The 117,120-nt window shown below is 40.1% G+C and overlaps 9 protein-coding genes across 10 annotated transcripts; 2 read left to right on the forward strand and 7 right to left on the reverse strand.

Moving 5' to 3' along the window:
* Positions 1-876: 876 nt before the first annotated feature.
* Positions 877-6,258, reverse strand: LOC104423807 (eugenol synthase 1-like). Its single transcript, XM_039302920.1, has 4 exons — positions 6,152-6,258; positions 3,420-3,646; positions 1,529-1,732; positions 877-1,278 (listed from the first exon to the last, which is right to left on the reverse strand). Exons 1-4 carry the CDS (start codon positions 6,256-6,258, stop codon positions 1,079-1,081), a joined length of 738 nt encoding a protein of 245 aa, XP_039158854.1. The 3' UTR covers positions 877-1,078.
* A 3,275-nt stretch (positions 6,259-9,533) lies between these two features.
* On the forward strand, positions 9,534-13,885 carry LOC104422319 (protochlorophyllide-dependent translocon component 52, chloroplastic). Its single transcript, XM_018863978.2, has 7 exons — positions 9,534-10,197; positions 11,437-11,624; positions 11,857-11,946; positions 12,033-12,219; positions 12,301-12,504; positions 12,986-13,173; positions 13,419-13,885. The coding sequence occupies exons 1-7, from the start codon at positions 9,691-9,693 to the stop codon at positions 13,672-13,674; spliced, it is 1,620 nt and encodes a 539-aa protein (XP_018719523.2). The 5' UTR covers positions 9,534-9,690; the 3' UTR covers positions 13,675-13,885.
* Positions 13,886-18,196: 4,311 nt separating this feature from the next.
* LOC104422320 (eugenol synthase 1) lies at positions 18,197-33,436 on the reverse strand. The gene is made up of 5 exons (XM_039303968.1): positions 33,080-33,436; positions 32,700-32,834; positions 19,981-20,209; positions 18,800-19,003; positions 18,197-18,585 (listed from the first exon to the last, which is right to left on the reverse strand). Exons 1-5 carry the CDS (start codon positions 33,272-33,274, stop codon positions 18,386-18,388), a joined length of 963 nt encoding a protein of 320 aa, XP_039159902.1. The 5' UTR covers positions 33,275-33,436; the 3' UTR covers positions 18,197-18,385.
* A 16,973-nt stretch (positions 33,437-50,409) lies between these two features.
* Positions 50,410-56,697, reverse strand: LOC104430471 (eugenol synthase 1). Of its 2 annotated transcripts, XM_010043216.3 has the most exons (5): positions 56,426-56,697; positions 55,347-55,481; positions 51,729-51,957; positions 50,952-51,155; positions 50,410-50,737 (listed from the first exon to the last, which is right to left on the reverse strand). In XM_010043216.3, the coding sequence occupies exons 1-5, from the start codon at positions 56,618-56,620 to the stop codon at positions 50,538-50,540; spliced, it is 963 nt and encodes a 320-aa protein (XP_010041518.2). In that variant the 5' UTR covers positions 56,621-56,697; the 3' UTR covers positions 50,410-50,537. The 2 variants fall into 2 exon arrangements, with proteins under 2 accessions (XP_010041518.2, XP_018722671.2); XM_018867126.2 differs by lacking the exon at positions 55,347-55,481.
* A 2,642-nt stretch (positions 56,698-59,339) lies between these two features.
* On the reverse strand, positions 59,340-64,617 carry LOC104422321 (eugenol synthase 1). The gene is made up of 5 exons (XM_010034613.3): positions 64,330-64,617; positions 63,969-64,103; positions 60,629-60,857; positions 59,914-60,117; positions 59,340-59,671 (listed from the first exon to the last, which is right to left on the reverse strand). Exons 1-5 carry the CDS (start codon positions 64,522-64,524, stop codon positions 59,472-59,474), a joined length of 963 nt encoding a protein of 320 aa, XP_010032915.2. The 5' UTR covers positions 64,525-64,617; the 3' UTR covers positions 59,340-59,471.
* Positions 64,618-68,928: 4,311 nt separating this feature from the next.
* LOC104423808 (eugenol synthase 1) lies at positions 68,929-75,317 on the reverse strand. Its single transcript, XM_010036253.3, has 5 exons — positions 75,051-75,317; positions 73,960-74,094; positions 70,259-70,487; positions 69,475-69,678; positions 68,929-69,260 (listed from the first exon to the last, which is right to left on the reverse strand). Exons 1-5 carry the CDS (start codon positions 75,243-75,245, stop codon positions 69,061-69,063), a joined length of 963 nt encoding a protein of 320 aa, XP_010034555.2. The 5' UTR covers positions 75,246-75,317; the 3' UTR covers positions 68,929-69,060.
* A 3,407-nt stretch (positions 75,318-78,724) lies between these two features.
* Positions 78,725-82,715, forward strand: LOC104422325. Its single transcript, XM_039302921.1, has 7 exons — positions 78,725-78,830; positions 78,989-79,436; positions 79,566-79,613; positions 79,672-79,732; positions 80,439-80,728; positions 81,247-81,871; positions 81,994-82,715. Exons 1-5 carry the CDS (start codon positions 78,725-78,727, stop codon positions 80,526-80,528), a joined length of 753 nt encoding a protein of 250 aa, XP_039158855.1. The 3' UTR covers positions 80,529-80,728; positions 81,247-81,871; positions 81,994-82,715.
* A 325-nt stretch (positions 82,716-83,040) lies between these two features.
* On the reverse strand, positions 83,041-86,170 carry LOC104422322 (ribulose-1,5 bisphosphate carboxylase/oxygenase large subunit N-methyltransferase, chloroplastic). Its single transcript, XM_010034614.3, is given in 6 exon segments — positions 83,041-83,449; positions 83,451-83,579; positions 84,093-84,497; positions 84,786-84,911; positions 85,026-85,234; positions 85,466-86,170. Coding segments are annotated over 5 exon segments (957 nt in total). The 5' UTR covers positions 85,218-85,234; positions 85,466-86,170; the 3' UTR covers positions 83,041-83,344.
* A 24,417-nt stretch (positions 86,171-110,587) lies between these two features.
* Positions 110,588-116,816, reverse strand: LOC104422326 (eugenol synthase 1). The gene is made up of 5 exons (XM_010034617.3): positions 116,601-116,816; positions 116,149-116,283; positions 112,041-112,269; positions 111,270-111,473; positions 110,588-111,055 (listed from the first exon to the last, which is right to left on the reverse strand). The coding sequence occupies exons 1-5, from the start codon at positions 116,793-116,795 to the stop codon at positions 110,856-110,858; spliced, it is 963 nt and encodes a 320-aa protein (XP_010032919.2). The 5' UTR covers positions 116,796-116,816; the 3' UTR covers positions 110,588-110,855.
* Positions 116,817-117,120: the final 304 nt, after the last annotated feature.

Below are 117,120 nucleotides of genomic sequence, written 5' to 3' on the forward strand. Positions count from 1 at the left end.
GGGGAGTTGTGTTGCTCCAAGGTTCTTCTTTCAACTACAATTACTAGTAAATCTATACATCTTCGTCCTTCTCCTCAAGTTCCAATCCGTCTTGCTTATTTGCTCATGTCTATCCTCAGAGGCTCTATTTGCAAATGGCCTTGAAGATTTTTCCCTAATCACTTTCCAGTAATCACTTCTGAATCAATCTCAACCGTAAGTTACTTTGCTACTTAGCTTGCTGGGCACTTTCTCCAGTGAGTTTTTGCTGGTGCTTCCACAACTTCAGAATTATCATATTTCACACATCCTATGTTAGCTTTGCGCCCATCCTTCCTCTACTAAACAAGACATTGGGATAGGATACTTCATTCCTAATTGCCATTCCATTTGCGGCTTCTAACAGATCAATGCCGACTAGCAGTTTCGCCATTAATCTTCCCGCTGTCCTTCATTTAGTTACTCTCGGTTTTTCATCTATCTTTCTTCCTGTCAGATGCTTCACTTCAGTTCAACTACAGCGCATTCTTCACTCCAATATTTAGAGCATAACGAGACATGGCTTTGGATAAGTTACAACTTTGTAGGAGATTAAATGGCTTAAGATCTGCTCTCTTTTTTTAGCGAATGTATCGACCTGACGCCTCTTTTCTCTTTCCTTCCTGTTTTTCAATGCGTCTTCACAAGTTGAACGACTAACACACTTCTTGAACTTTCATCAACAGGGAAAGCTCTTACTTCTTACATCCTGAAAATTGCTTGGGTATCTGTACTCTTACCATAAAAGTGAGCGAGTCTTTTAGATTGTTTTAGTGGCTTGTTACAAACTCACAACGTCCAATCTGCATCGATATCCTTGTGCTGCACGCGAAAACTGTTGTTTCTACAGACGCTGGATGGAAATAGCAGGGCTTGGAAATGATGGGAACCGAGTCTCAATTGAAAATAAAGAAAAGAAAAATTTAAATGAATAGAAACAGTACATAGGATTTCAAGTTTGAACGTTCGAACCCACCAAAGCCAAGCAATGCTTCGGTCGTAATTCAGCACAACGCGGCTGCTACCGCTCACTGCTAGAGTTCAACTTTACGGATTCACCTCATCCGAAAGCAGCCCTAGCTGGCACTGGCGGATCTGTGAGGAAGATGTCGAGGTGCTGATCGACGGTGGTGAGCTGCATTTCTGGGTACATTCTGGAAACCTCGAGGTCATCTACATCTATCTCGTAGCTCATCAGATCTTCCTTGACGAAAATGGAGTGAAGTATGGAGACAAGTATGTTTTCTGGAGGTGGCAGCGCTTAACAAAGGACATAAAAACCATGAAGCGTCAGCAAACCCTTATTGAATCGATTCACGATGAGGCACAAGCACAGAAAATCATGTCTGGACCAATGTTGGGGGTTGCAATGAATGTTTTAAAGAAAATTTCGGGGTGCTATCGCGATTAATTTAAAAAAAATAAAATTGCGAGGACCTTATCATAATTGATGCAAAATAGAGGGGGCTTGGAGAGAATACAGTAGTGGCATTGGCGATTTGAAGCTTACTTTGAGAGAGCTTGACCAGATCTTCCTCGGGCACGTGGACTCTCTTGAAGCTCCGACCCGTTTTCTCCTCCCACAGCGATATCAATTGGTGCTGAGAGATTATGTTCGGTACCGGGCGATAAGTGACGACCCGGTTGCGCGCCCTCGGATCATTCGCCACCTTGATCGTGTACTTCCCTACGTCTTCCTTGTAATTCAGCACGGCTAGCACGAAAAAATGAGAAAAATACTAAAAAAGTCATAAACTTATTACATTGTTACTAATTCAGTCTTAAACTTTTCAATTAGACCAATTCAGTCTTAAATCTTTTAATATTTGTACCAATTCAGTCTATCCGGCCAATTTTGGCCAGTCGGCGCTGACGTGGACGTCATTCGGTGGCCGGCCGCTGACATAGCAATTTTTATGATTTTTTCGAATTTTTTATTAATTTTTTTCTTTGTTCTTTTTTTTTTTTTCTCCCTTCTTCCTCCTTAGATTGTTCTGGTGAGGGCCATCCTTAGACTGTTCCGGCGAGGGCCATGAAGCCCTTGCCCCACCTCTCCCAAGGTCACCGACAAGGCGGCTTCGCCAAGATCTGGGCGAGGCTAGCCTTCCCCTGGCCCTGCTACGAACAAAGGTAGCCTCGCTCGCGGCTCATGAGGTCGTGGTGGCCATCGCCAGGGCAGAGGCGAGGGCCACGAAGCCCTCGCTTGGCCTCGCCCAGGGTCGTGTTGGCCTCGTTGGCTGCGGGTGAGGTTGGCATAGCCCATATCTGGGCTAAGCCGCCTCACTCGCGGCCCTAGGTGAGGCCAAGTGTAGACCGTGATCCTTGCTGACGGCTGGCGAGGGCTTTGCAGCCCTTGTCTCTGTCCTGGCGATGGACGCCATGGCCTTGCTAGCCACGGGCGAGGCCACTTTCGCCCACGGCAAGGCTAAGGTGAGGCTAGCTTCGCCTAAATCTGGGCGAAGTCGCCTCGTCGGCAGCCCTAGGAGAGGCCGGGCAAGGGCTGTGACCCTCGTCGGTGGCAGCCGAGGGCTTCGCAGCCCTCGCCTAGTGGCTGGAATAGTCTAAGGAGGAAGAAGGGAGAAAAGAAAAGGAAAAAGAAAAAAATTAATTAAAAATTTGAAAAATAATAATAATAAAATCATAATTGCCACGTCAGCGTCTGGCCACCTACTGACGTCCACGTCAATGCCAGCCGGCCAAAATTGGCCGGAAAACTAATATTAAAAGGTTTATGACTAAATTGATCCAATTGAAAAATTTAGGACTAAATTGATACCAATGTAATAGGTTTAACACTTTTTTGGTACTTTTCCCCACAAAAATTGAATCTTCAATCATATTCAAAGATGGAAAATACATAGGATAATGGTAAGGTTAAGTCCCCAAACTTTTTTTCATCAGATTTTTAAACGGTAAAACAAACATGAATAGATAAATTTATGGTTCACAGATCCAATTGCATGATAATTATGTTCAGGGATGGCATTACCGATGCAAAAAAGTTTAGGGACCGCCCTTACCATTCGAAATAAATTTAGTGGTTGCTTTTCCTGAGAAATTTAGAGTAAAGCCCTTCATTTAAAATAAGATTGGCCCGAGTTTAACCATCTATCATCCAACTTTTTTGAATGGAGAGTCTTTCATAACTGAATGACCTTTGAAATTCTTTAGAGGATGCTGCAATTTTTTCATATGGTAGATTGACTCCATCTATTGTGTCCATGTCCCACAAAGAATAGGGTCATGTTGACAAATTGGAATGGTTTGCTTGCACCAAAATTCATGGATTGGGATCCACATGATTGATTATTTCGATAGAGACAGGTCACATGGATCCAAATCTGGGCAAGGCAAGCGGAGGAGGAGAGAGAGAGAGAGAGAGAGAGAGAGAGAGAGAGTACCGTCGGCTTCACCGTCGCCGTAGACAACAATTTCATCATTGAGGTCGTGGGGATGAAGGAGGACACTGACGAAGTATGCAGCGAAGCAATTTGCAGCGACAAAGATGAAGGGAATGCTTGCAGCTTTGGTGGCCCTCTTGATCTTCCTCCTCTTCTTCAAGAACTCTTCAAATGGAGGGAGTGGCGTTATTTTATCTTCCTCACACCCAAAATTAGATGGCACAAACCTCAAGTGAAACAATAATAATAGTAGTAATTAGAAGGGAAAATTGTTAATAATAATAATTCAGTTTGAGAACAAGAGTGAAATATTTATAATTCATGTTATTAGGTCATCATAATCAATAACCCAACGAGGAATGTTATGCAATTAGCCCTATAATATCATCAGTACCATTCGATTGATTCCAACGTATGACGGTTCACATGCAATATCCATGAGAACAAATTGAATCGAAAGATTCGGCACAAAGTAAAAGTTGATTCCTATAGACTTTTGGATGACGTTGATTTCTAAATTTCAAAGGTTTGATCAAGTTATTGTTTTTCCTTAATTTTAACCTAACCTACTGCCAATATTCGGATGCTCATTTTAAAAAAAGTTCTATACTTTTTCGATTAAGTCTATTTGAATAGTAAAAAGGCTACGTTGCTTCTTGGAGGATTTCCTGAAGTTTTGATTCTAAACTGAAATTTCTGACGTACTACAACAAAAGAAAAAGCACATACCTACCAAAACAAAAAAAAAAAAAAAAAAAAAAAAGAGTACATATCAAGATGAGATGGAAAGTATGATATGCTTTTGGTTGAGGGGGGTTTTCAAGATAATGAGTTATCTCCTTTTTGTCTTTTGAATTTGAGGTCAAAAAGTATAATATCATTCTTTTTCTTTGGTGTCCGTGGCATAGCTTCTTGTAACAGGTTAATTATTATTTTTTCTTTTTTTTTGTAAATATAGATATATTAGTTCATAGCCAAAGAAACAATTTCTTAGACCAAACTCAAAAATAATATAATGAAGGCTCAACCAATTAGCAAGGGGAAAAATGATTAAGGTAAGAGCGAATCGAAGTTCATTCATTATTTTGCTATTTTTCCTCTTCGTCTTCTAGCACCAACCATAACTTCATTGGTCTCTATTTAATTGTGCATATCATGCTTTTCACTTTTTCTCAATTTTAAGTTAATTTCATATCTCACCTTATTTGAAATTTCCTTATTATATTCGTCAAATTTTAACAATCTACATATTTAAATATCGTAATTTAAGTATTCTTATGATTTCAATATTTTATCTTTCTTTTTTCTTTAGTTTTTTTAATTTTTATATTTTAGAAATCAAGGTTAAAAAAATTATTCAAAAAAATGTAATGAAATACACTTTTACCCTTAAAGGTCATATGCATTTCATATGATGATGGAAAATATAAAACGATTGTAACAAAATAAAATTTCAAGGGAATAATGTGTAACGGTTGAAAGTTTAAGGTTAATTGTCTAGTACTTTTAAATTTACAAGATTTTCATGTAATTTTTTTCTTATTTTTTATTTGCCATTTCAAGTTACTATAATTCCAGTCCCACCACTTTGAATTTCCTTCCATTATGATTGGAAGTTTAGATATACGGTGCATTTGTTTGTTTGTATCACTTAAAATAATTAATTATTGAAAAATATTCTCATTATTGATAATAATTCATGTCTAAACATTTTCATGGACAATAATTTTTTTTTTCATTCGTTCATTTCTATGAAGGATACAAGTAGTTATTTTTTAAAAATATTTTTAAATAATTTAAATTTTCACTAAACAAACGCATCTTTGTAAATCAATATAATTATAACTAAGGGTGATCAGTTTCCAATTCGATTTAATTCTCGGGTGGTCCAATGAAAGTGGTGGAATGGCAGTTCATTGGGATTGCAATATCACCTTTGATTGCCTCGATTCAGTCCCTTCGACTTGCATGCCGATTTCAAGAAGAAAAATGTCCCCAAATCGACAAGCTCTCTACAATTCATGTATTGTAAACTTGACTATTGTTGACACCTAATTTTTTTGCCTAAATTAATTAATTTAAAGTAGCATTAAATGTTAGGAATTAGTCACAAAAGAATTTTTTTTAAAATTATTATTTAAATAAATTATTATTTAAAAAAACGAAAAGCGACGAAATCGGTCGGGTCGGGCCGAATCTAGCCTTGGCCCAACCCGCCCCTTTCCTTTTTTTTTCCATGCGCTTGGCCCAGCCCAGCCCGCGAGCGAGTTGGTCATCTCCCCAACCGGTCTTCGCTGCAAGACCTGCAAAAGGAAAAAACAGAAACAGAGCAGCGACAGAGGCAGCAAGGGGATCGGTGGCAGGTGAGTGGCGTGATCTGCGGGTCGGGGGGCAGTCCGGCTGGCAAGCTGGCAGCTGCAGAGGCCATGCGCGCTTGCTGGCCGAGCATAAAAACCGGAGGAGAGAACGAGCGCGAGGGGAATCGAAGCTAAAAAAAAAACACCAAGCCGAGAGCGAGCGAGAGAGAAATACCGAGGGGTGAAGAGGCCGAACCAGAGGCAGGAAGCTCGAGGGAGTAGCTCGTCGTCTCCAAAGGTCTGTTCGCCCGCCGTTGTTCGCCGTAGCCCATCACCGGACGAGGTAGGTCCCTTGAACCCTGTGGTTTCGTTTCTGGAAAACGCTGGGCCGGAGCTCACGGCCGACCGGTTCGCGTGAGCTCCGGTCCACGTTGCCTTTGCGCTTTACTCCCGTTTCCTCTTACATTATGTTCCAAGACCCTTGAAGCGTGTTCAGTGCTCAACTTGAGCCGGAATCCTTCGAGTTCTGTAGTGCAGACCATGTGTTCGACAAAATTCCTCAAAGAAAACCGAAGAGCGGCTTGCTTTTTAACGCCGGTCCCACTCATTTTTGCCCCCGTGCTTGCTGAATCCTTGCTGTTTTGCCTGATTCGTTGTGTTTTCGAACGGTTTGCGCGAGATATTGGCATGTATTTGAATCGACAACTTGTTAGTGGTCGCCGGAATAGGTAGCCGACGGGGGCCGGCGCCGGTCGAGAGGGATGACTGGTGGGTGGCAGTGGTCCGGCGAATTTCCTTGGGGCGGTCGATACTTGTGGAGTAATCAGCATCGGTCCGGCGAGGGAGCGGCAAGAGCCTCGGTGTGTCGCGGCTGCCGGGGGAAGAGGGATCGAAGAAGACGATCTGAAAAGGGGCAGAAAAAAAATAAAAAAGGAAACAAGAAAAGAAAGCACAATAAGATTAAGAAAATAGGAAAAGAGAAATGGGCTTCGTTTTGGGCTGTTTTAGTACATTGGGCTTGTGGGCTTCGTTTTAAAAAGAAAAAAAAACTTAGACCAGATCGGGCCTACTGGTTAGGCCCAATCTGAATTTAATTGAAGGCCCGATTGGGCCTTGCTCTTTTCCGAGCGGGCCAATCAGCCCGTCTCCCTAGCCAGACCCGACTCTGCTGACCGGGCCGAACTGGGTCGGGTCTACCGGATCCGACTCGATTCGGCCCCAAAATTATTATTATTTTCTAGAAAACAACAATTTCGAAAATCCAAAAAAAGTTTAAAATGTTAAAAATTAAAAAATTAAAAGATTTTTAATTTTTTTTTTAAATTTCAAAAATTAAAAAATGTAAGATTTGGTTAGGAATTGCTATGTATTGTTTTCTTAGTGTAATTAGGCATTTATTTGCTCGTATGTTAATTATATAACGTTTACATATTTAATTATGTTTGTGGATGTTCAATTGCACGTGTTCAATTTTATTGCAATTAAGATCTTTGTAGCTATGACTGTTACTTTAATGATTGCACACCGCATGATCACCTCGCATGTTAGTGGATAGGTATGAAATTAATCCAAACCGCCTGACAAAAAAATTTTACTTTTAAAATGAATAAGATTAGGTATCGAAATGGCACTAATTGGTTAATTAGTGTAATTAAGTCTCCAACCCTAGATTCTCTGATTGCGTAGGAAGTGAAGTACACTCTCATGCCTCACTTGATTTCTAGCCGACCCTAATAGGCTAGTGTCAACTCCTTTTGTGCAAAATTTCTAAAATATATTCCAACGTCATGTGGGTTATGAGCTTGGGAGAGCCTGTGCCTAATTATGGGCCTTAGGTCTGTCTTTTAGGAAATATCCCTAAACCTATTCCCTCCCCCCGAGGGGTAGGTCGCGACAACTACGAAGCAAAATTTAAAGGATAACTAGACAATTTGCAAAGAATGAGCCGGAGGAGGAGACTTGCCTCCTAGTACGAGAGGGTTTCGGATGCGCTCAAAAGTCGTCTTCTAATAAATAAATAAAGTGCGTGAGAAATAGAATAGAGAATGCAAATAGAGTGCGTGAGAAATAAAAATAAATAAATAAATAATGATTGGATAATTTTGTTCACCTTAGAATCAGACTGAAAAACACTAGTTCAAGTTTATGGAATCAGGACTAGACTGATACTTTCGGGAACCTTCCAAAATCAGCTGGTGTGGTCGTTCCGTGTTGCCTCCTTTCTCTAATTATAACTATGGATCTTGTGGACCTCATCTTAATGTCAACATAATTAGGGCGCGCATGACAAAATTTCTATTTCTCGATTTCTTCGTTTCTCTGTTCCCCGGGAACAGGTTTGGAATAAAACGTTTGGTAACGCAATTTGATTTCTCAATTTCTAAAACAGATTTTTATTACAGAAATAGAGAAATTGAAGAAATTAGAAGCTGAAATTTTGAACTTCTCAGTTTCTGAAATAGAAATCAAAAATTAAAATCAAGCCATATAAAAGAACCTTACGCTTTCTTGCTAACTTAATTCACTCGTAACCACAATTTCACAAATTATTGATAATTTTCTTTTTCTTATTTTGCTCGTGTTATTTTTCGCATTTTTTTTTTTTTTTTTTTGATAACTTCCTCTTTAGGATAAAAAGCGATTGAATGGGGGTCAATTTTCAAAAACGACCAAAGTTCTTAAATGCTTACTTAAAAACAGTTGGGCTCTTTCCTCCTAGAAAAGGCACGCGTGGCCAGTTGAAGAAAAAGTTTTTTATTTTTGGTAAGAACCAGTTGAAGAAAAAGTTCTTACGTAATAGATGAATAAAAAACGTGCCTAGAAATTTAATCTTATATTTCTACGGATTCAAAATTCTTGCAAAATCAAAATAATTAAATTGTTACAGAATCTTGAATTTTAATTCGAAGGCAAGAGATTCAAGAGAATCTCTCTCTTTGCTATGCAATGGCCATTAAAGGTTCATTGAATAACAATAAAGAAATTAGGGATGAGCAACTCTACTGATTCAATTCGAGAATCAAAATAAACCGACCTTCCCCCGATTGGTTCCTAACCATAAACGTTACTTTAAGGTAGAATTCTTATATATTCCTTTACACCATTAATTTTATTTTGTTGATAATCTTATATAATACTAGTTTTTGATAAAATAACAAGGTTGTATAGGCGCCATTGATGGCATCCATATTCATACTTCTGCAGTACTTGTCTGAACCTACGTATGATGAGCTTGCAAATGATACATTGACCGAGGAGGGAAACCAAATAAATACGCTTAGGAAAACAATTGCTAATAAAATGGCAATGGATAATAATATGCCGAAAATTCCATGAAATTGTATTTTCAACTTTTGTAATGTATTAGTATTATTTCAACTATTATTTTGTATTTGAGGATTTTTATGTTGTTATCAATTTTAATCAATAGAAATTTTTTATGTTTCAAACGTTTTAGAAATAGAAATTTTGTTATGTTATCAAACGGGTTTTTTTCTTCGTAAAACTTTGTCAGGAATAAAAATTAAGAAATTGATTTCGGCCGAAATCAATTTTATTTTCAGAAAATTTTGTCATGCGTAGTCTTAGTCCTATTGGGGTTGTTTCGTCGCGCCTAGCGAGTGACGTGGCGGGTTCTCAACGTCATTAACGACTTCATCGTTCGTTTTAATTTTTGACACATTTCAGGTGACGTCGATGAGATGACGAGGACAGAGCGTGCGTCCACGGCCTCTACTCCGGGCTTCCGCCATCCACAAATCCATCCTTCGAGTACTTGCACCAGCTCTACAAGTACAAATTGCGGGAAAGAAATTTATGGCCTCAAGTTTCGCTTATCGCCGCTGCCTCGTGAGTCTTAAGTTTAACCCTCTTCCTTTCACTCGCCAGATCGACCATCGTCGCACCCCGTCGTCTCCTCCTCCTCTAGCCTCCTCTGGTCGGAGCTCTGCCAGGACCCCGGAGGGAGAGCCGCCATGGAAGCTCTCGTGGCTTCTTCCCTGCCCTCCGTCCGCATCCGGGAACCGCATCCCGGGAGCCTTTTCTTCCGACCCAGATCAGTGAACCTTCTTCCCCCGCTGAGGCGGACCGCGGGCTCCAAGCTCCGCGCGGCGGTTTCGTCGCCGGCGTCGTCCGGCGTCTCGGCGGAGCCCGCGGCCCCGGTCGAGACCGATGCCCCAGGCGACGCCGCGGGGGAGAAGTTTGACTGGTACTCGCAGTGGTACCCGGTGATGCCGGTCTGCGACCTGGACAAGAGGAGGCCGCACGCGAAGAAGGTGATGGGCCTCGACGTGGTGGTGTGGTGGGACAGGAACGAGGAGGCCTGGAAGGTGTTCGATGACACTTGTCCTCATCGCCTGGCGCCGCTGTCCGAGGGGAGGATCGATCAGTGGGGGAGGTTGCAGTGCGTGTACCACGGGTGGTGCTTCGGTGGATCCGGGGACTGCAAGTTCATCCCCCAAGCGCCTCCTGATGGTCCTCCGGTAACTTTCGTTCGTTTCTTGTTTTCGCACTTCGAGAATTCGTGTGTCGTCTCGAAGCTTTTCTTCGTGCTCGACGAGTTTTCATAGCATTTTTGTAGGAAACTCGTTCAATAGATAGTCTTTGATTATCCATGAGGACATGATTATTTTTGTCTATTGCTTGCGGACCCGGTGAGTAGCAGTGCTGATTTCGCTTTTTATTTATTCTGTTGTTCTTTTTAAAGTGTTTTTCGGGTGGTAAAGTCCACTACGCCAGGAAGTTGTGAACTTCCATTGGATTTACACAGGGATGTCCATATCAGTAGCTTCCAGTTCCGTTGACTTTCACTCATAGGAGTGCTGTTACTGGCATGCTGATGTCCACCACTCTGGCTGCTGATTGTGCCAGTCCGAACCGTACAGCAAATGGTTTATCATTCAATAGATGTTTAAGATTACTTGGCTTATTAGAATCTTGCGTTGAATGTCCAATGGAATATTACATTGGCTTCCTTTAATTGAAACTCCCATCCTTTTCTGATGATGAAGTATTCCTTGTCTGAGTCGTGTGCTTTTTGAATTACATAATTCAGAATGGTGCAACCTACTCTCACGAGCAAGTAGAAAAGAAAATGGAACACTCTTGCATTTGCTTGTGGAACAGGACAGCAAATGAATAATGTGGTCCTGGAGGCATTGGCATGTTGGTCTGTGTTATAGATATAACTGTGGCTCTTTTTAAATGTAAAAGGCATTGAAGTTTAGGTGGAGGAAGTACAATGTTTCATGAAGCATGTTTAAATCACGTCAATGAGCAACATCACCGAATATTTCTGATGCCAATTGTAAGTTACATCACTGAGACTATATTATACGTCAAAATATCTCTTCTTCAGTGAGCTGATAGTTTCTTTGCTTGGTATATTTTAGAGAACATCTGTTACAAATTTCTTCATCTTTCCTCTGGAAGAGGAGACTGGCCTATTCTGTGCTTCTTCAAGCATTTTCTATCCAATAAAGGATTTAATCATGTAATGAGAGTAGCAGTGCAGTTTTGAATGGCATACCTGTTGCTTGTAATTAAGTTAAAAATGGTATAATACAATATGGAACTGAAGGTTAGTATGGCTTTCTCCTTTGAAGTGCTTGGTGGTGATCAGTTAAGACATGATGTTCTCCCTCTTATATTTCTTGTAACATAAGTATTGGAACTTTTATGTTTTGGAGCATAACTAGTTGTCAATTTCATGTTATTCGCAGGTTCACACATTTAAGAAAGCATGTGTGGCCGCTTATCCAAGTACTGTGCAGCACGATATTGTGTGGTTTTGGCCAAATAGTGATCCTCAGTACAAAGACATTATAATGAAGAAGAAACCCCCGTACATTCCAGAATTAGATGACCCATCTTATTCAAAGCTTATGGGAAACAGAGAAATTGCCTATGGGTATGAAGGCATCTTCTGCGATTTCTGACTTTTAAGAATGCCACAACTCTTTGTTTTCTATGTAGACTGTTGTGTTTTGCATAGCTACAGTAGCTTCATTCTTAGGCATATCATGTGCTTAAAGAACGCGTTACGTTTCCTCTGGCAATCACCATAAAAGCTATATTAGTAGGTCTGCCCTATCACCAGCTTGCACTTGACTGCTTTAAAACACATGAATCTGCATTTTCAGTTACGAGGTGTTGATTGAAAATCTTATGGATCCTGCTCACGTCCCATATGCCCACTATGGTATAATGCGAACTCAACAGCCGAAAAACAGATAAGAACTTTCTCTCCATGATATTTCCACTAATTACATTTTGACTTCCTTTGAGAAGCTACCAACATTTAGTATGTTCTCTACACAGTGAAAGCTGATAGAGAAGGGGGAAGACCAGTTGAAATGAGTATAAAGAAATTCGATATTGATGGTTTCTTAGCAAAGCAGGAGTGGGGAAGTAGCAAATTCATGCCACCATGCATATTTTATGCTTATTCTGAACGTCCATCGGATCCAGGAAATGGGACTGCTATGTCAGATGGAAGCAAAATGGTATTGAATGATACATTAATTTGGTGAATTTATTAGCAAATGATCTCCTTTTGTTTGTTCTGAGTAGTAGTATATCATCAGACACAGGAGTCTTCAGCACCTGCAGCAACACGGAGAATGGCTTTGATTTTCATTTGCATTCCAGTGAGTCCTGGTAACAGTAGATTGATATGGACCTTCCCGAGAAACTTTGGAGTATGGATTGACCAAGTGGTTCCACGATGGATATTTCATGTGGGACAGAACCTGATTCTGGATTCAGATTTATATCTTCTTCATGTTGAGGTAGTCTTTTTGTTGAGACCTTCATCCCTCAGTTATTCTTGTTAGTTGCTGATCATGCACAGGATGTTCAAATGCTAGCATGGAACACTAACTGCAGATAGTGGTCTCTAGGGACAAAAAATCTCTGCGGAAAAAGAGTTGTAAAATGGTGACTAGTGGTTGGCTGTAGAAAGGGCACAAAAACATTCAATGGATTACTATGAGTCCTAGTTGTCATTTCAAGTCTAGCATAGAGTGATGTAACTGTCATTAGGTTGTCTCAGTTTTTTGTTGAAGGTTTTCCCACCTTCTCCTATGTTGCTTATTCTTTTGTGTCTCTTCTAATCGAGGATCTGAGTGAGTAGCATCTTCCTGATTGAAACATAAGAATACTGCTGTAGAAGATGCCTGGCTTTCAATTAATCCCTAATGCATGCCAAGCCCCAGGATTTGCTTAGACTCGCCTGACTATCATGGTTCTTAACTTCCTTATGCCTCTCAGGAGCGAAAGATAATGGAGGTGGGCATTTCCAATTGGCAAAAGGCCTGTTTCGTGCCAACAAAGTCGGATGCTCTTGTTGTCGGTTTCAGGAAGTGGTTGAATAAGTATGCTGGCGGTCAAGTTGATTGGAGGGGCAAGTTCAGTGGTGCTCTCCCCGCTACTCCTCCAAGAGAACAGCTGATGGACAGGTGATCCATTTCAGATTTAATTAGTTGTCTCGAGCTTTTGAAATCTTGGGCACTGATAACAAAACAAAACGACATTTGAAGCCATCACAAGAAAAATTACCATTACCTCAACGGGAAAGGAAAGTCAATCTTTAGGATTCTTATATGGGGTGGTAGAGAAAATTATCAAGTTCGCAGTGACTTCCAATGCAATCTTTAATGCCAATGAGCAGTTTGATGGAGAAAGTTGGTTGCAATTTTCGCAGGTACTGGTCTCACGTGGTGAACTGCCACAGCTGCAACGTTGCATACAAAGGTCTCAATGCACTCGAGGTCGCCTTGCAGGTGTTGTCTGTAGCTTCTCTGGGAGTTGTTGCCGTGGCAAAACAAAATGTGTTGTCGGCCATAGCAAGAACTACACTTGTGGTGATGGCCGTAGCGTTCTTCGGGGCATCCAAATGGTTGGCTCATTTCATATACAAGAACTTCCGGTACCATGACTATGACCATGCCTTCCGCTGAGATCCGAGTTTCATTATCTCTACTTTTTCTCTCCCTGATCTCTGTGGAGATCCTTTTTGTACATAACTCAACACATCCTCCTATGTTTAAAGAATAAAGACCCAAAGAGATGGACTTCAGATACCATATTTGCGAAGAAAGTGATTACGAAACTTGTGGGCAGTCAGTGTTCTTATGGCACGACCTGCGGTGATTATGATGAGATTTTTTTTACTTTACAGTCCTTGTTTCAGTAAAAAATCTGCAGCCATGTGGTCACTAGATGCTAGACAGAACACTTCGCAGCTAAGTGCTGTGAAAATTCGACTAGAACTGCTTTGTACAGCCGACCTGTGACACTGAGTAAGACCACGATACATCTAAGAACTTGGATCGTCCTGCGCATGTTTAGTATGACAGAGTCGGATCGTTTGCTTCTTATATAGATATTGCTACCAATTGCTCGTCGACTTACGAATGTTTTCGAGTCATCTGCAGGATCTGTTTTAGAGACAAGCGAGCAGAGCCATAGATGCAAGGAACATGTGTTAAGTTGAGCTGGTGCTTCTTATCGGTGCTGTGCTCACATCAAAGTGGAAAAGAAATGATTTATCGTTGGATATCTAGTCATTGTCATCCCAACCATCTCCACAACCACAAGCTGATATGGGCTTTTTATATGAAACTCCAAAGCCGAACGCCAGCGCCACGCGATGATTTGAGTTGGAGGGTCACGTTAGCTAAATTTGTCAGATTTAATTTGGGAAAATTGCGTAACTAGTCCTGAAAGTGTCCACTTCATTTCTAAAACTTTCAATTCGTGTATTTAATCTCAGACCTCGTTAACCTTCGCCAGCTTTCTGCTTTTCGGTCAAATTGGTTAATTTCAAATGGACGGAAATGCACGCATGACTTTTTGATAATTTTTTTTCTAATGCTGCGTGGTTTTTAAACATTTTTTCAATAGGTGAATATGAGGGGGAGTAGTCTTGTGATGCTACGTCAGAAAATTAAAAGAAAAATTTGAAAATAAACATGAAATATGAAAAATTGGAAGAAAAAGAATTAAAAGAGAAGGAAAAGTGACAAAAGAGTAGGGGTGTGCAACGGGAACCGCCCGAACCGGGAACCGGCTGGACCGGACCGGACCGGTCGGTTTTGGGCGGTTCCCACGGTCGGCGGTCCGGTCCCCGGTTCCTAATCTTGGAACCGGTGGCCGTCGGTCCAGTTCCGGTTTCAAGGTGGGAACAGCCGAACCGGGACCGACTGGATCGAATCAAATTTTTATATATAATTTATATACATAGAATTAATAAAACATATAAACATGATAACTTATTGCAACCAAAATTGCAATTTGAGGTAGCAACCTCTTATGTGGCCAAGAGACCATTAAAATCCTTTTTGTTACTCTTTTATTTATAGAAAAATCTCCTTGATAGTTTCGACGTGGGACTAAGACTTCAAGAGATCCCGTGAATCACACAAGTGAAGTTTGAATATTTTGCATGTGGAGCACGTGTGATTAGTTTTGTTGAATTGCCCGAGAATCGGGTGAATTGATCGGTCAAGAGCGCGGTCACTCTTTAGTTCTTTAGTGCAAAAAAGTAGAGTTGATTTTTTTGGACCGGACCGGACCAGACCGGAACCGATGGTCCGGTCCGGTTCCCAGTCCTAGGACCAAACGGTCCGGTCCACGGTTCGCAATTTTGGGAACCGGACCGAACCGGGAACCGATCACCCCTACAAAAGAGTGAAATGCAAAGAATTTCGAGTCAAAGATGAAATGCAAATAGTTTTCGTAAACACTTTTCGCCTCTAGATTAAAGGGTTTTTACAAAATGTTAGTAAACACTATTTGCTTAAACGATTTTGGTTTTAAAAAAATAAAGAAAGAAAAGGAAGATTACAACACTAACCAAACTCAGGCAAAGGTGGAAGCTTTGGTCATAGTTGTTAGGTCGCGTAACCCTAAAGTAGGCATAGCTAGAGTGGCACAACCCAAGCAACCGGCTATCGCCTAGGTGAGGCGACACTAAAATTGAATGACCTCAACAAGTCATTTAAGAGAGTAGTAGCTAGGCAAATTCAAATAGAGGCAAACTCAAATGATAGATCATTGAGACCAAATAAATCTTAGAGATAAATGCAACTAAAATTTGTCATGAAAATGCAATTGAGTCTTAAAACTTGAAAAAAATGCAATCAAGTTTTAAAACTTATCAAATTATTTCAATCGAGTCATAAAGTTAACACCGTCAACTTTTTTAACGGAAAATGCTGACGTGGCACGGACGTGGCATTTTAAATAATTTTTCATTTTCCATATGGCTTTTTTAAATGATTTTTATTCAATTTTTTAAAATTATATTTAAAAACTAAAAAGAAAAGCTAAATTTTATTTTTAAAAATTGTAAAAAGAAGGCAGCTCCTCCCTCGCCGGTCCCTTCGGTGATGGGGGCGGCGAAGGAAGTGCCGGCCTTTTTTTTTTTTTTTTTTGAACTGTTTTGTTTTTAAAATAAAATTTAACTTTTCTTTTCTAATTTTTAAATTTAATTTAAATTAAAAAATTAAAAAATCCTCAAGGAAAATAAAAATTAATTTTAAATGCTACGTCAGTATTTTCCGTTAAAAAGTTAATAGTGTTAACTTTAGGGTTCAATTGAAACAATTTAACAAGTTTTAGGATTTAATTGCATTTTTTGCAAGTTTTAGGTTTCAATTGCATTTTCGTGATAAGTTTTAAGATTTATATTACATTTATCCCTAAATCTTATAAAGATCCGCGACCCTTATTGAAACCAATGTGGCCTCACAACCTTGAGAGGCGAGCCTTGACCTCTATGACCCTCGCATAACCTTGGAAAGTCATTGGTGATCCTCATGCGTTGATGAACATCAATGACCCTTAGTCTTGCAAAGACAATGAACAGTGATTTCGTTCAAGGGCACAAAAGGAACATGAAACCATTATAATGAGGGAAAAATTCGAATAAAAAGATCCACTAAGTTTCAGCATTCCGAAAATGTTAGAAATCCGAAACTACTTCATCTTATATTACCTTACCTTTAGAAAAAAGCTTTTGAAGATGCATTGCATTGGCCAAATGAGCTTTCATTTTGGCTTATAGGACACCCTATTCTTTCCCTCCATTCCTGGATAGAGAGAGTTTTTCCTTTTTGGGGATCGATAAGTATACAAACATCAATCATGCCAGTACACAATACCATACTATGATGATTCATCATTATTTCAAAAATAAAATAAAATAAAATTCGCCCATTTGAGCGAATACGACTGTAGCAAGCAAGCGCAACGTCAAGCGAGCGAGAGACAGAGACCAGAAAAACAATCCCCACGATATAAGAAAATCTCGGAAAACCCAAAAAAAAGCCCTTCGACACCCCAACGCCCATCACGACACCAAGGTAAGCCCAAGCTCACCGCGACCCTGCAAGCCCAAGATTTGCAGAAACTCCTCCTCCATCTCCATCTCCATCTCTATTTCTGCAACTCGAGCTCGACTGTAAGTGGAAAACCCATCTCCAAGCTCTTATCTTTTCGCTCCCATTTCGTCTCTTTCGCTCTCTGCGCTTCTGGGCCTCGGCCGCCCGCCCCAAAAAGGGCAAGAAACAGAGACGCGCCCCTAGAGGTAGGTCGACTTCTGTTCAGGGCACACCAGAGGGAAAAACCTCGTTATTCTTAACCGTACCTGCCTGCGGAGGTAAACCTTGTCTTTGGCCTGAAAAGAGACTTTTGTCGCTGTTGCTCGGATACGCAAATGACTAGCGTGTGCAGAATTGCCCTGTACATTGTGCAAAGTGAAGTGGTTTTTGGTAATGACCGAGGAGGTTTTGCAGAACTCACAATAACACAGTGATCTAGCAAAGAAAGTGCGGGGTCGTCGTGTTACTAAACATGCTGCGGACTCTCTCTCTCGTGGGTTTTTGCCGAGGCCTCCGCAACTTAAAAACTATCATATTTCACACATCCTACTTTAGCTTGGTGCCCGTCCTTCGTTTAAGCAAGACATTGGGATAGCATACTTCATTCCTAGTTGCCATCCCCATTTTCAGCTTCTAGCAGATCAATGCCCACTGGCAGTTTCACCATTAATCTTTCCCATGTCCTTCGTTTAGTTACTCTCGGTTTTTCATTTATCTTCCTTCTTGTCAGATGCTTCACTTGAGTTCAACTACAACGCATTTTTCACTACAATATCTAGAGCGTAACGAGATATGGCCTTTGATAAGTTGCAGCTTTTTAGGAGATTAAATGGCCCCAGATCTGCCCTTTTTTTTTTTTTTGGGCAAAAGCATCGAACTGTGAACGCCTTTGCGAATGCCTTCTTTCTCATATCTTCCTGTTTTTGAAATGCCTTAGGATGTTCCGCAAATGGCTTAGGAGGTCTCACAGGAGATGTTCCGCAAAAGTGAGCGAGTCTCTTAGGTTGTTTAGGTGGCTTGGTACGAACTCACAACCTCTAATTTGCTGTATTGATATCCTCGCGCTACACGTGGAAACTGTTGTTTCTACAGACAATGGACGGAAATAGCAGGGCTTAGAACGACGGGAACCGAGTCTCGATAAAAAAAAAAGGAAATGAAAAGAAACAGTTCATAGGATTTCAAATTCGAACATTCGAACCCACCAAAGCGAAGCAATGCTTCGGTCGTAATTCAGCACACTGCGCTCCTGCTGACTACTAGAATTCAACCTTACGGAATCATCTCATCCGAAAGCAGCCCTAGCTGGCTCTGGAGGATCTGTGAGGAAGATGTTGAGGAGCTGATCAATGGTGGTGAGCTGCATTTCTGGGTACATTCTCGAAACCTCGAGATCATCATCATCTATCTCGTAGCTCATCAGATCTCCCTTGACGAATATGGAGTGAAGTATGGAGACGGGTATGTTTTCCGGAGGTGGCAGAGCTTAACAAAGGACATGGAAAACATGAAGCGTCGTCAGCAAACCTTTCTTGAATCGATTCAAGATGAGGCACAAGCACACAAATCTGACCAATGTCGTTTAAAGAAAATTTCGGGGTGGGCGTTGCGAATAATTTCGATAAATGCAAGGACCTTATCATAATTGAAGAAAAATAGAGGGGGCTTGGAAAGAATACAACAGTGATTTGAAGCTTACTTTGAGAGAGCTTGACCAGATCTTCCTCGGGCACATAGACTCTCTTGAAGCTCCGACCCGTTTTCTCCTCCCACAGCGAAATCAGTTGGTGCTGAGAGATTATGTTCGATTTCGGGCGATAAGTGACGACCCGATTGCACGCCCTCGGATCACTCGCCCCCTTGATCGTGTACTTCCCTATGTCTTCCTCGTAATTTAGCACGGCTAGCACAAAAAATAGAATCTTCAATCATATTAAAAGATGGCAAATACATACGACAATGGCAAGGTTAAGTCTCTAAATTTTTTAAACGAACATGAATAGATAAACAAAATAATGTTTTAGGGGCGACATTGCTGACGTGAAAAAGTTTAAGGACCTCCCTTACCACTCGACATAAATTTAGTGGTTTCGGCCTTTTTCTGGAAAATTCAAAGTAAAGCCCTTTCATTCGAAAATTGGATCAACTTGAGGTTTACATCTATCTATCACCCAACATTTTGAATGGAGAGTTTTTCATAACCGAATGACCTCGAAAATTCTTCAAAAGACTTCGTGATTTTCTTGTACAACCTTCATCTATCACGTCAACATCCCACAAAGGATAAGGGCTAGGCAACAAATTGGAACCCAAATTAAATCATAGATGTCGATCATGTGGGATGCAAAGGCGAGATCCACATGATCAATTATTTTGATAGAAACGGATTGCGTGAATCAAGATCCAGACAACAAGGTCAAGGATGTGTGTGGGCTCACGGTCCCACAAAGGAACAAATTGGAACCCAAATTAAATCATAGACATTGATCATGTGGGATGCAAAGGTGGGATCCACATGATCAATTATTTCGATAGAAACGGATCGCATGAATCCAGATCCAGACAAGGCCAAGGCCACTCTGAGAGAGAGAGAGAGAGAGAGAGTGGGATCCACATGATCAATTATTTCGATCAGAAATGGATCATGATCATGAATCGTGTGAAGATCCAAACAAGGCCAAGGTCAACAAGAGATTCACATTATCCGATAGAAAATCGTGTGGCCAAAAGGTCAATCCGAGAGAGAGAGAGAGAGAGAGAGAGAGAGAGAGAGGTGGGATGCAAAGGTGGGATCCACATGATCAATTATTTCATAAAAATAGATCGCATGAATCTAGATCCACTCAAGGCCAAGGCCAATCAGAGAGAGAGAGAGAGTACCGTTGGCTTTGCCGTGGCCGTAGGCAACAATTTCATCATGGGGGTTGTGGGGATGGAGGAGGAGATTGACGAAGTATGCAGCGAAGCAGTTTGCAGTGATGAAGGTGAAAGGAATGCTTGCAGCTTCGATGGCCCTCCTAATCTTCCTCTTCTTCTCCAAGAACTCTTCGAATGGAGGGAGTGGCGTTATTTTATCCTCCTCACTCCCGAAATCAGACGGCACAAACCTCTGATTAAAAAAAAAAAGGATTAGAAGGGAAATTTGTTAATAAAGATGATAAATAATAATAATAATAATCCAGTTTGAGAACGAGAGTAAAATATTAATAATTCTATTGTCGGGATGTGATAATTAGCAACCAAACGAGTAAAGTTATGCAATTAGACCTAGGATTTCATTGATACCATTTGACTGATTCCAACATATGATGGTTCACATGTAATATTCATGAGAATCAATAGAATTGAAAGGTTCGGTGCACAGTAAAAGTCGACTCCTATATACATCTAAATGATGTTGATTTATAAACTTCAAGGGTTTGATTCGATTATTTTTTCCCTTAATTTTTACCTAACCTATTGCCAATATTTGGATGCTCAATTTAACAAAATTCTATACTTCTTAGATCAAGGACACTTGAACAGTAAAAAAAGGTTATGTTGCTTCTTTGAGGATTTTCTAGGATTTTGATTCTAAACTGAAATTTCTGACATATTTCAACAAAGGAAAAAGTACATATCAAGATGAGAGGAAAAGTATGATATGCTTTTGATTGACGTGGTTTTTTAAGATAATGAAATATTTCTTCTTTTTTTCTTTCAATTTAAGATCAAAAGAGTATAATATCATTCTTTTTCATGGCGATTTTGAATAGTGTCCAGTGGTATAACTTCTTGTAACAGGGGATATTACTTTATATATATTAGTTCATAGCCAAAGAAACAATTTCTCAGACCTAACTCAAAAATAATATAATGAAGGCTTTGTTGGAGAAATCTTCTTGAAGTGTTTTGAAGTTGACAAATCGCTTCTATCGTCTAGTCCGAAGGCTTGAGACTCGCTATTTAAAGTCCGAAGACCTTGGGACAGCTTGATTCAAGACTCAAAGTCTATCATCATTGACAGTCTCTAATCCGTTGAAGAAAGGTTATCTAGAATCGTATGTTTCGTTGAGGATTTAACCTTATCAACCTGGAGAAGATCTCATGGCTGGAGAAGACATAAACGGAGTCCTTTGATTGATCGAAGATTGATTCGATAATTGAAGATCCAGTGATTGCCTAAATATTATTGGAAGGTTCTCGCTTATGGAAACCGAGATCCCGATTGTATGGGCGAACAGATTGATGGGCTATCAACACGTTCCTTTAATAGCTTGAACAATCTTCCTAATTGATTCCGTCCAACGGGTAGATTGGAGGAATTCCTTTGGTAAGTGCCAACGGGTATGATGGCATAAAGGAGTATATAAGGAAGACTGTCTTAGTTGTTCAAGGGGTGTGCGATAGAAGAATTCCAAAGTCCGAAGCTCCTTTTGTTTAGACAAATCCTTTGAGCGAATACTTGTATACGAAAGAGAGAGTATATATTTGTGAGAAATCTTGAAGAGGTGAGGTAGAACATCTACACTTTGTGGAATCAAGGCAAAGCCGTGCTGTAACCTCTTTCTTGTTCATAGTGGAATCCAGCCAATAGGCTGTCATGAAGAAGAGTGGACGTAGGCTTGATATAAGCGAACCACTATAAACCGCGTGTTAAATTTTCTCTTCTCTCGGTCTTACTTTGATTATCGTTTCCTCCAACTGTCTAGTATTGTGCAATTGCTTGAGAAAAATTCTTTATATACCTATTCACCCCCCTCTAGGTACTCATACTAGCAATATCAATTGGTATCAAAGTCCGTGTGTTTACTTTATTTGAAGTGTTTTACTTCGTAGTAAAAGATCCATGGCTAGTATGCTAGCACCTGGGGCTGATGGAAGGGCAAAGCAATACTGCACCACCCTACTTTGATGGAAAGGATTACAACATCCGGAAGAACAAGATGAAAGCTTTCCTTCGATCAAAGGATCCTCCGGAATGAGACGTTGTAGAAAAAGGAATTACTCCTACCACTGCATCAGTCTCTGAAAGAGGAAAAGAAACTGATGAAATTAGCGGAATGTCTCAGGAAGAAATAATCAAGAGACAAGCACTCGATGCAAAAGCAATTTATTCCTTATATTGTGCTTTATCACCAACCGAATATAATAGAATATCTTCTTGTGGTACATCAAAAGAAGTTTGGGACAGATTGCATATCACCTATGAAGGAACAAGGTCGAGTGAAGGAAACAAGAATCAACATTCTTCTCGGTCAATACAAAGCCTTCGTAATGAAACCGGGAGAATCTATATCTCGACATGTTTAGTCGTTTTACGATATTATGAATGGTCTTGAAAATCAAGGTCAACCAACTTCCGATCCCATGAAGGTAAACAAGCTACTGCGTGGACTCTCCAAAGGATTGGAATCACATAAAGACTTCGATAAGAGAGACGCAAAGAATTATGCCACTATCTCGTCGACGAGCTAATTGGAACTCTTCAGTCTTATGAAGTGGAACGGATCAATGAAGATGAAGATCCAAAAGGTAAGAAATCCATTACATTAAAATCAAATGATGATTATGATGATACAGATTCTGAAGAAGATATGGACGATGAGGAGCTTGCTCTCATGATAAGAAGATTCGTAAAATCGAATAGAAAAGGAAGAAGGTTCAACTCACGAAACAAAGCTTTCAAAGACAGCAGACCAAGTCGTTGATGATGAGGAACCAAACAAAGACATAGTCCGCTTTGAATGTAAGAAAAGGGACACATCAGACCCAACTGTCCTCTTCGAAGAAGAAGAAAGGAAAAGCTGAAAGATTTCAAAAGCTCTCAAAGCCGAAAACTGGAGTGACACGAGTGTGAAGAAAGTGATAATGAATATGCCAATCTATGTCTGATGGCACAATCAGACTCAGACTCTGGATTAGACTCAAACAGTGAATTTGAGGCAAGTGATATTAAAATTCCTGTCAAAGTTTCTAAATATATTGATGAATTATGTTTTAATCTTAAGACTTCTCTCAAAAGAATTTCCGAACTGAAAAAGGAAAACTCAGCTCTAAAACAAAAGGAAAATGTTTTAGTAGAAAGAGTTAAAAGTCTAGACTTGATTTGTTTCCACTCTTAAAGAAAATGAAGATGATCTTTTAAAAGAAAATGTTTTTTAAAAACAGACTTATCAAATATCTCAAAGAAATTTTCAATAGGGTCCGAAAAACTTGAGAAAATTCTTTCAGCTCAAAGACCTTACTTCAATAAGTCCGGTCTAGGTATGACGTGGAAGAAATAATTCCCCGATTGATTTTCCTAAAGTAAAAGAAAGAATTAAGAAAAGACTCTCGAGAGAGGTTTACAAAAATCACTTCAAGAAAGTTTTTGTAAAATCAGTAGGTAGAAATGCTCTAAAATGTTCAAATGCAACAGTCCGGATCACTTTGAAAAAGAGTGTCCTATGGTTTGGAAACCCGTTAAGAGAATATGGGCTAATATCGCTTATGTTACTAACACAAAAGGACCCAAGAAAGTTTGGGTACCAAAGAAAGCTTGAGACTCTTTTTTAAATGCAGGTCACTTTGTCAAGAAAAAGGTAAAGTGGTATCTTGACGGTGGATGCTCAAGACACATGACAAGAGACTCAAATTGTTTTATAAAGATTGCTCAAGTAAATGGTGGAAAAGTTTCATTTGGAGGAAAAACAAGAAAGGAGTATTGTGGGATTTGGAACCGTGAAAATTGGAAATCTCACAATAAGTAATGTTTCCTTAGTGGAAGGACTCAATTACAATCTTCTCAAAGCATTAGTCAATTGTGTGATACTGGTTTCAAGATCTTTTTCAAGAAGGAATATGTTCGGAATCGCAAAGACTCTACTCGCCTTTCATGGGTCGTAGACATGGAAACATTTATCTTCTAGATGTAAAACCAAATGAATCGCAATGTTTTATCTCAATTCAAGACGAAGCAAGCTTATGGCACGTAAAAGCTTGGTCATGTCAACATGAAGCAATTAGCCAAAATCTCATCAAAGCAGCTTGTTCGAGGACTACCCAAATTACCTTATCAAAAGACTGATCCATGCACTCCATGTATTATGGGAAAGCAGGTAAGAAATTCATTCAAGCCAATAAATCATGTCTCTACTAATCATGTACTACAGTTGCTGCATATGGATCTCTTCGGACCAACCAGAACACGTAGTATTGGAGGTAAGAAATATTGCCTAGTAATTGTGGACGATTACTCCCGTTTTACTTGGGTATATTTCCTTGCAAGTAAGTCCGAAACCTTCGTATTTTGAAAAGTTTGCTAAAAAGGTTCAAAATGAAAAAGGATGTGTTATCTCAAGTATAAGAACAGATCATGGAGGTGAATTTGAAAATCAAGATTTTACAAAATTTTGTGATGAATCGCTTTAATCATGTGTTCTCCTCTCCATATACTCCTCGGCAAAGAAATGGAGTTGTGGAAAGAAAGAACAGATCTCTTCAGAAATGGCTAGAACTCTTTTAATTGAAAGCAAGATTTCTTCACGATTTTGGGCTGAAGTCGTTTCAACAACATGTTATATCATCAATAGAGTCTTCTTAAGACCTATTCTAGAGAAAACCCCTTACGAATTGTTCAAAGATAAGAAGCCTATTGTTTCATACTTTCATGTATTCGGTTGCAAATGTTTTATATTGAAAATGCAAAAGATCGAGTTGGTAAGTTTGAAGAAAGATCGATGAAGGTATCTTCCTTGGATATTCTACATCAAGCAAAGCCTTCGAGTCTATAACAAGAAGAAACCGTGGAGGAGTCAATGAATGTCAAATTTCAAGACTCAACGCAAGATGAATCAAGTCGACTCATCAAGAAGAGTCCAACTCCGCTCCGCATCTTCCAAAGCTTACAACTCAAGAAGCATCTCGACACTGAAAACCAGCTTCAAGATGTTCGTGAAGATCCAAACAAAGAAAGAGATCATCAACCGGACATGATCAACGAGTAACTGGAAGCATAAGTCCAGCCATCCCAAAGATCTTATAATCGGCGAAATGAATGAAGGAATTCGCACTGCATCCAAAAGGCGAGAAGAGTCTAGTCTTTGTGGCTCTCGTTTCTGAAATTGAACTAAAAAGCATAGAAGAAGCTTTATCTCGATGAAAGCCGGATTGAAGCTATGCAAGAAGAGCTTAGACAGCTTTAGCATTAATGATGTCTGGAAATTGACATCCAAACCAAAAGGTAAAACTGTTATTGAGCTAAATGGGTGTTCGTAAACAAGATGAATGAGAAAGGAAAAGTCATACGAAACAAAGCAAGACTCGTGGCCAAGGGATATACGCAAGAAGAAGGAATAGACTATGATGAGACTTACGCTCCAAAGAGCAAGGTTAGAAGCTATTCGACTATTACTTGCGTTTGCTTGTTATAAGAATTTCAGGTTATTCCAAATGGACGTCAAAAGCGCCTTCCTAAATGGAGTCATCCAAGAGGAAGTTTATGTGGAACAACCACCAGTGGTTTGAAGACCCAAAGAAGCCGACTCCGCCTTCGGGGATCAAGAAGGCTTTGTATGGTTTAAAGCAAGCATCTCGAGCTTGGTACGACAGATTAAGTAAGTTTTTAATACAAAATGGTTTTGTCAAAGGTCAAGTGGATACTACTTTATTTATCAAAAAGGAGAACAAAAGTTTCTTACTTGTTCAAATATATGTGGACGACATTATTTTCGGATCTTCTAATGAAAATATGTGCAAGAAATTTTCTAAGTCTATGGTGATGAATTTGAAATGAGTATGATGGGAGAGTTAACATTCTTTCTTGGTCTTCAAGTAAAACAATTGAAGGAATGAACTTTTATTTATCAAGAAAATATGTTAATGATCTTGTCAAAAGATTTGACTGAAAAGTGCAAAAAGACCGACATACCGATGTCAAGTTCTTTGAAGATAGACAAAGATGAAGAAGGGAAGAAAGTTGATCAAAAGCTGTACATGAGCATCATTGGTTCACCTTTATCTTACCGTTTCTAGACTCCGACATCTTGTTGAGTGTTTGCATCTCGTGCTAGGTTTCAATCAAATCCTAGAGAATCCCATCTCAAAGTGTTGCGAAACGCATCATTAAATACGTTGCTTCATCATCAAGCATCGGTCTTTGGTATCCTAAGAAGGAGACTTTAATCTTCTGGGATATTCGACGCAGATCCGGCCGGTTGCGAGTTGATAGAAAGAGCACGGGGAACTTGCCGCTTGCTTGAAGCAGGATGTGTCTTGGTTTTCAAGGAAACAAAGCACCGTGTCTCTTTCAACAAATGTGCGCAGTATGTAGCCCTCGGGGTAAGCTGCTGTTCGCAAATTCTATGGATAAAACAACAGCTAAGAGACTTTGAAATTGAAGACTCATGCACGGAGATTAATTGCGACAACACCAGCGCTATCAACCTCACCAAAAATCCAATTCTCCACTCAAGAGCAAAGCATATAGAGATTCAACATCACTTTATAAGAGACCATGTTCAAAATGGAGATGTTTCAATTCAATTTGTTGACTCAAAGAATCAACCGGCGGATATATTCACAATGCCTTTGGAGAAAAATCAATTTGAGTCTATACGCTCCAAACTCAACATTTTGAGGTATGAGGATATCAAAGTCTAAAGACTTTCGACTCAGACTTACAAGACTTTATTGAAAGACAGATCTTGGTACGTCCGTCGACCGTAAGTCTTTTCTCTTGAATCTCATCTTGAAAAGGTACGATTGTCGACCGTGTTTAAATTGTTGCTATATTTAATTGACGTTGCTATATTTAATTGACGTAAATATTGCATCGTTTCATTTTCAAAAGGGAAGTTATCTTTGAAATGGCTATTTTGCGGAAAAAAGACAGCTTATTTTGAAAAGGCATATTTTTATTTCCTTTATGACGGTTCGTTTATCCCTTTTTAACCGATCGTGAACTATCGATTCCTCTTCACTTTTCTCTCAAAAACCCTAGAAAGTATCGATCCTCCATTCCCGTTTGTCTTCTTCGTTTAATCCTCAAAAAGTTGTCATCTTTCCTGGGAAAGTCAAGCAAGGAATCTTCCAAAAACTGAGAAAGATGTCATCTTCAAGAAAGTCTTCGAGAATTGCAAGCAGGGGACCACGGCGGATGAGTGAGGGGCCTACGCACTTCGATCTTATCAAGATGAAGTGACCGTAACAGCAAGCGAGCCCACAACATTCTCAACAGCGTCATTCTCCTCCATCTAGTCCTCAAGGCGTTGATCATCAACAACAGGAAGAAATCATCGAGGATGCACTCGTAAGAGTTCAAAAGCCCGCTTATATTTACCAGCTTATATCGTGCCCTAAAAGGAATTCGTACTCCTTTGAACTACATTGATGATTTTCTTAAAGACAAAGGACATGGGAACGAATATATCTTTCGAAAAAAAATGGAAAGTTTGGGAATTGCTCGAAAAATGGGTGGCCGAGGAAACCCTTGCAAATATCCCAAGTGATCATCGTGATCGGAGGCCGAATCTGTAGATGGGAATGATGATGATAAATTATATCAATTCCAACCGAAAATGGGTGTTGCGGTTGATAATCAAGGAAAATGAGAGATTTGTTCGGATCAAAGGAGCAAAAGGACTGTACTCGAAATTGCTGAAGCGTGGGGTAATAAACCCTAGGAGTATAGATTTTGATTTTCTGGATGCTGTGAATATGAACTTGAGGGAAAATTTCAGTTATCTTCAACTTGAAAAGTTCTGCTCTAACTCTACAAAGGCCTATGCTGAATTAACTGCATATTTCTATTCAAATCTAAGCTTTTTGGATGCGAATAGATTCTCGTTCAGCGTTAAAGACCAAGATTATGTTGTGGATATGAATATGCCTGGAGATGTGTTAGAAGTCGAAAGAGGAAGATATCACCAATCAAAGTTTCCATTGCTCGGGCCACTCTTGAACCGGGTGAAGGACAGGAGAACATATGAAAAGATCACCTACTTAAGGATGGGTGCATTCAACATCTTGCTTCACAAGATTGTGATTAATTGCCTCCGACCGAAATCAACTTCCAAGACTGATGTTTCAAGTTCAGAGGCCAAGTTGATGTATGCCATTCTCTTTGGAAAAAGGTTTTCTCTCCCTCACACTGTGATGTTTCACATGTATAGAGCAATGATGAAGGACAGAGGTCAACTCCCTTACCCAAGCCTTGTTACAAAGTTATTCGACATCTCGAATATTCAGCCTCCACAAATCTTTTGTGTTCGACCATGCGATCATATGGTGGTAGGTCTGAAAATGGTGACCAAAATGCGTCCAAGGAACCGAGCAAGGAGTTGGAGAAATTCAAGGAGAAGACTCCGCAAAATCTCATCAAATATCTTCGGCTAAAAGAAAAGGGAAGGAGCCCATGGTTGCTCCATCCAAGAGAAGAAGAGCTCTCTTTGTTGAGGATGAAGATGATGAGGAAGACATCACCATCTCTCGCATTGGCTTTGAAGAATTTAAGTCGTCCCTGTTCCATAGAAAGAATCGAGCAAATGACGAAAGAAAGAGGAAAAGGAAGAAGAAGAAATAGAAGCTGAAAAAGAAACAGAGGAGGAAAGACTCGAAGAAGAAATAAGAGAAGAGAAGAACCCGAAGAACACTCTTCTCCACCGTAGGCATGGAAACAGGGGGAGATCGGGAGAAAGGAGTGAAGTCTTCATGTCCCGATGCAAGTGAAGGAGTCGATCGCTCACCAAAGAAACCCGGAGGATGTTTATGCATCTCAATTTCCAGAAGAAGGTCATGAAGTTTCATCGCCAAACCTGCAAGATTATGCTGATCTACCATCATCCGCATTTACTCCATCGATCGAGCCGAAGCAAGTACTCAAACCGATAATGGAGCAGATTTTCGCAGAATCATGGATATTCTTTGGAGATGCGAGGTCGATTTATGCCTTGGGATGCGAAGTTCAAAGCTTGAAGAATGAAGGTCAAGCTTCTTCCTGTTCATTGAATGATAAAATGCAAGCCCTCTGTTCGAATCAGGCCAATGCCAAGAGTGAGGAGATTGCACAGCTAAAGGAAGACTTTAAAAAGGCCGGAAGGCATCGTTCGATCTATGGAAGATTTCCAGCTTGTCCGCGTTCCCAAGCAATCTTAACTTCATCTCATCCTTTTTAATGATGACAAAAAGGGGGAGAGATGCAAGATTTGATCAAAAACCTTTCATTCAACTTTTAATTGTTTTTGTTGGATTGTTTTGTGGTTTGAATCTATTTGACTTTGGTTTGTGTCTGGATGAGAACTAAACTAGACTTGGACTTGACTGCTTCTATTAACTAATATTGATATCTTATGGATGGCTTCATCATATACTCGGACTAACCTATTTCTGTGGTTGCAAAGATTCTAGTGTTATTCTGTTAAGCCATTTACCTCTATAAGATATGCATATGTGTTTGAGAAATGTTTTGCAGTGTCAAAGATATCCAAATCTGCAGAAAGTTTTGTCACCATCAAAAATGGGGAGATTGTTGGAGAAATCTTCTTGAAGTGTTTTGAAGTTGACAAATCGTTTCTATCGAGTCTAGTCCGAAGGCTTGCGCACTCGCTATTTAAAGTCTCAAGACCTTGGGACAGCCGACTCAAGACTCAAAGTCTATCCTCATTGATCTTCTAATCCGTTGAAGAAAGGTTATCCAGAATCGTATGTTTCGTTGAGGATTTAACCTTATCAACTGAAGAAGATCTCATGGATGGAGAAGACATAAACGGAGTCCTTTGATTGATCAAGATTGATTCGATAATTGAAGATCCGGTGATTGCCTAAATATTATTGGAAGGTTCTCGCTTATGGAAACCGAGATCCTGATTGTATGGGCGAACAGGATTGATGGGCTATCAACACGTTCCTTTAATAGCTTGAACAATCTTCCTAATTGATTCCGTCCAACGGGTAGATTGGAGGAATTCCTTTGGTAAGTGCCAACGGGTATGATGGCATAAAGGAGTATATAAGGAAGACTGTCTTAGTTGTTCAAGGGGTGCGCGATAGAAGAATTCCAAAGTCTGAAGCTCCTTTTGTTTAGACAAATCCTTTGAGCGAATACTTGTATACGAAAGAGAGAGTATATATTTGTGAGAAATCTTGAGGAGGTGAGGTAGAACATCTACACTGTGGAATCAAGGCAAAGCCGTGCTGTAACCTCTTTCTTGTTCATAGTGGAATCCAGCCAATAGGTTGTCGGTGAAGAAGAGTGGACGTAGGCTTGATATGCCGAACCACTATAAACCGCGTGTTAAATTTTCTCTTCTCTCAGTCTTATTTTGATTATCGTTTCCTCCAACTGTCTAGTATTGTGCAATTGCTTGAGAAAAATTCTTTATATACCTATTCACCCCCCCTCTAGGTACTCATACTAGCAATATCAGGCTTGACCAATTAGCAAGGGCAAAAATGATTAAGGTAATAAGCAAATCAAATTCTTTAATCGTTTTGCTATTTTTCCTCTTTATCTTATAGCTTCAACTATAACTTCATTGATCTCAATTTAATTGTGTATATCATGCTTTTCGCTTTTTTCTCAATTTTAAGTTAATTTTATATCTCGCCTTATCTAAGTTCAACCAATTATTTCAGGAAGTAACAATAATATTATCTAAAAAACATTAAACAGATTTCTTACTCCTTGGATAATTAATTTGATTTTTCATACAATAATAATTGCAACTTCCCTTATATGCCTGATTAGACCGTGCATTCCACGGATGATATTCTAGTTTTTTTTTTTTTTTTAAAGTACCAGCTCTTTTGATATATAGTTTATTTATTATGGTACGAATGACTAATATTTATCTATTATATGTCATCAAGATCAGACTATAAACAGCTGACAAAAATTAACTATGGCACTAAAAGGCAGCAAACCCAATGCTGACACGTTGTCGTTCTGTGCCCTCGTTACTTTCACAACTAATTTTGGACCGTGGTTTTGAACCCAAGAAAAATAACCTATTGGATCAATCCAATATAGTAATAATAAATCTAAGCATGTCTTTAAAAAGCTTCATTCTAATTTAATTTGAATCTTGAGATTTTTAGGATGTAAAACACTTAGAGAGTATTCTCATATCTTAAAAAAGATAGATATACAGAGGAGAGCTTGAGGATATTAGGCATGCGAATATCGGCATATTAAAATAAGAAACGTAGTCTTATCACTCACCTAAATTATCATGCAAGCAGGGTGGCCCTAACACGGAAGTGAAAACTCCTTGCTACTTGGTGAGGTTACATAGGGTTACAATGTAGTGATAACGTAAGTAATGTAGAGTTTCTAATATAATTATTTCCACTTTAATTTTGAGACTCTAATGAGCTAGTATAAGGATCTGAACTGGGATCACCTGACGAGGGTGATAATTGGATTGCTAGGGATGTCTCACGTGTGACACTAAGGGAGCAATTCTCAATGCACGGAATCTGCTCGTTAATTCTGGGTAATTAAAGCCTCTACTAGCTTTGTCCCGACCATTTAGTTTGATAGGCCTACTTTTACGCGTCACTGGAGAAGCGATTTTTGTTACATCGAATTTTTTCGTTAATTCCATAAATTTAAGTCTCTGCTAGCTTTGCTTCGACCATTCAATCTAATATATCTACTCTTTTGTTTTTAATAAGAATAAGAATAGTAAAAAGTATGATATTTTTTCTACATCTGCTCGGAGTAAGAGAGGGTGGCTCGAATAGCTTAGATTAAGACTTTTAGAGTTAAGAAGTGAGAATTGAAGAGAGTGTTTTTTTATTTATTTTTATTCCTATACTTTTAGTACTAAACTCCTTCAGAGGATTGATTATTATACACTTGAACTAGGTGGATCCGACTTTCAAAAGAAGAGAGAAAGAACCTCTTAGTGAAAAAAGAAAAAGAGATTGAATGGCCAATTTCCTAGCCTAGGGAGGATTACCAAAAAAAGTTCTAAACATATTATAATTGTGTCAATTCAATCTTTTAGCTCCTTTTTTTTTTTTTTTTAACTAATCGAGTCATAAACCCTTTGCATTTGAGCCAGTTGAGTGATATAGCAAAATCTAAGCAATCGGTGCTAACATGGACACCGCCTACTATTAATATGGATAATTTTTAATAATATTTTTAATTTTTAATTTTTATTTCTTTTACTTTTTCTCTTTTGTTTTTTTCTTCTATTTATCTTCTTCCTCTAGCCAATTGCCAAAACTTAGCGACCGACCAGGCGAGGTTGACCTCATCAAGAGCAAGCGAGGTTTGCCCTCACATCAGTCGGTAGGGCTGACCTCACAAGCCCTCACCTCTGGCTAGTCATCAAGTTTCGGCGACTAGCTAGAGGAAGAAGATGAAGGGAAGGAAAAAAAAAAAACAAAGAAAGGGAAAGGGAAAATAAATAAGTAAATATTATTAAAATGTTATTAAAAATAGTGTTGGTCACATCAGATAGTATAGCGAATGTCCATGTTAGCACCATCGGCCAACATTTGTCGGATGGTCTGAATTGGCACAAATACAAAAAGTTTATGAACTTAGTTGGCACTAAACTAACACAATTGTAATAGGTTTAAGACTATTTTCATAATTTTTTCTCCTAGACTGGCTAGAGATAACTTACCTTGATGTTGCCGGTGGCGATGATGGCATCGATGATCTTGAGTTGGTCGAGTACTTGAGGGTATGCAAGAGCGGAGATAACTATGTCCACCTTCTTTAGTGCTGCCACAATCTTCTCGTGCTCCTCTAGCTCTCCCTATTTCATTGCCACAACAACGTCAATGGTCAGTTTTGCTTTATCCTTGTTCCTCCAACTAGTCTTTTGATTGATGGATTGTAAATATATCGTAGGTGATGATATCCACAACATATAGCACAACAGTTGGAAATATAATTAAAGGAAAACATAGCCTTTGTCAACATTCGGGTGTGCATCCGAATGAGCTCCCATCACGAGAGAGAGAGAGAGAGAGAGAGAGAGAGAGAGAGAGGCACGCATACTTTGATAATGTGGATGCCAATGGAGCGGAACTCGCGCCGGAGGTTAAGGTTCGAAGGTAGGGTCACGGGGCCAATGGGCCGAGTGTAAATGCAAGTCGGGTGACCCAAAGAGACGCTCACCCTCACCATGTGCTTGCCAATGTATCCGGTGCCACCGAAGATGAGAATCATGCTCGCTTCCGCCTCCCTCGCCATTCGCCCTTATTATGTCTTCTCCTCCCTTTCTTTTTGGCTCTCGCCCATTCGAGTGTGCCTTGGCTACACTCCTATTTGTACTAGCGGTGAGCGCGGTTCCCGAGTAGAACTGGGAACCGAAGAACCCTGGTTCATTCCCGATTCTAAAGAAATCAGTTCCGATTCCCGGTTCCAATTCCAAAAAAAACCTAAATCAACGGTCTCCTCTCTTCCCCCCACATGATTCCCCACCACCCACCCACCAACCTTTCTTTTTCTCTCTCTTTCTTTTCTCCCCTTTTGCTTCCTCACGTCACTTCATGCCCCCCCTTTCTTTTCTCCCTTTTGCCTCCTCACATCACTTCATGCCCCCCTTTCTTTTCTCTCTCTTTCTGTTCTCTTTCCCCCTCTCTCAGCCGAAACCCCCATCTTCTTCTCTTCTTCTTCCTTCCTCTTACTGGCTGTTGCTTCACCCACCACCACACCGTCGCCCCACACCTTACTCACCACCACCTCTTGGCCACCGAACTGTTACGAAATCGCACGTCGATTCCAGAAAAATAATGCTCGCAAACAATTCACCAGACAAAATATAGTAATAAAAGAGCAGAATCAGATGAACACGCCAGAAAATTTGTTATCGAAGTTCACCCAAACTTGGGCTACGTCTCCGCGCAGAGGCACTCTGCGAATCCACTAGACTTCGGAAAAGTTAGAATACAACGACGATCTTCTCTCAAGATCGGGGCACAAAGAGATTGAGAACTCTCATCAAGAAAAACTCACTTTTTCTTCTCTCTTTTTCTTGCCTCTCTATTTCCTTTTTCAGCGTCTTGACGGCTAGGTTTTGCCATCACTAATATATAGGTACCACTTTTAACCTAAAAGGAAATCTAATAGAAAAGACAAAAAAAGCCCCTAAAAACAAATATTTGGTTTTATCTATAACAATCTCCCACTTGAAGACAAATATACCCAAGCACCAAGCAACTTTGCATCCATCTTCTTCAAAAATAGTAGTTGAAAAACTTGTGCCTCTGCGATACTCCTCATCAATCAACATGGAGTAATACCAATGGTAGTACAGAAAATATGCTTCTCTCTATCTACTACCTTGGTCATCATGTCACTGGATTCTTCGAGCCATCAATCTTTTGTAGCTTTAATTCATTATCTTTCAATGCTGACCCGATAAAGTGATAATGCTTCTTGATATGTCTAGTTCTTGAGTGATAAGCTGCATTCTTTGCTAAGTGCACTGCACTTTGACTATCACTCCACGGTATGTCTTGGGCTGTTTTTGATGTAACTCCTCCATATAATCTTGTAACCACATGATTTCTTTGGAGGCTTCTGTAATTGTTACATATTCTGCCTCTGTCGTCGATAAAGCCACTATCTTTTGTAGTTGAGATACCCAACTCACTCGCTGTACCTCCGCAACCGTAAAGACATATCCAGTGGTACTCTTACCACTATCTCGATCACCCGAATGATCCGCATCTACATAACCCGCAACTCTAGAGATGTACCACCATAACAAAGTGAGTAATTTGAAGTACCTGCTAGATATCTCAATATCCATTTAACCGCATTCCAATGCTCTCTACCCGGGTTCTCGCATATATCGGCTCACAACTCCCTTTGCTTGTGCAATGTCCGGTCTCGTGCTCACCATGGCATACATCAAACTCCCCACTGCTGATGCATATGGAACTACCGCCATCTCATCTTTCAAAGCTTGAGTGCTTGGACACATATCCTTGGAAAGTTTGAAGTGACTCGCTAGAGAATTTGTAACCGGTTTTGCCTTGTCCATGTTAAATCTCTTTAACACCTTGTTCACATAGTCTTCCTACGACAACCATAATTTCTTATTTTCCCTGTCTTTGATGATTTTCATGCCTAAAATATTCTTGGCCTCTCCCAAGTCTTTCATAGCAAACTGTGATGATAACATCTTTTTCACTTCTACGATTCTCTTCATATTGGAACTAGCCACAAGCATGTCATCCACATATAAAGATAGATACACAATGTCACCATCATCATATTTGCGAAAATAAACACAAAGTGATCGAGACTCAGTGTGCAAATCCTTTTCTTGCATGAAACCATCAAATTTTAGGTACCATTGCCTCGGAGCTTGTTTCAAGCCATACAAGCTTTTCTTCAAGCGACATACCATGTGCTCCTTACCTTTGACTTCAAAACCTTTAGGTTGTGTCATGTATAATTCTTCATCTAAGTCACCATGTAAAAACGTTGTTTTTACGTCTAACTGCTCAAGATGAAGATCCTCCACTGCAACTATACTTAGCAGAACTCTAATTGATGTCATTTTCACTACAGGTGAAGATATCTCGGAGTAGTCGATCCTTTCTTTTTGAGAAAAGCCCTTGACTACAAGTCTCGCCTTGTATCTAATACTACCATCTGCTTCATTCTTAACCCTGTACACCCATTTGTTTAATAAAGCTTTTTTACCTGTGGGCAACTTGGTCAACTCCTAAGTTTTGTTATGAAGTAACGAGCTCATCTCGTCTTTCATAGCACACTCCCACTGCAAGTGAGACGTGTCTGCCTTTGCCTCATCGTAAGTCTCCGGTTCCCCCGAATCTGTATATAAGACATGGCTCAGAACAATATTAGCTGATGGATCAAAAATTACCTTTGGCTTTCTCACACGTGTAGACCTTCTTAAGACAGTACTTCGGGGTCATTCGTTTGCTCCGAATCACTGCGTTCTTCTTGAACTACCTCTTCACTGATAATAGGCTCATCTTGAACCTCTCTTTCAAGTGAACTTTGATCTACTAGAAACATCTTCACGGGCATTATGTCTAATTCAACATACTTTGGTTGTACTACATTCTCATGCTCTGTCTTTGTCTGACGATTCTTGTACATCTTTTCTTCATGGAATACCACATTGCGACTGCGGATGGCTTTGTTATTCTCATAATCCCAAAGTCTATAGCCATACTCGTCGCCACCGTATCTGATAAAGACGCACTTCTGGGACTTAGCGTCAAGTTTTTTTCTATCCTCACTATCAATCAAAGCATATGCAATACAACCAAACACCTTTAGATGTGAATAATTAATCTTTTTACCTGACCACAGCTCTTGTGGTATTTCTCCATCCAACGCACTAGATGAACTTCTGTTGATAAGATAAATAGCTGCATCAACTGTAGCGGCCCATAAGTGTAGCGGGAGACCCGCGTATAGTCTCATGCATCTCGCACGTTCTAGAATAGTCATGTTCATTCTTTCAGCTACACCGTTCTCTTGAGGAGTTCTAGGAACAGTCTTTAGGCCGTGTATGCCTTCTCGGCTCAGATAATTTGCAAATTCTTTACTTGTGTATTCACCACCATTATCAGATTTCAAAGCTTTAATCCGATAACCTCGTTTCTTTTTCTACCATGGTCTTCCACATTCGAACATCCCGAATACTTCTGATTTTTCTTTAAGAGCATAGACCCAAGTCTTTCTTGTTGCATCATCAATGAATATGACAAAATATCTCTTACCACCATAAGAGAGTTCTTGAGCAGGTCCCCATACATCGGTATGAACCAACTCTAGCTTCGGCCTTTATTTTGTCGCCCATTCAATTGAAAACTAACATCCTTCTGTTTTCCATAAATGCAACTCTCACAAAAATCTAACTCAACTTTTTGTAAACCCGGAAGTAATTTTCTCGAGTGTAACTGCGTTTACACCTTTTTCACCAAGATGTCCTAAACGATAATGCCAAAGAGTAGATAAATTACTCGTAGCCATTGTAGTTGCAACCATATCACTGATATTGTCTCCTTGGAGAAGGTAAAGTGTACCCGTACGCTTTCCCTTTGCTACTACTCTTACCCCTGAGGTTATCTTCCACTCTTCGCAGCCAAAGGTTATTACCAAACCTTCTTGGTCAAGTTTACTGGTTGAAATCAGATTTTTCTTTAATTCCGGAATATGCCTAGTTTCACGCAAAAATAGACGTCCTCCACCTGAGATGTTCACAGTCATGGTTCCTTTCCCAACAATTGGACACATGTGGCCGTTTCCCACAACCACTTGTCCAAAATCTCCACGGCATAATCATCAAATATGTCTCTTTGTGAGGTGCAATGAAAAGAAGCGCCAGAATCAATAAACCATTTATCTCGTTGTCAAGTCAAACCCCAGACAAACACAAGTTATCTAGCAAAGATTTATCGCTAACTACATTAGCACCTTGATTCTCATCTTGCTGCTTCTTTTTGTAGGCTTCACTGAAACCTCCGTGTCCGATTTTGTGACAAAACCAACACTCATCTTTTGCAACCTATCTCTTACCCCTTGATTGTGATCTCGCCACGACCGCTGAAATTTCCTCTACTTTTACTTCTTCCACGGTTCTCCACCGCAAGTGCCGTTGAAGATGTAGATGCAGAAAAATTATCTCCACCTGAGACTTCCCTTCGCATCTCTTCATCCATGATACTACTCACAGCATCATTTAGAGTTAAATCATCCTTCATGGTGCTCGAAATTCCCTGCACTGCGGTATTGTAGCTTTTCGGAAGAGAACATAAAAATAATAAAGCTTGAAGCTTCATATCTAAATTTATGTCTCATGGATTCCAATTGACCCGTGACTGGGCGCGTGAAACTATTAATATGCTTTGCCACGTAACCTCTATCGATAACTTCATATTAACTAGTTTCTTCAGCAAAAATACCGATTTGATGTGGATGGCTTCTCAAAATATTCGTTAGAATATCCATGGCTTCTTTTGCAGTTTTTGCTTTCGCGATGTGATACCCTGTCTTTTCGTCAACCCTAAACGAATTGCACCTAACGCTTTCGATCAAGAATTTTCCATCCGGCTTTCTTTGTCGGATCCACTTCCGCCATCTCGGGTTTCCAACCCTCAAGTGGTGCATAGAGATCTTTTTGATAAAGATAATCCTCTATTTGTAGTTTCCACCATCCGAAATCCTCTCATTGAACTTATCGATTCTGATTTTATCTTCGCCATCATGTTTGCTTTCAATCAAACGTCACCGAAAAACCCTCGATGTTCTCGATTAGCCAACCTAGGCTCGATACTCGGTTGTTACGAAATTGCATGTCGATTCCAGAAAATAATGCTCGCAAACAATTCACCGACAAAATATAGTAATAAAAGAGCAGAATCAGATGAACACGCCAGAAAATTTGTTATCGAAGTTCACCCAAACTTGGGCTACGTCTCCGCGCAGAGGCACTCTGCGAATCCACTAGACTTCGGAAAAAGTTGGAATACAATGACGATCTTCTCTCAAGATCAGGGCACGAAGAGATTGAGAACTCTCATCAAGAAAAACTCACTTTTTTTCTTCTCTCTTTTCTTGTCTCTCTATTTCCTTTTTCAGCGTCTTGACGGCTAGGGTTTTGCCATCGCTAATATATAGGTACCACTTTTAACCTAAAAGGAAATCTAATAGAAAAGACAAAAAAGCCCCTAAAAACAAATATTTGGCTTTATCTATAACACGAACCACCACCACCCACCGCTTGTTCGACGAGCCATCTCGCCGTTGAGCCCGATGAGCCGTCGCTCGCCGCTGTGAGCCACCACCATCATCCCTAAGCCATCGTAACCACCTCTTGCCGCCACTCGCTCGGCCGTTCAGGCCATCGTTGCTTCGAACCGCCACTACCTCCGCCCGAACTGAGCTCTTCCCCCCTTGGCCGTGGGTTGAGCCGTGACCACCGCCGTCTTCATCGCGCCGTTGGTGCCACTGTTGGTGCTGTGAGACTCATGTCTTCGTCACCATCACTGCGTGCTCGCTGTCGCCGGACCTCCCTCGACCCCGCCACTAGACGCTGTCACCCCTTGCTCGCCTCGCCGCTTAGCTGCTTGCCATCGATGCCGCCATTGGAAGCCACTTGTCCCCTTGGTGGAGGCTGCTTGCTTGCTTAGCCGCCCCGACGTTGCTCGCCTCTCGCCCAGTCGCCCAATTAGCCTTAACTCCACACCCCTTCGCCTCCACCTCCACCTCCACCTCCAGCTTAGTCGCACCCCCACTCTCTCTCTCCTTCCACCTATCTGGTTGGGGGGCGACGCGGGACGCCCTTGGAGACTCCGGCGGTGGCCTACCGGCTGATTGATGACGAGACAGTAGAGTTGGATTTATCTCAGTAATCGAGCTGTTAGCTTGTGTGTAGTTTGCATTCGACTATAGATGTGTTTGATGTGAATGTGCAAGTCGAAATGACTGATGCGGTTCGTTCTGATGATGAATTTCCCTTTTTATTTGTCGGGGGTTTCTTTTTCAATGCTTGCATTGTTGACATTTGGTATCCAAGCTCTTAAAATAACTCAAGCGATTGTTGTATTTATTGTGTTCAGATGGAGGATAACAAATCCAACACTAGATCTTCTTTTGGAGATTGTCTGAATCATACAATCTTGGACAAATGATTTTGGTTTTCTTAGTCTAGCTTGAAAACGGATGTATGCAAACAGAGTTAGAAATTTCTCTTCCATTTCAATCTATGCTAAGACTTTCTTGTAGCGTATTGAATCCCTCTGTGCAATGTGTAAAGTCAAAGCTAGGAGATGAATTTGGTTTTTCTAGCAATAAAATGTAGTCTGACAGTCATTTCTTTTTTTTCTTTTTTTATACAGTCTCAATGGTTATGTTCATGGTAATGACAAGTGGACCATATTGCTGGTTGGTTTTCTTCAAAATGCTGGAGCTAGGTTCCTCACTTAGTATTGTTGAAGAGTTCATTACTTCGACTTAACAAAACTCACTAGATTGGGTTGATGCTAAATTCTTGTGATTGTTCAGAAATTGGACTAAAAATGACGAAAATAAGATCTATATGTCTCTAATATGTGGAAGAACTCATTTTCTATGCAAGGACATGAAGCCCTTTTAGGAATCTATTGAAAAAACAATTATTGTTCTCCATTCTTCTTCTGTTAGATTTTGTTCCCGTAATTTAAGAATTCACCAATCCAACATACTTAGGATCCATATGATGTTCTAGTCAAGCAACTTGATAGCAGTCATTTCCTATTCTTCATTACTTTTGCGTACAGATGCTAATCTTCGTGGTCATTGTTTGATGTACTAAAAAGTTGCATCGTTTGTCACTGAGCTGAGGTTTGAAGCTTCAGGGTATTGTCAAGAATCTTGTATCCTCCATTCTAATCCATTTGCTTTTGTTTTGGCCGTGTAGGTGATACACAGAGACTTTAAGTCATCTGTTGGGAATAACAGATCTCCGAAAACCGGATTCAACACTAAATTGAACCCCTAAATCAATGCGGAAGACGAAGCCCGGGAAAACACGTATCACCGATTGTAAAGCACACCACGGAGTCGAGCGTACCTTGTTAGCCATAGATTAGACACCAATGCTGAAGATCGAGGAAGAAATTCTGATCCGATGATGTCAATTCGCCTTGAAAAGGGAAACCGGCGTCGCCTTAAGCGTACTGTTCTTGTTGGAGGGAGAGAGGGAGAGGAACGTACGTTCATTGTTCCAACGGGTGTCATCTCTCTCTCTCTCCTCCTTTTTATACCTTCCCCCATCCACGGGCCCTATTCTCGTGGGCCGGGCCTTTTGGGCCCAGCATGGGCAGACGGGCCTTAAGCCCATCACCAATTAAAACCATCATCTCCCACTCGCACATGATGGGCCGAACAAGATTCTCTTTACCTCTCTTCAACATTCATACCGGTGAATAATCCGTGCGACCAGCATACTTTGAGAGCTCGTTGCCATACATCTGTTAGGAATATATAGCAGCTCATAATAGGCATCACACTCCGAGTAGATTTAGTATGCAGTACCCTAGATCGATTGATCACATTTATATCTCTCTTGATCTCTTTCAAACAATGATATATTGTATTCACAATTATGATTATCACAAAGATAGTCATAATTGGTTAATCGGTGAATACAAAAACTACAATGTGATTCTCCAAATTCGATCTTCCTCTTCCCTTCAAACTCTCAATTTCAGTTCAGCTTGCTTTTCTAGAAATGCCCCATTAGATTGAATCAAACTCATAACCATTGGGAACATCCTAAGATAGCAAACACTAAATAGAAATTTTGAGAATAAGTAAGAGTCATGAGGGGACTAAAAAATTAAGGAACTCTTTTCCTCAAGAGTCTCACACGACATAAAAATTGAGATCAAACTTTTTACCACTATTATTGGTCGTCTCATGCATACGTAGTATGAAATACGTATTACGGTATTAACTCCTTTCCCATGGAGTGTATGTCTACACCTTTCAATACCGTACATATGATAGTTCAGACATACCCAATGTCTAACTTGAGTTCACGTATCTACTCATTTACAAAATTCATCAGAACTCACATCTGGCATCTTAGACAGATAAAGTAAAATATGTGGGGTATTTTACTTTTGGACATAGTAAGTATTATGTCCTCATCTTAACACCTAGTTAAGGCGACATACGTATTTTAAGCTTAAGCTCTCGATTATCACCTAGATAATAAGCTTAAAAACAGTCTCATCTCTATTTATCACACAGTAAATAGAGGCGATTACCCGTGTGAATGGGCTAATCTTATATCTGTCCGACATACTTTCTCAACTTAAAATAATACACTAAGTATTAAGATGCATAAAGATCAAACAAAGATTCATAGGCATTAATGATGAAAAACACAAATTCATCAAATGTGAACGCTTCAGGGAAAATTACAATCCAGTACATCAGACTCTGCGCAATCCTAGAGATTTCATATGGCCACAAAAACACATCTCTAGGTATTGGCTTTGTCATAGGATCTGCTACCATTCTATGCGTAGTATGTACTCTTAGTTCACATCTTTTCGTGCAATCATATCCTTGACAAAATTATACTTGGTATCTATATGTTTGGTCTTGCCATGATATTTTGGATATTTGATGTACACTTTTGCTGCTTGGCTATCACAGTTAACCAACAATGAATCTACAGCACTTCTAATAACACCTAAATGATCCAATAATCTCTTAAGCCAAACATCTTCTTATATTGCTGTTAATAATGCCACGAACTCAGTTTCCATCGTGGACAAGGCTATACACTTTTGTTTCTTACTGCTCCAACATATGGTGCCATTATTCGGTAAGAAAAAAATCCAGAGGTAGATTTTCTTTCATTTAAATCTCCTCTCCAATCAGCATCGAATAGCCTTTGAGTTGAGATCATTTCCATAATAACTCAACGTATAATCAACAGTCCCATTTAAATACCTTAGTATTCATTTAACGGATTTCCAATGTGCTTGACCTGGATTGGATTGGTATCTACTCACCATTCCAACTGCATAACATGTGTCAGGTCTTGTACACATCATAGCGTACATCAAGCTCTCAACAACACTAGCATAAGGAACGTATTTCGTTTGTTCCTTCTCTTGTGGAGTCCTTGGACACGATCTATGGCTCAATCCTTCACCTTTTGCAATAGGAGTGTCAATGGGTTTACAATCCCATATCCTTCAATTCAAAATTGGAAGACAACCAACTTTTGACAAAAGTATTGACAAACTCCATATTACTTCCGGCAATTAGTATATCATCAACATATAATGATATGATCATAAATTGATCATTGGATCTTTTGATATATACACAATGATCCTCATCTATCATTGTAAAGTCATATGCCATTATGGCATTATGAAATCGTATATACCATTGTCTTGACGACTGCTTAAGGCCATATATCGACCCCCAAAGTCGACATATATTTTCTTCTTGGCCTTTCACTATGAAACAAGTAGGTTGTTCCATATATGTTCCTTCCTCTAATTCTCCATTGAGAAAATCAGTCTTTACATCCATCTGATGTAACTCAAGATCCATACTAGCCACTATTGCCAGAATAATGCGAATCGAGGTAAATCTCACTACAGGGAGAAAACGTATCTTCATAATCAATTCCTTCCTGTTGATTATACCCCTTCGCCACAAGGCGAGCCTTATGCCTTTCAATCGAGCCATCAGCCTTTCGCTTTATTTTGAGAACCCACTTGTTCCCAATAGCTCTGCGTCCTTTTGGAAGATCAACCAGTTCCTAGACTTGGTTTGATTTCATTGACTCCATTTCCTCTTCCATCGCATTAATCCATTTTTCCTTACTAGGGCAATTCAGAGCCTCATTAATATTTCTTGGCTCATCCTCATCTTGTGGAGCAACCATAAAAGTTTCCCTTCAATGTCAAAACGTCGACGGGGAATACTTTGGCGACTTGTTCGCCGTATGGGAGATTGTACACTTTGCACATCATTCCCCATCATGCTCCCACTTGGATTAGGTAATGATGATGTCGTCTCATCATGCGGTTGCAATTGAGAATGAGTTGAATTCAATTCATCACTTCTCATATTACTCCCACTTGGACGAACTTCACTAACATCATTATCCTGATCCAAGGTCTCAAATAGGAAGTAATCTTCTCCTATTTCGCCCTTATTAGGAAATTCATCCACTAAGGATGTGACATCCCGTGATTCAAATTTAGTCATACTCCCACTTTCCTGCTCACCCATGAACACATACCATTTCGAGTGTTCAGAGTATCTCATTAAAACTCTACTTTCCTTCGGGACCCAATTTCCCAAACTTGTGAGAGGACATATGAGTATAGGCAGCATAACCCCATGGCTTAAGTAAACTTAAGTCCAGTTTTCTACCTGTCCATAACTCATATGGAGTGGAACTAACTGATTTGGAAGGCATCCGGTTAAGTATATAGGTAGCAGTTAACAACGCATCACTCCAAAAAGTGATATGTAAGTTAGCATGCGCCATCATGGACCTAACCATTTCCAGTAGGGTTCTGTTTCTTCTCTCTGCAACACCATTTTGTTGAGGAGTATATGGAATAGACAACTGTATTTCTATTCCTTTCCATCACATTATTTTCTAAACTCATTAGATAAATATTTTCGACCTCGATCGGATCTCAATGCTTTTATTTTATTGTCTAATTGATTTTCTACTAGGTTCATAAACCTTTTGAAACAACTTATTGCTTCAGATTTATGAGAAATCAAATAGACATATCCGAATCGAGTATAATCATCTATAAAAGTGATGAAGTAAACAGCCCCATGCCTTCCTCTCACATTCATTTAACCACAGACGTCAGAATGGATTAAATGCAAAGGAAATTCAGCTCTTTTACTTTTTCCAAATGGTTTCCTTGTCATTTTCCCTACTAGGCAATGCTCACATATGGGCAAATAGACTTTTTCAATGTTGCCCAACAAGCCCTCTTTGGCTAGTCTATTCATACATTATTGGCCAATATGACCAAGTCTAGCATGCCACACATTCACATCATTATCATATGAAGTAGAAGACGTGAAACAAGGGAATAACATATATTGACATCACCACAGTCAACATTTAGTACAATAAAACCATCTAAAAAGTGACTACAATCATAGTAGTTTGTATCCAAATACAAATCTACACCGTTATTACGGAAGTTCACACTAAAACCAAGCTTAACCAACATCAAAACAGACACTTAAATTTCGACGAATCTCCAGAGCATTTAGAACATCATGTAGGAACAAGGTGCGCCCACCACACATGTTCAGTTGGCAGGTGCCAATCCCTTTAACTTCAACTCTAGAGTTGTTTCCCACATAGATCCACTTAGTTCCAGTTGGTATCGTCGGAATTCCATGAAGGATCCTCTATCCTTCGCTACATCGTCTGTTGCTCCTGAATCTACAGTCCACAAAGGATTGGATTCAGCCAATAATTCAGAACTTGACACATAATCAAAGTTCTTAAATGTACAAGAGGTGTTTACCTTTTTCGGCTCACAACAGTTGCGAGCATAGTGACCTTTTCTTGTCACAATTGTAACACCTCACACTTGACTTTTTCTTCACTTGAAGACATTTTCCTCTTTGGTGTTGGTTAACTCTTGATTTCTTACAACAATGACTTGATCCTTTGCATTCCCACATATTGAACGAATCAATACGCTTGCGCTTAGAGCTCAAAGCCCTTTCTGAGCTAGGACCAGCATAGCCAATGTCTATTTTCGGCTCAAATGCCGATAGAGACCCTCTACTAGCTCAAGGTGGCGCACAACATCCTCTAGATCTTCCATAATATGGTCAAGAGCTTCTAGTGCTTCTAGCTTTTCCAGCACATATTGAATCTCCATATTCAATATTCCACAATTGTTGCCGTTCATATAAGCAATTACGTTCTTAGTTGCTGAAACCATCGATTTGAACACATCAGACTTATATGCACGAATAATTAATGCCTATCATTTATGCATCCCTTTTGCACAGACCCATCATATTAATGAACAATTTCAAGTAAGGTTTTAGAATCAAAAGGTCACTACGTTTCCAATCATTCTCCAAAAATCCTAACTTAAAACTATCATTAATATGATTGTCATATGCAAAATCAATTCTATGAAGCTACAAAAACTTCTAAACTACCCACAGCTAATTACCCACAAAGAACCAGCAATAACAGAAAGCAAAGATAATTGATATCCAATAAAACAATAATGCTTTCAACATAATACAACAATCCATTACACTAAGTAATATATTCAAAAAGAAATATCAACATAGAAAGATATATTCAACACTCAAAAACATCTCAAACTAATCTAAGAAATAAATAGGGAAAGTCCCTTCTAATTTATCAGTCAAAGTATCTGAGAAAACTGAAGGCATAGTTGCCAACCATGGAAAAACTTTTAGAGAGCTATCATGTCGCCACCAAGGCGCATTCACTCGGCACCATGTGGTGCTCAATCTAAGGGTTGAAGTTTTGGCCAACTCAATCCTATAGTACTCTCTTACAAAAGCTTCCACTAGCCTCCTATAATCCGGGACCACGTTGACCTCCCATAGCCGATCTAACACTGCTTGCCATTCAGGTGGAAGAGTGTTCATCAAAGCCGGTACCTTCTCAAAATCCGGCATAAGATAACCATTCCAGATGATTTCCTGTATCATCTGATTGACCTTGACCATATGTGATACTAAATCACCATCAAGCCACCGATAATCAGCTAACTCTTTTATCAGCCTTTTCAGTCTAGCTCTTCCTTCGTCCGTTCTTGGGATTGCAGGTATCCTTGCATAACGCATCATAGTTCCTGCAACAAATGCAGAACCAATAAATAGATCACTTATAATCCACAATAAACAAAATGGAAAATACATAATTTTCCATTATTCATGCAACAAATGCAGAATAAAAAATGGATTACCTCTAACCCACACAGACATCTTTGAGAAAGAAACAAATCCTTTTTCTTTTTCTTTTTCGGGTCAACGGTCAAAGTCAACGGTCGTCGGTCAAACGGTCAACGGTCGCCGGTCGTCGGACCAAACGGACCGGACGGGCCAGTTCGGGCGAACCGACGGCACGTGCCGCGCGCGTGCGCTGGCTGACGTCACGCAGACGTCATCCGGCAGGTGAAGCTCGCATGCCGGGCGTCCGCAGTTCGGGTCGGGTCAGGTCGCCGGTCGGGTCGCCGGCCGGTGACCGCCTGGTGAAACGTCGTCGTGCTGACGTCATTGATGACGTCACCCTAGCGGTTACTGATCGTTGGGTGACGTCATGCTTACATCAGCACGCGTCGGTCCGCGGACCGGCGCAGGCTGCTTCGGCCGGCGGTGAGCACATGCCGGTTCGCCGACTAGCGCGTGTCGCACGTGGCCGGGCGAGCCCGGCTTCCGGGCGCGTCACACCCATGCGCAGCGGCTTCTGGCCGCGCGTGTGGGCGCGTGCGGCGTCTCCTGGCGGCGCACGACATGTCGTCGGACTCGCCTCGACGACCCCTTTCTCCCTATGCTTTCAGAATTTGATTTTGACTTACGAAAACTCTTAAAAACGGCCGAACAGTGCTCGGGTGTTGGGATTTCTCGCCCCGATCCGTGTCGGCCGATTTTCTTCGCAAAAATTCAATCAAAAACATCAAACAGGTCGGGAAAACGTGAACTAGGGCTCTGATACAAATGTTGGGAATAACGGATCCCCGAAAACCGGATTCGACATTAAATCGAACCCCTAAATCAATGCGGAAGACGAAGCCCGGGAAAACACGTATCACCGATCGTAAAGCACACCACGGAGTCGAGCGTACCTTGTTAGCCACAGATTAAACACCAATGCCGAAGATCGAGGAAGAAATTCGATCCAATGATGTCAATTCGCCTTGAAAAGGAAACCGGCGTCGCCAAGCGTATTTGTTCTTGTTGGAGGGAGAGAGGAGAGGAACGTATATTCATTGTTCCAACGGGTGTCATCTCTCTCTCTCTCCTCCCTTTTATACCTTCCCCCATCCACGAGCCCTATTCCCGTGGGCCGGGCCTTTTGGGCCCAGCATGGGCGGACGGGCCTTAAGCCCATCACCAATTAAAACCATCATCATCGAATGTATTATTGGACGAGGACTTAACCAAAGCTTTCAGACTTTGGGCTTGCATGGGAAGGGCCAACGGCTGACCGTACTCATGTTTCAACTACTGTAAGTTACACTTAAACTCATTCTTGATCCCCCGTAGCCAATTGTTTAGAGGCAATAAGTGTTCTTCTGTAGAAGTCTTGGTAACATTTGTTGAGCTAAAAGTTTTCATGGTGCTCATATCCTTTGTTGTTTATTTCCTTCTTCGTTATAGTTCAAATTTGAAAATGAAGAAAAAAAAAAGCTATTGGAACCTGGAACCGACCTTGGAACTTGTGACAGGGTAGGTTCTAGGTTCTTGGCTCTGACGGGTAGATTTCAGGTTCCAAAAAATGGAAACCTGTACTCAATGGTAAATTTCAAGTTTCAGACGGAACCGAACCGAAATCAAGAACTGCTCACCCCTAAATTGTACGCCAGGCAGGGAGGGGCAACCCTCTCTCTATCGGCTGCATTAGGGCCGATATCTACCACAAATGCATTCTTGTCATCTTATCGCGCAGAGGATGAGTTTCCCTCTGAATTTGAGAGATTGCAAAAGAACAAAGGGTCCGGCGCATTGAATGACCGAAATCGATGATCGTCATCAAGGCATCTCCAACAGTGACACTGATGGAAATATGCATGCACGTCATGTTCAGGGAAAACGTGCTTTAACCATGTACCGTGGGTCCCCTACGTCGTGGACTGTGTTCGCTTTCGCCTGAAATGAGACTTTGAAAGGTCCATGTCTCGGCTATTTGCTTGTGTTGTGTTTGGTAAAAACTCGAGGAGAAATGGAGACGCTCGGTTCTACGGAAAAGGAAAGCCAAATTTCATTCTCCATTGAAATCCACGATTTTGTGCTTCGTATTTGCTCAAATAGGTTTAGGATTTCCATATTATTTCAGGAATCGGGTGAAAATTAGGGTGAAAAATTGAATACGAGAGGCGATATATTGAAGATTGGAATAAAGAGAAAGAGAGACGCGAGTGATGTGAAGATTCCTTTTTTTTTTTTCTTTTTTTTGGGTACAGCACACGAAGGCTTTTTTCCCCGATCAAAGGATTGAATCTTGCACCTCTCTCTTTTCGCGTCCTCACCCTCCGAATCCCAGTCACTCGGTTGTGTGCCCAATCCAAAACTCACGTTCAACCGTGCATTTTAACCTTAAATAATATTTGCGGTCTAACTTTCCATCTTTGATTTGTTGAATTTCTTCGACAATCGACATTACATTATGAAGATGGATTAGCCGTTTGTGTACATAGGTGACAAAATATACAAATTATTCAAAGTCGCTCCAAAAGGTACAAATCCACTCTTAGTTTCTAAACTTGTGCGTACTTTCAATCAAAGTCCCTCCCGCTTCAAATCTAATTAATTGGAGTTGCAAGTCCGGTCGGAGGCATCCCGAGCCCAAGTGGGAAAAACTTCTGTCGCCATGAGCGTGGACTATCGACCAATGCCAAACTCTAGGATTCCTACTCTTGACCAGGTCAAGTTTGTTTGCACTCCCTGGAGGTATGTCGACTTCTTTTCAGGGCACACCAAAGGAAAAAACCTCGTCATTCTTTAACTGTACCTGCCTGCGAAGGTAAACATTGTCTTTGGCCTGAAAAAGAGACTATGGTCGCTGTTGCTCGGATGCGCGAATGACTAGCCCATGCAGAAATTGCCCTGTACATTATGCAAAGTGAAGTGGTTTTTGGTACCGACCGATGAGGTTTAACAGAACTCACAATAACAGAGTGGTCTAGCAAAGAAAGTGGCGGTTGTGTTGCCCATTGTCCGAGGCTCTTCTTTTCAACCACATTGACTAGCCAGTCTGAACATCCTCATCCTTCTCGTCAAGTTCCAATCCGGGTCCTGAGCCGTCTTGCTTATTTGCTCATGTCTATCCTCAGAGTCTCTAATTTCCAAATGGCCATGAACATTTTTCCGCATTCACTTTTCAGTAATCACTTCCGAATCAATCTCTACTGCAAGTTCCTTTACTACTTAGCTTGCTGGGACTTTCTACGATGGGTTATTGCCGGTGCTTCAACAACTTCAAAATTATCATATTTCACACATCCTATGTTAGCTTGGTGCCCATCCTTCCTCTACTCAGCAAGACATTGGGATGGCATACTTCATTCCTAGCCGCTATTCCATATGCAGCTTCTAACAGATCAATGCCCACTAGCAGTTTCACCATTAATCTTCTTCACGTCCTTCGTTTAGTTACTCTCGGTTTTTCATTTATCTTCCTTCTTGTCAGATGCTTCACTTGAGTTCAACTACAACGCATTTTTCACTACAATATCTAGAGCGTAACGAGATATGGCCTTTGATAAGTTGCAGCTTTTTAGGAGATTAAATGGCCCCAGATCTGCCCCCCTTTTTTTTTTGGGCAAAAGCATCGAACTGTGAACGCCTTTGCGAATGCCTTCTTTCTCATATCTTCCTGTTTTTGAAATGCCTTAGGATGTTCCGCAAATGGCTTAGGAAGTCTCACAGGAGATGCTCCGCAAAAGTGAGCGAGTCTCTTAGGTTGTTTAGGTGGCTTGGTACGAACTCACAACCTCTAATTTGCTGTATTGATATCCTCGCGCTACACGTGGAAACTGTTGTTTCTACAGACAATGGACGGAAATAGCAGGGCTTGGAACTACGGGAACCGAGTCTCGATATAAAAAAAAAAAAGGAAATGAAAAGAAACAGTTCATAGGATTTCAAATTCGAACATTCGAACCCACCAAAGCGAAGCAATGCTTCGGTCGTAATTCAGCACACTGCGCTCCTGCTGACTACTAGAATTCAACCTTACGGAATCATCTCATCCGAAAGCAGCCCTAGCTGGCTCTGGAGGATCTGTGAGGAAGATGTTGAGGAGCTGATCAATGGTGGTGAGCTGCATTTCTGGGTACATTCTCGAAACCTCGAGATCATCATCATCTATCTCGTAGCTCATCAGATCTCCCTTGACGAATATGGAGTGAAGTATGGAGACGGGTATGTTTTCCGGAGGTGGCAGAGCTTAACAAAGGACATGGAAAACATGAAGCGTCGTCAGCAAACCTTTCTTGAATCGATTCAAGATGAGGCACAAGCACACAAATCTGACCAATGTCGTTTAAAGAAAATTTCGGGGTGGGCGTTGCGAATAATTTCGATAAATGCAAGGACCTTATCATAATTGAAGAAAAATAGAGGGGGTTTGGAAAGAATACAACTGTGATTTGAAGCATACTTTGAGAGAGCTTGACCAGATCTTCCTCGGGCACATAGACTCTCTTGAAGCTCCGACCCGTTTTCTCCTCCCACAGGGAAATTAATTGGTGCTGAGAGATTATGCTCGGTTTTGGGCGATAGGAGACGACCCGATTGCACGCCCTCGGATCGTTCGCCACCTTGATCGTGTACTTCCCTACGTCTTCCTCGTAATTCAGCACGGCTAACACAAAAAAATAGAATCGTCAATCATATTTAGAGATGGGAAAGACATAGGATGATGGCAAGGTTAAGTCTCTAAACTTTTTTAAACGAACAAGAATAAATAAATATATGGTTTACGGGTCCCATTGCACGAAATATTGTTTCAGGGGCGACATTACTAACGCGAAAAAGTTCAGGGACGTCCCTTACCACTCGATATAAATTTAATGGTTTCGGCCTTTTTCAGGAAAATTCAAAGTAAAGCCCTTTCATTCAAAAATTGGATCAGCCCGAGGTTTACATCTATCTATTACCCAATATTTTGAATGAAGACTTTTTCATAACCAAATGACCTCAAAAATTCTTTAAAAGACACCGTGATTTTCTTGTACGATATGATTGACTCCATCTATCACATTCACATCCCACAAAGGATAGAACTAGGCAACAAATTGGAACCCAAATTAAATCATAGACGCCGATCATGCGGGATGCAGAGGTGGGATCTACATGATCAATTATTTAGATAGAAACAAATCGCATGAATCCAGATCTAGACAAGGGCAATTCGAGAGAGAGAGAGAGAGAGTACCGTTGGCTTCACCGTCGCCGTAAACAACAATTTCATCGTGAGGGCTGTGGGGATGGAGGAGGACATTGATGAAGTATGCAGCCAAGCAGTTTGTAGCGACAAAGGTGAAGGGAATGCCTGCAGCCTCGGTGGCCCTCCTGATCTTCCTCTTCTTCTCCAAGAACTCTTCGAATGGAGGGAGCGGCGTTATTTTATCCTCCTCACACCCGAAATCAGACGGCACAAACCTCTGATTGAAAAAAAGAAATTAGAAGGGAAAAATGTTAATAATAATGATAATAATAATCCAGTTTAAGAACGAAAGTAAAATATTAATGATTCATGTTGTCGGGATGTGGTGATCAGCAACCAAACGAGTAAAGTTATGTAATTAGACCTAGGATTTCAGTGATACCATTTGACTGATTCCAACGTATGATGGTTCACATGTAATATTCATGAGAATCAATAGAATTGAAAGGTCTGGCACACAGTAAAGGTCGATTCTCATATACTTCCAGATGATGTTGATTTCTAAACTTCAAGGGTTTGATTCAATTATTTTTTTTCGCTAATTTTTACCTACCCTATTGTCAATATTTGGATGCTCATTTAACAAAATTCTATACTTCTTGAACAGTAAAAAAGTTTACATTGGTTCTTTGAGGATTTTCTAAAATTTTGATTCTAAACTGAAATTTCTGACATATTTCAACAAAGGAAAAAGTACATATCAAGATGAGATGAAAAGTATGATATGCTTTTGATTGACGTGGTTTTTTTAAGATAATTAGATATTTCCTTTTTTTTTTTCCTTTTCAATTTGAGATCTAAAGATGATAATATCATTCTTTTTCATGGCGAATTCGAATAGTGTCCAGAGGCATAACTTCTTGTAACAGGGGATATTACTTTATATATATATATATATATATTAATTAGTTCATAGCCAAATAAACAATTTCTCTGACCTAACTCAAAAATAATATAATGAAGGCTTGACCAATTAGCAAGGGAAAAAATGATTAACGTAACAAGCAAATCAAAGTTCTTTAATCATTTTGCTATTTTTCCTCTTTATCTTATAGCTTCAACCATAACTTCATTGATCTCTATTTAATTGTATATATCATGCTTTTCACTTTTTCTCAATTTTAAGTTAATTTTATATCTCGTCTTATCTAAGTTGAACCAATTATTTCAGGAAGTAACAATAATATTATCTAAAAAACATTAAACAGATTTCTTACTCATTGGATGAATAATTTGATTTTTCGTACAATGATAATTGCAACTTCCCTTATATGCCTGATTAGACAGTGCATTCCACGGATGACATTCTAGTTTTTTCGGAAGGTACCAGCTCTTTTGATATATAGTTTATTTAATATGGTACGAATGACAAATATTTGTCTATTACATGTCATCAAGATCAGACTCTGCACGTTTGACAAAAATAATTGTTGGCATTAAAAGGTGGCAAGCCAAAGCTGACACATTGTCGTTCTGTTCCCTTGTTACTTTCGCAACTAATTTTAGACCGTGGTTTTGAACGCAAGAAAAATAACCTGTTGGATCAACCCAATTTAATAATAAAGTAAGAGATTAATATCATCAAATATCTATTACCGATATATTTGTTATAAATTTATCTTAAACTAATTTTTTATCACAAAAAAATTTAAATTAGTATGCTTATAACAAATGTACGCAAAATCAATTTTTTAACAATAAAAAATCTCAAACTAATATATATGTGATAAATTTAAAATAAATTAACTTTTTGACCACAAAAACTCAATTAGTATATTTATGGTAAATTTATTTTCTGTTAATTTCCATTAGATTTTACTATTAAATTTGCCAGTATGGATGACACATGGTGAAGTAGTAAGTCCACATAGAAATTTATAGGGTTAAATGTCACAAAAAATCACAAATTTGTCTCAGATATATCATTAAATTTATCACAAGAGTATTGATAAATTTGTCACATGTGTACTGTTTTAAAATTTTTAGTGATATTACAATATAAATTTTCATGTGGCACATATTACGTCACCATGTGTCATCTAGGTTAGCAAATTTAACGATTAAATTTGATAGAAACTAATGAAAGACAAATTTATCATAAGTATATCAGTTCAGGGTTTTTTTGTGATGACACAATTCTATCAACCCACTTGAATTATCAGGCAGGCAAGGCGGCCCTAACACAGGAGTAAAAACTCTATTGCTTGGTGAGGTTACATAGGGCTACAATATAGTAATAAAGTAAGTAATGTAGAGTTTATAGTATAGTCATTTACACTTTAATTTCGAGACTCCAATGAGTTACTATAAGGATTTGAACTAGGATTGACGGACGAGGGTGATAATCGAATTGCCAAGGACGTCTCACATGTGACACTAAGAGAGCAATTCTTAACGCGTGGAATCTTCTTGTTAATTCTAGGTAATTAAGCCTCTACTAGCTTTGTCCTGACCATTCAATTTGATAGGCCTACTCTTTCGAGTGGCTGTAGAAGCGATTTTCAATGCATTGAACATTATCATTAATTCCAGAATTTTTAGTCTCTGCTAGCTTTGCTCTGACCATTCAGTCTGATACGTCTACGTTTTTTTTTTTTTAAAAATAAGAATAAGAATAGTAAAAAGTATAATTTTTTTTCTACATCTGCTTGAAGTAAGAGTGAGTGGCTCGAATAGCTTAGACTATATTTTTTTTTCTACATTTGCTTGAAGTAATAGTGGGTGGGTCGGATAGCTTAGACTGAGACTGTTGGAGTTATAAGAAATGAGAATTGAAGAGAGGTTTTCTTTTCGTACTTTTAGCACCAAACTCCTTAAGAGAATTGATTTATTATACGGTTGAACTAAGTGGATTCAACTTTGAGAAAGGATAGAGAAAGAACCTTTCTGTCGAAAAAGAAAAAGAGATGGAATGATGGCTGGTTTTCTATACTAGGGAAGATTATCAAAAAAGTCATAAACATATTATAACTGTGTTAATTTAGTTTTTAACTCTTTTTTTCTTTTTTTGGCCAATTGAGTCATTCACTTTTTGCATTTGTGCCAATTTAGTGATAGCAATTTTGGGCAGTCAGCAGGCCAGTGTTAACATTGATAATTTTTAATAATTTTTCAAAGTATTTATTTAATTTTTACTTTTTCTCTTCTTTTTTTTCCTTCCATTTATCTTCTTCCTCTAGCCAATTGCCAAAACTCGACAACCAACCAAGCAAGGTTGGCCTCACTTGGGGCTAGTGAGGTTTGCCCTCCTTAGCAGTTGGCAGGGTCGATAAACTCACCCTCAACTTTGGCTACTCGCTAAGTTCCAATGATAGTTGGAGGAAGAAGATGAAGGGAAGAAAAAAAAAACATAATGGAAAAAATAAGTAAATAATAGTAGAATATTATTAAAAATATTCGGGTTAGTATGGCCACGCCATGTAGTACGGTCAATGTCCATGTTAGCACTACTAGCCAACATTTGTCGGATGGCCTAATTGCCATAAATACAAAAAGTTTAGTACTTGATTGGTTAAAAAAAAAGTTTCAAAACTAAATTGACAAATTGCAATAAGTTTAAGATTGTTTTGGTAATTTTCCTTTCTAGACTAGTGAGGGATAACTTACCTTGATGTTGCCAGCGGCAACGATGGCATCAATGATCTTGAGCTGGTCAGGTACTTGAGGGTATGCGAGAGCGGAGATAACTATGTCCACTTGCTTCAGTGCGGTCACAATCTTCTCATGCTCATCTAGCTCTCCCTATTTCATTGCCACAATCACGTTATGGTGTGTTTGGTAATCATTTTGTTCTTGAGAACAATTTTTGGTCAAAAATGATTTTTTTATTCTATTCCTAAGAATAATTAATCAGTTTTTGAAGACATTTAGTAATTGTCTTAAATTTCTATTCCTAAGATAAAAATGTGTTTGGTAGAATTCTTAATTTTTTTTTTCCTTTTCTCTTCTTCTTCCTCCTTTTTGTGGTCAGTCGCCCGCCATCGTCGTGGTCGGCGATCGGTCGAGCGAGGTCTGTGAGCTCGCCTGGCCACTACGAGCCTCAGCCTCGCCGGTGGCTAGATGAGCCTTACTAGGCCACCGATGAGGCTTGACCTCCCCCAGATCTATGAGGTTGAGGCTCGTGGTGGCTAGGTGAGCCTCCAATGAGCTAGCTAGACCTCGCCTTGGCCTGGCGAGGCTCTAGCAAGCTTGCCAGACCTCGCCTAGCCAATCATCGGTGACCATTGGCAATGACGGTGGCTAGCAATGGCCAGTGGAAGAAGAAGAGAGAATGAGAAAAAAATGAATTTTTTTTTTTTGTTCCCAAGGATAAGAAATTATTTTGTTCTACTTCTTGATTTTATTGCAAATCTATTTTCGGGAATAAGAAAAATAGATTTTTATTTTTGAAAACAAAAAATTTACTAAATGGATTTCTATTATTTTTTTGTTCAGGGAAAAAAAGAATAGGATTAGTTATTTCTAGAAGTATTACTAAACATGACCTTAATAGCCAATTTTGCTTTGTCCCTGTTCCTCCAACTAATCTTCTGATTGATGAAATTGTAAATAAATGGCAAGTGATGATGTTCGCAACCCAAAACACAACACTCAAAAATATAAATAGAGGAAAACATAGCCTTTGTTAGCAATCGGGTGTGCATCCGAATGAGCTCCTATCACATGAGAGAGAGAGGTACGCATACTTCGATGATGCGGATGCCGGTGGAGCGAAACTCACGCCGGAGGTCGAGGTTCAAAGGCTTGGTTCGGGGGCCGGCGGGGCGGGCATAAATGCAAGTCGGGTGGCCAAAAGCGACGCTCGCCCTCGCGATGTGCTTGCCAATGTATCCGGTGCCACCGAAGATGAGGATCCTGCTCGGTTCCGCCTCTCTTGCCATTCGCCCTACTCTTGTCTTGTCCTCCTCTCTTTTCTGTTCCCGCCCATTTGAATTCCTTGGGTACTCCTATAATCCTATTTGTATGCCTTGGGAAAGGTGGGGCTCTCTCTCCCCGTCGGCTTCATTACAGCCTATGTCTACCACAAACGAGTCCTCCTGTGAATTTCAATGATTGCAAAAATACAAAAAGCACGGCGCAATTATTGACCGAAATCGATCGCCACTCGTTGGGGCTCAAATGTCGGAGCGTGGACTATTGGGCACCAAGTAAAGCAGAGAAATCAAGGCATCTGACTGACGGTGACACTGATGGAAATATGCATGCACGTCATGTTAATGGAAAACGAGTTTCAAACATGTACCGTGTGTCCCCTTCGTTTCGTCGTGGACTGTGTTCGATTTCGCCTGAAATGGACCTCGAGAGGTCCATGGCAGGACCACTTGCATGTGTTTTGTTTAAAAACTCGAGGAGAAATGGAGACGCTCATTTTTATGGAAAAGGAAACTCAATGTCATTCTTCATTAAAACACGCGATTTTTTCGCTTCATAAGGCATCTAACTGACAGTAACACTGGTGGAAATATGCATGGACGACATGTTCATGGAAAGCAAGCTTTAAACATGTACCACGTATCCCCTCCGTTGTGGATTGTGTTCGCCTTCGCCTTAAATGGACCTTGAAAGGTCCATGGCACGGCTATTTGCATGTGTTTTGTTTAAAAACTCGAGGAGAGATGGAGATGCTCGGTTCTACGGAAAAGGAAAGTCAATGTCATTCTCCATTAAAATACACGATTTCGCTCTTCATATTTGCTCTAATACATCTATGTTTTCCATATCATTTCCCAAATCGGATGGACATTAGGGTGAAATTGAAAATGAGAGGCGATCAATTAAAGATTGGTAGAGAGAGATGTGAGAATTTGTGGTACTACAATCAATTATTCAAAAAACTTAAGTTAAGCATGAACATATTTAATTGGGGAGATAAATGGAATGTGAAAATATTTAAACTCAGGACCTTCAACTCTGATACGACGTGAGAATTTGTGAAACCATAACCAACTGTTCTAAAAGCTTAAACTGTTAGATAAATGCGTGGTTTAATATTTAATTATGCTAACAAAAGAGAAATGTGGGCGACATGAAGATTCTTTTATTTTATTTTATTTTTTGTCATTGTTAGTGCCCCACAAAAAGGCTTTTTTTCTCCACCAAACGAATGATTCTTGCACCTCTTTCTTTCCTCGTCCCCACCTCCCAAATCTCAATAACTTGATCGTGTACCCATTTCATAACTCATGTTCAACCATGCATTTTAACCTCAAATAATATTTGCGGACTAACTTTCTATCTTTGATTTGTTAAATTTCCTCGACAATCGACATTACCTTATGAAGATGGATTAGCCGTTTTGTGTACATAGGTGACAAAATATACAAATTATTTAAACTCACTCCAAAAGGTAAAAATCCACTTCTAGTTTTCAATCAAAGTCCCTCCCGCTTCGAATTTAATTAATTGGAGTAGCAAGTTCGGTCGGAGGCATCTCGAGCCCGAGTGGAAAAAACTTCTTTGGGCATGGGTGTAGACTATCGACTAATGCCAAACTCTAGGATTCTTACTCTCTTTTTTTTTTTTTTTTTTGGGGGGGTTACAAAATTCTTACTCTCGACCGGGCCAAGCTTGTTTGCACTCCCTGGAGGCATGTCGACTTCTTTTCGGGGCACGCGAAAGGAAAAAAGCCTCGTCATTCTCTAACTGTACCTGCCTGCGAAGGTAAGCCTAGTCTTTGGCCTGAAAAGAGAATTTTCTCGCCATTGCTCGGATACACGAATGACTAGCGTATGCAGAAATTGCCCTGTGCATTATGCAAAGTGAGGTTGGAACCGACCGAGGGGGATTTACAGAACTCACAACAACAGAGTGATCTAGCAAAGAAATTGGGGATTGCGTCCCCTTGCTACTTAGCTTGCTGGGGACTTTCTCCGGTGGGTTACTGCCGGTGCCTCCCCAACTTCAAGATTATCATATTTCGCACATACTATGTTAGCTTAGTGCCCATCCTTCCTCTACTCAGCAAGACATCAGGATAGGATACTTCATTCCTAGTTGCCATCCCCATTTGCAGCTTCTAACAGATCAACGCCCACTAGCAATTTCGCCGTTAATCTTCCCCTTGTCCTTCGCTTAGTTACTCTTGGTTTTTTTATCCATCTTCCTTCTTGTCAGATGCTTCACTTGAGTACAACTACAACGCATTCTTCACTACAATATTTAGAGCACAACGAGACATGGCCTTGGATAAGTTGCCGCTTTGTAAGAGCTTAAAAGGCCTCAGATCTGCTTTTTTTATTTTTGCGAACGTCTTCTTTCTCATAACTTCCTGTTTTTCATTGCCTTTTCACATGTTGAACGCCTAACGCACTTCTTGAACTTCCATCAACGGGGAAAGCTTTTGCTTCTTACATCCTAAAAAATGCTCCACGCTAAGTCTTGTTCCTGTTCCTATAAAACGCGACTTGTTCGACGTCCCGCAAACAGCTTAGGAAGTCTCTCGGAGGAGATGTTCCGCAAAAGTGAGCGAGTCTTTTGGGTTGTTTTAGTGGCTTGTTACGTATTCACAACCTCTAATCTGCTGTACCAATATCCTCGTGCTGCACGCGAAAGCTGTTGTTTCTACAACTGGAACGAAGTCTCAATCGACAAGAAATTAGGAAAGAAAAGAAACAGTTCATAGGATTTCAAATTCGAATGTTCAAATCCACCAAAGCGAAGTAACGCTTCAGTCGTAATTCAGCACACTGAGCTGCTACTGCTAACTACTAGAGTTCAACCTGCGGAATCATCTCATACGAAAGCGGCCCTAGCTGGCTCAGGAGGATCTGTGAGGAAGATGTCAAGGACCTGACCAACGGTGGTGAGCTGCATCTCTGCGTACATTCTCGAAGCCTCAAGGTCATCTTCAATTATCTCGTAGCTCATCAGATCTCCCTTGACGAAAATGGAGTGAAGTATGGAGACGGGTATGTTTTCTGGAGGTGGCAGAGCTTAACATAGGACATAAAAACCACGAAGCGTCAGCAGACCTTTCTTGAATCGATTCACGACGAGGCACAAGCACGGAAAGTCATGTCTCGACCAATGTTGGGGGTTGCGACGATGTTTTAAAGAAAATTTCAGGGCGGTGTCACGTTTAATTAAAATAAATGCGAGGACCTTATCATAATTGATGCAAAATAGAAGGAGTTCGGAGAGAATACAGCAGTGGCATTGGCGATTTGAAGCTTACTTTGAGAGAGCTTGACCAGATCTTCCTCGGGCACGTAGACTCTCTTGAAGCTCCGACCCGTTTTCTCCTCCCACAGCGAAATCAGTTGGTGCTGAGAGATTATGTTCGGTTCCGGGCGATAAGTGACGACCCGATTGCACGCCCTCGGATCATTCGCCACCTTGATCGTGTACTTCCCTATGTCTTCCTCGTAATTCAGCACGGCTAGCACAAAAAATAGAATCTTCAATTATATTCAAAGATGTAAAATACATAGGATAATGGTAAGGTTAAGTCCCCAAACTTTTTTCATCGGTTTTTTAAATGACAAAACGAACATGAATAGATAAATTTATGGTTCATGGATCCAATTGCACAAAAATTATGTTCAAGGATGACATTACTAATGTGAATTAAGATTGGCCCTGGTTTTATTATCCATCTAACACCCCATTTTTTGGAATGGAGAGCCTTTCGTAACCGAATGACCTTGGAAATTCTTTAGAAGACCTAGTAATTTTTTCATACAGTATGGTTGACTCCGTCTACTGCATCCATGTTCCATGAAGGATAGGGTCATGTTGACAAATTGGAGTGGTTTGCTTGGACCAAAGTTCATGAATCGAGATTCACATGATCGATTATTTCAATAGAGATGGGTGGCGTGGATCCAAATCCGGACAAGACTGAGAGAGAGAGAGAGAGAGAGAGAGAGAGAGAGAGAGAGAGAGAGTACCTTTGGCTTCACCGTTGCCGTAGACAACAATTTCATCACTGGGGTCGTGGGGATGAAGGAGGACATCGACGAAGTATGTAGCGAAGCAATTTGCAGTGACGAAGGTGAAGGGAATGCCTGCAGCCTCAATCGCCCTCCTGATCTTCCTCTTCTTCTCCAAGAACTCTTCAAAGGGAGGGAGTGCTTTTATTTTATCCTCCTCACACCCAAAATCAGACGGCACAAACCTCTGGTCAAACAAAAATAATAATAGTAATTAGAAGGAAAAATTGATGATGATGATGATCCGGTTTGAGAACGAGAGTGAAATATTTATAATTCATGTTATCAGATCATCGTAATCAGTAACCCAACAAGGAATGTTATGCAATTAGCCCTATAATTTCATCAGTACCATCCGATTGATTCTAATGTATGACGGTTCCCATACAATATCCATGAAAACCGATCAAATCCAAAGGTTCAGCACAGGGTAAAAGTCGATTCCCATAGACTTTCAGATGACCTTGATTTCTAAACTTTAAGGGTTTGATCCAGTTTTTTTTCCCTTAATTTTCACTTGACCTATTGCCAATATTTGGATGCTCATTTAAACAAAATTCTATACTTCTTAGATCAAGTGCATTTGAACAGTAGAAAGGTTACGTTGCTTCTTTGAGGATTTCCTAGAATTTCGATTCTAAACTGAAATTTCTGACATATATCAACAAAAGAAAAAGTACATATCAAGATGAGATGGAAACTATGATATTATTTTGGTTGATGTGGTTTTTAAGATAATGAGATATCTCCTTTTTGTCTTTTCAATTTGAGGTCAAAAAGTATAATATCATTCTTTTTCTTGGTGAAATTCGAATAGTGTTAGTGGCATAGCTTTTTGTAAGGATGATATATATATTAGCTCATAGCCAAAGAAAAAATTTCTTAAACCTAACTCAAAAATAATATAATGAAGGCTTGACCAATTAGCGAGGGAAAAAATGATTAAGGTAATAAGCGAATTGAAGTTCTTTCATCATTTTACTATTTTTCCTCTTCCTCTTATAGCTTCGACCATGATTTTATTGGTCTCTATTTAACTGTGCATACCATGTTTTTCACTTTTTCTCAATTTTAAGTTCATTTCATTTCTCGCCTTATCTAAGTTCAACCAATTATGTCTGGAAATAACGATAATATTATCTAAAAAACATTAACATATTTCTTACTCCCTGGATAAATAATTTGATTTTTCATACAATAATAATTGCAACTTCGTTTATATGCCTGATCAGACCTTGCATTCCACGGATGATATTCTAGTTTTTTTTTTTTTTAAGTAATAGCCTTTTTGATACTTAGTTTATTTATTATTGTACGATGACAAATATTTATCTATTACATGTCATCAAGATCAGACTCCGCACGGCCTACAAAAATTAATAATGGCACTAAAAGGCAGCAAAGTCAATGCTGAAACGTTGTCGTTCTGTGCCCTCGTTACTTTCGCAACTAATTTTGGACCGTGATTTTGAACACAAGAAAAATAACCTATTGGATCAATCCAATATAATAATAAAGTAAGTTGGATCTAAGCACGTCCTTAAAAAGTTTCATCCCGATTTAATCTGAATCTTGAAACTTTTAGGATGTAAAACACTTAAAGGGTATTCTCGTATCTTAAAAAAGATAGATATACTTGGGGATATTAGGCGTGCGAGTATCAGCATATTAAAATAAGGAACATGGTCCTATCAGCTCACCTAAATTATCATGCAAGCAGGGTGGCCCTAACACGGGAGTGAAAACTCCTTGCTACTTGGTGAGGTTACATACAATGTAGTGATAGTAATGGACATGGTGTCCATCACTTTTGAAATATTGAACAAGCTTTTTTGGATCTGGAAATTATTTTTGGCGATATGAACAGTGACAGTGAACAGTAATTTCCTTAGCCTACTGCTACGGTAATGCTATAGTGACTTGCTACAATGATCTGCTACAGGCCGCTACAATTAGCGGTTTCGTCCGTCATGAGCATTGTAGTCATAGAGTTTCTAATATAATTATTTCCACTTTAATTTTGAGACTCTAATGAGTTAGTAGAAGGATTTGAACTAGGATCAACTGACGAGGGTGATAATTGGATTGCCAGGAATGTCTCACGTGTGACACTAAGGGAGCAATTCTTAATGCACGGAATCTTCTCGTTAATTCTAGGTAATTAAAGCCTCTACTAGCTTTGTCCTGACCATTTAGTTTGATAGGCCTACTCTTACGCGTGTCACTGGAGAAGCAATTTTTGTTACATCGAATATTATCGTTAATTCTAGACATTTAAGTCTCTGCTAGCTTTGCTTCGACCATTCAGTCTAATATATCTACTCTTTTGTTTTTAATAAGAATAAGAATGGTAAAAAGTATGATCTTTTTTCTACATCTACTCGGAGTAAGAGAGGGTGGCTCGAATAGCTTAGATCGAGACTTTTAGAGTTAAGAAGCGAGAATTGAAGAGAGGGTTTTTTTTATTCCCATACTTTTAGTACCAAACTCCTTAAGAGAATTGATTATTATACACTTGAACTAAGTGGATTCGACTTTCAAAAGAAGAGAGAAAGAACCTCTCAGTCAAAAAAGAAAAAGAGATCGAATGGCCAATTTCCTAGACTAGGGAGGATTACCAAAAAAAGGTTGTAAACATATTATAATTGTGTCAATTCAATCTTTTAGCTTTTTTTTTTAACTAATTGAGTCATAAACCCTTTGCATTTGAGCCAATTGAGTGATATAGCAAAATTTGGGCAATCGGTGCTAACATGGACACCGCTTAGCATTGACATGAATAATTTTTAATAATATTTCAATTTTTTTATTTTTTATTTTTACTTTTTCTCTTTTGTTTTTTTCTTCTATTTATCTTCTTCCTCTAGCCAATTGCCAAAACTTAGTGATTGACCAGGTGAGGTCAACCTCATCAAGAGCAAGCGAGGTTTGCCCTCACGACAGTCGGTAAGGCTGACCTCACAAACCATCACCTTTGGCTAGTCGTCAAGTTTTGGCGACTAGCTAGAGGAAGAAGATGAAGGGAAGGAAAAAAAAAAACAAAGAAAGGGAAAGGGAAAATAAATAAGTAAGTATTATTAAAATGTTATTAAAAATTTTCCAAATTAGTGTTGATCACGTCAGATAGTATACTCAACTTCCATGTTAGCACCATTGGCCAATATTTGTCGGATGGCTTGAATTGGCACAAATAAAAAAAAAGGTTTAGGAACTCAATTGGCACTAAACTAACATAATTGTAAAAGGTTTAAGACTATTTTCATAATTGTCTCTCCTAGACTGGCTAGAGATAACTTACCTTGATGTTGCCGGCGGCAATGATGGCATCGATGATCTTGAGCTGGTCGAGTACTTGAGGGTATGCAAGAGCAGAGATAACTATGTCCACCTTCTTCAGTGCTGCCACAATCTTCTCGTGCTCCTCTAGCTCTCCCTATTTATTGCCACAACAACGTCAATGGTCAGTTTTGCTTTATCCCTGTTCCTCCAACTAGTCTTCTAATTGATGGATTGTAAATATGTCGTAGGTGATGATATCCACAACATATATCACAACAGTTGGAATTACAATTAGAGGAAAACATAGCCTTTGTTAACATTCGGGTGTGCATCCGAATGAGCTCCCATCACATGAGAGAGAGAGAGAGAGAAGCGCATACTTCAATGATGTGGACGCCGATGGAGTGGAACTCGCGCCGGAGGTTAAGGTTTGAAGGCCGGGTCGCCGGGCCGGCAGGCCGAGCGTAAATGCAAGTCGGGTGGCCCAAAGAGACGCTCGCCCTCACCATGTGCTTGCCAATGTATCCGGTGCCACCGAAGATGAGAATCCTGCTCGCTTCCGCCTCCCTCGCCATTTGCCCTTACTCGTCTTCTCCTCCTTTCTTTTCGGCTCTCGCCCATTCGAGTGTGCCTTGGCTTCACTCCCATTTGTACGCCAGGAATGGGAGGGGCTAACCTCTCCCTGTCGGCTGCATTGGGGCCGATATTTACCACAAATGCATACCTGTCAGCTTATCTCGCAAGAGGATGAGTTTTCCCTCTGAATTTGAGTGATTGCAAAAGAACAAAGGGTACGGCGCGCGCATTGAATGACCGAAATCGATGGTCGTCCCTCGGTTCCAAGTAAAGTACAGCAATCGAGGCATCTCCAACAGTGACACTGACGGATATGTACGATAAACATGTGCTGCGTGTCCCCTACGTCGTGGACTGTGTTCGCTTTCGCCTGAAATGAGACTTTGAAAGGTCCATGTCTCGGCTATTTGCTTGTGTTGTGTTTGGTAAAAACTCGAGGAGAAATGGAGATGCTCGGTTCTACGGAAAAGGAAAGCCAATTTCATTCTCCATTGAAATCCACGATTTTGTGCTTCATATTTGCTCAAATAGGTTTAGGATTTCCATATTATTTCAGGAATCGGGTGAAATTAGGGTGAAAAATTGAATACGAGAGGCGATGAATTGAAGATTGGAATAAAGAGAAAGAGAGACGCGAGTGATGCGAAGATTCCTTTTTCTTTTTTCTTTTCGGTACAGCACACAAAGGCTTTTTTCCTGATCAAAGGAATGAATCTTGCATCTCTCTCTTTTCGCGTCCTCACCCTCTGAATCCCAATCACTCGGTTGTGTGCCCAATCCAAATCACGTTCAACCGTGCATTTTAACCTTAAATAATATTTGCGGTCTAACTTTCTATCTTTGATTTGTTGAATTTCTTCGACAATCGACAGTACATTATGAAGATGGATTCACCATTTGTGTACATAGGTGACAGAATATACAAATTATTCAAATTCGCTCCAAAAGGTAAAAATCCACTCTTAGTTTCTAAACCTGTGCATACTTTCAATAAAAGTCCCTCCCGCTTTGAATCAAATTAATTGGAGTTGCAAGTCCGGTCGGAGGCATCCCGAGCCCGAGTGGGAAAAACTTCCGTCGCCATGAGCGTGGACTATCGACCAATGCCAAACTCTAGGATTCTTACTCTTGACCAGGCCAAGTTTGTTTGCACTCCCTGGAGGTATCTCGACTTCTTTTCAGGGCACACCAAAGGAAAAAACCTCGTCATTCTTTAACTGCACCTGCCTGCGAAGGTAAACCTTGTCTTTGGCCTGAAAAAGAGACTATGGTCGCTGTTGCTTGGATGCGCGAATGACTAGCGTATGCAGAAATTGCCCTGTACATTATGCAGAGTGAAGTGGTTTTTGGTACCGACCGATGGGGTTTAACAGAACTCACAATGTAACATTAGGCTAGTGGGCCCCAAAAGAAGAAACATAAAAAGAAGTTTTAAAGACCTCAAAAGAATAAACAGAAAAAGAAGTTTTAAAGACCCCAAAAGAAGAAACAGAAAAAGAAGTTTTAAAGGCTCCAAAAGAAGAAACGGAAAAAGAAGTTGAAAAGTTAATAACGCAAGAAAAAGAAAAAGGAGATAGGAGAGGGCTCGGCTATATAGAAGCTGAGAGTTTCCTCGACCAAAAAGAAAAGAAAGAAAGAAGAAGAAGAAGAAGAAGAAGAAGAGAAAAGGAAAGAAAAGTTTGGCATGTGCACGCCTTGGATGCCTTGCCAAGCCAACTCGACTCCATAACCCGGTAAGAGATCAAGCCCCTTGTTTGTCCGATTGAAGTAATTTTTGGATTTAGGACTTAAATTCGAAATTTTTGGAAAACTGAGCGGCGAAGTCTAATTTTGGAGTCGTTGAGCCGCGTATTTTTGCAAGAATGGTAATTTAGGGTGTTGTGAAGCCGTGGGATTTTACGGATCGTGATTTGAGCTTATGGTTTGTCCGAAACAAAATTCCAAAGTTTCCCACGCGCAGTGAACATTACACGTCCAGCAGCTTTGGGCCCGTATTTTGTCATTTTTCGGCTTGATTTTGGGATGGCCAAGTCGGGATTCTTGTGATATGTTTCAAGGGCTCTCTATTGAATAAAAGTACATTCGGATCGGGGTTCGGAAGAAAAAGTTAAGGCTTGATCAAGTTTTTGCATTTAAACTTCATATTGCAAATGGCTTGAACAATCGCTTTTTGGTTATGCGATTTGTTAACGCGCATAAGTCCTTTTGTTAGAGTTAAGGCGTAACTTAGTCATTTTGTAGTCGAGATAGAATAGATTTTAACATTATTTTTTGGTTATTTGATAGGGCTTTGAGTTCGACGATACGAGTATTGTTCGTTGTTTGGTCATAGACGACAAGGTGAGTGGTACTATATCTTCTTTGGTTTTATAAAATCATGTCTTGAAATATATATATGTATATATATTGCATTGAGAAGAGCATTTTTATTGTATAAAAGCCAGATCGAGCAATTGCTACCCTTTGGTTGATTGTGAATATTTGAAAAGCACGTTATACAAGGTTTGTGGATAAACATATATGAAATTGCTTTGCGACTGATTTATTAAAAGGTTTATGATGATTTGAGAAACGGATATGAAATGGATGATGGGCTATGTTGCAAAATGTTATTTGTTTGGTTTAAGATATTGATTTCTGGATTGGATTTCTGGTATTTGAGAATGGTTATTTATGCTCAATATGACTGTGAACCCAGTGAGAGATTTTTGGGGTATGCATACCAAGATATCCTTCTGGGCCTAGCCACCGGCTTTGTAGGTGGAGACCTTGCCAAGGGGGGAATCTTGGTCGCCTTGTCACAAGGCGTTATGTCGTGACCATGGTTAGTTATTGAGCAAAAGATTGATCAATGGATAGACCATTGATATGTGTTTTTTTTATAGAGATTATTCAATGGATTCGACCATTGATACTTAACTTTTGATGGCGATTCAAATGAGTTTTCCATATTAGTATAAATTTTTGATGATAAGAAATAACTTTTATATGATTCGATATGTATTTTATATATTGAATTGGTGTTATGAAATTTGGTATTGCTTTGTATACATGCATATTGGTTGTTCAATCTGCTTAGAAGATATGTACTACTCACTGAGCTGTGGTTGCTCATCCCATTCCTCCTTTAATCTTTTCAGGTTCCTCAGCTAGCGGCGAATAGAGCGAGTGCGTAGTCGGTGGAAACTTTTTGGGAGTTCTATTTTGTTTTTGGTATGGTTTAAGGAAGTGGTGCAAATGATCCTTACTAGTGGTTGAATTGTCTAAGTTTTGAAGTATATATTTTCTCTTTTTGGTGGATTATAGAAACTCTGATATTGCAACCAATTTGAAGGTTTATCCGATATTTATATATATAAATTAATATCAGCTCTTTGGTTGTGTTTCAAGCTGCGTCCTTTGTAAAGAAGGACGGCCGTGTCATCCCCATTCTTTGTAACTTTTGGGGTGTGACACACAATAACAGTGGTCTAGCAAAGAAAGTGGCGGTTGTGTTGCCCATTGTCCGAGGCTCTTCTTTTCAACCACAATGACTAGCCAATCTGAACATCCTCATCCTTCTCGTCAAGTTCCAATCCGGGTCCCTGAGCCGTCTTGCTTATTTGCTCATGTCTATCCTCAGAGGCTCTATTTTCCAAATGGCCATGAACATTTTTCCGCATTCACTTTTCAGTAATCACTTCCGAATCAATCTCGACTGCAAGTTCCTTTACTACTTAGCTTGCTGGGACTTTCTACGATGGGTTATAGCCGGTGCTTCGACAACTTCAAAATTATCATATTTCACACATCCTATGCTAGCTTGGTGCCCATCCTTCCTCTACTCAGCAAGACATTGGGATGGCATGCTTCATTCCTAGCCGCTATTCCATTTGCAGCTTCTAACGGATCAATGCCCACTATCAGTTTCACCATTAATCTTCTTCACGTCCTTCGTTTAGTTACTCTCCGTTTTTCATTTATCTTCCTTCTTGTCAGATGCTCACTTGAGTTCAACTACAACGCATTTTTCACTACAATATCTAGAGCGTAACGAGACATGGCCTTTGATAAGTTGCAGCTTTTTAGGAGATTAAATGGCCTCAGATCTGCTTCTTTTTTTTGGGCAAAAGCATCGAACTGTGAACGCCTTTGCGAATGCCTTCTTTCTCATATCTTCCTGTTTTTGAAATGCCTTAGGATGTTCCGCAAATGGCTTAGGAAGTCTCACAGGAGATGCTCCGCAAAAGTGAGCGAGTCTCTTAGGTTGTTTAGGTGGCTTGATACGAACTCACAACCTCTAATTTGCTGTATTGATATCCTCGCGCTACACGTGGAAACTGTTGTTTCTACAGACAATGGACGGAAATAGCAAGGCTTGGAACGACGGGAACCGAGTCTCGATAAAATAAAATAAAAAAAAGGAAATGAAAAGAAACAGTTCATAGGATTTCAAATTCGAACATTCGAACCCACCAAAGCGAAGCAATGCTTCGGTCGTTATTCAGCGCACTGCGCTCCTGCCGACTACTAGCATTCAACCTTACGGAATCATCTCATCCGAAAGCAGCCCTAGCTGGTTCTGGAGGATCTGTGAGGAAGATGTCGAGGAGCTGATCAATGGTGGTGAGCTGCATTTCTGGGTACATTGTCGAAACCTCGAGATCATCATCATCTATCTCGTAGCTCATCAGATCTCCCTTGACGAATACGGAGTGAAGTATGGAGACGGGTATGTTTTCCGGAGGTGGCAGAGCTTAACAAAGGACATGAAAAACATGAAGCGTCGTCAGCAAACCTTTCTTGAATCGATTCAAGATGAGGCACAAGCACACAAATCTGACCAATGTCGTTTAAAGAAAATTTCGGGGTGGGCGTTGCGAATAATTTCGATAAATGCAAGGACCTTATCATAATTGAAGAAAAATAGAGGGGGTTTGGAAAAAATACAACAGTGATTTGAAGCTTACTTTGAGAGAGCTTGACCAGATCTTTCTCGGGCACATAGACTCTCTTGAAGCTCCGACCCGTTTTCTCCTCCCACAGGGAAATTAGTTGGTGCTGAGAGATTATGTTCGGTTTCGGGCGATAGGAGACGACCCGATTGCACGCCCTCGGATCGTTCGCCACCTTGATCGTGTACTTCCCTACGTCTTCCTCGTAATTCAGCACGGCTAACGCAAAATAATAGAATCGTCAATCATATTTAGAGATGGAAAAGACAGGATGATGGCAAGGTTAAGTCTCTAAACTTTTTTAAACGAACAAGAATAAATAAATATATGGTGTACGGGTCCCATTGCACGAAATATTGTTTCAGGGGCGACATTACTGACACCAAAAAGTTTAGGGACCTCCCTTACCACTCGACATAAATTTAGTGGTTTCGACCTTTTTTCTGGAAAATTCAAAGTAAAGCCCTTCCATTCAAAAATTGGATCAGCCCGAGGTTTACATCTATCTATTACCCAACATTTTGACTGAAGACTTTTTCATAACCAAATGACCTCAAAAATTCTTTACAAGACCCCGTGATTTTCTTGTATAATATGATTAACTCCATCTATCACGTCAACATCCCACAAAGGATAGAGCTAGGCAACAAATTGGAACCCAAATTCAATCATAGACGTCGATCATGTGGGATGCAGAGGTGGGATCCACATGATAAATTATTTAGATAGAAATGGATCGCGTGAATCCAGATCTAGACAACCAATTCGAGAGAGAGAGAGAGAGAGAGAGAGAGAGTACCTTTGGCTTCACCATCGCCGTAAACAACAATTTCATCGTGAGGGCTGTGGGGATGGAGGAGGACATTGATGAAGTATGCAGCCAAGCAGTTTGTAGCGACAAAGGTGAAGGGAATGCCTGCAGCCTCGGTGGCCCTCCTGATCTTCCTCTTCTTCTCCAAGACCTCTTCGAATGGAGGGAGTGGCATTATTTTATCCTCCTCACACCCGAAATCAGATGGCACAAACCTCTGATTAAAAAAAAAAATAGAAGGGAAAATTGTTAATAATAATGATAATAATAATCCAGTTTAAGAACAAAAGTAAAATATTAATGATTGATGTTGTCAGGATGTGGTAATCAGCAACCAAACGAGTAAAGTTATGTAATTAGACCTAGGATTTCAGTGATACCATTTGACTGATTCCAACGTATGATGGTTCACATGTAATATTCATGAGAATCAATAGAATTGAAAGGTTCGGCACACAATAAAGTCGATTCCCATATACTTATAGATGATGTTGATTTCTAAACTTCAAGGGTTCGACATGTGGGCAATCTCCTTATTAAAGAACAACTTGATGCGATGGCCTAGAAAAAAAATGATATGCTAAATGCACTAAGATTTCTTGTTGATTCAATTATTTTTTTCCCTAATTTTTACCTACCCTATTGTCAATATTTAGATGCTCATTTAAACAAAATTCTATACTTATTAGATCAAGGACACTTGAACAGTAAAAAGGGTTATGTTGGTTCTTTGAGGATTTTCTAAAATTTTGATTCTAAACTGAAATTTCTGACAAATTTCAACAAAGGAAAAAGTACATATCAAGATGAGATGAAAAGTATGATATGCTTTTGATTGACGTGGTTTTTTTAAGATAATGAGATACTTCCTTTTCTTCTCTCTTCAATTTGAGATCAAAAGAGTATAATATCATTCTTTTGCATGGCAAATTCGAATAGTGTCTAGAGGCATAACTTCTTGTAACAAGGGATATTACTTTATATATATATTAGTTCATAGCCAAAGAAACAATTTCTTTGACCTAACTCAAAAATAATATAATGAAGGCTCGACTAATTAGCAAGGGAAAACATGATTAAGGTAATAAGCAAATCAAAGTTCTTTAATCATTTTGCTATTTTTCCTCTTTATCTTATAGCTTCAACCATAACTTCATTGATCTCTATTTAATTGTATATATCATGCTTTTCACTTTTTCTCAATTTTAAGTTAATTTTATATCTCATCTTATCTAAGTTGAACCAATTATTTCAGGAAGTAACAATAATATTTTCTAAAAAACATTAAACAGATTTCTTACTCATTGGATGAATAATTTGATTTTTCGTACAATAATAATTGCAACTTCCCTTATATGCCTGATTAGACAGTGCTTTCCACGGATGACATTCTAGTTTTTTTTTGGAAGGTACTCTTTTGATATATAGTTTATTTAATATGGTACGAATGACAAATATTTGTCTATTACATGTCATCAAGATCAGACTTTGCACGGCTGAGAAAAATAATTGTCGGCATTAAAAGGCGGCAAGCCAAAGCTGACACATTGTCGTTCTGTGCCCTTGTTACTTTCGCAACTAATTTTGGACCATGGTTTTGAACGCAAGAAAAATAACCTGTTGGATCAACCCAATATAATAATAAAGTAAGAGATTAATATCATCAAATATCTATTACCGATATATTTGTTATAAATTTATCTTAAACTAATTTTTTAATCACAAAAAATTTTAAATTGGTAAACTTATAACAAATGTACACAAAATCAATTTTTTAACAATAAAAAATCTCAAACTAATATACATGTGATAAATTTAAAATAAATTAATTTTTTGACCACAAAAACTCAAATTAGTATATTTATGGCAAATTTATCCTCTGTTAATTTCCATCAAATTTTATTGTTAAATTTGCCGATATGGATGACACATGGTGAAGTGGCAAGTCCACATAGAAATTATAGGGTTAAATGTCACAAAAAATCACAAATTTGTCCTAGATATATCATTAAATTTATCACAAGAGTATCAATAAATTTGTTACAGGTGTATCGGTTTAAAATTTTTAGTGATATTTACAATATGGATTTTCATGTGGCACATATTACGTCACCATGTTTCATCTAGGTCAGCAAATTTAACAATTAAATTTGACAGAAACTAACGAAGGCCAAATTTGTCATAAGTATATCGGTTTGGAGTTTTTTGTGGTGATGTAGTTCTATCAACACACCTAGATTATCAAGCAGGCAAGGCGATCCTAGCACAGGAGTAAAAACTCTATTGCTCGGTGAGGTTACACAGGGCTATAATACAGTAATAAAGTAAGTAATGTGGAGTTTATAGTATAGTTATTTACACTTTAATTTCGAGACTCCAATGAGTTACTATAAGGATTTGAAGTTTTGAACTAGGTTCGACGGACGAGGGTGATAATCAAATTGCCAAGGACGTCTGACATGTGACACTAAGGGAGCAATTCTTAATGCGTGGAATCTTCTTGTTAATTCTAGGTAATTAAGCCTCTACTAGCTTTGTCCTGACCATTCAGTTTGATAGGCCTACTCTTTCGCATCACTGCAGAAGTGATTTTCAATGCATTGAACGTTATCATTAATTCCAGAAATTTTAGTCTCTGCTAGCTTTGCTTTGACCATTCAATCTGATACATCTACGTTTTTAAAAAAAAGAATAAGAATAGTAAAAAGTATAATTTTATTTTCTACATCTGCTTGAAGTAAGAGGGGGTGGTTCAAATAACTTAGACTATAATTTTTTTACTACATCTGGTTGAAGTAAGAGTGGGTGGCTCGAATAGCTTAGACCGAGACTGTTGGAGTTAAGAAATGAGAATTAAAGAGAGGTTTTCTTTTCGTACTTTTAGCACCAAACTCCTTAAGAGAATTGATTTATTATACGGTTGAACTAAGTGGATTCAACTTTAAGAAAGAATAGAGAAAGAACCTTTATGTCGAGAAAGAAAAAAAAGATGGAATGGCCAGTTTTCTATACTAGGGAAGATTATCAAAAAAGTCTAAAACATATTATAACCGTGTTAATTCAGTTTTTAACTCTCTCTCTCTCTTTTTGGCCAATTGAGTCATACACTTTTTGTATTTATGCCAATTTAGTTATAGCAATTTTGGGCAGTCAAGCACGCCAGTGTTAACATTGATAATTTTTAATAATTTTCCAAATTATTTATTTATTTATTTACTTTTTCTCTTTTTTTTTTTTTTTTTCCTTCTATTTATCTTCTTCCTCTAGCCAATTGCCAGAATTTGAAAACCGACCAAGCGAGGTTGGCCTCCCTTGGGTTTGCCCTCCCTAGCAGTTGGCAGGGTCAATAAAGTCACCCTCAGCTTTGGCTACTCACCAAGTTCCGACGATAGTTGGAGGAAGAAGATGAAGGGAAGAAAAAAATAAGAAACATAAAGGAAAAAATAAGTAAATAATATTAGAATATTATTAAAATGTTCAGGTTAACTGGTCGTGCCATGTAATACGGTCAATGTCCATGTTAGCACTACTAGCCAACATTTGTCGAATGGCCTGATTGACATAAATACAAAAATTTTAGGACTCAATCGGTTAAAAAAAAAAAGTTTCAAAACTAAATTGACACAATTGTAATAAGTTTAAGATTGTTTTGGTAATTTTCCCTTCTAAACTAGTGAGGGATAACTTACCTTGATGTTGCCAACAGCAACGATGGCATCAATGATCTTGAGTTGGTCAGGTACTTGAGGGTATGCAAGAGCAGAGATAACTATGTCCACTTGCTTCAGCGAGGCCACAATCTTCTCATACTCATCTAGCTCTCCCTATTTCATTGCCACAATCATTTTAGGGCGTGTTTGGTAACCATTTTGTTCCCAAGAATAATTTTTGGTCAAAAATGATTTTTTTTTATTTTGTTCCCGGGAATAATTTATAATTTTTTGAAGGCCCTTGATAATTGTCCAAAATTTCTATTCCTTAGATAAAAATTTGGTAGAATTCTTTTCTTTTTTTTTTCCTTTTCTCTTCTTCTTCTTCCTTTTTTGTGGTTGGTCGCCCACCATTGCCGTGGCCAGCGACCAGCTGAGCGAGGTCCGTGAGCTTGCATGGCCACTGCAAGCCTCGACCTCACCGGTGGCTAGACAAGCCTCACTAGGCCATTGATGAGACTCAACCTTGCCCAGATCTATGAGGTTGAGGCTTGTGATGGCTGGGTGAGCCTCCAATGAGCTCGCTAGACCTCGCCTTGGCCTGGCGAGGCTCGTGCTAGCTCACCAGACCTCGCCTAGCCATTCATTGGCAACCGTCGGCAACGGTAGTGGCTAGCAATGGCCAATGGAAGAAAAGAGAGAAGGAGATAATAAGGAAAAAAAAAAGAGAAAAAAGAAAAAATTTGTTCTTGGAAATAAGAAATTACTTTTTTTCTTCTTCTTAATTTTATTATAAACCTATTTTTGGGAATAAGAAAATTGGATTTTTGTTTTTGGAAATAAAAAATTACTAAATGGATTTATGTTCTTTTTTTGTCCGGGAACAAAAGAATAAAATTAGTTGTTCCTAAAAGTATTACCAAACATTACCTTATTAGCCAATTTCGCTTTGTCCCTGTTCCTCCAACTAATGTTCTGATTGATGAATTGTAAATAAATTGCAAGTGATGATGTTCGCAACACAAAACACAACACTCAAATATAAATAGAGGAAAACATAGCCTTTGTTAACGATCGGGTGTGCATCCGAATGAGCTCCTATCACATAAAAGAGAGAGAGGTATGCATACTTCGATGATGCGGATGCCGGTGGAGCGGAACTCACGCCAGAGGTCGAGGTTCGAAGGCCTGGTTTGGGGGCCGGGGGGGCGGGCGTAAATGCAAGTCGGGTGGCCAAAAGCGACGCTCGCCCTAGCGATGTGCTTGCCAATGTAACCGGTGCCACCGAAGATGAGGATCCTGCTCGGTTCCGCCTCTCTTGCCATTCGCCCTACTCTTGTCTTGTCCTCCTCTCTTTTCTTTTCCCGCCCATTTGAATTCCCTAGGTACTCCAATAATCCTATTTGTATGCCTTCGGAAAGGTAGGGCTGTCTCTCCCCGTCGGCTTCATGACAGCCTATATCTACCACAAACGATTTCAATGATTGCAAAATTACAAAAAGCACGGCGCAATTATTGACCGAAATCGATCGTCACTCGTTGGGGCTCAAATGTCGGAGTGGGGACTATTGGTTACCAAGTAAAGCAGAGAAATCAAGGCATCTGACTGACGGTGACACTGTTGGCAATATGCAGGCACGCCATGTTAATGGAAAACGAGCTTTAAACATGCACCGCGTGTCCCCTTCGTTGTGGACTGCTTTTTTTTTTTTTTTTTTTTTTTTTTTTTTTTTTTGGACTGTGTTCGATTTCGCCTGAAATGGACCTTGAGAGGTCCATGGCAGGACCACTTGCATGTGTTTTGTTTAAAACATGTGATTTTTACGCTTCATAAGGCATCTACCTGACAGTAATACTAGTGGAAATATGCATGGACGACATGTTCATGGAAAGCAAGCTTTAAACATGTACCATGTATCCCCATCGTCGTGGACAGTGTTCGCCTTCGCCTGAAATGGACCATGAAAGGTCCATGGCACGGCTATTTGCATGTGTTTCGTTGAAAAACTCGAGGAAAAATGGAGATGCTTGTTTCTACGGAAAAGGAAAGTCAATGTCATTCTCCATTAAAACACAAAATTTCGCGCTTCATATTTACTCTAATGCGTATTTCCATATTATTTCTTGAATCATATGGAAATTAGGGTGAAATTGAAAATGAGAGGCGATTAATTAAAGATTGGTAGAGAGAGATGTGAAAATTTGTGGGATTACAATCAATTATTTTAAAAACTTAAGTTGTTATATGAATGTACGGTTAATATTTAATTACTCTGATGTGTGACACTAAGGGAGCAATTCCCAATGCACGGAACCTTCTCGTTAATTCTAGGTAATTAGAGCCTCTACTAGCTTTGTCTCGACCATTTAGTTTGATAGGCCTACTCTCACGCGTGTCACTGGAGAAGCAATTTTTGTTACATCGAATTTTATCGTTAATTCCAGACATTTAAGTCTTTGCTAGCTTTGCTTTGACCATTCAGTCTAATATATCTACTCTTTTGTTTTTAATAAGAATAAGAATGGTAAAAAGTATGACCTTTTTTCTACATCTACTCGGAGTAAGAGAGGGTGGCTTGAATAGCTTAGATCGAGACTTTTAGAGTTAAGAAGCGAGAATTGAAGAGAGGGTTTTTTTTTTTTTTTTATTCCCATACTTTTAGTACCAAACTCCTTAAGAGAATTGATTATTATACACTTGAACTAGGTGGATTCGAATTTCAAAAGAAGAGAGAAAGAACCTCTCAGTCAAAAAAGAAAAAGAGATTGAATGGCCAATTTCCTAGACTAGGGAGGATTACCAAAAGAAAGTTCTAAACATATTATAATTGTGCCAATTTGATCTTTTATCCTTTTTTTTTTCTAACTAATTGAGTCATAAACCCTTTGCATTTAAGCCAATTGAGTGATATAGCAAAATTTGGGCAATCGGTGCTAACCTGGACACCGCCTAGCATTGATATGGATAATTTTTAATAATATTTCAAATTTTTATTTTTTACTTTTTCTCTTTTTTTTCTTCCATTTATATTCTTCCTCTAGCCAATTGCCAACACTTAGCAACCGACCAAGCAAGGTCAACCTCATCAAGAGTAAGCGAGGTTTGCCCTCACGGCAATCAGTAAGGCTAACCTCACAAGCCCTCACCTCGGCTAGTCGTCAAGTTTCGGCGACTAGCTAGAGGAAGAAGATGAAGGGAAGGGAAAAAAAAAACAAAGAAAGGGAAAGGGAAAATAAATAAGTAAATATTATTAAAATGTTATTAAAAATTTTCCAAATTAGTGTTGGTCATGTCAAATAGTATAGCCAACGTCCATGTCAGCACCACCGGCCAATATTTGTCGGATGGCCTAAATTGCACAAATAAAAAAAGTTTATGAACTCAATTGGCACTAAACTAGCACAACTGTAATAGATTTAAAACTATTTTCATAATTGTCTCTCCTAGACTGGCTAGAGATAACTTACCTTGATGTTGCCGGCGGCAATGATGGCATTGATGATCTTGAGCTGGTCGACTACTTGAGGGTATGCAAGAGCGGAGATAACTATGTCCACCTTCTTTAGTGCTGCCACAATCTTCTCGTGCTCCTCTAGCTCTCCCTATTTCATTGCCACAACAACGTCAATGGTCAGTTTTGCCTTATCCCTATTTCCAACTAGTCTTCTAATTGATGGATTGTAAATATATCGTAGGTGATGATATCCACAACATATAGCACAACAGTCGGAAATATAATTAAAGGAAAACATAGCCTTTGTTAACATTCAGGTGCGCATCCGAATGAGCTCCCATCACATGAGAGAGAGAGAGAGAAAGAGAGGCACACATACTTTGATGATGTGGACGCCAATGGAGCAGAACTCGCGCTAGAGGTTAAGGTTTGAAGGCTGGGTTGTTGGGCCGGCGGGCTGACCGTAAATGCAAGTCGGGTGGCCCAAAGAGACACTCGCCCTCACCATGTACTTGCCAATGGGCCCATTTGGTTCGGCTTTGGGGAAATGCCATTGGAAGAATGTAAATACCTTTGAGGTAAAGGGGTTTTCCGAAATGCTAGACTGTTTGGTAAATTATAACTGAAAAGTGCTTTAGGGAAATGCAAGATTGTTTGATAAACATATATATGAAAAGCCTTTTAATGTGACCAAATTAAGTTTTTTAATTTTAGTATTTTTAAAATTGTAAAAAGAAACAATGACTATATAACATTTTACATTTTCATGTTGAGAGTAATGTAAAATATATATATTCGTAATTTTATTTAAAAATTATACTAAAAGAATTTTATTATAGATTAGATGCAAAACTCAACTTTTGTCTTAGGGTTCTTTTAGGTTTGTTTTCAACTTTGAATATTTTTTTAATTATTGTAGTATTAATCATCTTCGTTAATTAATTATCATTCTAGTGTATTGATAAAAAGTTGGACTATTGATTGTCAAAGGATAAAAATGACAAAAAAAAGAAAAAGAAGATGAACCCAACATTTGCAAAGGGTTTTTATTATTTAAAAAAATTAAAATAAAATCCAATGAAACTCCGTCACCGATTAACGGCGGTTAGGGTGTGGGGAAGATGATCATTTTAAAAAAAAAAAAAGTCAACGGATGAATAGTAGAGATGGACTTGCATTTTTGAAATGATGAAAACCCAAAACAGGACTACTTGCTTTGCCAAAGATTTCAGTAGCGCCAAAGCATTTGGTCAATGATACCTCCAAATGCTAAATTAAACACATAAATTTTTTTTCAAAGGGCTTTTAAGGCTAAAAGCTCCTTGAAAATGTTGAACGAAACAGGGCTAATGTATACGGTGCCAACAAAGATGAGAATCCTGCTCGCTTTCGCCTCCCTCGCCATTTGCCCTTACTTGTCTTCTCCTCCTTTCTTTTCGGCTCTCGCCCATTCGAGTGTGCCTTGGTTTCACTCCCATTTGTACGCCAAGAAGAGAAAATATTAGGTATGTGAGACGTTCCAGCCAGCCTGGCAAACAAGAAGGCACTTAAAGGACGACACGTGTCCTCGTGTCAGGCGCCATTTTGAAAAAATTTCGAACTGACTGACTGAGGGTTTCTTCTTTCTTCCGAGTCCCTTTCTTCGCGCCTCGCGCGGGAGCACCTGGTCCGTCTCTCTCCCCGCTCTCCTCTCTCTCTCTCTCCTCTCTGTCTCTCTCCCCTCCGCCTCCGCTGGTTGCTTCCATCGCCCCCCACCCGAGCCGACGCCGACACCGACGCCGCCGACGCTCCTCCACCTCCCTCTCGCGACATCCGCTCTGCTCTCTCTCTCCCCCTCCGTGAAGTTGTGCCTCTCTTCCAGCGAAATGACGAGCTCGACGGCGCCGGCGATGGCGACGAAGCAGAAGACGGAGACGAAGAAGCAGAAGCGCTCGCGCTCGGGGTTCTGGATATGGCTCGTCGCGTCGGTCGCGTTCCGGCTCGCCCTCGTCTACCTCCTCAGGAACCTCCGCCTGTCCACCCGCCCCGAGGTCGCCACCCCTCTCACCAGCATTTGCCACCGTAACGCCGCTTGTCTTTGCTCCGTCGATCGATTCTCGATCCCCGATGCCCCGCCCCCTCCTTCCTAGAAATCTTGGAGGTTCATTTTCTGATACGATTTCTGGTTTTTCTTGTTTGTGCCACCTGCAGTTGGCAAAGGCTACTGGTTGAAGCAGTAGGTGATGTCTCCCTACGCAGGTTTGGCTCCGTTCGATCTCTGGTGTGTCGCTGTTTGATGCTTTGATCCCTTCCACAGGTTCCATGTATCACGGTTCTCCTTTGCTGTTGCTCGTTCTCGGACCTCTCGCTGTCAAAAGGTAACTACCGGAGTATAATCGCCAATGCATTTTGAAGGCTAGGTTGATTGTGAGCTTTGCTGGTTATCTGCTAGAACTGAACTAGATTTATCTGGCGTTATCAAAGCGGAGGCTGTGGCTTGTGCAAAAAGTTGTTTTCGATTCCAGAAATTGAATTTCTGGTAATTGGTATAAGCTGTCATAGTTGAAACTTGAATCCAATCATGTTTTTCTGTACATGTCTCAATTCTATCTCCTTTGCCTGTGCTTGTGCATATGCATCGTCTTTTGACCCATTATAAAAGGCCTCAGGTAGGGCAAGGTGCTACCTAAGTGCGTGAATCAGTTGGCCATTTGTGTAAGTCTTCATCTGGGCAGGGCATGGCCTTCAATTGGTTGTGCATTTGCATCTCTGTTTCCTGATGGCCTGCATCCTTTTCTCCTTCTTCTTTAGATTTGGTTGCTTTAGATTGTAGTGTAATGATAGCATGCTTATATTGGACTTTTTTCCACTTAGCTTTATGCTGATTGAGATTCACTTGGCCATGTATCTGGCCTTTTTGTCTGGTTGTGATTTATCCATTGATCACAATTTAAATCTGAGATAATTGCTCTGCATGGCATGCCGTTCTGCATACAGAGAACTTGGCAGTTGTAGTGCTTTAATGTAGTTTTATGCCGTTTACATATATGTTCCTTGGGTAATATCTTTGCCTATGCCATGCAGATTTTGCCACTATTTAGCAAGCATAAGGTTGTACATTTCAATAAGACAGATGCTCGTTTGGCAAACAATGGAATTTCACTAGATCTTTAGAGGCTCAGATGTTGAGTCAACTTTCAGGCTTTAAAATATACTCCTCAGATCGAGGCTCTGGGGAACAAATTAGTCCACCTCCTTCGAGATAAGGGGCCTTTCATGGCTTTGCATCTGAGATACGAGATGGATATGTTGGCTTTCTCTGGATGCACCCAAGGTTGTACAGCAGAAGAAGCTGAAGAGCTCAAGCGAATGAGGTTTGTCTTGACATGTGCTTGCTTTATTGTTTGCCATTGGAATAATTTTCATTTAACTTAATCAGCTGATGTTGTGCTACTTATGCCTCAAGGAAAAATCACGAGCCTTTTGAAACCTCAAGGTGCAAATTATAGGTTCTCGAACGAAGGTGTAAAATCTAGTTTAACTAGAGATGCACATTGCATTTAAGGGAAAGTCAATGAAGTTTTTGTACATTTCTCTGTACTTATCTGATATTTCGCTCTAGGAAGGGATATGTTTTTTAAGTCTTTAAGTTCATGTGACTTTACCCTGAGATGGAACTCTAATATATTCCATGGCCTATGCTACATTTTAGTCAAATCCTGTGGCTTTAGCTCTGAAGCTCTAGGTGTCGCACCTGGGCAAAAGTAAGCTTGATTGAATACGAGGAATGTGGCATTAGATGTATTTCATCCTTTTATTTCATCAATTTATCTGTTTTTCTCGTTTCTCATATGTAAAATGTGTGGCCACATGAATTGTGCTTTTCATTCAGGTATGCATTCCCCTGGTGGAGGGAGAAAGAGATTGTTTCTGAGGAAAGGAGATCACAAGGTCTGTGTCCTCTGACTCCGGAAGAGACATTTGACAAAGACACGCAGATTTACATCGCATCTGGAGAAATCTATGGCAGCGAACGGAGATTAGCCACATTGAGGGCTGCATTTCCACGGATCGAGAGTTGACATATTAACGTGCTGTTATATTTCTAATTCAGTGACCAACATCTTCTGATGCTAGCGGTGTTGAACTCTCTGAAGGTGAAAATCGTAATGGAGAATGTTAAAAAGTTCCATCTTCACCTTGAGGGCGTATGTAAAAATGATCCAAGAACGGTAGACAGTGTATATAAAAGGATGCTTTAGCGGCTGCTAATGCTTGGAGCGTGAATTAGAACATCCATTGATGCTTTGCAATTGGCACTGGGATGAGTCCATCTCCATGTAATTTGACACTTAGTTCTTCTATCTTTTTTCACAGATTTTACTTTTATGTCAGGTTAAAAATGGAGATGCTGCTGGATCCAAAGGAGTTGCAGCAGTTCCATAATCACTCGTCACAAATGGCGGCTCTAGATTTTATAAGATCAATAGCCAGCAATACTTTCATCCCCACATATGGTAAGCTGTCGACTTGATTGATGTTCTTCCATTATTTCCCTTGGAAGAACAAGACAAATAAATTAGGCCCATCCAATTTTCTTTCAAAAAGGCTGTGTGCAAACTGTGACCTTTTTCTGCAGATATCTTGGATTTAAGAGAACCGTTCTCTTAGATCGTAAAAAGCTTGTGGTGTTACTGGATTTGTATCAGAATGAAACACTTTCACAGAATGATTTTGAAGTTGCTGTACGTCTGGCACATGAGAAGATGGGACAGCCAAATCATCGTAGAGTTATTGTCGATAAGCCCAAGGAGGAGGATTACTTCTATGCAAATCCTCTGGAGTGCCTTTGCGAGCAACGTGACTGATGATTTGCTAGGCCTGGGCAAGAGGAACTCCAGCGAAGTCTCTAGTTGATTGATGGTGATGATCAACTATTGTCATCTGAACATGTTCTGTACAATATGTTCACGGGCTTGGGATTCAAGTTGATCTCTACAAAAGTTGCAGTGGGCGCGGCATAGCTGCATTAGTTTTCCTTACATTAAGATATGAAGACACTCTTTGAGTTTGTTGCGCGAGCTGCTCTGCTTTCATCATCGTGAATGGTTTTTTGTTTGACCATGATAAGCAAATGCCTGAGAGCCTAACAAGCAGCAGCCAGCAAAGAATTCTTGTCTTCCTTCTAGGGCAACTACAAAGATAAATTCATCATTTTTTCTTGTCCATAGTTAACGATCGTAATCTGTTGAGAAGTCCCTGAAAGTGAGTTTACATATTGCCCTTTTTGTGATAACACAGAATGAAAGCTTATTTGGTTCATGACTATAATTTTGGTTGGTTAAGGATCCATTAAGATGATGACTCGAGAGACATCTGCAAGTTCATTTCAATTTTATTTCTTAACGTCATTAGTGAGGTTTTGAGTAAGATAGTAAACGAAGTAAACTGTAACCAAACCTAAATTTATATGGGGGTCGCAGCATTCGGCGAAGCAATATTTCTTTGAGCTTCACTTTTTGACCGTTACATGGAAGTAAGAGAGCGCACCCTGCGATCACAAATTTGTAGGGACACAGTGATGCGACTTAATGTGCTCTTCAAAGAGATTTGGTCAATTTACGTACCGAACCACTGATCGTTTCTTCTGGCAAAGCAATGCCACGAACCACGATACAAACATAACTGCGGAAGTTTGGTTCTTTGCCTACTCAATGAAAATTGGCAGAACTAATACACATCCCTGTAGTTTCTTTTGTTCCCTCAGAACTTCATCCAAATGGGAACTCACTCGCCAGAGTACGGTACACAAATTGTCGATCCATCTAAGCCGAGTCTGTAATGTTTAAGACTTGATACAACAGATAAATACACTGATTTTGCTTACCATCCCTTGCATACTCCGGAAGTAGGAAAAGGTTTCTACAGTTTGTTTCTTACTTTTAAAAACAACCTCAAGGCAACGGCAAGATTAAACTTGCGTACTGGCTCTATAAGGTGGGTATAGAATCCTTCTTAGGCTGGCAATAAGTTTCGCCTTCCTCACCAACCAGACCAGGCTCCTTCAATCTCCTCTCATGGTAATACTCAAGCTTTATCCAATTGAGCTTCCTTCTCCTTGACAATACCCTCAATTTGCTGCAACACCCGCTTCTCACCTACTCTAACCCTCACGGCTATCTCAAGTTTGTAACCAAGGTTTCCTTCCTGAATTAGCTTCTCGTCCTGCAAGTCATTGCATTTGAATGGGGGAAAGCATAGAGCAATTAGGTGGGATTTGCTTCTACAGCTTTCAGGAGAAAACAAAATAACCTGATCTAAGAGTTGCCAAACTTTTTGCAGCAGAGACAAAAAGATTATGTACAAATGTGATCATTGACAGAGGTTTTAGCGCTTCATTTTCTTAGACTTCCCTACTTTTAGTTTCACTGGGCTTAGATCGGGAAATGTGAACGCTCTGCAAATACTAGAACTGTTAAATGACTTGGCTAATTCCAACAATCTAAAACATTTTGCCACATTTGGCATTGAGACTAACAAACATGAGATTATCATACCCTTAGCTACCAAAAAAGTTTACTACCATGATTGATTTTAGGATAGAGACGACATGCTAAAGAACTCTCAGCTAGGCCATTTTAACCCTGTATGGTTCAGAGAAGTCCAACCAAACCAATTCCCCAGGAGAAACCATCCTAACAAAAATTACCCAAGTGGAAATCAGAATGTTACATGTACCTGTTCAACTGTGGTGCGGTAGCCTGAAAGAGTTGATTCACAGGCATCTATGACCATCTTGCATACCAGCTCCTCATTCACATGACTAACCGGTAATTCGAGAGTTTTCCAGATAGATTTCTTGTAGACAGGTTCCAGGAGGAATGCATCTGTTTCTTGAAGTGCCACAAGCCGCAGATATGGAAGAATTGCTGGTGGAAGAGGACGGTCCATAAAAATATCTAAGTATGCTGTCTCACCCAAATCATTGGCTGCTGCAATATCAAGCTTCTCCCGATGGAAGGGGTCCGACTCAGATATGTTGAATGTAAGTGTGTACGAGTTGCGATTGGTATTTGGTTCCACAAACCCATAATAAAAAGCCAAGTCAGCATTGCTCTTCTTTAATCCATACTGGATGAAAACCTGTCCCAGGATTCTGTTAGTCACAATGAATGGTCACAAATCACTGCCCTACCGGATGAGGCTTGTGCAATACCATTTCTGGGTAATCAAATGAAACTTTCTCGACCTCTGGGGATTTCTCGACAGGTAATCAATTTGTTAATTACTACAGTTCAATTAGGTTAAGATTCATTTCTCTGTGACTGACAGGGAAAAAGATATGCGGTGTGTTGAGAGTGATATCATATTCGTAATATGTCAAGTGGATCATCAATTACTGAATAAGTTCAACAGGCTTAAGAGGTTTACCTGCTCACCCTCTTTGACAGGCATTGTTGACTTCAAACAGAAAAGGAGGTCCCAAGAAAAAAGACCTGCTGGTCCATTAATCTCCTCTGCATTATCTTCTCTCGTTATGCTAGCGCTGTGGTTAATCTGATGCACAGAGATAATATGGAATTCATAAATTTTCTGGCAGACTGATTAAGCCCGAAAGAAATGCAGACAAGTTCATTATCGATTTAGAATAGGAAAGATCGATTGACTTACTAAATCCACAAGTGGAAGCATAACAAGTTGGCCCCTAAGGTGAAAGAATGCCCTTGATCTCAGCATGCCAAATGCCCAAAGAAACCCATCCAGCGTAATAGAAGATGGAAACAGCTGCTCATGCCGCGATATGATTTCTTCTTTTACTTTATGGTATTGACTCTCTACATGCTCTTTCATGTCCCTGGTCATCCGCAATAGTAAGGTTCCTGGATGATTCCACGAAAAAAAAAAGGTTCATCCGTTGATATCCAGAGACAAGGCAATTAAACAAAGGCACATAGAGCAAGGGACGTCTCTGCAAGCTCTTCTTCTGACCTGCCCTGGAACCAGAAAACAGAAGCACACAACTAACCACCCCACAATCTTAGACTATCCAATAGAATTAATAACAAGTCTTAAATTTTTTATAGGATTCGCAAAGCAAACACGAAACCCACCAATACAATGTCGAGTCGGTTCGCTCCGGCAATATATCAATATAGAATCGCCACGGCGAGTTGCCCCTCATCTTCTCCCTTATCAAGAGGAGAGAGACAGCCACCCAGGGCTTCAAATCGGTGCAGCAATAGCCAATCTCTGAAGCAGCAACGGTGTCCGGGTTGATCCACAAACTCCTGGGGACCTTCACGACAACTTCATCTTGAGCAATGTCTCACCGAGCGACGAGGCAGAGGCCTTCGGGAACGTAAGCCGGGCGAACCGGGCACGTCGAAGAGACCACGCCCTCCTCGGCGAGCCACTTCCAGAAGGTCCGGACGGAAGGTGGCAATGGCGGATCGGACTCGAGGGGGTCAACATGGAGCGAGGAGCGAGTAGTTGTGGAAAAGAGAGGTCTTTTGAGGGTGGTCTTGAGGGGAGACAAGTGTTTGAAGGATTTGAAATGGAATTGAGGAGGGAATGAAGGAGAGGGTGGAGAGACGGAAAAGAAGACAGTGGACATTTTTGTGTTGTGGATCGTGTGTCTGTTTTCTTGGATAATGTCCAGAACCCCGAGCGCGCGCGCTTCTGCTTCTTCGTCTCCGTCTTCTGCTTCGTCGCCGTCGCCGGCGCCGTCGAGCTCGTCGTTTCGCTGGAAGAGAGGCACGACTTCGCGGAGGGGGAGAGAGAGAGCAGAGCGGACGTCGCGAGAGGGAGGCGGAGGAGCGTCGGCAGCGTCGGCATCGGCGTCGGCGTCGGCGTCGGGTGGGGGGCGATGGAAGCAACCAGCGGAGGCGGAGGGGAGAGAGACAGAGAGGAGAGAGAGGAGAACGAGGAGAGAGACGGACCAGGTCCTCCCGCGCGAGGCGCGAAGAAAGAGACTCGGAAGAAAGAAGAAACCCTCAGTCAGCCAGTCCGAAATTTTTTCAAAATGGCGCCTGACACGAGGACACGTGTCGTCCTCTGAGCGCCTTCTTGTTTGCCAGGCTAAAACGTCTCACGTACCTAATATTTTCTCACGCCGAAGAATGGGAGGGCCTAACCTCTCCCCGTCGGCTGCATTGGGGCCGATATCTACCACAAATGCATACCTGTCATCTTATCTCGCAGAGGATGAGTTTTCCCTCTGAATTTGAGTGATTGCAAAAGAACAAAGGGTACGGCGCGCGCATTGAATGACCGAAATCGATGGTCGTCCCTCGGTTCCAAGTAAAGTACAGCAATCAAGGCATCTCCAACAGTGACACTGATGGATATGCATGATAACCATGTGTCGTGTGTCCCCTACGTCGTGGACTGTGTTCGCTTTCGCCTGAAACGAGACTTTGAAAGGTCCATGTCTCGGCCATTTGCTTGTGTTGTGTTTGGTAAAAACTCGAGGAGAAATGGAGACGCCCGGTTCTGCGGAAAAGGAAAGCCAGATTTCACTCTCCATTGAAATCCACGATTTTGTGCTTCGTATTTGCTCAAATAGGTTTAGGATTTCCACATTATTTCAGGAATCGGGTGAAAATTAGGGTCAAAAATTGAATACGAGAGGCGATGAATTGAAGATTGGAATAAAGAGAAAGAGAGACGCGAGTGATGTGAAGATTCTTTTTTTTTTCTTTTTTTTTTTTCGGTACAGCACACAAAGGCTTTTTTCCCGATCAAAGGAATGAATCTTGCATCTCTCTCTTTTCGCGTCCTCGCCCTCCGAATCCCAATCACTCGGTCTTGTGCCCAATCCAAAACTCACGTTCAACCGTGCATTTTAACCTTAAATAATATTTGCGGTCTAACTTTCTATCTTTGATTTGTTGAATTTCTTCGACAATCGACATTACATTATGAAGATGGATTAGCCGTTTGTGTACATCGGTGACAAAATATACAAATTATTCAAACTCGCTCCAAAAGGTAAAAATCTACTCTTTTTTTTGGTAGAAAATAGGACTTTCATTTCATTCTGGAAAACGAGAATTACATGGAAATGATAAGTTGAAATCAGAGCATAAAATATTCCAAAGGGGTTGCGGGGGTTCACACTTCCAAGTTGAGGGGAGGGTTTTTAGGTGGAAAGCTTTTGCTATCTAGTCTGCAGCGTAATTTGCATTTCTCAAACAATAAACTACCCTCACGTGAGGCATTTGGGCCAGTATCTGTTGGCATTCTTGGACCAAATCTTTCACAGCCCATGGGTTGTCTATCTGGCCTAGTAGTGCATCCACAACCGTGTGGCAGTCAGTTTCACAAAGTCTTCTTCGGTTCGTGTACTTTCTCCTCGTGCGTCTCCTCCCTCTGTTTCAGCAGTCGCAAGCCATGGAGCATCGCTAGGGTTTCCACTTGCATTGGTGAAGCAGCATGGACGTCTTTGGCGAAGCCCTCGACGATTATGCCCATGGAATCGCGCAAAATACTAGCAATCGAGCTCAGAGGTTCTCCTTTCGCCCACGAACAATCAACATTCAGCTTCAGATCTCTGCCTTCCAGTTCCTTGTTTTAACTGCTGATTCCCCTCCTATCTTCTTCTCTGTGCTAAGTTGATGAGGGGTTTTCTGCCCTTTTTTTACTTCGAGCAGGGCCAGCAACTGTCTCAGGTTTTCTGCTACCAACAATCTGAAGAGTAGTTGACTGAATGGGGGTTTTAGGTACATACTCCTCTTCCTCTTGAGTAGAGATGATTTTGCCATAGAAAGCTTCCCAATGAGGACTCATTTCCTATACCTCCGCTTTGAGCTGAGGTCTATGTTTCCCTGCCCTATTTTCTGCCCATTCTGTTTTCTCATATGAAATTTCTTCACAAAACGAGGCATAGTGCCCCAGTCTTCCATAGGAATATAGTTTCTAAACTTGTGCGTACTTTCAATCAAAGTCCCTCCCGCTTCAAATCTAATTAATTGGAGTTGCAAGTCCGGTCGGAGGCATCATGAGCCCAAGTGGGAAAAACTTTTGTCACCATGATCGTGGACTATCGACCAATGCCAAACTCTAGGATTCTTACTCTTGACCAGGCCAAGTTTGTTTGCACTCCCCGGAGGTATGTCGACTTCTTTTCAGGGCACACCAAAGGAAAAAACCTCGTCATTCTTTAACTGTACCTGCCTGCGAAGGTAAACCTTGTCTTTGGCCTGAAAAAGAGACTATGGTCGCTGTTGCTCGGATGCGCGAATGTCTAGCGTATGCAGAAATTGCCCTGTACATTATGCAAAGTGAAGTGGTTTTTGGTACCGACCGATGGGGTTTAACAGAACTCACAATAACAGAGTGGTCTAGCAAAGAAAGGGACGGTTGTGTTGCCCATTGTCCGAGGCTCTTCTTTTCAACCACAATGACTAACCAATCTGAACATCCTCATCCTTCTCGTCAAGTTCCAATCCGGGTCCCTGAGCCGTCTTGCTTATTTGCTCATGTCTATCCTCAGAGGCTCTATTTTCCAAATGGCCATGAACATTTTTCCGCATTCACTTTTCAGTAATCACTTCCGAATCAATCTCGACTGCAAGTTCCTTTACTACTTAGCTTGCTGGGACTTTCTACGATGGGTTATTGCCGGTGCTTCGACAACTTCAAAATTATCATATTTCACACATCCTATGCTAGCTTGGTGCCCATCCTTCCTCTACTCAGCAAGACATTGGGATGGCATGCTTCATTCCTAGCCGCTATTCCATTTGCAGCTTCTAACGGATCAATGCCCACTATCAGTTTCACCATTAATCTTCTTCACGTCCTTCGTTTAGTTACTCTCGGTTTTTCATTTATCTTCCTTCTTGTCAGATGCTCACTTGAGTTCAACTACGACGCATTTTTCACTACAATATCTAGAGCGTAACGAGACATGGCCTTTGATAAGTTGCAGCTTTTTAGGAGATTAAATGGCCTCAGATCTGCTTTTTTTTTTTTTTTTGGGCAAAAGCATCGAACTGTGAACGCCTTTGCGAATGCCTTCTTTCTCATATCTTCCTGTTTTTGAAATGCCTTGGGATGTTCCGCATATGGCTTAGGAAGTCTCGCAGGAGATGCTCCGCAAAAGTGAGCGAGTCTCTTAGGTTGTTTAGGTGGCTTGATACGAACTCACAACCTCTAATTTGCTGTATTGATATCCTCGCGGATGTAGAAAATTTAATCAATAATGAAAAATAGATCCATATATAATTGTAAAACACCAAAATCAATAAATACAGCGGAATTAAAGCATACCTATTTGAGCCATTGCTTCACTTGAAGAAAAGTATATCACTCTGATAATTAGGGATCTATCGGAATGTCAGATCTTCATCTCTATGACCTATTTCGATATAGCAGCTTTCAATGGGATTAAAGCAACTGATAGGTATAACCTACCATTTTATAGGCTAGAGAGGGGACCTAGCAAACCCTAATCAGCGTGTCATTTGGGCCTTCTTTCCCATTACTAGCCAGTCAAACACAATTGCCTACACTTTCTTTGCTCAACTAAGCCCGTTATCAATAGATATCAATACCCAATTCAATTAGATCACTTTAGGGTTCAACAAATATTAGAATATCCATTAACCCGATTATTTAAAATAGAAAATCAATTAATTAATGTAAACCCATATTATAGGAAATTTCCAACATTCTCCCACTTGGGCTACATTAATTAACTTATTTTATTTTGAAAAAGATTTTATATTGAAAACGACACTATCGGGTTAATAACTGAAAATTTTGTTTTATGTGGCCACAATTTTTAAAAAATAATATTCCAATTACGGCATCTCAAAACCAATCCAATCCTATATAACCTCAGTATAGGACTATGGAAATCAATGTGTTAAGAAAAAAACCATTACACAAGATCTTCCATAATCACATATAATAAGTATTATATTTTCATGGATCATGGGCCTAGTAGTGTAGTAAGAAATAGTGCCAATATGTGATCAAAATATACACTATTTCTTATCGGTCCTCAATGCAATTTCTCAACAACATGAAACTGTATTAACGCAATTTCTAAACAACATGAAATTGCACAATTATGTCACAATCTAACATGAGATCTCATAATCAGTGACATCCAGTCATCTTTAAACTAAAATTTGTTTAAAGATACTGTTTTATACTTCCATTTCTTAGTCAATAGGAGAAAGGATAACAGTAGAATCAACTTCCATAATTAATTTCGAATTAGTTTGCAGAGAAGTAACCACTATGTAATAGCATAATAGAGGTTCCAATGAGGTTCACTAAAAAAAAAAAAAATTCCAAGAGCTATATCATAAATAGTGTATCATCCAGCTAGCCAAGTTCATCAATCTGTAAGCAGTACCCATGATTACCATTAATGGAATTCGTCTAAATTTCATTGAAAAAAAAAACTGATCTTGAATCCGCCACAAACAAGGATATGAAAGCACACATCAATCAGTACACTATGAAATAGCTAGTACGAGTACCTAGAGGGGGGTGAATAGGTATATAAAAAAATTTCTCGAAGCTTGCACGATATTTAAACAATTAAAGAATTTGCAACAGTTAAAAATTCAATCGCAAGACCGAGTAAAGGAAAGAGAGAATTGAACACTCGGTTTATAGTGGTTCGGCTTGATTCAAGCCTACGTCCACTCTTCTTTTTCGCACGATGCCGATTGGCTGGATTCCACTATGATCAAAGAGTTGTTACAGTGTTGATCTTCCTTGATTTCTAGGTGTAGATGATCTACCACACTCGCTCAAGGCGTTACCAAGTATAAACACTCGTGTACAATTTCGCTCGTCTCGACTAACAATCAAGGATCTTCGACTGGAATTTTTCTATCGATCACACACTTAAAACAACTAGAACATCTTCCTTTTATATTCCTTCATGCCATCATAGCCGTTGGCACTTACCAAAGGAATTCCTCCAATCTACCCGTTGGACGGAATCAATCAAGAAGATCATCCGAGCTATTTAAGGAATCGATGATAGCCCATCAATCCCGTTCGCCCATACAATCGGGATCTCGGTTTCAAGAATAGAATAATCCAAGATTATTTCGTCGACCATCGGATCTTCAATTGATCTTAGATAAGAATTAAAGAATCCGAAATGATTATCCAACCAAAGAATCTATTCCAGAGGATAGAATCAAATCCTCAACCATAAACCTCGACTTTGGATTTTCTTCAACACTTTGGATTAGAAAGACTGTCGGTGAGAATAATTTTGAGTCTTGAGTCTTGAGTCTTGAGTCTTGAGTCTTGAGATAACAAAGTCTTGAGACTATAAAAGCTTGAGACTTTAACTATCGATATCCGGACTTAGACTCGATAGAAATGTTTTGTCGCTTCAAAATATTCTAGAAAGATTTCTCCAACAATCTCCCCATTTTTGATGGTGACAAAACTTTCTTGAAGATTTGAACAACTTTGACCCGCAAAACATTTCTCAAGCAATATGGCTAACTCATAAAGATTAATAAACAACCGACTCGCATCCACAAAGAAATTGGTTAGTCTTTCATGAGTAATACCATGTAACAATACTTGATATAAATGCAACCAGTCAAGCATCAAAATCCACAACCAATTCGAGTCTAACACTCAAGTTCAAGTTCTCAAGTCATACTCAAAAATAAACATAAACACAAAAGTCACTTCAAATAAAGTTTTAAAATAATGTTTGTTCAAATTGGTTCTCCCCCTTTTTGTCAACATTAAAAAAGGGTGAGAAAGGAGTCATGTCCGCTTGGGAATGCGCACGATCGGAAATCCCCAATTGACTGGACTACTCCTTCGAGCTTCTTCGGATCTTCTCGCAGATGAGCTACCTCTTCTCTCTTCGCATTGGCTTGAAGTTGCAGAGCAAGGTCTTTGTATTTATCTTCCAGAGAGATCGAAGATGCTTGTCCAAAGATGCTTCAAAGCTTGGATTTCACAAATCCGAATATATATCGATTACGCATTTCAGAAGAATATTCATGATACTACGAAGATCTACAGAATCATCCGTCGTGTACCGGCATTGGCTTTCTCGGATGGTGTGTGTGCGAACGATGGCGCTTCCGAACGGTCAGCAGATTTGGAATCGTCGTATCATCTTCTTCGGTGCAATTGAGAGACCCGAACGTCTTCCGGGTCTTCGGAGATTGTCTTAGATCTTCAGCAGCATGAGGTGGAGACCTCTCTTGCTCGCTAACTCCCCCGTCTCTAGGACATCGAAAGGGGAAGAGTGATGATCATGCTCTTGATTTCCCTTCTCTCAGTTATCAGACTGTTCTTTTCTTCTTCCTCAACTTCTTTCTCCTTCTCTCTCTGTTCTTCTTCTTCTCTCGCTCCGCTGAAGTTCCGTCTCAGAGTCGGAGCGAAAGTCTCAAGTTGAAGCAAATTCAACTTCTCTCTTAGGTTCAAGTTGATGGAATCCAGAAGTCAAAATCGACACTTCTAGGGTTGATTACCCCTCTTTTCAACAGATCGTAATACACTTTTTTCCTGATCCTTGGATTTAAACAAATCCATCCGATTTCCTTTCACCTTTGCCGCCACACCCATTTTAGGTTTAATTTCAAGGAACATTTTGTCATCATTGTTCCCGTCAATCAGATTTTGTCCTGGCATACGAGGATCTCTTGGAATGTTCGCAAGTGCTTCCTCTGCTTTTCCTTTCGGGGCAATTCCCCATTCCTCCATTTTCTTCAGAAAAGATACTCATTCCCATAATTTTTGTCCTTAAGGAAGTCATCTATATAGTTCAATGGAGTACTGTGCTTTTCAATGCACGATAAAGAGTATACAAAAAGGAGGGCTTTTGAACTCTTACCGGGTCGGCATCCTCGATTATCTCTTCTTCCAGTTGTGACTTGCACTTTGTGGGGCGGGGAGATGCTGAATGACGTGGAGGAGAGCGAATCGGACTCGTCGCCGACTTGGTAAGTCTTCTTCCTCGGTGAGATCGAAATGTGTCGGTCCCTTCTTCATTCTTTGTGGTCCCCTCGTTTGCGATTCTTGATGATTTCCTCGAAGACGACATCTTTCTTTGTCTATTGGAGGATTCCTTCACTTGCTTTCCCAAGAAAAATGACCACTTTCTCGACGATGAACAAAGAGTAGAAACAGTATCGAGAGGAGAGTGCTTTTTAGGGTTTTGAAAATTGGGGAAAGGAAAAAAAACTGTATATATATAACTCGGTTTTTGAAAAAGGAAGTTCAATCGGTGCAAGGAAAGTGAACGATTACTTCTTTTCAAAATCGATAACGCCAAAATTATTAAACAAAAGATCGTACCTTTTCGAGTTAATTATAACTAAATGACAATTAGTACCTTTTAGATGAAATACAACTTACGAGTCTTTAGCCATGAATGTCCGAGTCTCGGGACTTAGAGTCTAAGAGATCGAGTCTTAGAGTTGGTGAGTCTCTAGACTTTAACTTCTTCAAGCTTCAAAATGTTGAGTCTCGAGCGGATAAAGTCAAACTGATTCTTCTCCAAAGGCTTTGTGAATATGTCCGCTAGTTGACTTTTTGAATCAACAAATTGAATCGAGATTTCTCCATTTTGAATATGATCTCTAATAAAGTGATGTCGAATCTCAATATGCTTTGCTCTTGAATGAAGGATTGGATTTTTGGTGAGATTTATCGCACTTGTGTTGTCACATCTCGATTTCGTGCATGAGTCTTCAATGCCAAAGTCTTGTAGCTGTTGTTTTATCCATAGAATTTGCGAACAGCAGCTTCCAAGAGCTACATACTCGCTTCGTCGTTGAAAGAGCTACGTGCTTTGCTTCCTCGAAAACCAAGACACCGTTCTATTTCCAAGTAGTTGACAAGTTCCGAAGTGCTCTTTCTATCGACTCGCAACCGGCTAGATCTCGCATCTCGAGTATCCTAAAAGATTAAAGTCTCCCCTCTTTGGATACCAAAGACCGATGCTTGAAGATGAAGCAACGTATTTGATAATTCGTTTCACGGCAATGAGATGTGATTCTCTAGGATCCGATTGAAACCTAGCACGAGATACAAACACTAAACAAAATATCAGGTCTAGAAGCAGTAAGATAAAGAAGTGAACCGATCATGCTCCTGTACAGCTTTTGATCTACTTTCTTCCCTTCTTCATCCTTGTCTATCTTCTGAGAACATGACATTGGTATGTCGATCTTTTTGCATTTTTCCAATCCAAACCTTTTGACAAGATCATTCGCATATTTTTCTTGATGGATGAAAGTTCCTTCCTTCATTTGTTTCACAAGCTCGAGGTGCTTGCTTTAGACCATACAGAGCCTTTTTCAGTCTGAAGACTGAGTCTGGCTTCTTTGGGTCTTCAAATCCGGCGGTTGTTCCACATAAACTTCCTCATGGATAAATCCATTTAGGAAAGCACTTTTGACGTCCATTTGGAATAACCTGAAATTTTTGTAACAAGCAAACGCAAGTAATAGACGAATAGCTTCTAACCTTGCAACGGGTGCGTAAGTCTCGTCATAGTCTATTCCTTCTTCTTGCGTATACCCTTTGGCCACGAGTCTCGCTTTGTTTCGTACGACTTTTCCTTTTTCGTTCATTTTGTTCCCGAATACCCATTTGGTTCCAATAATGCTTTACCTTTTGGTTTAGATGTCAATTCCCGGACATCATTGATTTTGAACTGTCTTAGCTCTTCTTGCATAGCTTCGATCCAGCTTTCATCGATAAAGCTTCTTCTATGCTTTTTGGTTCAATTTCGAGATGAGAGCCACAAAGACACTAGATTCTTCATGCCTTTTTGATCTGGTGCGGATTCCTTCATTAAGTTCGCCAATAATAAGATCTTTGGGATGACCGGATTTGTGCTTCCAGTTACGGGTTGATGATCTCTTTCTTTATTTGATTCTCCATGAGCGTCTTGATGATGGACTTCCGAATCTCGAGATGCTTCTTGAGATGTAGACATTTGAAGATCTAGAGCGGATTCGATCTCTTCGTCACCGAGTCCGGCCGGATTCATCTTGCACCGAGTCTTGGAATTTGACATTCATTGATTCTTCCTGACTCGGCTTTTTTTGTTGTAGACTCGTAGGCTTTGCTTGATGTAGAATATCCAAGGAAGATGCTTTCATCTCGATCTTTCTTCAAACTTACCAACTCGATCATTTGCATTTTTCAAAATAAAGCATTTGCAACCGAACACATGAAAGTATGAAACAATAGGCTTCTTACCTTTGAACAATTCATAGGGGGTTTTGTCAAGAATAGGTCTTAGAAAGACTTTATTTATAATATAGCAAGCAGTTGAAACAGCTTCAGCCCAAAATCGTGAAGAAATTTTACTTTCAATTAAAAGTGTTCTAGCCATTTCTTGAAGAGATCTATTCTTTCTTTCCACAACTCCATTTTGCTCGAGTATACGGAGAGGAAAATATGTGATTAACACCAGATTTATCACAGAATTTCGTAAAATCTTGATTTTCAAATTCACTTCCATGATCCGTTCTTATACTAGAAATAGCACATCCTTTTTCATTTTGAACCTTTTTAGCAAACTTTTCAAAGTACGAAAAGGTTTCGATTTATTTGCAAGAAAATATACCAGGTAAAACGAGAGTAATCATCTACAATTACTAGACAATATTTCTTACCTCCAATGCTCGGGTTCTTGTTGGTCCGAAGAGATCCATATGAAGCAACTGTATTACATGATTAGTAGATACATGATTTATTTGCTTAAATGAATTTCTTACCTTTCCTGAATGCATGGAGTGCATAAGTCAGACTTTTGGTATGGCAGTTTAGGTAGACCTCGAACAAGCTGTTTTGAAGAGATTTTGGCTAATTGCTTCTTGTTGATATGGCCAAGTTTTCTGTGCCATAGAATTGCTTCATCTTGAATTGAGATTAAGCATTGTTCTTCATTTGGCTTTACATCAAGGAGGTAGATGTTTCCATGCCTTCGACCCATGAAAGACTCGAGTCGAATCTTTGCTAATTCCAGAACATATGCCTTCTTGAAAGAAGATCTTGTAACCAGTATCACACAATTGGCTAATGCTGAGTAGATTGTAGTTGAGTCCTTCCACTAGAGAGACATTGCTTATTGTGAGATTTCCAATTTTCGCAATTCCGAATCCCACAATACTTCCTTTGCTATTTCCTCCGAATGAAACTTTTCCACCATTTACTTTAATAAGCTTTATGAAACATTTTGAGCCTCTTGTCATGTGTCTTGAGCATCCGCTGTCAAGATACCACTTTACCTTCTTTTTGAGAGACCTGCATTCAAAAAAGAGTCTCAAGCTTTCTTTGGTACCCAAATTTTCTTGGGTCCTTTCGTGTTAGTAGGATGAGCATTATTAGGCCATACTCTCTTAATAGGCTTCCAAACCATAGGACACTCTTTTTCAAAATGATCCTGACTGTTACACTTAGAACACCTTAAAGCATTTCGACCTACAGGCTTTACAAAAACTCTTTTGAAATGATTTTTATAAGCCTCTCTCGATGGTCTTTTCTTAATTCTTTCTTTTACTTTCGGAAAATCAATCAAAGGGATTGTTTCAGCTGTCATACCTAGACCCGACTTATTAAAGTAAGGTCTTTGGATTGAAAGGACTTTTTCAAGTTTTTCGGACCCTATTGAAAATTTCTTTGAAATATTTGATAAATCAGTTTTTAAGAAAGCATTTTCTTTTGAAAGATTGTCTTCACTTTCTTTAAGAGTAGAAACATTCAAGTCTAAATTTTTTACCTTTTCTTCTAAAATGTTTTCCTTTTGTTTTAAAACTGAGTTTTCCTTTTTAAGTTCGGAAATCCTTTTAAGAGAAGTCTTAAGACTAAAACATAACTCATCAATATATTTAGAGACTTTGACAGGGGATTTTATAATCACTTACCTCAAATTCACTGTCCGAGTCCGATCCAGTCCGAGTCGATTGCGCCATTAGACACAAAGTTGGCATATTCCTCATCACTCTCTTCACACTCGTATCGCTCCAGGTTTCGGCTTTAAGAGCTTTTCGAAATTTCTCAGCTTTTCCTCTTTTCTTTTCGAAGAGGACGGTTGGGTCTGATGTGTCCCTTCTTTTACATTCGAAGCAAACTACTTCTTTGTTTGGTTCCTCATCATCAACAGACTTGGTCCGTCTGTCTCTCGAGAACTTTGTTTCTTTGGGATGAACCTTCGCCTTTTCTATTCAGTTTTCTGAATCTTCTTATCATGAGGGCGAGCTCCTCATCATCCATATCATCTTCAGAATCTGCATCATCGAATCATCATTTGATTTTAGTGCAATAGATTTCTTACCTCTTGGATCTTCGTCTTCATTAATTCGTTCCACTTCGTAAGACCGAAGAGTTCCAATCGTTCGTCTACGAGATAATGGCATGATTCTTTGCGTCTCTCTTATTGAAGTCTTTATATGATTCCAATCCTTGGAGAGTCCACGTAGAAGCTTGTTCACCTTCATGGGATCAGAAATTTTTTGTCCTTGGTTCTCAAGACCATTGACAATATCTCGTCAAAACGACTAAACATGTCAGTTATTGATTCTCCCGGTTTCATTTTGAAGGATTCATATTGACCAAGAAGAATGTTAATTCGGGTCTCCTTCACTCGACCGTCCCTTCATAAGTGATATGTAACCTGTCCCAGACTTCTTTTGCTGTGACACAAGAAGATATTCTGTTATATTCAGTTGGTGACAAAGCACAATATAAAGAATAAATTGCTTTAGCATCGAGTGCTTGTCTCTTGTTTATTTCTTCTTGAGACATTCCGCTGGTTTCAACGGTTTCTTTTCCTCTTTCGGTGATTGATGCAGCAGCGGGAGTGATTCCTTTTTCCACTACGTCCCATTCCGAGGATCCTTTGATCGTAGGAAAGCTTTCATCTTGTTTTTCCAGATGTTGTAATCCTTTCCATCGAAGTAGGGAGGTCTGGTATTGCTTTGCCCCTCCATCAGCCCCGGTGCTAGCATACTAGCCATGGATCTTTTACTCTGAAGTAAAACACTTCAAACAAAGTAAGAACACGGGCTCGATACCAATTGAAATAGCTAGTACGAGTACCTAGAGGGGGTGAATAGGTATATAAAAAAATTTCTCGAAGCTTGCACGATATTTAAACAATTAAAGAATTTGCAAAGTTAAAAATTCAATCGCAAGGGCGAGTAAAGGAAAGAGAGAATTGAACACTCGGTTTATAGTGGTTCGGCTTGATTCAAGCCTACGTCCACTCTTCGCACCGACAGCCGATTGGCTGGATTCCACTATGATCAAAGAGTTGTTACAAAGTGTTGATCTTCCTTGATTTCTAGGTGTAGATGATCTACCACACTCGCTCAAGGCGTTACCAAGTATAAACACTCTCTCGTGTACAATTTCGCTCGCCTCGACTAACAATCAAGGATCTTCGAGACTCTGGAATTTTTCTATCGATCACACACTTAAAACAACTAGAACATCTTCCTTTTATATTCCTTCATGCCATCATAGCCGTTGGCACTTACCAAAGGAATTCCTCCAATCTACCCGTTGGACGGAATCAATCAAGAAGATCATCCGAGCTATTTAAGGAATCGATGATAGCCCATCAATCTCGTTCGCCCATACAATCGGGATCTCGGTTTCAAGAATAGAATAATCCAAGATTATTTCGTCGACCATCGGATCTTCAATTGATCTTAGATAAGAATTAAAGAATCCGAAATGATTATCCAACCAAAGAATCTATTCCAGAGGATAGAATCAAATCCTCAACCATAAACCTCGACTTTGGATTTTCTTCAACACTCGGATTAGAAAGACTGTCAAGTGAGAATAATTTTGAGTCTTGAGTCTTGAGTCTTGAGTCTTGAGTCTTGAGATAACAAAGTCTTGAGACTATAAAAGCTTGAGACTTTAACTATCGATATCCAGACTTAGACTGATAGAAATGTTTTGTCAGCTTCAAAATATTCTGGAAAGATTTCTCCAACACACTAGCCGCTAGATTCCAACATATGTGAATCATTAAACGCGAACCTACACGAGAAGCTGAAGACGTTCAAGCCGCTCAGCCCTCAAACCTGAATTGTTCACGCGCCCTCCAGTCAAAGCAAAAGCTACTGCACAACGAGGCTCAATCCCATGAATTCAGCCCAAATCACACCAACACCATCTATTCCAGCAGAAGCAAAATAGAGGGCCACGATTCACCAATGGAAACCCATGACAGGTCCCACATCAAGCACTCTTTCGTTCGTCAGATCCAAATGTTAACTTTCCAAAATTATTTAAGGTCCAGATGATTGTTTCCTCAAGCTAGACCACTTTTGCTAGGTTAATAGCACCAGCCCCATGATGGGAGAAAACTTCTCCCACAAGCTAAAACATAAGCACTTAACTAAGTACCTCCACATGTTAATTGGAACGGTAGCACTCTTTGTTTTATTGTATCTCATCAATCAGACTTCACTAGTCAGTCTAATCCATTAACCCTTTCTCGAATTTCTGCAAGAAAGATGAAGTATCCATGTACGCAAAAGCATTATTTGTCCCAGCATACAAACTCGGCTAATTTAACTAGGAGTAGACGTCCTAGACTAGCCATGGTGGAGCACTCTTGTCTGCTAGGACATTTGCATGCTCGAGTTCACAATTTTCCTTGCTAATTAGTGGAATAACAAACTTTTTTTTTTTTTGGTAATGGTAAGAATATATTACTGAGCTTAGGACAAATGTACAAACGGCGCCAAAAACTTACTCTCTAGCTGCATAAAAACAGGAAGAGAGGAAGGGGGCTGCATTCAAGCCAAACGGCAGTACAAGAAAAGAAAACACAAAGCAACATGCACAACAACTCCAACCAAACCTCCACACACACTAGGGGAAGACCGCTGAAAAGTGCAACACCCGACAGCTCAAAACACCGGAGGATTAACGAAAACTGACGGGTCAAAACCCCAACCTCTTTGAAGGCGACGATTCCTTGGAGTGTCAAGGACATTCTTATATGTAATGGCCTTATCTTTGACCAACTTAAACAGGTGGTTCTTGAGGGAAGAAATAGCTAAGGTATCTCCTCGAAATATCATGTCATTCCTTTTCTTCCAGATTAGATGACACAAAGCTCCAAAGGAAAACCGAGCGATGCTATGAAAGAAATCCTTACCCGTTAGAAACTTCATAGCCCAGTAAAGGTTGTCCACCCAAGTGCCATTTCTCCATGGCAAATTGCATCTAGAAGCCCAAAAGTAAACTAGAGTAGCTAAGGTGTTGCATTCGAAGAAAAGGTGGTCAATAGAGTCCGGCTGGGACTTGCAGAAGATACAGACCGAGTGATCAATCCTGCCAAAAGCAAGAGTGATCAATCCTGCCAAAAGCAAGAAGACGCACTTGCGTCGGCAAATGGTTCTTGATGATGAGCCACATCAAAAATTGAAAACGAGGGGCCAAGGCCCCATCCCAGACAAAAGGAGCCTAGGGGACTCGAATCTTCCTGACTCTAATGGAGTTCCAAGCAGAGGCCACAGAAAACGATCCCGAAGGGTCTACGCGCCAAACAAACCGGTCATAGGCCGAAGAGAGGGTCGGAAATGAGAGACCCCAATCCTCCAGTCGTAACGGAGGAAGTAGCCGCATGAGAGTAGAGAGTCGCCACAACCGCATGCACGGGAAGGTCCGGGTCATTCAAGAAGGAGTCGGGGACCGGTGAATAGAGAGGGCCACAAGGCATCCAATTGTCGAACCATAATGAGATTGACTGCCCATTCCCAACTTCCCCCAAACGACCGCCTAAACCCACTACGAAGTTGAAGAATTTTCTTCCAGCCCCAAGAGCAAACAGACGGTTGAGGGGCTACCCAAAAATTATGTTTCTTTAAGAAATTCGAATGGATCCACCGACACCACAAAGATTCTTTGTCTGTAAAGAGGATCCAAATATATTTAAGCATAGAGGCTTTGTTGCAGTCCTTCACAGACCGTATACCCAATCCTCCTTCATCCTTAGGCACACAAACATCCAACCAAGAAACTTTAACCCCCCCCCTTATTGAGGGAGGAGCCCTTCCACAGAAACCGGCGAAGAATGCTTTCAATACCTAAAATGACCGAGGACGGCAAAGTAAACACACTAACCCAAAAGGCTTGAATCGAGTGGAGAACTGACCTTATAAGCTGGAGCCTCCCGGCAAACGATAAAAATCTATGAGCCCAAGAATGAACTCTAGCCGTAATACGGTTAATCAATTGAAGGCAATCCACCTTTCCCAACCTTGATGAGATTATCGGCACACCTAGGTAACAAACCGGAAGTTTCCCTTCTCGAAAACCAAACTCTAAAAGGATACTATTCCGCAACAATGGCGTCCCACCCGACAAGAAGATATCAGATTTACTCTTGTTGGGAATTAGTCCACTCCATGATGAAAAAATGTCCAAGCTTCTCTTGAGAATTACTGCCGAATTCCAATCCGCTTGGCAAAAAGGAAAACATCATCAGCAAAAACAGATGAGAAAGCTTAGGAGCCTTGCACCTCCAATAGAACTTGAACTCCTTGACAGAAGTCTTTAGGTTCAAAATCCCAGAGAAGATTTCCATAACTAATGTAAAGAGATATGGTGACATCGGGTCTCCCTGCCGAAGACCTCTACCTCCAGGAAAGAATCCGTGGAGCTCTCCATTAATAGAGATCGAGAATCTGGGTGTACGCACGCAGACCATAATCAACCGGATAATCCACTGAGGAAAACGGAAAGCTTCAAGAGTAAGTTCCAAGAAATCCCAATCAACTATATCATAAGCCTTGCGAAAATCTACTTTGATCGCACATTTTGGAAGATATGGGTCAAGGTGGAATCCGACAAACAGTTCTTGAGCAAGCAAAATATTATCTCTGATCCTCCTTCCCTTGACAAACGCATTTTGAGACGGGCTAACAAGATCCTGAAGGACCGCTGCAATCCGGTTGGCCAAAATTTTAGTGATAATCTTATAGACAGTGTTGCAGCAAGCAATTGGTCTAAAGTCATTAACCTCACAGGCATTCGGCACTTTGGGAACAAGAGCCAGAATAGTTGCATTCACTTCCTTAAGGAGGCAACCCGAGTAGAAGAAGTCTTTAACAACTTCAAGGACTGAGGACCCTACTATGTCCCAGTTATTTTTGAAGAATTCGGCTGTGAACCCATCAGGGCCAGGGGCTTTGCCCTTAACAAGCGAAAACAAAGTATTCTTAATCTCAGAATCCGAGACCGGTGAAGTAAGCAAACATACCTGGTCATCCGAAAGAGGCTTCCGAATAAGTGATGTCAATTCATGCAACGCAGGCTTCGTCAAACCCGAATGCGGAGCAAGGAGATCCGAGAAAAAAGATACAAAAACATGCGGCACCAAGTTGGGGTCTGAAACAACCGAACCTAAATTGTCTTTAACAGAGAGAATCCGGTTGTTTAGATGTCTGGCTTTGACAAAGTTGTGGAAGAATTTCGTGTTTCGATCACCCTCTTTCAACCATCTAACTCGGATTTCTGCTTATAGAAGGATTCTTCTTGGCCTCGAAGATCTACAAAAGTCCGACGCTGGCCTTTCTCCAATTCAGCAAGAGTGATATTATTGGGGTCCGAGTGCAAAAGAAGGCGGGTAGAACGCAAGGCCTCCCTTGCTTCCGAGTCCTCATCGAGATGTCGAAAAGGCTTCAAGGTTGAGTGCTTTTAGGCGGCACTTTAGGATCTTCATCTTGGAAACCAGCTTATACATGGGCCTCCCCCAAACATGGTTGTCCCACGCTTGACGGACTGAATCACGGAAGTTAGGGTGATCAACCTAGAAATCAAAATATTTAAAGGGCTTCCTTCTCGAACTCGGATCAACAACCCTAACTACCATAGGGGTGTGGTCTGAAATTCCGGGATTAAGAAAAGACGCATCCGAAAAGGAGAAATCCATTCTCCAATTAGTGTTGACTAGCACCCGGTCGATTTTCCGCATTTTCCTGCCTGACCCCGAAGAAGTGGACCAGGTAAAATGAAGACCCGTGTACCTAAGGGCCTCAAGTTCCGTTTGATCAAGGCAAAGTCTAAAGTCATCGAAGCAAGGAATCCAAGAATTAGAGCTCCCGAAGCGATCCGTAGGATCCTTAATTGCATTGAAATCGCCCGCAACGAGCCATGCAGTATCTTGAAATAAATCATCACAAAGAATAAGGTCAGCCCACAGAGGCCTACGACGCACAAAAGTGTGCTCCCCATAGACAGCAGAGATGCAACACGTAAAGTTAGAAGAAATCCCCTTCAAACGACCATGGATAGCTTGGTCATTTAGAGAAATCAACTCAAAATTAACGGAATCCGGGTTCCATCCAATCCAGATTTTGCCACGCGAAGAATGATCATAATTCGCGAGCTAGCTCCAGCCTCTCAGGAGGGTAGACGAAATAGAAACAAACAACGACTCAGGGACTTTAGTCTCAAAAAGGCCAACAAAACTAAGACTATTAGAAGCAACAGACTTTGTAATCTCAGCCCTTCTAACAGGGTTCATTATCCCTCTGATATTCCAAAATCCAAAAAACATAAACCAAGGAAAGAAGAGAACTACCTCCGCTTAGAGGACTTGCGACTATCTTTAGTCGCCTTCAGGACCACTGGTAGCGCCGATCCAGGCGGGTCAGGATGTAGCTGGAGAAGTTGGTCTTGTATCCCAAACCCAGCAGATCCTGAAAGAGCTCTAGGAGAGGGAGGCTTGCTTAGGATCTCATCCTCATAGCTAGACGAAGCAAAATCAGTGATTTCATCATTCGGGTTCTCAAGGGGCATGACAGGAGTTGGTAACGAGTCATCAGCATCATGGGTTGAAGACACAGGACTGCCCTTTACTGAGAGCTTCGAAGGACCTTTGGGAGGCTTCTGTACAGGCACAATCTCAGTAGGCACAACTTCCTTCAACTTAAGAGACTGCCCACCTATAGGAGGAGAGGTGGGTTCAAAAGAGAACGCAGGGGCCGGAGTCTTCTGCTTCTTCTTCTTCTTACCTTTAATTTGCTACCACATAGAATCACTCGGCACAGAAGCAGGTTGAGATGGAGAAGAAGAATTGGCTTGGAGCGCTACCTCCAAAACAATAGCGTGAGCTGAGGAACCATCCGAGGTTGTACCTGGGTCACTTACCTTATTTGCAACAGCCTGGGGAGGATTCTCACGAGGCAAGTCACGAGACTCCGAATACACTTCAGATGGTGCAGCAACAGAGGAAGCAATGACTCCCCCATCAGCCTAGTTTTGAGGCACAGTCTCTACCGAGGGACGAGATTCAGCAACACGAACATCAGAAGGACCAGCAGATCTATTTTTAGCAGCACATTTATGGCCAAAGATTCCGCAACCCACACAAGCAATGGGCTTCCATTCAAACTCCACAGATATCTCACATATGTTACCATTGTGTACTGTCTCAATAACTTCACAATCAGGTTGATTAGCTGTGATTTCAATACAAACCTGCGCAAAAGACAAGCTCTTCGCCTGCTCAGTACGTTGGTCAACATACAATGGTTTCCCGAGTGCACTAGCAATCTTCCTGATGAATTGGGCAGACCAGCAAGAGAAGGGTATGTTCGAAAGCCTGACCCACACAAGCACCGAAAGGTGGGTTTCCTTTCGCAGCTCAAGACCCGGGGTCCATTGCTGGAGAACAAGGGGAACACTGGCAACTCAAATCTGCCCACCCTCAAGTAAATTCCTACGAAACTCTATGTCCGGTACGTGGAACATAAATAAACATTTCCCATTCGACATGACATCCACCAGATTCGGGCCCCAAGCCTTCTTCATTGCTTCCTCAACCACCTCAAATGGCATCCGGCGACCAAGGAAGTAACCCATTAAGCATTCATGCATCTTTGGGTCCACACTTCCAAGTCTCGGTCGGTTATCTCAATGCGGGGTTTGTTGTTAACTGGGTCGGGGCCGTATAGACAAGGTCGTAGCCCTTGGCTACTGTTTTGGCAATAGCCACCCAAGTCTTGCCCGAAGGATTCTTCGCAACATCTCTGCCCTTAGGCTTCACCGATCGGGACCTTCCCCTACGGACGGTTTGCGCACCAGCAGATGCACGGGAATCTCGCAGCTCCTCCATACCAGAAGGAACAGTACCAAGGTTCTGATTATTCAATGGTAAAGCCGTCGACGGGGCTCCTTCAGCAGTAATAGGAGATAGACCATGGGAACTAGTCCCTTCATCCACAACATGGGTTCTATCCGACTCCCAATCCATCCCAATCAAAGAAAACGCAGCAGCAACCCAAGTAGGAAGAACCCTAACCTAGAAGAGCCATGCGAGTCTATAAGGTGGGACGTACCAGGAGCATCTTCGGTGGGTTTTATGGACGGGTAGGAGGCGCCACTTCCCACCAAGAACCAGCTTCAATCGCCAGTCAGCAAGTCCGAATTCAGCTGCTCGAGCAGCAGGAGGAACAGTGAACAAATCGCCCAAGAAGATAGCATAGTGAACAGTAACCCGAGAAAGTATTTGTCCTTTGTGGAATAACAAACTTTTCATGTACGAGGATTCCTAGAAAACAATGGGAACTCTCTTCCTTGCATTTGCTTTTCTAATTACAAAAGCTATCAACGCTCTATCTTTACCAGTTAGTTTACAAGTACTTACCACACTCTGGAGCCGAACATAACCTACGAATCATCTGTCTCTTGCTTGTGAGAACTAAAACAATTTTATACTCGACCAGCAAATAGATTAATCACAACTTTCTCAAACAAGCATGTTGCAAGACCCCAATCATTATTCCAATTAAAACACTCAAAGCTTGATCAGCTGGATAACTATACATAAAGATCAGCATCAACCCAGTAACATTGAATGTGAGCCCCACACGTTCAACGTGGAATACATAATAAACTTCCAAAAAAAAAAAGAGACCCACAAAATAATTTACATTGAAACAGAGCGTGCGCACTTTCACGCCATAGTTTCTTCACAGGAGAGCTACGCAGATTGGTATCTTAGATTAGCCGAAGAGAAGCACCTAGAAACGAGGATTGCGAAAGAAACACTCGGAATAAAAGATAATGCAATACATCTCATATGAACAATGAGACATGGTAATTTTATGATGAAATGAAGTAATTTATGAAAAACCACTCAAAGCACCTTTAAGTAAATGCCAAATGAAGTCTTGTTTCATCGTCTTTCAAAGTCATAGTGAAGATTTCATACCCCAACAAGCATTTGTTTAAATTTGGGAAATTTCATAGTCATGCAATAAGTCAATCTCCACCTATTTGACACAATCATATCATCTGAATTTAGAAGTATCCTTCATGCATGTTAGCATGAAACCCACAAGAGATCAAGCAGAATCTCTGTAAAGAGAACTTCCAAACCTCAATCCTGTTAAGCCAATCCACTCCGATGACTCGTGGTAAAACCACACAAGAAGACATGAAGGGTCCATTTGGTTCGCCAGAATTTTCAGTAATGTTGATTAATTCGTATTTTGACGTTATAGTCTTCCGTTAGTCACCGGTCCAAATCTGAAGAAAAACTGTAACCTCGAACAAAGCCGACATTCAAATTTCCTATGGTCCTTTTTCTCTTCTACGTCATAAAAATTCTCTAAAAGTGTTATGAGATTCACCAACCCTATTAATCAAACCACATCTCCTTTGTTTTTTTTTTTTTTTTTTTAAAGTGTAAATCACTTCTCTGCTTAATTGTACCCATCAAGTTAAAAGGGAGACAAAACTTCGAAATTCCTGAAATTATTATCATAAGGATAACATCTATATGAAAACCCAAAAATTTCATAGCCTCCAACTGACAATTCTCAGCTTGTCCTGAGGAGTTAAGGGCTGGCGGACAAGCAGAAAAAGAGGTCAAAACCAGTATGTCGCAATCCAACAACATGACAAAAAAAAAAGACAAGCTCATCTCTCAATGATGCTAAAGAGTTCCTAAAGATCAAACCGTTTCAATACCATGTTATCAATTCCCGAAGCACTCCACATTAAAAAATCCCGAAGATCAAACCTTTTAAGAAGGAAATTCTTGAAAACCGAAGCGTACATACAATCAACAACATCAAGGTCACAAGGTCATGACACAACGAGCATCAAGAATTTCGAATTTGCATGATCCCGACTAGGAATGACCTCAAACCACGCGAATTACAGTGAAGGAAGAAAAGAACAAAAAAAGAACAAGATTCTTTTTCCCTCACACAAACTTCACGAGTCCGCAATTCATCCTACAGACCCCTTCCATGTATGCATCGAAACGAGATAGACAATCAAGCAACAACCACGGAAAGAACTACATGCAATGCGTGTAGACTAATCTACTAACATGAATCGTATCATAACCCCAGAGATCAAGTTAGCAAAATCAGACGAAACCCTAATTGCTCATCCAAAAGGGAAACAAACAATAATAAGGAGAATTATACATAATTGTCAATGATCCATCCCCTTTGGGCAGACAAATCATTTAAATTATACATCTCCATGATATCAATATATAGAGACGATAAAAGAGAATTACATATAATCTCTAAAGATCAATCCCCTTTGGATAAACAAATCATTTAAATTATATATCTCCATTATCTCAACATAGAGGGGAATTACACATAACTCTAAAGAATTTATCCCCTTTTGGCAGATAAACCTTTTGAGTCACACATCCCCATCATTCATCTCTAATATATCAATATAGAGGGGAATTACACATAACTTTCAAAAATTTATCCCCTTTGGGCAAATAAATCTTTTTGAGTCATACATCCCCATCTTTTAATTTTGGAATTTATCTTCATGCAATTTTCAAATTAATATACACAATAACCCCCTTTGGGCAGGTGATTGTATATACTAATTTTTATCAATACGGAACTTGAACAATTTACAAACTTGAACAATTTGTAAATAATGTTCCATTTAATCAATGCCCAAAAAATTCATCAAACAATATGAAGCACCTCACAACATGTGCTTCCCAAGATCATATTGCATTGATCAAATAACAATTTTTGCCACATTTTTTTTATTAGTATGCAGCATGTAATCTAAGCTCACGCCCATAATTCACCACAATTCCAACCATTCCTGAATATATCATTAACCTATCACAGCAAGATTTACGAAATTTGTTATGTCAAGATTTTTCCAATTAACATATGTAATTTGTGGATTAGCAAATAATTAGTTCACAGCAAGATTCCAACATATGTGAATATTAAACGCGAACCTATACGAGAAGCTGAAGACGTTCAAGCCGCTTAGCCCTCGAACCCGAATTGTTCACGCGCCCTCCAGTCAAAGCAAAAGCTACTGCACAATGAGGATCAATCCCATGAATCTAGCCCAAAACACACCAAGACCATCTATGTTTCACAGATCTAGTCTGTTTACTATTTTGAAATTTAGCATTTGATTGATATCCCAAGCTTTCATGGTTTACTATTTTGCTCGAGTATCTTGTTAAACAAATGCACACAATATCATTGGTGTACCAGTGGTGGTATTGAATAGGGGAACAAGTTCTTTGGATTATTTGCCGCAAGAAAGCATTGGTATATTCATCATGGTGCAATCAGGTTGCTTTGAACCACCGACCAAGGTGGCGTGGATGGTAAGGCCTTGGACCTCCCCAGTGGAGGCCAAGGTTCGAATCCCTTGCGAAGCAAGGAGGCAGTCTTAGCTACTACATGGTGACTTAAGCGTGACGTCGGGGTGGTGATTTCCCCGCTAGCGTCGCCAGGGAGTTTACGGCGCACTGCCGGTGCAAGCTGGTTCCTCTTGAATCAAAAAAAAATCAGGTTGCTTTGATCCGTTACGCAAGGGTTCGACGATGTGCCCTGGCATTTTTGGTTGGTCTGTATGCTTGTGTTATTATTATTATTTATTTTTTTGTATTCTACTATTCCTTGGATGCAATTCGACTTTTCCATGGCCAAATCTCAATTTGTTGAAAGTCTTTGATGACTTCCTTATGAAAACATCAATTTTTATTTTGGTGCAGACGGTGTCTCTTTATTCTTCATGAAATTGTTGTTTGTTTTTTTATCCCGATTTGCATTTTAGTGGGTTGGTCTTGTATGAAAAATTATAGGAAAGAGTATATTACAGCAGTTCTAATTCGTGAATTTATAATGATTGCCGGGTTCCGCATGCTGGATCCTCTACTATTCTATGTTCTTCCCACATGCCAATCCCTATGTTGTGTAGAGTTGAGCATCTTCAATTTGTTGGTATAAGGCTTTTCCTCCCTACAGGTAGTTGTTCATCTTCGTGAAAGTAGAGTGCTTCCAAGCAGTAGCTTCTAATATGTAAGAGTGACGATGCTTTGTAAGAGTGACGATGCTTTGCACCTTCTAATAGTGACGATGCTTTGCACTCCTTGACGATGCATGCCTGTAACTTTTAAGCCCGTATCCCAAGTGATTTGTATGTCCATTTGCTTTCCTTGATTGGCTCTGATACCACTTGTAACATCCCGGGCCATACTATGTAATATTGTTCGCTTTGGGTCACCCGCCCTAGCGCGGACGAACCGCCATCCTAGCCACGGTCTTTTCGCTCACGGCTTTAAAAAGCATTACACAGATTAGAGGGACCCAAGCCTTATAAGCTGACCAAGACCTCCCTCCCTAGGCGATGTGGGACAAGAGAGGAGGTTGTCACACTCTCCACCTCTTAACAGAACAACATCCTCGCTGTGGCCCCACGGGTGTTAGAACAGCATTCGAGCTGTGGTCCCACACGCGGTCAGGAGTCGACTTTGATACCACATGTAGAAAATTTATTCACATAAATTTTCTAATCAATAATGAAAAACAGATCCATATATGATTGTAAAACACTAAGATCAATAAATACAGCGGAATTAAAGCATACCTATTTGAGCCATTGCTTCACTTGAAGAAAAGCATATCACTCTGATAATTAGGGATCTACCGGAATGTCAGATCTTCTTCTCTATGACCTATTTCGATGGATTAAAGCAACTGATAGATATAACCTACCATTTTATAAGCTAGAGAGGGGACCTAGCAAACCCTAATCAACAGCGTGTCAACTGGGCCCTTCCCATTACGGGCTTCAGTCAAACACAATTGCCTACACTTTGATGCTCAACTAGACCCGTTATCAATAGATGCCAATACCCAATTTAATCATATCACTTTAGGGTTCAACAAATATTAGAATATCCATTAACCCGATTATTTAAAATAGAAAATCAATTAATTAATGTAATCCCATATTATAGGAAATTTCCAACACGCGCTACATGTGGAAACTGTTGTTTCTACAGACAATGGACGAAAATAGCAAGGCTTGGAACGACGGGAACCGAGTCTCGATAAAAAAAAAAAAAAAGAAATGAAAAGAAACAGTTCATAGGATTTCAAATTCGAACATTCGAACCCACCAAAGCGAAGCAATGCTTCGGTCGTTATTCAGCGCACTGCGCTCCTGCCGACTACTAGCATTCAACCTTACGGAATCATCTCATCCGAAAGCAGCCCTAGCTGGTTCTGGAGGATCTGTGAGGAAGATGTCGAGGAGCTGATCAATGGTGGTGAGCTGCATTTCTGGGTACATTGTCGAAACCTCGAGATCATCATCATCTATCTTGTAGCTCATCAGATCTCCCTTGACGAATACGGAGTGAAGTATGGAGACGGGTATGTTTTCCGGAGGTGGCAGAGCTTAACAAAGGACATGAAAAACATGAAGCGTCGTCAGCAAACCTTTCTTGAATCGATTCAAGATGAGGCACAAGCACACAAATCTGACCAATGTCGTTTAAAGAAAATTTCGGGGTGGGCGTTGCGAATAATTTCGATAAATGCAAGGACCTTATCGTAATTGACGAAAAATAGAGGGGGTTTGGAAAGAATACAACAGTGATTTGAAGCCTACTTTGAGAGAGCTTGACCAGATCTTCCTCGGGCACATAGACTCTCTTGAAGCTCCGACCCGTTTTCTCCTCCCACAGGGAAATTAGTTGGTGCTGAGAGATTATGTTCGGTTTCGGGCGATAGGAGACGACCCGATTGCACGCCCTCGGATCGTTCGCCACCTTTATCGTGTACTTCCCTACGTCTTCCTCGTAATTCAGCACGGCTAACACAAAAAAATAGAATCGTCAATCATATTTAGAGATGGAAAAGACATAGGATGATGGCAAGGTTAAGTCTCTAAACTTTTTTAAACGAACAAGAATAAATAAATATATGGTTTACGGGTCCCATTGCACGAAATATTGTTTCAGGGGCGACATTACTGACGCGAAAAAGTTCAGGGACCTCCCTTACCACTCGATATAAAATTAATGGTTTCGGCCTTTTTCAAGAAAATTCAAAGTAAAGCCTTTTCATTCAAAAATTGGATCAGCCCGAGGTTTACATCTATCTATTACCCAACATTTTGAATGAAGACTTTTTCATAACCAAATGACCTCAAAAATTCTTTAAAAGACTCCGTGATTTTCTTGTACAATATGATTGACTCCATCTATCACCTTCACATCCCACAAAGGATAGGGCTAGGCAACAAATTGGAACCCAAATTAAATCATAGACGTTGATCATGTGGGATACAGAGGTGGGATCCACATGATCAATTATTTAGATAGAAACGAATCGCGTGAATCCAGATCTAGACAAGGGCAATTCGAGAGAGAGAGAGTACCGTTGGCTTCACCGTCGCCGTAAACAACAATTTCTTTGTGAGGGCTGTGGGGATGGAGGAGGACATTGATGAAGTATGCAGCCAAGCAGTTTGTAGCGACAAAGGTGAAGGGAATGCCTGCAGCCTCGGTGGCCCTCCTGATCTTCCTCTTCTTCTCCAAGAACTCTTCGAATGGAGGGAGCGGCGTTATTTTATCCTCCTCACACCCGAAATCAGACGGCACAAACCTCTAGTCAAAAAAATAATAATAATAAGACATAGGATTTCATCAGTACCATCCGATTAATTCCAGATTAATTCCAATATATAACGATTCCCATGCAATATCCATGAAAATCAATCGAATCAAAAGATTTGGCCCAGTCGATTCCCATAGATTCTTAGATGATGCCGATTTCTAAACTTTTTGAGCATTTGATCCAGTTATTTTATCTCATACTTTCTCTCAATTTTTACCTAACCTATTGCCAATATTTGAATGCTCATTTAAACAAAATTCTATCCCTTTTAGATCAAGGGCATTTGAACAGTAGAAAGGTTTTGTTGCTTCTTTGAGGTTTTCTAGAATTTTGATTCTAAATTGAAATTTTTGACATATTTCAACAAAAGAGAAAGTACATATTAAGATGAGATGGAAAGTATGATATGTTTTTCGTTGATGCGGTTTTTTAAGATAATAGTTATTTCTTTTCTTTTTAAAAAAATCAATTTAAAGTCAAAAAGTATAATATCATTCTTTTTCTTGGTGAAATTCGAATGGTGTCCAGTGGCATAATTTCTTGAAACAGGTAAAGACCTAACTCAAAAATAATATTGTGAAGGCTCGACCAATTAGCAAGGGAAAAGATGATTAAGGTAATAAAAGAACGGAATTTCTTTCATCATTTTGCTATTTTTCCTCTTTGTCTTGTAGCTTCGATAAACTTCATCCATCTCCATTTAATCGTGCATGTCATGCTTTTCATCTTTTCCCGATTTTACGTTAATTTCATATCTCGCCTTATCTAAACTTAACCGATTATGTCATAAATAACAAAAGTATTAACCAAAAAATATTCAACAGATTTCTTACGGATCGACTATCGAGGGTGATAATCGGATTGCTAAGGACGTCTCCCGCGCAACACTGACGGAGCAATTCTCAATGCACGGAATCTTCTCATTAATTCCAAATAATTAAGCCTCTATTGGATTTGCCCCGACCATTCGGTTTGATAGACCTACTCTTACACTTGTCACTAGAGAAGCGATTTTCCATGCATCGAATTTTCTCATTAATTCCAAAAATTTAAGTCTTTTGTTTGCCTTGACCATTCAGTATGATATATCTACTCTTTTGTTTCTAATAAAAATAAGAAGAGTAAAAAGTGCAATCTTTTTTCTGCATCTGCTTGGAGTAAGAGAGGGTGGCACAGATAGCTTAGATCGAAACTTTTGGAGTTAAGAAGCAAGAATTGGAGCAATTTTTTTTTTTTTTTTTTTTGGGTTCCTTTAGCACCCAAACTCCTTAACAAAATTGATTTATCATACGTTTGAATCAAGTAGATTCGACTTTAAGAAAGAAGACAGAAAGAACGTCTCTGTCAAAAAAGTAAAAGAGATCAAATGACGCGTTTCATAGATTGGGGAGTATTACCAAAAATAAGTCTTCAATTCAGTTTCAAACTTTTTTTTCTATCAATTGAGTTCTAAACCTTTTATATTTGTGTTAATTCACTTCATCTAATAAATTTTGATTGGTCAGTGTGGACATGGATGCTGACCGTCCTATGAGGCGAGATTGATGCTGACGTGAACAATTTTAATAATACTTTAATATTTTAATTTTTTTTTCTTCCCTCTTAGTAGAGCTCGCAAAATGAGTCATAAACCCATATTATGATCCATTTTTAATTAAATGGGTCATATATGGGTCAAGTTAAAGTTAAATATGAGTTAGAAATAAGTCTGAGAAAATGGGTTATTAGGAAACCAACTTTGAACCCATGGCCTTCTTTAACTTTATAAAATGTTTTTTTTATAAAAAAATCGAAATTATAATTATTTTTCATATTTCAATTTTTTTCTTTTTCATTTTCTCTCTTTTTCTTCCTTCCTTAGCCAACGGCTGGCCACCGGTCGGCGTTAGACCAAGCGAGGCTCAAGCTCGCCATCAGGTTGCCAACAACTGGCAAGGCTCGAGCCTCGCTGGATCTGGCAAGACTCAAGCTCGTCGGCATCAAGTGGGGCCTTAGTCTCGCCAAATTGGCGAGATTGAGCCCCGCCTAACGCCGACGGAGCCTCGACCTCGCCAAATCTAGGGAGGCTTGAGCCTGCCGACGATTGGCGAGACTTGAGCTTTCTTTGCGTCGGGCGGGGCCTCAACCTCGCGGATCGGCAAGATCAAGCCCCGCCTAACGCAGCAAGCTCGATCTCGCATGTGGCCGGTTGACGGCCGAAGAAGAAGAAAAAGAAAAGAGAATAAGGAAAATTAATTATTAAACATTAAAAATTATATTTTAAAAAATAATTAAAATTTATATTTAAAATATTAAAAATTGGATTTAAAAAATATTTTAAAAGAATTATAACAATTTTCCATTAAATTTGCATTGCATAAAAATGTTTTAACAATACTTTTTTTATAAAAATTATAAAAATGAGTTTTTTTAGGTTTATTAAAAAAATTCATGTTACGTTTTTAGTTATTCAATGGTATGATCACTTCAAATAAGAGAAGCATGTGCATAGTCTAATTTTTTATAAATATTTCAATTTATAGGTTTTTTTAACTTTTTTTTTATTTACTATTTTTAATTTAATTTGAAGTTTTAATCCAATTAGCATATAGTAGAAGTGAGTTTTCCTATAATATTAATAGGTTTTAGCAATACAGATTGGGTCGAGTATAAGTCACTTGGACCCTGTTTGGTAACCATCCAAACAGTGTCTGATTCTGATTTTTTGTTCTCGGTTGGGCACAGAATCGCATTTGGTAAAAATTTTGTTCAGGAACAATTTCTATTTTTTTTTTCCTAGAATTAGATTTGAAACAGAATCAAGAATAAAAAGAAAATGATTCTTGTTCCGAGAACAAATCTAAGAGTCAAAACAAACTCTTCCTCTTCCATTTTCTCTTCTTCTTATTCTATTTTCTTCTTCTTCATTAACCGCCATCCCGCGGCCACCGTTCGCCGCCGATCATCAGCAACCAATCCGACGAGCTCGCTGGAGGCTCGCCAGGCCAGGGCGAGGTCCGGCGAAGCTCGGCCTCCCTAGATCTAGCGAGGCTAAGCCTCGCCGGGCGGGCAAGCCTCGCGATGCCTAGCCCCGCCGGTGGCCAGCGAGCCTCGCCCAGCCCCGACGAGGCTTGCCTAGCCCCACCAGTGGCCAGGTAGGCCTCGCCCAACTGCTAGCGAGGCTCGGCCAACGAGGGTCGGCCTCACTGAGGGCCGATGGCAACCTCCGGCCAAAAGAAGAAGAAGAATAGGAGAAAAAGGAAAAAGAAAAGAAAAGAAAAAGTAAAATAAAAATATTTAAAAATTAAAAGAAATTGATTTGGAACATAATCAATGAGCACGATATCAAACACAATTTTATTCCAGAATTAGAAATTTTGGATAGTTACCAAACGACTTAAAGTGCTTAGAAATTGTTCTCGAGAACAGAATAAAAAAGAATTATTTCTGATCAGAATCTGTTCCCGGGAACAAAATCGTTACCAAACGTACCTTTGATTTACACTACATGAATATGGGTCAAAACGGGTTAAATGGGTCAAATATAGATCGACCCATTTTTGACCCGACCCACCCATTTGATGGGTCTACCTCTCAGCAATTAGCTAGAGGAAGAAGATGAAGGGAAGAAAAAATTGAAAGAGAAAAAAAAATGGAATAAATAAATAATTTAAAAAAAATATCATTAAAAATTATCTACTTCAACATTGGCCGGGTTGTCATGTCAACTTCAATTGGCCAAATCTATTGGATGAACTGATTTGGTATAAATTTAAAAATTTAAAAACTCAATTAACTAAAAAAAAAAATTTAGGACTGAATTGACATAATTATAATAGGTTGAAAACTGTTTTGGTAATTTTCTCCTACGTTGGCGAGAGATAACTCACTTTGATGTTGCCGGCGGCAATGATGGCATCAATGATCTTGAGTTGGTCGAGTACTTGAGGGTATGCCAGAGCGGAGATAACTATGTCCACCTGCTTCAGTGCTGCCACAATCTTCTCATGTTCCTTTAACTCTCCCTATTTCATTGCCACAACAATTCAATGTAAAACATATATATTAATGGCCAGTTTTTCTTTGTCCCCGTTCCTCCAACTAATTTTCGGATTCATGGATTGTAAATATGTTGCAAGTGATGATATCCACAACATATAGCACAATAGTCAGAAATATAACTGAAAAGAAACATAGCCTTTGTCAATAATCGGGTGCATGTCGAATCCACACCCTCAAACCTCTTGATTAAAATGAAAAAGTAAGGCACTTGCGCACACACGAATGCATCTGAACAAGCTCCCCTCACATGAGAGAGAGAGAGGAAAAGAGGCACACATACTTCGATGATGTTGATGCCAACGGAGTGGAACTCACGCCGAAGGTTGAGGTTTGAAGGTCCAGTCTGGGGGCCGGTGGGGCGGGCGTAAATGCAAGTCGGGTGGCCCAAAGAGACGCTCGCCCTCACGATATGCTTGCCAATGTATCCGGTGCCGCCGAAGATGAGAATCTTGCTCACTTCCACCTCTCTTGCCATTAGCCCTTACTCTCGTCTTCTCCTCCCTCTCTTTTCAGCTCTCGCCCAAATCTGATTAACCCTCCCCTAGATTGGCTAGCCCTCACCTACCGTCTGCGAGGGTTGGTGGGGCGGCGGTGGCGGCGCCCTCGCCACCTACTTTTTCTTCTTCTTTTGTTTTTTTAAATTAAAAAAATTAGCTTATTTTTTACTTAGTCTAAATAAATTTTGTATTAAAAATCATATTTAAACCAAAACAACGTCGTTTTAGCCTTATACTTTGTGTTTAAGTTATATCAGCATTTTCCATTAGCCAAGCTAGATAGAGTTAACGGGAGAACTCGAT

Source organism: Eucalyptus grandis, chromosome 10 (genome assembly GCF_016545825.1).
Source record: "Eucalyptus grandis isolate ANBG69807.140 chromosome 10, ASM1654582v1, whole genome shotgun sequence".
NCBI lineage: Eukaryota > Viridiplantae > Streptophyta > Magnoliopsida > Myrtales > Myrtaceae > Eucalyptus > Eucalyptus grandis.

Excerpts from the sequence above, each read along its gene's own strand:
- LOC104422321 (XM_010034613.3), bottom strand. The coding sequence starts at position 64,524 with ATGGCGAGGGAGGCGGAAGCGAGCAGGATTCTCATCTTCGGTGGCACC. Across the intron at positions 60,118-60,628 it reads CGGCAACGGTGAAGCCAAAG|CCGTGCTGAATTACGAGGAA; the intron begins GTACTCTCTCTC and ends TTTTTGTGCTAG. Across the intron at positions 59,672-59,913 it reads TCTGGTCAAGCTCTCTCAAA|CTCTGCCACCTCCAGAAAAC; the intron begins GTAAGCTTCAAA and ends TCCTATGTTAAG.
- LOC104430471 (XM_010043216.3), bottom strand. The coding sequence starts at position 56,620 with ATGGCAAGAGAGGCGGAACCGAGCAGGATCCTCATCTTCGGTGGCACC. Across the intron at positions 51,156-51,728 it reads CGGCGACGGTGAAGCCAACG|CCGTGCTGAATTACGAGGAA; the intron begins GTACTCTCTCTC and ends TTTTTGTGTTAG. Across the intron at positions 50,738-50,951 it reads TCTGGTCAAGCTCTCTCAAA|CTCTGCCACCTCCGGAAAAC; the intron begins GTATGCTTCAAA and ends TCCTTTGTTAAG.
- LOC104422325 (XM_039302921.1), top strand. The coding sequence starts at position 78,725 with ATGTATACGGTGCCAACAAAGATGAGAATCCTGCTCGCTTTCGCCTCC. Across the intron at positions 79,437-79,565 it reads TCTCACCAGCATTTGCCACC|TTGGCAAAGGCTACTGGTTG; the intron begins GTAACGCCGCTT and ends TGCCACCTGCAG. Across the intron at positions 79,733-80,438 it reads GGACCTCTCGCTGTCAAAAG|ATTTTGCCACTATTTAGCAA; the intron begins GTAACTACCGGA and ends TATGCCATGCAG.
- LOC104422326 (XM_010034617.3), bottom strand. The coding sequence starts at position 116,795 with ATGGCAAGAGAGGTGGAAGTGAGCAAGATTCTCATCTTCGGCGGCACC. Across the intron at positions 116,284-116,600 it reads TTGGCATCAACATCATCGAA|GGAGAGTTAAAGGAACATGA; the intron begins GTATGTGTGCCT and ends GCAATGAAATAG. Across the intron at positions 111,056-111,269 it reads TCTGGTCAAGCTCTCTCAAA|CTCTGCCACCTCCGGAAAAC; the intron begins GTAGGCTTCAAA and ends TCCTTTGTTAAG.
- LOC104423808 (XM_010036253.3), bottom strand. The coding sequence starts at position 75,245 with ATGGCAAGAGAGGCGGAACCGAGCAGGATCCTCATCTTCGGTGGCACC. Across the intron at positions 70,488-73,959 it reads TTGCTGTTGGCAACATCAAG|AGGTTTGTGCCATCTGATTT; the intron begins GTAAGTTATCCC and ends TTTTTTAATCAG. Across the intron at positions 69,261-69,474 it reads TCTGGTCAAGCTCTCTCAAA|CTCTGCCACCTCCGGAAAAC; the intron begins GTAAGCTTCAAA and ends TCCTTTGTTAAG.
- LOC104423807 (XM_039302920.1), bottom strand. The coding sequence starts at position 6,258 with ATGGTCTGCACTACAGAACTCGAAGGATTCCGGCTCAAGTTGAGCACT. Across the intron at positions 3,647-6,151 it reads AACGGGAGTAAAGCGCAAAG|GTTTGTGCCATCTAATTTTG; the intron begins GCAACGTGGACC and ends GTTTCACTTGAG. Across the intron at positions 1,279-1,528 it reads TCTGGTCAAGCTCTCTCAAA|CGCTGCCACCTCCAGAAAAC; the intron begins GTAAGCTTCAAA and ends TCCTTTGTTAAG.
- LOC104422319 (XM_018863978.2), top strand. The coding sequence starts at position 9,691 with ATGGAAGCTCTCGTGGCTTCTTCCCTGCCCTCCGTCCGCATCCGGGAA. Across the intron at positions 11,625-11,856 it reads AACAGAGAAATTGCCTATGG|TTACGAGGTGTTGATTGAAA; the intron begins GTATGAAGGCAT and ends CTGCATTTTCAG. Across the intron at positions 12,220-12,300 it reads TGTCAGATGGAAGCAAAATG|ACACAGGAGTCTTCAGCACC; the intron begins GTATTGAATGAT and ends GTATATCATCAG.
- LOC104422320 (XM_039303968.1), bottom strand. The coding sequence starts at position 33,274 with ATGGCGAGGGAGGCGGAAGCGAGCATGATTCTCATCTTCGGTGGCACC. Across the intron at positions 32,835-33,079 it reads TTGGCATCCACATTATCAAA|GGAGAGCTAGAGGAGCACGA; the intron begins GTATGCGTGCCT and ends GCAATGAAATAG. Across the intron at positions 18,586-18,799 it reads TCTGGTCAAGCTCTCTCAAA|CTCTGCCACCTCCGGAAAAC; the intron begins GTAAGCTTCAAA and ends TCCTTTGTTAAG.